General features: G+C 47.0%; 6 protein-coding genes, 2 long non-coding RNA genes and 1 pseudogene across 15 annotated transcripts; 4 read left to right on the top strand and 5 right to left on the bottom strand.

Moving 5' to 3' along the window:
* The first annotated feature begins 1,816 nt into the window (after nucleotides 1-1,816).
* On the top strand, nucleotides 1,817-11,722 carry LOC133503520 (desmoglein-2.1-like). Its single transcript, XM_061825226.1, has 14 exons — nucleotides 1,817-1,877; nucleotides 5,128-5,250; nucleotides 5,376-5,534; nucleotides 5,957-6,098; nucleotides 6,185-6,345; nucleotides 6,467-6,601; nucleotides 6,899-7,084; nucleotides 7,552-8,015; nucleotides 8,858-9,000; nucleotides 9,135-9,356; nucleotides 9,442-9,684; nucleotides 9,862-9,992; nucleotides 10,066-10,317; nucleotides 10,551-11,722. Exons 1-14 carry the CDS (start codon nucleotides 1,845-1,847, stop codon nucleotides 11,703-11,705), a joined length of 3,549 nt encoding a protein of 1,182 aa, XP_061681210.1. The 5' UTR covers nucleotides 1,817-1,844; the 3' UTR covers nucleotides 11,706-11,722.
* Nucleotides 6,153-8,912, bottom strand: LOC133503523 (uncharacterized). Its single transcript, XR_009795754.1, has 4 exons — nucleotides 8,272-8,912; nucleotides 8,110-8,206; nucleotides 6,430-6,586; nucleotides 6,153-6,290 (listed from the first exon to the last, which is right to left on the bottom strand). It is a non-coding gene; the product is annotated as an uncharacterized LOC133503523 (long non-coding RNA).
* Nucleotides 11,723-17,431: 5,709 nt separating the features above from the next.
* Nucleotides 17,432-23,727, top strand: LOC133503521 (divergent protein kinase domain 1A-like; annotated as a pseudogene).
* Nucleotides 23,728-24,468: 741 nt separating this feature from the next.
* fbxl5 (F-box and leucine-rich repeat protein 5) lies at nucleotides 24,469-34,553 on the top strand. The gene is made up of 11 exons (XM_061826313.1): nucleotides 24,469-24,628; nucleotides 25,536-25,751; nucleotides 27,624-27,719; nucleotides 27,800-28,007; nucleotides 28,243-28,428; nucleotides 29,050-29,175; nucleotides 29,369-29,523; nucleotides 30,786-30,868; nucleotides 31,547-32,092; nucleotides 33,670-33,818; nucleotides 34,463-34,553. Exons 1-11 carry the CDS (start codon nucleotides 24,545-24,547, stop codon nucleotides 34,537-34,539), a joined length of 1,926 nt encoding a protein of 641 aa, XP_061682297.1. The 5' UTR covers nucleotides 24,469-24,544; the 3' UTR covers nucleotides 34,540-34,553.
* Nucleotides 34,554-35,001: 448 nt separating this feature from the next.
* Nucleotides 35,002-65,930, bottom strand: cc2d2a (coiled-coil and C2 domain containing 2A). 4 transcript variants are annotated; one of them, XM_061826309.1, is made up of 40 exons: nucleotides 65,722-65,930; nucleotides 65,490-65,574; nucleotides 63,534-63,587; nucleotides 63,353-63,433; nucleotides 63,015-63,135; nucleotides 62,049-62,155; nucleotides 61,877-61,969; nucleotides 61,726-61,809; nucleotides 61,121-61,297; nucleotides 60,723-60,885; nucleotides 58,551-58,687; nucleotides 58,328-58,459; nucleotides 56,794-57,003; nucleotides 56,543-56,649; nucleotides 56,317-56,457; nucleotides 54,663-54,819; nucleotides 54,079-54,332; nucleotides 53,037-53,214; nucleotides 51,901-52,054; nucleotides 51,363-51,510; nucleotides 50,107-50,239; nucleotides 49,827-50,030; nucleotides 49,306-49,398; nucleotides 48,037-48,128; nucleotides 46,135-46,245; nucleotides 44,590-44,757; nucleotides 44,010-44,067; nucleotides 43,834-43,943; nucleotides 43,135-43,231; nucleotides 42,962-43,060; nucleotides 41,483-41,671; nucleotides 41,377-41,391; nucleotides 41,081-41,275; nucleotides 40,205-40,294; nucleotides 40,008-40,121; nucleotides 39,808-39,942; nucleotides 39,103-39,225; nucleotides 38,961-39,019; nucleotides 37,242-37,434; nucleotides 35,003-35,859 (listed from the first exon to the last, which is right to left on the bottom strand). In XM_061826309.1, exons 1-40 carry the CDS (start codon nucleotides 65,739-65,741, stop codon nucleotides 35,662-35,664), a joined length of 5,079 nt encoding a protein of 1,692 aa, XP_061682293.1. In that variant the 5' UTR covers nucleotides 65,742-65,930; the 3' UTR covers nucleotides 35,003-35,661. The 4 variants fall into 4 exon arrangements, with proteins under 4 accessions (XP_061682296.1, XP_061682293.1, XP_061682294.1 ...); XM_061826310.1 differs by having other exon boundaries at nucleotides 35,004-35,859; nucleotides 62,049-62,125; XM_061826311.1 differs by lacking the exon at nucleotides 46,135-46,245 and having other exon boundaries at nucleotides 35,004-35,859.
* A 526-nt stretch (nucleotides 65,931-66,456) lies between these two features.
* On the bottom strand, nucleotides 66,457-72,607 carry LOC133503472 (complement C1q tumor necrosis factor-related protein 7). The gene is made up of 3 exons (XM_061825150.1): nucleotides 72,467-72,607; nucleotides 70,222-70,446; nucleotides 66,457-67,712 (listed from the first exon to the last, which is right to left on the bottom strand). Exons 1-3 carry the CDS (start codon nucleotides 72,471-72,473, stop codon nucleotides 67,084-67,086), a joined length of 861 nt encoding a protein of 286 aa, XP_061681134.1. The 5' UTR covers nucleotides 72,474-72,607; the 3' UTR covers nucleotides 66,457-67,083.
* A 6,376-nt stretch (nucleotides 72,608-78,983) lies between these two features.
* On the bottom strand, nucleotides 78,984-93,693 carry cpeb2 (cytoplasmic polyadenylation element binding protein 2). 3 transcript variants are annotated; one of them, XM_061825985.1, is made up of 10 exons: nucleotides 92,525-93,693; nucleotides 90,823-91,062; nucleotides 86,156-86,246; nucleotides 84,118-84,168; nucleotides 83,649-83,672; nucleotides 82,917-83,099; nucleotides 81,543-81,751; nucleotides 81,092-81,206; nucleotides 80,833-81,014; nucleotides 78,984-80,159 (listed from the first exon to the last, which is right to left on the bottom strand). In XM_061825985.1, the coding sequence occupies exons 1-10, from the start codon at nucleotides 93,176-93,178 to the stop codon at nucleotides 79,932-79,934; spliced, it is 1,977 nt and encodes a 658-aa protein (XP_061681969.1). In that variant the 5' UTR covers nucleotides 93,179-93,693; the 3' UTR covers nucleotides 78,984-79,931. The 3 variants fall into 3 exon arrangements, with proteins under 3 accessions (XP_061681969.1, XP_061681971.1, XP_061681972.1); XM_061825987.1 differs by lacking the exon at nucleotides 83,649-83,672 and having other exon boundaries at nucleotides 92,525-93,692; XM_061825988.1 differs by lacking the exon at nucleotides 90,823-91,062 and having other exon boundaries at nucleotides 92,525-93,690.
* Nucleotides 93,694-102,204: 8,511 nt separating this feature from the next.
* On the top strand, nucleotides 102,205-112,144 carry ndnf (neuron-derived neurotrophic factor). 3 transcript variants are annotated; one of them, XM_061825729.1, is made up of 4 exons: nucleotides 102,205-102,325; nucleotides 108,819-109,022; nucleotides 109,313-109,437; nucleotides 110,760-112,144. In XM_061825729.1, exons 2-4 carry the CDS (start codon nucleotides 108,820-108,822, stop codon nucleotides 112,142-112,144), a joined length of 1,713 nt encoding a protein of 570 aa, XP_061681713.1. In that variant the 5' UTR covers nucleotides 102,205-102,325; nucleotide 108,819. The 3 variants fall into 3 exon arrangements, with proteins under 3 accessions (XP_061681713.1, XP_061681714.1, XP_061681712.1); XM_061825730.1 differs by lacking the exon at nucleotides 102,205-102,325 and adding an exon at nucleotides 106,320-106,552; XM_061825728.1 differs by lacking the exon at nucleotides 102,205-102,325 and adding an exon at nucleotides 108,334-108,492.
* LOC133503792 (uncharacterized) lies at nucleotides 102,291-109,415 on the bottom strand. Its single transcript, XR_009795839.1, has 3 exons — nucleotides 109,282-109,415; nucleotides 108,851-109,001; nucleotides 102,291-105,573 (listed from the first exon to the last, which is right to left on the bottom strand). It is a non-coding gene; the product is annotated as an uncharacterized LOC133503792 (long non-coding RNA).
* Nucleotides 112,145-117,672: the final 5,528 nt, after the last annotated feature.

Here is a 117,672-nt window from a genome sequence, read left to right as displayed (position 1 = left end):
AGTATGGGTTATTTGCCTCCTGATAACATCTTGATCTGTCTCGAGGAAAAAAAACCAAGAAAACTTGAAAATCTGTGATATAGCGACGGCCAAACACTTGTGAGCCATTTTTAAAGGTGACAGACTGCCATGTTCTTCTGATATTTTCCAAACTTTGACCACGACGCAAGAGCGAGGCTTCGGTGAAACCGAGCCGATGACGCAGCAGCTGACAAGCAAACCGGCCCGACCGCCGAGGCGCCGAGGTTGTTTGTTTTCAGCGGAAGCCGAGCGCTGAGCGGCGGCCGCCTCCTTCTGCCGGAACTAACTCACCACCCACGTGACTTAGTCGGCGAGTTAGTGAGTTAGAAAGTCAGTCAGTTCCTCACCCTCTCTGGGCGCGGCGCTCCCCTCGGCAGTTTTGGGGCGAGACTTCGGAATGTCGGGAGGTCCTTCGGCAGACGGTGACGTTTCGCTTCCGACGTGATACCAAGTCAACAAACAAACGGAAAGAAAAATGAGAAGAGATGAAAAAGGATGTGGAGTAGCTGATGCGCTACAAACATATTTTGCATGTACTACATTAAAAATGACGTATTGTAAAGTAGATGTAACTTATAATAAACGTTTGTATGAGACATTATAGGTGTACAAACATTAAATAGTGCACTCGTACATTATAGATGTATGCACGTGATTTGAATTTGCTCAATTACAGGTGTTACATGAAATATGATGTAAAGGTCCAAAGTTTGGATATGGTTTTGATTCAAAAGCACGAGAAAATGTTTTGACTCGTCGTGTATGTACATACATGAAATATGATGTGGTATAATACAGTATGTAATCATTAAATTCATGTTTTAAATAAAAATGGAAGATTACAATAAGTGAGTGTGGTCAATTAAAGCTGCATAAATAATAAATGTGTAAATATTTTACATTAAAAGTGTATGGATGTTGAATAGGTATGTGAATATTGATGCGTTCACAGTCTATCGATATACATTAGAGTAAATATACAACAAATTGATTAAAATATGTTATATTAAGGATAAAATGGGCATTAAGTATGATATAAATATGTTTGTTTTCAATTGACTTGACCAGTTTTATCTGCCAGTGCTTGCTGCGGACAAATTTGTTGTTGACGGTAAAATATTTGGCAAATGTCATATCTGTGCGTGGCATCCCGAGGTTCTGCACGAGCGCATTCAATTAAAAAACATTTTTGAAAATGGTGCGACCAAATTTCGTGAGGAGTCCTGGCAAGGAGTCGCCGAGGAAGTGCAAACAGACTTCGCTTTGCTCTTGACTTTGGAGAGAAAAATTGCAGATTGTGTACGTTTGGGCCTTTGCAGAGTACAATTGCCTTGCTTATTATTACGTTATTACATTGTCTTAACTGAACACACGCTTCTTTTTTTTTTTTTTTTTTGGTAAGATTTTAAAATAAATGTACAGTGTTTCCATTTATTTATTGAAATATAATTGTATTTATTGACGTCACTGCAAGTGTACTTTGGTCACATTTTTCGGTCCCCACGGGGGCGGAAAAAGCAAACAAAGTGCGCGTTGTGTATCGCGCAGCAAGCGCAGTAACAAAACGGAATCTCAAAAGAAAATGATATTTACGATCGTCAACAACGAGCGGCAGGACCGACGCGTTCGCTGTGCGCCGTGAGGCGAAATATTTCCGTCATCTTTCTCACGGACACACACTGACTAACCTGTCAGTGCCTGCCGGGTGTGTGCGCGGGGAGACGGCGACGGACTCCTCCCCCTTTATAAATAAGCCCCCGCCCTTGCCGGGTCACCTCACATTATCGGGAGGCGACGCGGGCTTCGTTTCATGGACCGCAGCCATGATTAGAACCTTTGTGTCGCTGCTCTTAGCTGTAAGTACAAACTTTGATGACGTCTTTTAGACATTTCGACAGTCGTTCGCCGTCGCAGGAAAGCCGTCTGGACTTTTGGAATGTGAAATTCGAACCCCCTCGGCTAAATAATTGTGAATGCGTAAGGTTACTTGAGTGCGTGAATGTGCTCTTGGACACTTTGCGTAAACACCTGCTGTAGATTGTTGCTATGGGGACGCAAGTGTGGGTTGAAATGGTCGAAGATGTTGGTGAAAAAGCAGAATTGGTGTAAAATGACGGTCAAGGTGGAGTTCAACGCCATTGCGGCTATAATTGAGTTGTGGATGGCATAACATGTTTGTGGAATGTCAGTAAGTGATGTAAAATAGAGGTTGAATGATGGATGGGCTGGGGAAAAACTGGAAAATGTTCAAATGGAGTCGAGTAAAACGTTGGTCGAGATCTGTTTAGTGGTGTGAAATGTAAATTAAAGTAAAAGCGTGTCCAATAATCATCAAAACGCAACAATGGGTGTCAAATTGGAACTCAACGGTTGTAAGATTGTGTGAGCTCGTCCAAAATGTTGGTTAAAATGTCGTAAAATGGGATCAATACGGGCACAACGTTAGCTAAGCTTGAGGAAAATGATGAAGACTTTTGGGTCAAAATGTCCCGAAGTGTCAAAATAAGTGACCCGAGAGAACATTTTTTTCTAGGTCGTTTAGATAAGCGCGTCGTGGTGAAAAGTTACATCGAGTGCTCGTACTTGACAGACGATATCAAAATCGGATGCCGATGTACGGCGGGTACAAGTTTTGACATGGAACGATAACCGTGCCACGTATGGCCATATTTCAGCTGTCTACATTTGAAGATAAAATGACGTTTAGCAGTGTGGTACACGTACTCCGAGTTCGGTTTCCTCGGTCTGGCGGCATAACGTGTGACAATTTCCCTTTGAAATGTTGTTCGGGTGATTATTGGTCCTTTCGGAAGAGGTTAGGGTGACGTTAGGGTAAGGGTGGGGTTACCATTAGGGTCTCCCAGAAAGGTTTGGGGCCGAGTTTGGGGTTTTCGGGCAGGGTCGGCGTCATCGCCCACTCGGGGGGGGGGGTCATGCTGCATTTAGGGCACACGTCGGATGTCCGGATTTGCATCCACACCGAACGTGAAGAAGAAGCTTCATGCTAACACAAAATGGTGGCTCAGGTTGAAATTTTCCAACTCGAGCAAGTTTGAAGTATTTACATCTTAACCGGGCACAAATTAGCGTCAATTGGTGGATTTGCATGAACTTTACTGTAGAGTTCAGTTCTCCTCTGCTGCGTAGGCGCCATTCAAACAGTGTTTGAGTTAGGATTAAGGTAAGGACGCTTCGGGAAGGTTGGGCCCGACTGGAGTGCTTTAGGGGGTTAGGCTCACTTGGAATGGCGGAGGCTGAGCATTGCGTTAAGGTTCGGGCTCTGCAACTAGTTTAAGTTTAAGTTTAAGTGTTGGGGTCCAGAGCTTAGTTTCCGGTCAGGGTGAGGCTGGGGTTACGATCCAGGATAGTTCTGCCTTCGCGTTTGGATGACACGGGGCATACGGGCCTCTCGGAATCATTTAGTGGTACGCGTACCGGCTCTCGAGATACTTCAGGGCTAAGTTAGATCCTCTTCACTTCACAATTTTGACCTTGATCTTGCTGGCTAATGCTAATCGGTGTCTTGTGTCACCACCAGGGTGAAGACGTATGGGCAGCAATGCCCTCTGGGACAACTTTCTTCATGCCGATTCTGTACATTCTTAGCAAGCTGCCTGTGCCGACTTGATCGTTTTGGCAGCGGCAGCGTACGCGACCACGCCCGCTCCTGCGCGCTCGTCCTCCCCATTGCTCACTTGCACGGAGTTCAGTCTGCGGGTGTGGCGCTTAGGCAGCCGAGTAGCAAGGGTGCGCCGGACGCTCCTTTCTTGGTTCGTCTGTGTCTTGACAGAACGCGGAAGGACCGACATCGTCACCGTGGGCAAGGGTGTTTGGATCTTTGGGAAAGGATTGATGCGAGGGAGTAAGGGATAGGGTTTTAGATTCTGGTTGTTTGGATGTCACTGTTAGGTGAGGGTTAGCGTGTAAAGCTGTGGGAGTGAGATGTTAGGATCGTAATATGCTGAGGTTAGCGCCTTCAGGTTTTAGTGTTGGGTTTCTGAAAATAGCCCCTGAGCACGTTAAGGTTTTAAGACCTTATAGTTGGTATGGTATAGCTAGGATATCAGGGTTAGGAGGCTAGTCTAGGATTTGAGGGTGTTGGGATGTGAGAACGTGAGTGTGTCAGCATACAGATGTTGGGACATCAGTATATTTGGTTGTTGGGGTTAGAAAGTTAGCAAGTTCCGATCAAGGATTTAGGTTCAGGGTGATAGAAAGTTTGGCTTTGGGTGAGGATGGGAGGACGAGGATGTTCACGATGGCTCGAGGTGTTTGAATGCTAGCGTGTCGGGTTAGGCCCTTCAGGTGTTAGGATGTCTAGATCTCAGGCTTGGGGTGTTAGGTGTGAAGGTTTTAGGAGGTTAAGAAGTGTTAGCACATTCCGGTGAATATGTTAGAGCGGAAGAGTTTTAGACTACTACCAAGTTGAGGTGTTTGCATATTAGGATGTGAGAGTTTTAGGCCACTAGGAAGTACGCTTGACAAGAGCAAGGTCGGGCGGCCTGCGCGACTACGCAAAGTCCGCCGCCCTGCAGACAGCATGACAGCCTCAAATTTCAGTTGTACGCCCGACAGGTTTGTCTGCATTCAGCAGCTGACGAGTGCCCGCAGACGTTAGTCAGAAAGCGTTCGAGACAAAAACCTCAAGCACCTCGGAAGGCACAGGAGACAAAAGGCAGCAAGAATAGTCAGTTTTGGTACCAAGCGACCGGACAGGTATCCACAAATGCTGGATCATATCGACATAAATAAATCTGTACATGCACTTGCCAATGCAACAAAGGGAGTAGCAAGAAAATATGAAGCGACTGTTGTTAATAAATACCATGCATGGAAAGTAGTTGTGACCACAAAAAAAGCGCGAGACCAGTCAACTAGTCAAAGCGAGTACACGGTACGTGCAATGAGTGTGAAAAAAATAAATAAAAAACAGCAAGACACGATCTTATATATAGAAAGTGAATCGACATGAGTGCAGAAATACGACGCATCAATGCAGTGACTGTAGTTCGACACGTGACCAAAATAGTCAGTAGCGCTCAATGAAACGACGCCACATCGATTCAGAAATATGACAAAAGCGTGAACGTGAATTTTCTTCTTCAGCTCCAGACCGTTGCCCCGGTGGACGGTGACAATGTCCTGTCCAGACAAAAGAGGCACTGGGTCCCACCGCCCAGACCTCTCAAGGAAAACACGGACTACTCCAACGAAGAATACGTGGCCAAAGTGAGTAACGCTGGGGTGCTGTACGGTACCGGGCCTCGTTAGGGATTTGCTTTGGCTCCCCCATGTGGCCCAATTCCACACGGAAGCAAAAATCTCGAAATCCCTTTCTGAACTGTGCATTTCAGATCCACTCGGACTTCGACGACGGCAAGGGTAACCTGGCGTACTCCCTGGAGGGCGTGGGCGCCAACCAGTACCCCTTCCACCTGTTCGTGGTGGACCCCAGAACGGGGTACATCAAGCTGACCAAAATGCTCGACAGGGAGGAGTACAGCATGTACAACGTGAGTTAACCAAGGCCAATCGGAATCCGCATTTGAAAGGCCGATCAGGGTTCTCGGTTGCAGGGCCCGATCAAGGTCCTCATCTTAAGGGCCGGCGTAGTAGCCATCAAAAGCCGACGACCAGATCCACACCACCCTTGAAACGCTACACCTAACCCAAATTTTAAACTGGAATCCAGGTTTAAATCCCTAATTTAAAAAAAAAAAAAAAAAAAAAGAAAAACACTTCCCCTTGGTCCTTATCCCAAAACCAGATTTGAAATCCTCACTTGAAACGACACCCCTGTTTTGAAACCCAAATTCCTCTCAATTTTGAACTTTTTAAAAAAAAAAAAAAAACACACAAAAATACAATTGTTGATATATTTACAGCCTGGTTCAAATCGAGTACCTTGATAGGAAAGTCCTTTCCGTGCTTTCAGCTGTCGGGCGTGGCGACCTACACGGACGGCCGGCAGGCGGAGAAAAACATCGACATCCGCTTCCGTGTGGTGGATGAGAACGACAACTCTCCGATCTTCGACGTCATCCCGGCCGGCGCGGTATTTGAGCGCAGCAGCGTAGGTCAGCGGACGGGTAGCTCCCGGGGGCGGGGGGGGCGGGCGTTTGGTTCCGCTCGGTCCGAAAAAGGCCCGTCTTCTCTACCGCAGGGACGTCCGTCATGAAGATCACGGCGACTGACGCCGACGAGCCCGGAAATCCCAACTCGCAGATCGCGTACACCCTGGTCGCTCAGGAACCGGCGGACGACATGTTCTACATGGAGAGCGACGGCACCGTCTACGTCAAAAGGAGCAACTTGGACAGAGAGGTGCACCCCCCAAGATGACTTGAAACCACTAATGGACTCCCACCCCTGATTCGGAGCAATCCCGCAAGGTCCCGGTGCGAGTACCTTGGCTTTTTTCCAACGATGCCATTGGATCTTTCAGAAATCCGAGCAGTACACGCTTACGGTGAAAGGTCAGGACCTCAACGGCGCGCCAGGCGGGAACAGCGCCACCGGCACCGCGGTGGTGAAACTGCACGATGTCAACGACAACCTCCCCACCCTGGAACACAGCAAGGTACATGTGTACGCAATAGAACAGTGGCTTGAAAACGTCTGATTTAATCATTTCACGTTATAAATAACCAAGTCCCGTGTTATTAATGAACGTCCTGCGTGATTTGGTCAAAACCCGTTGGGAAGCAAGGCTCCGTGTCATATTGAACCCTGTCCCACGTAATTAGAACGTGCCTCGTGTCTGTCAGTCACGCCTCGTAATTCAATCGTGCCTCATTCTTTAATCGTTCAGTCCGATTGTCCCGTGTTATTCCGTCATGTCCGGTATTATTATTAAATAATGGCCCATATTTTGCAGTACGAGGGCAACGTTCTGGAAAACACGCAGGGAGTGGAGGTCATGCGGATCAAAGCTGAAGACTTGGACCTGGTGGACACGGAAAACTGGCAAAGTGTCTTTAAGATCGTCAAGGGCAACGAGGCCCAGTACTTCAGCATGATCACCGACTCGAAGACCAACGAGGGCGTACTCATGCTCGATAAGGTACGCGCCGTCGAGCAAGGTTTTGAGCGAGTGAGAGCCGAATAACCTCGGAACATTCCAGAAAGGTACACAAATCCTGGCTGTGTCTTTCAGCAGCGTGAGGTATCCACAGAAAGTTAAAGGTGAAGCATGAATGCCCCTGCTAATACTTTGCTGGAACTGTACTTGATTTTAATTGTCAGTATCCGCAGTCGTGGAAACCCTGATTCAGACTCCCGTTGGAAACCCTACGCTCAGGATCGATTGCCCAGTTTTGAACTTTTCATTGAATCGCTCCCTGTAGCTGAAAACCGAATCCTTGTTTGAAACTGAAACCGCCACTCGGGCCTGAAGCTCTGATTAGAAATCCTAAAGCTGGTTTTGAAGGACAGAAAACCTAACCCTGGCTTTAATGTTCATTCGAAACCTGAACCTTATCATGATTATTTGAAGAAGCGGTACATGAAAGCACATTTTCCCTTTTACAGGCTGTGGATTATGAGGATGTGAAAAACCTGGACCTGGGAATCGTCGTGCTGAACACGGCTCCGCCTTTTGACCCATCCAATCCACCCACAGCGAGCATAGGTTTTGGTGGAGGAGGAGGAGGAGGAGGGGGAGGCGGTGGGGGAGGAGGAGGAGGAGGCGGGGGAGGAGGAGGTGGAGGTGGAGGAGGCGGCGGAGGCGGTGGAGGAAGTAGCACGAGTTGGTTAGAAGGTTTCACCACCGGCATGACGAGTACGTCTGGAGGAGTGAGTTGGAAAGGGACCACGTACAAAACCTATCCCATCAAAATTAATGTCAAGAACCAGCGTGAGGGTCCGCACTTTGACCCCAAAGTCAAAGTGATCAGTATGTCGGAGGGAGGCAGCTCCACATTCAACATGAACAACATCATCACTCGCTACGCAGCGCTGGACGGCGACACCGGCAAACCGGCCGAAAACGTCAGGTGAGCCTCCACCCCGCTGGTTCATGACCCCGTTTAATTGCCTCAAAAATATTTCCTGAATCATCTACGTAAAAATCACCGAAAGTACACTCACCCGACTTCGGCGTACGCAATGTGGGTTCAGTGAAACTGTGAATGTAGTTTGCCTTGCGACCAAAGTCTGTTGGGTTAGTCTTCAGACCGCGTCGACCCTGAACAGGATGAGCTGTTGAGAAAATGCACTGATGGACAGATTAAATTACATTTAATGAGATACCTTCCATAATAAGAGATGTGATGAGATTGAGGGGCCTATCTCACTGTTGGAGACCTTGCCGTGACTCAGGAAACCCAAATATTGCGAGAACGTCTCACTGATACCAATTTGCCTGGGAAGTCGTTGCGACGTCTCCGCCGCACGGCTGCAAAGTAGCGGAGGAGTCTCTGCGACGTCTTCGCAGTTTCCATGGGATCCAGCTTGTCTCGGAGATGTCATCGAGACCTCACTAAGATATCTTCCCAGTTGTGGACAGAATTAGCCTCCACGGTCCCAGAAAGATGCCGGAGATAGGAGAGAGTCTCTAAAAGGTCTCAGAAAAAAAAATGGAACATTTCAGCGACTCTCCGGCAACGCAGCGAGACACCATGAGATGTCGCGAAAACTGCTCAGATACCGGAGTCGCAATCAAGACGGCAAGTAGTCTCCAGGCCAGTGAGCTCGGCCCTTTAGAATTGTTCACACATTTCGGTTAGATTAGGTACGTGCCTTGGCTGGGTAAAGGTTGGGAAAGACTCGCCTACATATTGCCGTTGAGGTTTTCCCTCAGAGCCGAATCAGGCTGAGTGTCCGCACTGTGTTGCAGGTATGTTAAAGGTTTGGATCCTGACAACTGGCTCACCATTGACCCGAAGACCGCAGATATCAGACTGAACAAGATGCCTGACCGAGAGTCCACTTTGTTGGTGAATGGGACCTACTACGCCAAAGTCCTCTGCATTTCTGAAGGTAGACAACCACAAACGTGTCTTGTACCTATTTTTAGTCGCGCTTACACGGTTGTGTGTCTTTATCTGGTATTAGCATAGCATCCGTAGCAGAAAAAGACACCAACCCTTAGCGGCCTATTTCCCCACAAACAGATGCGCCATCAACCACCGCCACCGGGACCGTGGCCATCCAGGTGGAAGACTTCAACGACCACTGTCCCACACTGACCAGCACGCGCCAGACTCTTTGCATTCCCGACGACGCCGTCATTGTCACTGCCGTCGATGAAGATGACTTCCCCAACGGGGCTCCTTTCACCTTTGAAATCATCCCAGAGGGCACAAAGGGAAAATGGCAGGTGGAGCATCTCAATGGTGAGGAGACAAAAGTCTGCTTGTAATCTCAGAGAGCTTTTTTAAATCTTCGGGCCAAACCTCATGGATGAACGTACGCGGGCAGATACTTCAGCCATTCTGAGGGCTCAGGACTCCTTATGGCCTGGTCTCCACGAGGTGGAATTATTGGTGAAAGACGAGCAGGGGGTGGCGTGCCCCGAGCCCCAGAAGGTGACGGTCCCGGTGTGCACCTGCGAGGACGGAGTGATTTGCGGAAGCCGAGGTGGAAGAGGTCAGCCCGACAAGAGTTCCGTGTTAGGACCCGCGGGCATCGGACTGCTGCTACTGGGTCTGCTGCTGCTGCTGCGTAAGTGAGCCGTCCTGGTTTAGTTGAGGGCAGGACCCAAGCCGTAAGCTGTTCAGCGTGTGATTAGGAGCTCACCACCACTCAGTAGGACATCAAATCAATGCTCAACCGTCTTGCCATACCAACCTGTTAGTTTGATCAACTCTGGATAACAAAAAGAACTTCTTGCTCCTCCAGTTCTCCTTCTCCTGTTGCTCTTCTGCCAATGTGGTGCCGCTGCAGGCCTACCGGGAAAATTTACCGATCTGCCATTTGACACCAAATCACACCTCATTAATTATCGCACCGAGGGCCAAGGAGAGAACACGGTGTGTACCGGGAAACGTTGTGACTTATGTTACTTCTGGAAGAAATGTTCTGACAAGGTTTGAACTGTTGTAGGAGGTGCCGCTCATGACAATGCCGACACAAGTGGACACCGTCGACGTCTCGAAAAACGACGGCGGATTGTTCACCTCCGTGGATACGATGAACAGGACCGGCTTTCACGACGAGTTCTTGGGTGTCAAAAGAGATACCGTGATCGGAACGAGGAATAATCAAAGGTTTTACTCGCAGTTCCAAAGAGAGTCAGGAGCAGCTTACGACGACATTGGCCTGCCACAACATATCCTCGCACAGTACTATGCTCAGGTGTGGACTTGTCCCGGTCAGAGTTGTCGAAAATACTCACACTGTACTTAGCGCAGATACTTACATAGCCAGGAGAGCAAAAACTCTGGTAAAAGTCGAAGAACCTGATTTAAACTTCTCAAGTGAAAAAAAGTCAGATAGTAGAAATGAAAGTATTTGCATTTGTCAGTTCCCACCACTGCTTTCAATGTTTGCTATAAATTGCGATCAAAACGCACCTTGTCTCTCAACAGAAGTTGAGCAGCGGAGGAGAGGACCTGGCAGTGAAGGACGCCCTCTTGGTGTACGACAACGAGGGCCAAGGCTCCTTGGCCGGCTCTGTGGGCTGCTGCAGCCTCCTGGAGAATGACAACGACCTGCAGTTCCTCGACGATCTCGGCCCCAAGTTCAAGACCCTGGCGGAGGTGTGCGGCGGCAGGAAGATCCAGTCAGATGTTCCCCCACCGCCCGTAAAGGCCGCGATTGAACCGATGCCCGAACTGCCCATGCCCAAACTGCCACCAGTTCTCCCCAAAGTAGACCAGACTGTGACTCAAGTGGTGAAAGAAAACACGACTACGCGGAAACAAGGGAGGGCCGCAGTGATCGAAGGGGTGGAAAACCCAGGCCAAATGTTCCTGCTCCAGCAGCAGCAGCAGCCGGTCTACTACACCGCCGCCGCCCCTGTGTTGCAACCAATGCAGTATGTGGTCCAGCCGCAAGTCCAAAACACCATGCTCCTGGCTGAGGCCCCAGCTACAAACCTCCAGGGCATGATGGTGGCGGCTCCGCAGGGCATGCTAGTGCAAGGACAAACAGTGGTGTCCAGTGGACAAAGCCAAGCCCCCGGTGTGGTGCTGCTTTCCGGCACCCCAGGATCACCTACGCAAGGCATGATAGTCCAAGGACAGACGATGGTATCCGGTGGACCAGCCCAGGGCCCTGGGCTGGTGCTGGTAACTGGTACCCCGGGGTCATCCACACAAGGCACATTAGTCCAAGGAAAAGTAGTTTCTGGGAAAAAAGCCCAAGGTCCTGGGCTGATGCTGGTGACTGGCACTCATGCAGGAACATTACCAAGTGTGACAATTAAGGGAAAATCCTCAGTAGCCAGCGGACAAGTCCAAGTCCAAGTCCCCCAGAGCGCTACTGGCAACCTGATCAACGCTGGGACCCTCTCAAGCTCCCAGACCATCATAGGGAACAGCGCCCCCGCAGGGAAAGTGTTGAGGACGAGCCAGACATCCATCAAACAAGGGGGGATCCGACTCCCAGACCTCGGCTTGCCCCAGATGAGCAACATCTCTGGAGTTCAGAGCGCCGCGATGACGTCGTCCGCCACCGGCATAAGTAGAGTACCGACATACCGCAAGGTGGTGGTACAGGAAGAGAAGCTCACTGAACTGTGACACGGGGGAAATGACTCTTGAAAGCAACTTCCGTCAAGGCGCTTCGTCAAGTATTTCCGTGTCGTGACGGTTTTATGGGTGGTGGATGTTCTGCAACAGCCTTACTTTGGAGCGAAGCTACATGTGACTGCACGTTCACGCTATGCGACGCTCGTTCTTGAGCAGCCTCAGTAGAATGCGGAGACCTCAGCGGAGCCTCCGCGGAGATCCCACGTGGGTTGGCCCAGAAATGGACACCACGCTGTTCTTGTTCCAGCACGTTCCTCTGGTCAGCTCAGGGATCTCCTCGATGGATATGTCGACTCGGCATTCACGTTTCTGCGGGGAACCAACAAACAAAACTCCTTGCTCGCACTCAAAACCAACCTAATCGACGGTCTAAGCTTCTGGTTTTCCCAACTTTGTTGATTTTTGTGGACTTTCTGGAGCAAAATTTTGCAACACTTTGACCATCACGTCTACAGGAAGTCCACCTGCTCGGGTGGGGACGCTTTCTTTACTTTTCGAGTGAGACATATTATGCATTTTCAGTTCGTTCCCGTGTGTCTGAACACCACCAAGGCGACAAGCCTTTGCCAAAATACCCCCAAATTATTTCTTGTCTCGTTGACATTTGCCTCTTTCGAGGGGGGGGGGGGGGGGGCGGCCCTGAATGGTGCACGCCAGCCACTGCTCTCCCCGGTACGGATTTTTGGACACAAAAAAAAAAAAAAAACAACATATTTTTCTTGCCTTCCTCTAGCACTTGGTGCGCAGATCCGCGTAAGCGGCTTACGAAACGGACACGTTGACAAAGGGCAAAAAAAAAACGGTCGGGGACTTTGTATTCAGGGTTTGGTCTTTCTGTAATCTGAAGACTGGAAATATTCCGACGACAGGTGAGCAAACTCGGCTGTGGATGTACAGCGTGTGGGTGGAAGGATGCTTACGGATGTGTATTGCACCGGGGGGGGGGAGGATCCAGCCATCCATTTTCCAAGCTGCTTATCCTCACAAGGTTTTTCATATGTCAGGGGAAGGTTTTGGGTTTGTTTTTTGTTTTTTTTTTGTTCACAGAAGTTTTTTCTTTTTGAATGATTTGAAGATGTTTTTCTATTGCTCAATAAAAAGAGGCGGCGGGCGGCGAGATTCAAACGTGTTGCTGGTTCTTGAGGCCCGTTAAGAGGGGACAACCGCTTTCACTGGTCTCGGATGTGTCTAATTGCAGTTTAGCCGCAGGAGACTTCTTCATACACAGTTGCATTAAAAAATAATAACAGTAATAATACATTTGAAAGATTAAAACATTTTTGAAGATGAAATCAAAGTGTGATTCATCTTCAACAGCATAATTACATTATTTTAATAAATCAAAAATAAAGTCAAACAAAGTAAAGAAAAAAAACAACCTGGATATCGGGGAAAAATGAAATAAAACCAAATATTAATGTTAAAAAAAATGAAACTAAAAAGATACATTGATGTATTTTTAAATACCAATATATATTAGGTACATACAATATATGTGTATAATGTAAATGTGTACTAACAAAATAAAAATAAATAAAAGGAAATTTAATTAAAAAAACTGATTAAAATGAAAGCAAAAATCACATGAAAATACATACTGCAAGCATGCAAATTAATTAGAAAAAAGATTAGAAAAAGTTAAATAAAATCAAAACAAAATAAAACAAAAACAAATTGGAGATTCAGAAGAAATACAAAATCAACCAATTAAAACATCAATCCATTTTCTTTGCCGCTTATCCTCACGAGGGTCGCAGGCAATTAAAACACAATAAAAACTCTTTATTATCTTAATTGACAAAAATATGAAATAAATAAAAAACAAAAATTTAAATAAAAATTAAAAAAAAAAAAATAAATAGATAAAATAACCCCACCAAAATGTGACTGACGTTTGTCTTCACCCATCAGAGGTCGCCACAGAGGTTGAGCCCGTGTGATTTGCTCAGTTTTTGCGCCTGATTCTCTTCCCATGTGACAAACGTGTTGGGGGAACTGATCGGGACTCAAACTCACGCCATCGCCATTCAAGACATGAGCGTGTGCCACTCCATACCGCCGCAAAAAAATGTAATTTACAAAAAACTAAGAACCAGTCTTGGAGGGGGACGACTGACCCAAAACAAGACATACATTAAGGGCGGGTTAAAAAAAACAAAAAAACCCAAGGAGGACGAGGAACCGGTTCTCCTTCCAAGTCGTAAAGTCGACTTCAAGAAGAGCACAAAGACAAATGAAAAATCCCAAGAGGTCGTTCAAGGGTGGTCAAAAACTTGACTTCAAACTGACTGAACGTTTCAACTTCAAGCAAGATTGAAGGACAAGGTGGCCACTTTAAGGACCATTTTCAAGTCATCCCAACAGTAACGTCAAAAAAAAAAAAAAAAAAAAAAATCAACCAATGCATGATAGTACAGTATCAAGCGCCGCAGTTACCGTCACGCGAGGCTCGTTTTCAAGCTATAAACGGTACAGTTGACACCGTTTGGGTTCTTTACAAAATGCAACGTGCGCTCACTCGTTCATTCGGCTGTCCGTTGAGCCGATTCCTCACCGATTTGCTTATCAATTCTCAATGCTGCACGCAATCTTGTGTACTGCTGCTCGGTGTACGCGATCGCTGCAAAGAGTTGCGTTGCGCGATTTTCATTCAGTTTTGCGCCATCTTGCCGCTGCGCACCGCACAATGTTGTGTTTCAGTGCGTGCTGCATGCACACAACGTAGCGGCGGACTCTGCACGCGGCACACAACCTTCTTTTTCGTGCATAGCCACGCACAACGGAGCACTGCGGTTTGTGCGCTGCGCGGAATGTGGCTGACTTCCCATTTTGTTTGTCAGCAGATTGTGCACGGAACGAGGCGTCCCTCAGGTAGTTCTTTTCGAGTCGCACGCGGCCGACCGCCCACCCACTCCGAAGCTAATCTGGAGCTAATCGGCAACTTGATGACATAACGGCAGGAAACGAGCGCGATTGCGCGGCCACTTTGGCTTTGACCTCCTCCACGGGGCGACTGCGTAGCTTCTCCGTGCTTGGAATAGTTCATGCAATATCGCTTGCAAATGTATTTGTCACGTGTATGAAAAATTAATGGCGGTGGGTGGCGACAGTGTCGCCGCTCAAATCTTTGTCGAGATTCTGGGACAGGAAAAACTCTTTGGATAGAGCCGTGTGATTGTCTACGTGATAATACCCGTCTGTGTTACACGTGACAGAATGGAGTCACCCAATTTTGTGTACAGCAAATTAAAGTTATTCTATTTCTGTAAACAGCACAGAATACATGTTTAGCTCGCAGCACATAAATGGCATCCGCTAACAATTCTCACACGCGATACGTTCCAGTGTACTGCAGCTTCTTCTGCGAATGTGAATCGCACAGCATGGAAGCTAACAAACGTATTGAAAAATCTCTTCGAAACAATATTTTACAAAAGTGAGAGCTATCCAAACTCCGGTCTTCAAGAACATACAGATATCAAATACGACAAGTTAAACATCGAAAATAATACAGGCGGATGAGACATTAAAAAAAATAAATAAATCACTCAAACAGTTCTTCCGATCTGTTGCTCTTATTGTGAAACAACAGGAAGTAGCACACTGTTTCCTGTTCATTAGTTCTTTTTAACGCGGGCTTTATCATGTCCAATTAACGTGTCAAACCGTAGAAATGCTCCACAAGTTCGACAGCAACGATCCCCCCCTCCACTCCCGTGCATCTTACCTGTAAACGTCACAGAATACACGTTTAGCTCACAGCACATAAGTAGCATCCGCTAACATTCCCGTCAGTGTACTGCAGCTTCTTCTGCGAATGAGCCGGGCAAGCGTCGGCCGGCGACTGCGACACAGCGCCCTCCGCTGGCGAATCGCTGTGACTGTAAGAAGGAACACACTTAAACGAAGCAAATGATTTATACATGTCCAGTCACGCAAGAGTTAAATTTGAGGGGTAAGTGTTTTTTTTTTTTTTTTTTTTTTTTTTTTTAATGTTGTATATTGGGTGGGCCAAAAATAATCACGTTTATAACTACACGTTATTAATGTCTTAGCCATTCCGCTCCAAACACAATGTGCCACCTCTGCTCCAATGTAAAAGTAATATTTGTAAAACAATACTACTTACTGTATGTTGCGGTTCTGCTTTTTCCTTTTGGGTTATCCCGTCAGGGATCGCCACATCTTCTGCTGTGCAGGATTTGGACACCTGGGGGCAGTATAATACAGACCGTGATTAACAACATCTCAGTAAGCTGCAGTAATAGCAGTCATTCCTCGCAGAGGATCAAGAAGATACCCGTGTGCCTGTGAGCGTTGTTAGATGATCGTTCTTGTAAATGTGTTGTTCTCTCGTTACAAAACCACTATACAGGGAGTCTTCAGGTTAAGACTCTCTCGACCTCAGACCTTTCGACTTCACGACGCCCGTCCCCCGTCCGCCATTTTGCCTGGCTAACGTTCGTATCTCCGGATTTTTCGCCCTCCTTTTTCGACATCATCGCTCCCAAAGACGAAAGCTGTGTCTTTTAGCAATGCTTCTGCAGCCAAAGCAAAATCCATGACCATGGAAACGAAGGTCAAGATCATAAAAAGATCGGAGAAAGGAGAGACAACAACACCGCCGAGGCTTCAGTCGGTCGACCGCGGTGACAATTATTCAAGACAAAGTCCGTATTTTAGCGCACGTGAAGGGTTTCGGTCCTATGTCGGATGAAATGATCACAAAACGAGGTTCTTTGATACTTGCGGAGATGGAGAGGATCCAGGACCAGGTTCCTTCGAGAGGATTGAAGACCGGGTTCCTTGGCAATAGCTAAGCGCGGCCTCCCTTTCGTCTTCTCCGTCCACCTCTCAGCAGTCATGCTAAGTACGCCATCTTGTTTATTTCAATGTCAAAAGTATTTTGATGGAAATTCTGACTTTAACGGTGGAATCCGACTTCAGTCGAAATTCGAGTTACGTCGCTCGTCCAGGAACGGATCTGGGTCGTAGACCGAGGACTTCCTGTAACGCCGATGCTGTTGCTAAGCGGATCAATTGCAGTTTGCATTTCAATAGATTTGTTTTTTTTATACAAAGTATTTTGAAGTCAATTCTGACTTTAACGCTGGAATCCGACTTCAGTCGAAATTCGAGTTACGTCGCTCGTCCAGGAACGGATCTGGGTCGTAGACCGAGGACTTCCTGTAACGCCGATGCTGTTGCTAAGCGGATCAATTGCAGTTTGCATTTCAATAGATTTGTTTTTTTTATACAAAGTATTTTGAAGTCAATTCTGACTTTAACGCTGGAATCCGACTTAAGTCGAAATTCGAGTTACGTCGCTCGTCCAGGAACGGATCTGGGTCGTAGACCGAGGACTTCCTGTAACGCCGATGCTGTTGCTAAGCGGATCAATTGCAGTTTGCATTTTTTATTGGCATTGAGCTCAATTTAATTTAATTTAAGGCAGCGGCATGTGGTTGTTTGAAAGAAGCAATACGTCCTTCTTTCTCGGGCCTCCGAATCGGCGGCAACTGGACTGTTGCGGTTGTCTTAGAAACCGTTTTGAGGAGGCTTCATCGGTTTACCGGCGGTGAACTCGGGCTAGCCTCCCTTTTATGTTTGATTTTGATTTGACAGCAAGCAGCTGAAAGACTCCATTTTTGAAGAATTCTTCACAATCTGCCGCTTCTTGAAAAAAAAAAAAAAAAAAAGGGTGTGTGAGTGTTTGTGTGTGTGTGTGTGTGGGGGGGGGGGTTGATTTAAATCTTTGGACTGTATTTGTTGGATACTTTTTCCACATGAAATTCAATCAAATGTTGGCGTTTGGAAGTATTAATAGGCAAAGTGTGTGTGTGTGTGGGCGGACGGCGGGGGTGAATCAAGACCGATTCGAGGCTGACTTGAACACGCCGCCGCCGCCTCCTCCTCCGTGGGGTGCGTCACGTGTGGTCCGGTGGGCTTGCCGCCAGCTCGATGCCAGCCTGATGCCAGTTCGCCGCTCAGCCATGGCGAGAGCTCAGCTGCCGTGGAGATTCTTGCTCTTCTTCTTCTTCTTCTTCTTCCGGAAGCCTCTTTACACACAGGTTAGTCGGGTGTGCGCGCGGGTGTGTGTGTGTGTGTGTGTGTGTGTGTGTCTGTGCACGCACACACACGGAGGTCTCCGGGGGTTGGCTTCTCGTCTCCGTTGCCATGGCGACCACTTCCACGATGAAGCACGGATCCATCCCACTTGTCGTGCGGTGAGGCGTTCAGTGACTCTGCAAAAAAGTGGGCTGAAATGCTTTTACAGTACGAAGATCTACAGAAAATATAGGCTCGCGTGGACTCGCGCGCGGACTCTTGCGGTCTTATGTAGACTCGCGGTTGCGCAGATTCACGTCGATTCACGTCGACCCAGTAAGCACGGACTCAAACGGGCCGCCACAGACTGACTTAGACTCTCGAAGACTCACAAAAACTTGGACTCACCAAATCGCGGAGAATCCAGTCGGCTGCCCAAAAAAAACTTCACAAATTCACGATGAGGATTTGGCCCAGTTCGCCCGAGACTCGGTGAGGTGTTCGCTGACTGACTGACTGAAAAAAAGTCGTCCTTGGGTGGATTTGCAGAGGCAAACTTTGCACGGGAGCTCAGGGACCTTTGCTCTGTGATGCCACAAGATGGCAGCAAAGCATTGTCGTTGTCAAAATGAAACTCCTCATTTGACTCCAACATGTTTCCTTGAGGGCGGCGCAGTGGCTCAGCTCGTAAAGCGTTTGACTCACTGTTCTGAGGTTCCGGGTGCGATCCCGGACCCGCCTGTGTGGATTTTGCATGCGCTCCCCCGTGCCTGCGTGGGTTTTCCTCCGGGTGGGCACTTTGGTTTCCTCCCACATCCCCAAAACATTAAGTGGACACTCTAAATTGCCCCTAGGTGTGATTGTAAGTGCGATTGGTTGATTGTGTCGACGTGCCCTGCAATTGACCGGCGACCAATTCAGGGTGTTCCCCCGCCTCCTGCCTGTTGACAGCTGGGATAGGCTGCGGCACTCCCTGCGACCCTACTGAGGATAAGTGGCTAAAAAAATGGATGGATGTGTGTTTCTTTGAGACCAGGATGCCACTAGGCACTGGTTTTGTCCAAATGAAAGTCCTTAACTCACTTCAACTTGGCTCCTTGACAACAAGATGGCGTCAAAGCCCGATCCTTGTCTAAATGAAGCCTCTTGACGCCCTTGGAGATAATTCCTTGGTGGCGAAATGCCACAAGATGGCACCAAAGTCATTTCAGTGCTTTAACGAGGGATCTGTTTGGAAAAAAAAAACAAAAAAAAAAACGGTTATTTGAACATGAATCTTTGCACTATTGTTTTTCACAGGAATGACATCACTTCCTGAACACCCGCTCACACCCCCCCCCCCCTCCATGTTTCCATTGGGAGCCCCATTAAGCTGCGAGCTTTCTCGCCATCCATAATGGATGAACGCTCAAATTCGCTGCCCGTCTCCGTCGCCTCCAACTGCTCGGCTGCATTTCATTAGGGACAGGAGTCCGGCTGGCGGAGGCCGACTCGGTTGATCACACAAATACGCAGTCCAACTCGTTCAATCCTGTACAACAAATACGCTACATTTCTTTCTGCAAGCTGCGGCTACGTCGAGGCGGCGGCCCCCCCACCCCACCCCCGCAATCAATATGCGATTTGTGGCGGTCGCGTGAAAGCGCCGAAGGCCGCAAGCATCGATTGCGGTCTTCAGCGGCGACGTGAGGGAAAAACAACCCAACCTGTACCAGGTTAACATGCCGCGTAGGGGTTTCCAGACCGTCGGGTGTCACATCAGGGTTCGGCTTTCGAGACTGGTTTGGAATTGTGGCGTGCGTGCGTGCGCTTGCCCCCCGCAGGCCCGCTTGACGTCAGTGCACCTGAAGTGTTTGCTGCTGTGCTGGCTGGCGGTCCTGGTGGGCAGCTGGGTGGTCTACGTGGAGTACTCGTCCTACTCGGAGCTGTGCCGGGGACGCCAGTGCGCCGCGGCCACGGTGAAGCAAGCTAAAAAAAAAAAGACGTTCCCGAGATTGTTTTTTTCAGGCGGGCTTCTTGAGCCAGCGTCTTTGTTGCCTTGCGGTTGTTTTCAGTGCGCCAAATACAGACGAGGCCTGGTGGACGGCTCGGCCTGCGGCGGCTTGTGCGACAAGAACACTTTGGAGCTCGGCAAGTGTCTCAGCACGCACGCCGCCAAGCAGGTTCGCTTAAATCTTCTTCTTCTTCTTGCCGTCGGACACACAAAGCATGTTAGCGTTATTTTCATCCCGAGTCAAACATTCATACGAAGTAAAAGACCTGGGAATATGGAATAATCGATTCACGAAAAAGAAAAAATGCGGGAAATATAACTTTTAGTTTGGATGACACGGTTGTGTTTGTGTTTCCCAGGTGTACTCTGGCGCGTGGGGCGACCTGGAGGGCGTGGTCAGGTGTCAGATGGACGAGGTCGCCGCCTACGACGCGGGGAGCCAGATGGAGGGCAAGAAGGAGGCCCCCGCCCTCTTCGACACCCCCGCCAAAGGGACCTCCACGGAAAGGTTCCGGGAGATGATCGTCAGCCACCTCAAGGTTAGACAACGGGACCTTTAAACAAGCCAGAACCTTTGGAGGCCCAGTGTGGCTCTGGATGGCAGATCATCGGCGGGTGGAGGGGGTTGAGTTCTTGACGAGCAAACTTTGGGCCGTGGTCTGTGAGGACTTCCAGGAACCCGGGCAATTTTCTTCCGTTCTGCTTTTGGTATCTTCAATACCGTCAACTTGGGCTCTACCAGAGCCAAAGAGGCGTCTGATCGACAGTAGCCCGAAGAACTGGCTACCAGTGCTTCCTTCCTTCCTTCCTTCCTTCCTTCCTTCCTTCCCAGTAGACCTTGTCTACCTGAAAATAAGAACAAATCCTTTTGTGGAAAAAGAAAAGGCAGGCAATTCCGTTTTCAGGGTGAGGACCTGCAAACGATCAGTAAAACAGTGAAAACAAGAGAACAGATGACCGTTCTGGTTTTGCTCTTAAAATGTCAATTTCGGGGGCCATTATGCCCAGGTGAAAAGAAAAAAAAAAAGTGTGGATTCCTGCAGAACCTGAGAAAATGTCAACCAAGTCTTTGGAGCTAGTACAAGAAAAGCCCTTTCACACTGCCGAGCTGACGCTTTCCCGGGGTCTTTTGTGAAAGGTGTCAATGCAGAACTGGACTGGATCGAAGTCAACCTTTAAGTGCGGCAGGATTTTGCCGGGCGTTGGTTTCTGACAAAGTTGTTGCTGTGTTCGTCACAGGTCAAAGTGGGCGAAGAGCAGGCCAACCTCGGCGAGCTGACACTCCGTGCGCTGGCGGCGGCCGACGCCAACGAGGACGGTCACGTTTCTCTGGCGGAGGCTCGGTCCGCGTGGGCGCTGCTGCAGCTCGATGACTTCCTGCTGGCGTTGGCCCTGCAGGAACGCGGGCACACGCCCAAGGTACTCGGCTTCTGCGGGGACCTCTACGTGATGGAGAAGGTACCGAACGCCCCGCTCTATGGCTTCAGGGCGCCGGCGTGGGCGCCGGCCTGGGTACGCCGTACCGCCGACCACTGGTTCACTCCCACCTGGCCCCACCGAGCCAAGATCTCCATTGGGCTCCTGGAGCTGGTCGAAGATCTGTTTCATGGGGCCTTCGGCAGCTTCCTCATGTGCGATCTGAGCGCCGCCCGCTTCGGGTACACCGGGCACCACGATTTGAAGGTGGCGGACCCGGGCACATCGTGCCCGAGGCAACCTTTCGGGACGCCATCAGGCAGCAGAGGTGCGAGAAGGACACCGACTGTGTCTACGGCGTGGACTGCCTGACTTCCTGCGATCTCACCAAGCGGCGCTGCACCCCAGAGGTGACCGAGCCCAACCTGGCCAAGGCCTGCCGGGCTCTGGAGGACTACATCCTGTCAGGGGCACCTTCGGACATTCGCGAGGAACTGGAGAAGCAGCTGTACGCTTGCGTGGCACTGCGGGGATCGGCAGAGCGGGCCGAGATCCAACACTCGCTGGTCCTCAACAACCTCAAGACGTTGTTATGGAAGAAGATCTCACACAACAAAGACTCCTAACCAAAAGATTTTGGGGCCCTCAGCAGTTGGGTCCCAGTGTGGATCCAGGAGTCTTACGTTGACCGCTTCAGTTTTTTGGGGTACTTATGGGAGCTTTATGCTAATATAACCGTCTAACCGTAACCGACAGAGCTTTTCACGTGGTCATGGTAGATTTACCTTAGCCTACTCAGCTTTTGGGGTAGTTTTATCCTAATTTATGCGACATTGCAGCTCGATTCAGGAGACTTGCTGTAACCCACACACCTTTTGGGGTAGCTACCCTCGTCTCATTTGGACCATTTTGTGGAATTTACAATAATGTCATTTGAACTTTACCGTAGTTTGATGCTCACGTTCAAATTTTTTTCCATTAGCCCTCGTTTTGATTGCTAAACATTTGGGAATTTTCGGTTGTGCCGTTTTTACTCCTGGTATGTTTTGGTGGGAATTAACAGTAGTCATACTTTTAGCCAAGTGGATTATTTTTCTCAGTCGGATTTACCCAAATCTTACTTTCGCAAGTGTAAATTTGAGGGACAGAAAGTGTCCGCTTCCTAACTTGTGCCACTTCCTCTTTGTTTTTTTTTTTGTTTTTTTTTTTACCACAGACTTGTTTTTTTAACCGCATGGCCGGGGGTGGCCTGCGGGGGCGCCCTCGGACATCCCCTACGAGCTGGATGATCGTCCGTTGGCGTTCACGCCGCTGTGGGAACCAAAGATCAGACGGAGATTGCGCACCTGCTGGTCCTCCGTGACCTCAAACACTGCAGTAGAAGACGATCTCACGCAACAAAGATCTTGGGAAATGGATCCAGATGCCTTTTTTTTTTTAATTTTTTTTTTTTTTTTTTTTATATACAGATGCGCAACGTTTGGGGGGCTTAACAATTGGCTTACTTCAACTTTCACATATTTTGGGGACGGTCAGGGGGTCTTATTTGAATGAAACGTCGTGGGCATTTCGTGTATTTGGCGTGATTGGTCTGCCTTTCGTCCGACGTTAGCTGGGATAGGCTCCCGCAACCCTTGTGAGGATAAGTGGCTCGGAAAAAGGATGTTCGAATATGATCGCGAATTTAACGAGCGCGACCTTTGGAGGATTCTCGTTTCAACAAGCTTCACTTTGGGGGATTCAGGGGGGTGTTTTTTTTTTTTTTTTTTTTTTTTTTTATCAAAGCAACTTTTTGGACATTTACAGTCGTCTTATTTTTAACCCACAACTTTTTTTTTTCTTTTTCCTTTCGCAGCATTTAATGTAGTCTCAGCGTAAACAGGGCAAATTTCGTCAGACTTTAACCAGCGCAACTTTTAGGGGGTTAGTCTTATTTCAACTATGCAGCTTTTGGGGGGCATTTAATATTGTCTTATATTTTTAACCAGGAACTTTTGGGGAATTTGTCAGCGGAATCCAAACATTTTATTTGAATGAATCAAATTACGGTAAATACTGTCATCCGAAATACAATCAAGTTTATTCTGCATTTGAAGTTTGTACTGAAATTGCAACGCAAAAGGCAAAGAATATCACGAGTATTTGGGAGTACTTTATTTCATACATCTAACACATCTTGCATATGAGTTGCAGTATTATTTACTTGTCATTTAAGCATGAAACGAATCTGTACCATCAAAGTATTTATCCAGTTATTACTGTATTGCACACATCTAAAAATGTTTCCCTACCAAAGTATTAATGAGAGGTACTGACATGGAACAGGGTGTTGAAGTCAATTCACAAAAACTGGTTTCAGATAACTCCTTTTGCGTTGCCAATCAGAGCCGGTTGTTTTACAGCGCCGTGTAAAAGGTACCGTACATATACAGAGTATAGAATATGTATCAAAGTTTTGTGACATATTTGTTGAGTGAGATTCTTCTAATGCAAAATAGTCACAGACTTGGATCAATAAAGTTTTAGGAAAGTCTGCGTGTGGCTGCTTTTTTTCCGAGTAAGTTGCGTCTTCGCGGCCATTTCAGCACCACTTCTTCTTCTTCTTCTTTTCCTTTCGGCTTGTCCCGATTAGGGGTCGCCGCAGCGTGTCATCTTTTTCCATCCAAGTCTATCTCGTGCATCCTCCTCACTAACACCAAATGATAATGAGAAAATCCCATCACATATTCAAACTGAGGTTAGATGCCGTCGGGGGTCATTTCTGGGGGTGTGGGTCATCGCCCGGGGCGACAATACCCCCCTACGGCCATTGATGATCAGCCGGCTTTTGCCAGTTGACGTGGGAAGGGTCGTATACACTTGGAACTGCGATTTGGAATCCAGACAGCCAAAATCCTGGTCTTTTCGGTTTCTTACCGTCCACGCTACGGAATGCGCTGACAACTTTGACCCTCCTAGCTTGGGGTTACTGCAGGCACGCGGATCAAAAGGGATGCGCTGTAGCTACATATTCATATTGCTTGCTCCGACCCGAAGCGGCACATTTTGCAGGGGTGTCAAACTCAAAATTCAAAGTACAGTAACGCAGTCATTGGGAAAATTGCCAAAATAATTTCGAAAACCACATCGATCTAATTGTTTCCCAAATATGTAAATGTCTATGTTTGAGTGTATGTATATAAATATATAAACTCAACTTTTGACACATTAAATATGGCGAACACGCTGACGCATTCCCGTCGCGGACACGCGAGCGACAGTCTCTACATGTAGTGGTTATCTATGGTAAAGACGACGTCACCTGCTGAATGCTAATGCTAAATGCTAAAGCTAAATGCTAAAACTAATTTGACATCATCTGTGTCTGGTCAACATGGCTCCGTTTCCGGACGAGGTGGACGTTTTCACTGGCCCGCACTGGCGAATGAAGCAGTTAGTGGGGCTGTATTCTGAGAAGGTGAGTGGTTTTTTTTTTTTTTTGCCATTTTCGTTCAATGTTTGCGCTCCGAATGTCGTATTTGAAAAGGCGCAACGTTAGCCGCAAAACGACGACGTTGGCGAGCATTAGCATGTTAGCTCGCGCGGCTGCTTTCCTGGTTACGTAACAGGCTTTTACGAGGACAACACAGCTCCGCATTTTTATTCCCAAGTTGCGGGTAGTCAGACTCTTAATGATTGCTTAATTAAAAAGAAAAACCCTTTCTTTGAAGTGGCGTTGATGCAACGGAGCGTGGGCGAATGACATCAGTCGGCGTTAGTCAAGGTGTGTTGTTGTGGCGCACTCTGACGTCGATAGAAAACAGTTGGACAGGAACAGTCGTGTTCTACTTTGAAATTCTGTCATCCCTCACCAATTCGGATACCGCTTGCTTTCATTGTCACAGCAACGCCATACAAAAATTATTATTATTATTATTTTTTTTTTATTGAGACATTCGAACAGAACAGTCTAAATTTAGTTGCACTTTAGTGATTTTACAGGAAAACACTGTTGCAACTTTTACTTCTTTCTTTGACAACGGAAATAAAATCTCTGCCTATGTATACAATCAAAGTGGGAAAGATGACAGGAAATATATTGCTTTGATTCTATTGTCGGACATTCAAAATTACTAGCGAAAAGAATAAATATCCAAATTTTGGAGAGAATAGTAATCTTTGAGTTGTTATTTTTTCAGCGGGAAATCACAAAATGTAAATTAATGTTAATGTTGTATGTATTTGTGTGTGGGTGTGAAATACTTTAGAGTAATACATGCTAATTTATGATTTGAAATTGTTTTTAATCCTGTACTTGGTCAGCAACTCTTTGTTTGAAATAATTTGTGTATGTGCGTGGATCTAATTTGTTTTTGTTTTTTCAGCTGTCGGAGACCAACTTCTCCAACATCAGCGACTTCCGCTCCTTCCTGAACTCGCTGCTGGCCACCTTCAAGGAGTTCAAGATGCACGAGCAGATCGAGAACGAATGCATCATCGGGTTGCTGGAGCAACGCTGCTGCACCGTCTACAACATGCACTCCGACAACAAACTCTCCGACATGCTGCTGCTGCTGGAGAAGGGCTTGCACAGTGTCAAGGTCGGGCCGCTGTTCTGCTTGAAAATGACTTTTTTTTTTTTTTTTTAGGCGAAAGACCATAGATTATTTGTTCTGGTGAGAGGAAAAAAAAAAAAAAAAAACAACCTCCATCTTGCTTGATGTATGAAACGACAGCATTATCAAAGATGCTAATCATACATTGTTGCAGAATAACATGCAGTGGCACCCCAAAATGATGTTCAATCACAAATTTTCTATCAGCATCATTTAATGAATATCCCTTTTATTTTTTTTTCGGACTGAAATGTAAATTATAAATATACATCTAAAAATGTAATTTTAAAAAAGGAAATCATTATCATTCAAAAATATATGATAACCCGAATCTAAAAAGTGTCGTAACAATTCTATTTCCAGTACCTTCACAATCTACTGTGGAAAAAAGTTGCGGTCCAAATACACAACACAGAGATCAACTCAATCATCTTGTCAAACAACAGGCAAAAATGTATTTTGAGAGGAAGAAAGTGAAAATTTCGCAAAAATAACGTCCAAGTATGAGACGTGTTGAGGATGTCGTCACGTTAAAAGTAATCCAAATTTCAGTTGACTTTGAACACGCTCGCACAAGCGGACCCGGATTGGAATCGTAAATGGCAAAGAGGTGACTCACCGTACGCGGCCTCGACATAACAACGTTGTGATAGGAAGAAAAGTTGCAAGTCGCCGAGGATGTTTCATAATCCCGTCAGTGAGCCCACGTTATGTTGCCAAAACTCCCACGAAAGGTGAATGAATTTCTGCAAAGTTGTAAAACGCACAAACCTTTGAATCCCAGTCTGGAGCATTTCTGTTATGGAAGTATAAATATGTGCCAGCAGGATTTGAATTAAAAATCCCTCCATCCATTTTCTCTGCCGCTTATCCTGACAAGGGTCCCAGCTGTCAAGGGGCAGGAGGCGGGGCACGCCCTGAACTGGTCGCCAGCCAATCGCAGGGCACATCGAGCCAAACAGCCGCACTCACAATCACACCTCGGGACAATTTAGAGTGTCCAATGAATGTTGCGTGTTTTTGGGTTGCGGGAGGAAACCGGAGTGGCCACCCGGAGAAAAGCCACGCAGGCACGGGGGAGAACATGCAAACTCCACACGGGCAGGTCCGGGATTGCACCCAAGACCTCAGAACTGTGAGGCCAACGCTTTAGCAGCTGAGCCACCGTGGCTGAATTAACAATGCCACTGAAATTATGTTGTAAAATTCACATGATCACATTTCCAATAGCTGTATTTCAGCTGAACTTTTCAACGTTAACAAATTGGCCATATAGAAAAATTCAACCTTTAAAATTCAGACGCAATATCTTCAGTCTCCTGAACTTCAACTGGCTGCAATTCTCGGTCTAAAATTCGACGTCTGAATTCAGCGTAAAGGAGGCAGGGTTACTTCAGGTCAGAACCCAACACCCACCCGATCCGGTTACGCTTTCTCAGTCACGTGACGTCACGCCAGTTGGACTTCAGGGGACTGAAGATATTGCGTTTGAATTTTAAAGGTTGAATTTTTTTTTTTTTTGGATATGGTGAAAAGTTCAACTGAAATACAGCTATTGGAAATGTGATCACTTTGAAATACCAATTTGAATTTTACGTCAAATTTTCAGTGGCATATGACGTATGTACTTCCATATTCTGTCCATCTTGCCTGTCTTTTTTTTTTTTTCATAAATCCGTTTTCACGCAAACGTAATGTAACATCACGATATTTTCTTTGTCCGATTTTTCATCGCGTTCGACTGCAACGCTTTGGATCAATCGATGTCTTCATATGTAAAGAAGTGATCCTTGCGTGTGGTTTGTTTTTTTTTTTGTTTTTGTTTTGTTTTTCTCCTTCTCCTACTCCAAATGAAAGAGCGAATGCGAGCAGCTCAACTACGCCCAGCAGCTGAAGGAGCGACTGGAGGCCTTCACTCGGGACTTCCTGCCCCACATGAAGGAGGAGGAAGAGGTAGAGGAGGCTTCTCTTGCAAAGTTGTCAAATATCCCGCACGGGTGTGCAGTGGAGTTGAGCGCGGGTGCGCGTTCCAGGTGTTCCAGCCCATGCTCATGCAGCACTTCACCTACGAGGAGCTGAAGGCCATCAAGAAGCAGGTGATGGCGCAGCACCGCAGTCAGCAGGCGCGGGATTGCGCCGCCGCCGCCGACGTCGACGTCCTCAAAGGCTTCGGCCTGTGGAGTCGCGCCGAGGAGCTCCAGAAGGCCTTCAAATACGCCGACCACGAGAAGACCCACTACGGTACTTTTGCAGGATTTGGGATTTTGTGCAACATTTGTGGCCTTTAGTCGTTACATTTCAATCAGTTTAGGCTACGACTATCTACGGTGCATTTGCTGTACTTTTATTCTGCGCTAATTTTACAGGATTTCCGGCACGCTCAACTTTTAGGAGATTTATGGTCATTTTTTTTTTTTTTTTTTTTTTTTTGGCGCGAAACCCCCCCCCCCCCCCCCCCCCGGTTGTCTCTGCACAGAGGCGGAGCACGACGGAACCCGCTCGGCGCACATCTCGCAGCTCCCGGCCGAGATCGTCTTGAGGCTCTTCGGCTATTTGAGCCCTCCGGACCTTTGCCGCTGCAGTCAGGTGTGCGCCTCCTGGTCCGAGCTGGCCAAGACCGGTTCTCTGTGGAGGCACCTCTACCCTGTACGCTGGGCCAGAGGTAACGGCGCCGACGACTGACTGACCCGATGGAATGGGACGGGACGGGACAGGACGGGACGGGGTCGTCGGAAACCTTGGCCCGTTGGCACGTTCCAAACAACCAAAAAAATGTTCAAAGTCAAAAGTTGCAATTTTTAGGGGACAAAGCGGGTGAAATGGAATCAAATATTTTGAATTATGAAAGAAAAAAGAAAGTAGTGAGGAAAGATGTTGTTATAAGAATTTTTAAACTTGAAAATTTTGATTTTTTTTTTTTTTTTTTTTTAATAGAAAAAAAAAAGTGTCATGGCTTAGCAATTCAAATATTTTAAGAATGCTTCACGAAACGTCGAGCAAGGGGAAAAAAATACGGGAAGTTGAATAAATGACAAGAAAATGTCTACTTGGAATGAATGAAATGAAAGAATACATAGAATCCATTAACACGGGAAAATGTGCTAATTTCAAAGCTAAGGAATTTATTTGCACTTTGAAGTTCTATTTTCAAGCCGAACCCTAAAATTGTAATATTTTGCCCAAATGAGATTTTAATTTTTTTCTATTTTTTCCACATTCATTTTAGCCATTTTGAAAGCATGAAATGGTCGACTTTTGTCACATGACGACCGCTTGTTTTTAGGCGACTACTACAACGGGCCGCCCGGAGATTTGGACCAGGAGCCCGATGACGGCTGGCTGAAGAGTCGCCAGAACGAAGTGCGAGCGTACCAGGAGTGGGACGAGGATGCCGACGTCGATGAATCTGGTGACCTCTTATTCGCTTCTTTCTCGATTCGGTTCAGTGACCGCTTGACCTACAAGCAACAAAAAATGTGCCGAGCGACCGCTCGTAATTGGAAAGACGCGCGAGTTGGGGCGCTCCTGAAGTGGAGATTGCGTTGTACGCTTTTCTTATTCTAATGCGGATGGCGTCAAATGTGGGCCTGTTTGCGTCGCAGACGATTGCGGCAACGACGGCGACGCGTCTGCCATCGGCGCGGCCCGGCGTGAGAAGAGGATCCTCAACGGGATCGTCCAGAACCTCCTCCCCGTCGTGGGCCCGGCCGTCAAGTCGCTGGTGCTGGCCTACGGCACCACCGTCTCCAGTAAAATGGTGCGACAGCAAAGACACGCCTTTTTTTGGGGTCGGGGGACATATTACTGTCATTTCCGTCCTACAGAGCCCACCTGATTATAAGCCTCGCCCAGCACATTTGGAAAGGAAATACCGTTTGGGACACAGATAAGCCGCAAGTGCCCACATTGAAACGGGAGATATTTACATTTATATTTAAGACGGTACACAGAAAGAGTTTTCAAAGTTTTAATACTTTAGCTTAGCTTAGCTTAGCAACAACACAGTAGCACGAACAGGGCTGGTTAAAAAAAAAAAACAAAACAAAACAAAAGGCGGCAGCTTCGTAGTAGCAAAACAGTAGCGCAGCACTAACAGAGTCGGTTAAGAAAAAAAAAAAAAAACCTAAACGTGGCAGTAACACCGCAGAGAAACACTGGCGCGGTGCTAACAGGGCCAATTTAAAAGAAAAACCAAACATACCAGTAAAAATCACAGACGCGGCAGTAGCACAGCAGCAACATGCTAGCACAGTGCTAACGCTAGTGCTGTGCTAAGAGGGCCAGTAAAAAACAAAACAACAACAAAAACCATACAGGTAAAAGTCACTTCCTCGGCACATATATTCCGCCGGTTTCACTCTTACCTTTTCCTCTCGTGTGCCCCCTTGCGGCTGTTAGAAAAAATGCACAAATTACCCACATCACCGCATAAACCGCAGGCAGGGTTGAAAGCATGTGAAAAAAGTCGCGGCTTCTAGGCCGGAAATTACGGTAGCAATATTCAAGTAGCTATTTGGGGGAAGTTGCACTTTTGACAAAAAAAATTGCAAATGGGAAAACTTGTTTTAAAAATGCACACGTATTTAGCAAAAAAATGCAAATATTTCAAAACAACTGGAAAAAATAAAATAGGAAAATACATATTTTTTAATTATACAAACACACAAAATTTCAAATGAAAAGTGCAAATATTGTGAAGAAATGTGCAAATTATAGATTAGAGGAGGAAATGGGAGAATTATTTTAAAAAATGTGTGAATAAATATGGGCATCTTGGGGACAAAAATTCGAATGAAAAATACGAACATGACAAATATTTTTGATGGGAAAATATGTCAATTCAAAAACAAAACACACATTTGTGTTTGTAAAGCACAAAAAAATATATAATTTATAGCAAATATGGGAAAAGTAAAAGAGAAATATCGTCAATGAAATGTCCAAGTTGTGACGTGCACAAGTTGACTTTTTGGATCTGCCCAACGAAGAAAAAACCTTCAGCCAAGTTTTGTCGCTCAGGTGCGGCAGATCCTCAGTCTGTGTCGCAACCTGGCACACGTGGACCTGACCCAGACCGACGTCACCGATTACGCCTTTGACAGGTAAAACTCAACCTTGACGATGACCCGTCGCCGGGCCCGTTTCTTCATTTCTATAAAAAAAAAAAAAAAAATCCCAGTTTTGTTATGAGGATGTCATGAAGAATTGATGGCTGGAAAACTCTACGGACAAAAAAAAAAAAAAAAAAAGCATAACGCGTTTTTAATCAAACTAGATAACTTATCAAACGTCTGTTAGCTCAACGCTAACATAGAATGTGAAATACCCTTGACTGGCTGAGCAAATTGAAATGCAATTAGTTTTATTTCAATTAAAATGTTTTTGCCGTCCCCATCTAGTGGCGGCGGCGCGAAGTGCATTCAACTCTTTATTTTTGCTTGTATGTCATGACATAAAATGGGCCAAGTGTCTTGAAAATCTCTCGGGTCTCGGGCCCGACCCACAAGGGATTTTTTTTTTGGGGGGGGGGGGGGGCGGGGCTAATCTCAATATTTGGCATTAAAAAAAAAAATTCTGATTAACTAACGAAATAATTAGAAAAAACATCCATCGATTCACGTTGGAGGCTAGACGTCCATTTTGATGATTTCTTACAGTTGGCTTAAAAAACCCAAAAATGAAATGGAATCATTGCGGCTGTCGATCAAGGGGGGGATTTTTGTGCCCGAGGTGTTGCGGAATTGGGCCTTTTGACGAGCGTTTGCCGTTGCGGTCCTCAGCTGGTCCTTCGTGGGCGCTTGCTCCTCTCTGGAGCATCTGGACCTGTCCGGTTGCGAGCAGCTGACGGACCAATCCCTGAAAAGACTCTCTTTGGGGCTGGGGGACCTCAGCCCCCCGTGGAAGTCGCACCGCCGCAGGCGCCGGGCCGTCATCTGGAAACGAGGGGACGCCGCCCGGCGGGGGTCCGCGTCGTCGCCGGCCGACATCGAGGACTCCGCCGAGTGGACGCGGCGAGGCCGCGAAGAGGCGGAGGAGGAACGTTTTGTCCAGACTCAGCTGGCGGGGAGCCTGTGCTGCTGCAGGCGGGGCCGCGGGACCGCCCGTGCCGCCGCCGCCGCCGCCATTTTGCACTACGCCGTGTCCGCGGACAGGTTTTGCGCTCAGGCCGCCTGCTGCGCGGCCGACGGGCGGCTCGGGACTGACGCCCGCCGCTCGCCGACGGACACAAAACGGCCCGACGACAGGACTAACCGATCGGGCGCCAGACGCGGGCTCAACTTCCTCAGCCTGTCGGGATGCTACCAGGTCACGGACGTGGGACTCGGGTAAGGCCCGCCGCTAAGCCTGTTTCTCCCACCGAGCCTTTCTCGAGTCATTCCGTCGATTGCAGCTTCTGTTGTTACCTCATTTTTTTTGGGGGGGGGAAACAACCACATGCGCGGCGCATGTATTGTGGCTGTCCACTTGGGGGCAGCATCCTCACGTTCCACATTTGTAATTTGCCTTTTTAAGAGGCGCAATGTGGCCAAATACTGTACAAATGTCTCCATTTTGCGTACTAATTTTACAATAACTACAATGTAAAAAAAAGTAAATATTAAAACTGTCTCCATTTTGCGTACTAATTTTACAATAACTACAATGTAAAAAAAAGTAAATATTAAAACTGTCTCCATTTTGCCTACTAATTTTACAATAACTACAATGTAAAAAAAGTAAATATTAAAACTGTCTCCATTTTGCCTACTAATTTTACAATAACTACAATGTAAAAAAAAGTAAATATTAAAACTGTCTCCATTTTGCGTACTAATTTTACAACAACTACAATATAAGTATTAAATTCCGCCACTTCTATTGATATTATAGAATGGCTTAAAATGTTTTTACCTCAAAGCATTGTATGGTTTTAAATTCTCTCCAGGTTTATACAAAAATCAGGTGTCTGAAACAATATTTTGGTTTGGCTTTTTATTAAAAAATGTAGATGACATCAAAATGTCGTCTAACAAGGAATGTTTGAAACTAAACGACAAGTTTATGGCCACAACACACAAATTGGCAAGAAATGTAGTTGAAGACGAGCGGCACGGTGGCGAAGCTGTTGAGGGTTGGTTGGCCTCACAGTTCTGAGGAGCAAGGTTCAAATCCCGCCCCCGCCTGTGTGCGGAGTTTGCGTGTTGTTTTCTCCGGGCGGGCACTGCGGTTTCCTCCCACGTCCCCAAAAGGTGCTCGGATTGAATGGGAACTGTAAATTGCCCGTAGGTGTGATTGCGAGTGCGACTGTTGTCTTGTCTCCACGTGGCCTACGATTGATTGATTGGCTGGCGACCAGTTAAGGTTGTGCCCGTTGACGGCCGGGATAGGCTCCAGCGATCCCCTTGACCCTCGTGAGGATAAGCGGCTCAGAAAACGGCCGGCCGGATGTTGTTGAAGACGTTCTTTTTGTCTTTCCAACGTTGCCTCGTTTTGGTCGTCTTGCGCTCGTTTGCATTTCCAAATCTCCTCGTCAGATTTTTCTCATCTTTTCTTTTGCGGACGGAGGCCTCGACGGAGACTTTGAGGGAAATGAAATCGAGTCGCTTCACAGCAAAGTTATTAAAAACGTGACGAGGTGTGTCTGATGAAGAGCGAAATGGAAAAAAAAACCGGCCAAGCGGGCGTTGGCGCTGCTCCTTTTGAAACGCTGACACGTGACCGCGCTGACGAGTTTCCAAGCTGGCATTTGAAATGGAGCACATGGTGAAAAATCCATATTTTGACTTTGGTTTGGCGGGCCAAATTCAGAGTTGGCGGTTGACGCCGCGTCACTAGGGGGCAGCAGCGAGTGTCGTCTCACTCGCTTGACAAAGTTCCTTCTTTCCTAAGTAAGACAAGTCTTGGTTTTGTGCGCGCGGTCCAGGGCCCTGTCGGAGGTCGGAGGTCTCCCGGTTCTGGAGCACCTCAACCTGTCGGGCTGCCTCTCGGTGACGGGGGCGGGCCTTCGCCGGCTGGTGTCGGCCTGCCCCGCCCTCAACGACGAACACTTCTACTACTGCGACAACATCAACGGTGAGCGAAAATCGAAATACCGGGCGGGGGGGGGAACTCAAAAAGTCTTTTGAACATCAATTCATATTACGGCATCGCAATGAATCTAATCTTTGTTTTGAGGAAATCGTATCACAAGATTTTTATTCAACATCATTTTCGCAGGTCATGCATCATGATGCATATAAAGCTGTAATTTTAATTGATTTGGGGAATATTAATTTCATAAATGAGATTTTTTTTTTTTTTTTCTATGACAATACTTCAAATGTTACGAGAAGACACAAGTTGTAATTGTATTTAAGTAGTCATGAGAGTAGTCATTTTTGTGACTATTTTTAATTGGTAACATTCATGAGTAATATGAAAACTATGAATTATGAGGCTTAGATATAAAAAAAATTGCCTGTCCAATTTGGCATCTTTGTAACAAAAAAAAAAGAAAACGTGGTTATAAATTTGTCCAGCATCAGTGAGGCAACGGTAAGATGACATCACTTTGCCATTTTCTAGTGGTCCGAAGTACTGCAAGTACTGTTCCTAGTTTTGTTAGCCCGTCCATGGCATTTCCCATTGCATCTTTTGTATGCAAAAGTTTTGCTTTCTTCGTACTCCCTAATCACTATTCTGTATTTGATTTGATTTTGTCTTATCTACCCGGTTAGGTCCAAACGCAGACACGGCGAGCGGATGCCAGAACCTGCAGTGCGGATTTCGGGCGTGCTGTCGCTCCGGAGAATGAAACGACCCCCCCCCCCCCCCCCCCCCCACACCCTGCCGCCCCCTCTAGAATTGCACTTTATCCCAGTGGGTGTTTGTCGTGTGCGCACTCCCAGGAGGAATCAAAAGGCTTCGTTCATCCTAACAAAGACGCTCCAGGTTTAGAAATATTCTCAAACGTGAATTCATAAGAAAAAAATGGAACCTGACCAGGAACAAAAAACAAAAAAAAAAAAAAAAGCGTACACATGACGCAAACCGGAATTGTTCAGGGTTAGAGAAATGCTCGCGATTTTTAGTCGTGTCGTCACGGGAGGGAAAAGACGTACGATTGAAATCGATATTTTCAGGAAAGTTGCATATGTTGTAAATGATGATGATGATGATGATGGGGGAAAAAAAAAGTCAAGTTACAAGAATAAAGTTATTGGATAAAAACTGTTTGCTTTTCATGAAAAAAAAAAAAAAAGCAAAGCAACTTTAAATATTTAAAAAAAAGTTTAAAAAAATATTTTTAAAAAATTAAAATTACAAAAATTGTGATCTAGAAAATTTTATGAATGTATTTTTCCATAGTGAATCGAATTTGGTTTTAATTGCCTCTTGCCGGCCTCGTGAGGCGAAACAATGGATGGACGTCCAATGATTGACTTGACCTACGTTTGTTCTTTATTTGAAATAAATCGATTGGCAAATTGAAATGATAAAATTACAAGCGATATAATACACGCATAGTTGAAGCCGTAAGTGTAGTTATACTGCAAAAACTTGTTGTTTTTGTCAAATCCGATTTAACCTCTTTCGGGTCAGTTGGGATGACCAAAATTATTTCATTTTGTCAAATGCCACAGAGAGTTTCTTTCGGCTCGTCCCGTTGGGGGGTCACCACGGCGAAACGCTCGACGTTTGTTTGGCGCACTTTGAAAGCCGGACGACCCCTGCTTGACCAAACCGACGCTGCGGGGCCTCTTTTTCCGCCTACATCATTTTATACGGCTCGACGTCAAAAGTTTACGTACGTCAAATACGGCTCAGATGTGTGCGAATTCGTGACGACCGGTCACACCAATTTAGGAATGAATTGAAGTTTTTATTGCAGCTGACAAAGATGATTCTTCTTCTTCTTTTTTTTTTTTTTTGCGCCTCACTCGTCACGCGAGGCCCGCACGAGCGAGGCCAGGTAGACCCAGACGGACAACACGTTGTTGGGGTACGGGTGCACGTAGACGGCCAGGGCGAACTCCGCGTTGGCCGCGTGGATGGTGTGCACCCCCGTGCTGTGCACCGCCTCCACCACGGGGGCCATCTCCGAGAACGCCATGTGCAGCGGGAAGCCCCAAATCTGAGGGCCAGAGAGAAAAAGGACGCCGTACTTGCAGCCTCCCGTCAAAACTCCGAGCAGCTCCCTTGTCGCGCGAGCAACGCCGAGTCGGCTGGAAAAACACGTCTTTTGTCCGATGCCGTTCAACGTTTAGAAGGTGACGATAAACGAAGGTACGTGGAAAAAAAAATGGCACGCAGGACCCATATTTAATGCCAAAGTCGGATGTTTTGGCCGATAAGAAAGTGGACTGTTAAGCCGCTTGTCGAGCTTTTCTTGGACAACTGGAGCTACTCGCCGATCTGCTGAGTAAAGTCGTCAAGATGTACACGCAAGAGTTTGAAAGCGTAGAAAAGTCTGGACGGATCTGTTCTCAAATCAAGAAGAAATCCCAGGAGCCACTCTTGATTTTTTTTTTCAATACAAATAGCAATATTTCAATCAATGACCCCTGCTTTGACACAAACTCGCATTCATTAACTATGAATACAATATATACTATATGAAATGAGTCGGCCCCTCGTACACGGAGGCGGCGTGGTCCGGCCACACAAACTTCGATCTTTTTATTTTTTTAATATGCATTGTTCTCAAATGAGTTCAATCCGTATTTAAAAAAAAAAAAAAAACCACCGGGATAGGCTTCAGCCCCCCCGTACACGGAAGCGAAAGACGATTTAATTTTCTTTCTTTTTTTTTTTTTTTTTAAAAAAAAAACGCATTGGACTCATTTGAGAACAATGCATATTAAAAAAACAAAAACAAAAACAAAAAAAAAAACCCTCTATCAGGGAGCGGTTTACCTAATATTAACATGTGGCCAGAACACGCTTCCGTGTACGTTGTCGTCTTTTTTTTTTTTTGTATTGTTGTCAAATGAGCCGACTTGACATTATAAATACTTGTTGGGAATTTGTGATTGAGATCCGTCACCTTTATTTGCGTAAATGTATCCATCTTTTCCGTTCTTTCCACCTGGTATTCCGTAGAATGCTAACTTTGAATATCTGTCTCATCTGTCGTGACAATATGGCGCCGGGAAAACGCTGACGTCACGTGCGCGAGCTCTCGACTTGGTAAAAACCTACAGTCATTTTCCAATTTGACGGTCGTTCTTCCCGGAGGATAAAGAATACGTGCCTGCCCGTAAGTACTTTGTGCGTTCAAACATTTGTTGCTTCAAGGTGTTATGACATCACGACCAGAGGTGCGGACTCGACTCGCGTGACCGGGAATCGAGTCGTGAATTTGAAGTTGCCAGACTTGCAACTGGAGCTGGACTCGACGTCAGAAAAGAGCCCCGAAGGTCGAAACGTCGTTCCCGATTCATTTGATCGTCGATTAGCCGGAGGGTCCGCAACAGCTCGCGCGACTTCCAAAAGACAAAACCGGCGTTCGCTTACCCGGTTGTCGCCCAGCAGGTTCTGCAGCTCGTGCCGGTGGCCCTCGGCCAGGTCGCGGCCGGCGCCCCCCCCCGCCGCGCCCTGCTCCAGCGTGGGGAGGATGTGCTTGAGGGCGCCGGTGCAGTAGCGGTTCCAGCGGGTGGGCCGGTGGGGGCGCCACTCCATCAGCTTGTCGCGCAGCAGCTTCTCCAGCCTCACCCACAAAAACAACAAAACGAAACTACTTGAAGTAGATCGCCGGCCGCTTTTGCGATCGCCCCAAAAATATTCCAAACATTTACGACAAAATACCGGTGCCGGCGAGTGCGGTCCGGTCCACATTGCCGGTTTTAAGTCGGACTTGTTTCCGGTGAGCGTTCGAGTCCTCCAAGGACACTTTGTCCTTTGTCGCGACTTTTATGGACAGAACTTGTAGGCGTAATCAAGGGAGGGAGGGGACCCGGTTTCTTGGCCTCAGGATTCATCAAGCCGTGGTCTCCAATTCTCACCGGAGCGGCTCGCAGACCGGTGTGAAGCGGCTTCCGTGAGAATCGCCACCTCTAAACCTGAGACCGTGGTCCTCGCTTGGGAAAGGGTGGCGTGGTCTCTCCAGGTCAGGGATGAGATCCTGCCTCAAGTGGAGGAGTTCAAGTATCTTGGAAGAACGTCTGGAGCGATGTGGACTTTGTAAGGGAGGAGGAAACCGGGTCCCCTCACCCCTACGGTAAGCGGCTGTGGGTCGAGACCGAAAGAACAAGATCCCGGATAAAGAGGCCGAAATGAGTTTCCTCCGCCAGGTGTCCGGGCTTTCCCACAGAGCAGAGTGCTCTGCTCCTCCGCATCGAGAGGAACCAGATGAGGTGGATGGGGCACCTGATCCGGACGCCTCCCCGGTGAGGTGCTCAGAACCCGGGGGACTCCTCCGGGCCCTGGCTCATCTAAGGGCAACTAGTAAAGAGTAGGAAAAAAAAAAAAAGTCTTCCGCTTGTTTTTGGCAATTGCGGACGTCGTGTTGTCCAGGCCAAAGAGGGAAAGAAGAATCCGGACCGTTGAGGACCCAAAGTTCAAAAGTCAGCATCTGTGATGCTCTGGGCCTGTGTTAGTGACAACGGGATGGCTACCTTACACATCTGCGAAGGCACCGTCAACGCTGAAAGGTCCATACAGGTTTTGGAGAAACATGTGCCGCCATCCAAGCAACGTCTTTTTCATGGACGATTCCGTCAAGACGACGCACGTCTTTCAACGGCGTGGCTTCGTAGTAAGAGAGCGCGGGCACGAGACTGGCACGCCTGCAGTCCCAGACCTGCCTCCCTTTGAAAACGTGTGCCGCATAATGCGTAAGCGTAAAATACCACAAGGGAGACCCCGGACTGTTGAGCAATGGGAAAGAATCCCACCTGCGAAGCGTCAATAATTTGTGTCCAAACGTTTCTTGAATGCCGTTAAAAGAAAAAGGTGACGTAACGAAGTGGTAAAGCTGAACCTGTTGCAGCCATGAAATTCCATAAAGTTTCAATATTAAATATTGTCTTTGTAGTGTATATCATCGTATTCAGTTTTTGTTAAACACAGCGTCCCAACGTCATTTGAATTAAGGTTGGAGATTGATATTTTATCTCGCCACAATTTGCCGATTTTCCGCACGCTACCAAGGTCCGTTTTTGAATATGAAAAACTATTTGATATTGCGAGTCCTCAACCTCGTGTCGGATGTTTTTTTTATTTTGAAAATCTCACCGGTCCTGCAGCTCCGCCGCCGTGGCTTTGTCCGAGCGCCGGTACGCGAGCTCCTCGGGCTGCGCGCAGGCACACGTGGGCAAATTGTCAAAAGCGTCGGCAGGTCGCGGCGTTCGACGGACGGACGGACGGACGGACGGACCTGAACGCTGGAGAGTCCGGGATGCGGGAAGGAGCGCGTGAAGAACGGCCGCCAGCAGCTGGCCCGGCTCACGTCGAAGCTGATCCTCATGGGGGACGCCTGCTCCTGGATGTTCAACCACACCTGACGCAAACACAACGCGCTCACCTACTCATATCAAAAAAATAAAATAAAGAAATGCGTGGAATAATTTCTGGCAGCCATTTTGAAATGAAACATGGAGAAGAAAAAAAAAAAAAAAAAAGTTTAGGAGGTAAGACTAGAAAAGTTCCAAATTAACCACCAAAAATGAAACGTGTGACGTAGTGCACCAAAAATTAAGATTTTGTATTTTTTACTGCTTTTCACCCCCCCCCCCAAAAAAAATAAATATATATATATATATATATAAAAGTGAATGAGATGGAACAAATATTTTAACCAATAGTACATTTTGGGTGATTTTTTTTTTATAATTTTTTTTTTTTGGGGGGGGGAGCAAGAACTTCTCAGGGGGGAAAAAAATAATAATAAATAAGATTCTAAAAGAAAAACAAACACTGAGCCATTAGAAATGTTTTGGGATTTCTAAATTGTTGGACCAATTTATTTTATGCAATGAAATAATAATGTGTGTTTCTAATATTACATACCATTATAATGTTTCTGTCTTTACTTTTTTTTTTTCATTTTTGAAAGTGAAAGCACGAGGTCGCCCCGACTCACGTTGTCGGCGTCGACGAGGCACCCGACGGCCTGCAGGGGGCAGAACGTGTCGTACTGGCCGTAGACTTGCCCGTCGCTCGGGTTCCAGATCAGGTAGCGGCCGTGCTCCAGCGTCAGCACGTACGCGCTCGATCCCTGACGACAACGCGGGCCGTTCTCAATTTGCCGGCGAAACCTCCCGTTCGAGGCGGCGGCCGAACCTCGGGAACGGCCGTGCCGATGACCAGCCACGCCTTCTTGCCCAGGAACAGGAAGTAGTTGCACAGCAGCACGGCGTGTTCCTCTTCGCCGCCCGCCAGCAGCGTCAGGAATTGCTGCCCGGAAAAAAAAAACAAAAGACAAAAGACGCGGTTGAAACGTCTCCCAAAAGTGGAGGCGGAACCGCCAGAATCCTCACGTCGCAGGTGCTCCACAGGTCGCAGATGCCGGCGTAGGAGACCCGGTCCGGCAGAGACGGGATCAGCGACACGAAGCGGGCCACCTGAGCCTGCGTGAAAAGGAAGGCGGGGGCACACGCGGGGTTAAGGTCCATTTTTTTTTTTTTTTTGCTCCGCGTTGGCGGCGAAAATGTCAAAAATGAGCAAAGTTTGGATGCTTCGCCACTTGAGTCAAGACAAACTTCTCGATGTCCTCTTTCAGGATTTTGTGGGCAGTAACTGCGAACAAAAAGCGAGCGCAGCTTTTTGCCGCCAATTATGGAAGTAAATATGAGGCAGCAGGATTTGAATTTGAAATGTTGAGTCATCACATTTTCAATCGTTGCTGCAATTCGCCGTCTATGGCACCAGGCAGGGTCACTTCAGGTCAGAAGCGAAGAGCCGGCCAATCGCAGTCCCGCTTCCTTGAGTCGCGTGACGTCACGTACCAAGAAAGGGGAACTGCGATTGGCTGCCTGGTGGCGCAGGCGGCGAATTGTAGCCGGTTGAATTGTTAACACTGAAATACAATTATTGAAAATATCATCAATTTCCATTTGAAATTCAAATCCTGGTGGCAAATATCGACTTCCATGTCAATCCGTTGCCGAGCGACGAGTCCGATGTGAACGTCCGAGGCCGCTTCGGGTTCAACTCTGCCGATTGTCAATTTCACGAGACTCGTAACGCGGCAGCAACATTTTCGCTACCATTTTTCAGTCCTCGGTCGGGTTGGTCGATGACAGCCGTCATGAAAAAATCCTCGATCTTTGCTTTCCAAAGTAAAAGCGAACGTTTGATTTGGATTGACAGAATATTTTTGGACGAAAGCGCAACATTTGCACGCAGCCACCCACCGTGCTCTCCTGGGGCTCGTCGGCCAGCACTTCCTGGGGGGGGTTGAGCGGGCGGATGTAGCGCGTGATGAAGACCGTCTTGCCGTTGAGGTCCACCACGGTGGTGGCGCACGGCCGGCCGGGGAACTCGGCGGAAGCCGTGCGCTCGAAGCGCTCGGCCGCCCGCAGCAGACGCTCGTCCTCTTGGCTGTCGAACTGGGGAGGGGAGGAAAAGAGGTCCAGAGGCGGCGGCGGCGGCGGCGCCGTCCTCGTCGTCGGACTCGGGGAACGTGCGAGGAACGTGAGGCGACGCTTACCTTGAGTTCCTTGATCTGAGGGGTGGGGCAGAAGCACAGGAGTCAAGTCAACGGCATGGTGGGGTGGTTTACACGTGGGCCCCGAAATTCAAGATCGCCCTTTGACCTTCTCCCTGATGGAGTCGCCGGGCAGCAGCTGAGGCTCGATGGTGATGAAGAGCGTGATGAAGGCTCCCTGGCAGAGGCTGCGCATGGCGTCGTAGGCGCCGGCGTTGGCCAGGCCGTGGGCGTGGCCTCGCTCCTTGCTGTAGCCCAGCAGCACCGCCGGCGTCTTCACCTTGAACGTGCCGTCGATCTGCGCGCAAACAAACATCTTGGGACACGCTGCGTTCCTCTTTTATTCTGTCAAATATTTGGCTCTTTTTCAGAAGTATCGTAGTATGTCTATGTACGTACATACATATATATATATATATTTATAAAATAGTTTTATTTATAACGCTGTTTATATAAGAGGTTCCTATTTTTAACGTCATAATATTTATATCATATATTTGGCTTTTTTTTTTTTTTTTTTTTTTTAAAGTTATTTTCCCACGTTTGTGTACTTTTTCAAATATTTGCAGATTGTCATCTCATTTTTGGCAATAAATATTTTATCCTGAATGTTATTTGTTGTGTGAAAGCTTTGTATTCCTATATGAAATGTATATTTTTGTTTATATTTTCAATGTAATATTTTTGGGTAACATTTTTGCATTTTTCATGCTATATTCTGTAACATCCTGTCATAAATGTTATATTCTTTGGCAGTATATAATTGTTATAACGCCATTTATCTATTTATATAAGAGGTTCCTATTTTTCATTTCATAATATTTATATCTTATATATTTGGCTTTTTTTTTTTAAAGATATTAGCTCATGTTTGTGTCCTTTTTCAAATATTTGCAGATTGTCATCTAACGTTTGGCAATAAACAATTTTTCCTGCATGTTATTTGTTGTGTGAAAGCTTTGTATTCCTCTATGAAATATGTATTTTTGACTCTATGTTCAATGTAATATTTTTGGGGGTCAGAATGAGTTTGTTTTCGGGAACATTTTTGCATTTTTCATGCTAAAGTCTGTAACATCCTGTCATAAATGTTATATTCTTTGACAGTTTATTATATATATATATATATTTGCCCATGTTCTGCTATTTGACATTTCATTATATATATTTTTCAATGCTGGTGTATTTTTTCCCGCATTCATTCAATATTAAATAATTCTCCTACCTAACCCTATTTGTGACGTGTCGAATATTTTTGGGTACTTATCTAATACATCAGTCATGTTATATTTTCATCTGAAGTCGGTGTATTTTGGCCAGAAGTCTCACATTTTTGCGATATTTTGCATTATGTCAAATATTTTTGGCGCAAGTAATATTTTATTTGAATTCTATTTTTCTCAATTGTTTGCCTAATTGCATTGAATTGCGTATTTTGATTGCTCTCCATCGTGCCTGCATGTACTTTTGTTCCTCTCCTGGACTTGTCATGTTTCTGTACTAATTTTCTCGCGCGCCGACATCCCGACATCGCGGGAAATCCGCCTCCCCTTCCGTGCTCGAGGCGCGAACTGCAAACGGTCCCGACCCTGCACTGCGAGTAGATGGTTCCGAAGGGAATCTTGACGCAGCCCAGCCAGTGCTTCTCCACGCGCGTGTGCAGCGACTTGTCTTTGTCTTTGTGGTTCTGCGGACACGACCGGCGCTCACCTTACTTTGTGTGCCCATCCGGGACGGGACCGCAAGCGGCGGCCAACTCACCGCTCCGATTTCGTGGACCACCTCGTCAAAAATGTTGATGAAGACGTCGTCTTTGACCGACTGCAAGCTGGCGATGCTGTAGTCCCCGTTGGGCGCGCTGAGGGGCCACGTTATGAGGATTGGCGGCAAAAACACGTGTCAAACATAAGGCCCTGGGGCCAGACCCGGCCCGCCACGTCATTTCACGTGGCCCGTGACAGCAAATCGTCAGCATCCTCTCTTGCCAAAATACCCATCAATCTATCCGTTTTCTGAGCCGCTTATCCTCACAAGCGTCACAGGGAGTGCTGCCGGCTGTCGACGGGCAAGAGGCGGGGTACACCCTGAACTGGTCGCCGGCCAATCGCAGGGCATCAAATCACACTCACAATCCCACCTGTGGGCAATTTAGAGTGTCCAATTAAGTTTTGGGGATGTGGGAGGAAACCGGCACGGCACGGGGGAGAACACGCACACTCCGCACAGGCGGGTCCGGGATTGAACCCGAGACCTCAGAACTGCCAAAATACCTTTAACTGGCTTCTGAGTTCAAAACGACGACTAGGCAAGTGCACATTTAGGAGTTCGGCCATGCGGGGGGAACCAAAACTAGGATGCAGTTCCCGACAAAACCAGCTCAGCTCGACTGGTCCTGAACGTTCACAGCACTTCCTGCCTGTATGATGACTTCCAGTACAAGTGGTCCCACATTGAGTTTACCGAAAGGGCAGCTGCAGCTCCTCGTTCCAGCAGGGGTTGGGCCCGTCGGCGGTGGTGGTTTGGAAGACGGCGCGCTGGAAGGAGACCTCCACGAAGGGCCTCACCTGGACCTGCGTCACAGCACAAACGCGTCGGTGGCGCTCGGTCGGCGCGCTCCTCGGTCGCCTCCGTCCTACCTGACCGACGAGCCAGTCGCCGGCCCGGATGGCGCCCTGCGACGACTGTCCGGCTGCGCTGAGAAAGAAAGATCACGTCACGGACAAGTTCCTCCTCGGCTGCACAACAAGTAGATTGCATTTATGTCATGCAGACAAACAAAGAAGAGTTCCCTCAACCATTACGAGTCGTTTTTGGCAGTGGACATATGACCTCCGTGTACATGTGTTGCTGCCCCGTTTGTGTTCAAATACCCGTTCTCACGCCGCCACATCGACGCTATTTGTTAGCACATCAATGGTGTTTGCCATTATGTGTTAGCGTGAAGCTAACACAACCCCTTGGTTGTTTTGAATACCTGACGCGCAAAAGTGTCTTCGTTTTACAGTAACTTGGACGGGAAGTGAGGATTCAACAGTTTGAGGCTTCTTTTGAGTATAAACTGTTCAAACTGTTGTCAAAGCGGAGCTTCGTGTGAAATGAGTTGACGACCTCAAATTCTGATCGTAAGTCCAAGCGAACAAAGACGTAACAATAAAATCGTGCGAACGGCAGCTCGTATCTTCGAACAGTCGCAGGCGGCGTCACTCGCACGCTCACCTGCTCTGCGAGCGCCGCACTGGGATGTCGTAGGCCCGCAGGATGTTGACCAGGAGTTTGATGTCGCCGTCGGACAGGTTCTGAGCCGTCACCTTCTTCCTCTCCTTCCTCTGCGGCTTCAGAGGACGTTTGGGCTCAGCCAGGTGGAAGAGGTTGAGGCCCAGAATCCTGATCGGTCCCCCGGGTGGGACACATTTAGTTAGCAAACTTGCTACTCGTGGACGCTTGTCATTCAACATCAGGGGTGTCCAAAGTCTGGCCCGTCATTTTTTTTAACCAATGCCAAGAAATTATTGAGAACTAAAGTATTAATCACATTTTTCGTCATAATGCGCCGGCGCAGAGGAACCTTAGTTTACATACTTTTTTTTTTTTCCTAGTCAGTTTTCACATTCACTCAGATTTTCTACAAAAAAAACGTCCCGAATAAAAAAATGTTCAAGGTGAGCTTTCACGAACGAGACAACAACCCTCCCGCTCTGCTCGGCAACATCAGCTGCAATTCAGGTTTAGAAGCAAAAAAAAACGGCTTGTTCCACTTTCTGCCTCACGTTTTTGTCATCGGATCACATTATTGATCACAGAAAGCACAGAAAGACTGAAATGAATTGATAGAAAACTATTTTGGATCAAATTGTTTGTCACGTTGGTTGAAGCGTGTTTTGCAAAGTTGCAGAAGGTTAAAACGGCCGTCACGTCGCTCCATTTTTCCCCATCAGGCCTTCAAAAGTTTGGACACCCCACATCGACATTTATCCACAAAATGATTACATCACATCAACAAAAGGAAACGGGATGTTATCGGCTAACGGAGCTCAGTCCCGCCAGGAATTTGGACCGATGATCACAGGTGAACTTCAAAAATAATCCATATTCAATGAGGTTCTTAACTTTGACATGACAGCTTAAGGATCTGAAGGGTTCTTGATTCCACAACGGAAAGTCGGTAAGATATTGCCAAGTGTCCAATAGGCGCTTGCTGGGGAGTACTCGGCTTTTCATTTGTTATTATTCTAAATATACAAAGTCACCGTATGTTATTGCGTCGACACATTAAAAGCCAGATAAAATCGGAGAATTGGGTCTGGTAAAAAGGTCAGGAAAGAAATAATGCTTACATATTTTCAACAATTACAATTAAAATTAGCAATTTCAACAATTGCTGAATTTAAGACAAAATGTAAACAGCTTCTAATGTACTCATCAAATTTATGGCGGGACTGAGTACTACAGTACTTAAAAAAAAAAAAAAAAAAAAAAAAAATCTATAGCTTCAAATGGGTTCAAGCTAGCTGAGAAAAGGAAACAAAGAAAAACAAAACAAGAACTGAACGTACCCTGGACCGGCACCACTGTTAATCACGCACAGCGGAAGAAAACGAAAGCATGACAAAAAAAACAAAAAAAGAAAAAGGGTAAAAAAAAAAAGAACCCCGACAACCCACTTTGCGACGCAAAACTGCTCTTAAACGGCGCCTCGACTGGTCCAGGAGTAGAAAGCTTTAAGATCCAGCTGTGACGGCGCCGCCCGTTACTCGTACTTACATCAGCAACTCGGCCCTGCCAGTCATTTCTATGGGTTTGGGACTCCTCATCTCTAAAAATTCACTGAACTCTCGAAGGTGGCGATCTGGCACTCTTTGCAAATGTGCTCCACTTTTCATTTGGGAGGTGTTTTTTTTTTGTTGTCGTTGTTGTTGGTGGTTTTGTTATAAAACGAGAACAAACATGCAGAGGGAATACAACACAGAAAATGCAATTAGTGCTTTCTCTACAAAGACATGCAAGCACGGGTTGGTTAGAAAAAGGATGGGGGGGGGGGACCTTTTCACCATGATGATGATGTCGCGCACACATTTCCGGGTGGCAAAATCTCAAATGGCGCCACAAAACCTCGACGTCATTCGACAAAGGGAACGTCCTTGACGCTGCTGTCGTTTGGATGCGGCCTGCAGCTCTGAGCAGACGTCCTCCGCAAAGTCCCTCACGAAAAGTAGACGACGCCTTTTCTATTGCGACAGCCGCTCGATTTTATTCTACTCGCTTACAAGGTTGGCTAGTTGAATTTTGATTTTTTTTTTTTTTTTTTTTGCAAGGATGAAAATTGCGGGGTGAGACTGAACTTTTTGAGGCATATCCGGCAGTGCAACCCCAAAACTGTGGAAGTAAATTTGTGCCTCCAGGATTGGAATTTGAAATGTTCCAAAAACCCAGTTACGCTTTTTTACTATGTGACATCACGTGACTAAGAAAGCGGAACTGTGATTGGCTGGCTGTTCGGTTCTGACCTGAAGTAACCCTGCCCAGCGGCACCGACAAACAGCGAATTGTAGCCAGTTGAATTGTTAACATTGAAAAGTTACACTGAAATATCCATCCATTTTCTTCGCCGCTTATCCTCACGAGGGCCACGGGGAGTGCCGGAGCCTATCCCAGCCGTCAACGGGCAGGAGGCGGGGCACACCCTGAAGTGGTCGCCAGCCAATCGCAGGGCGCATCACGACAAACAGCCGCACTCGCAATCACACCTTGGGGCAATTTAGAGTGTCCAATTAATGTTGCACGTTTTGGGGATGTGGGAGGAAACCCAAACAGACACGGGAAGAACATGCAAAACTCCACACAGGCGGGTCCGGGATTGAACCCGGGACCGCAGAACTGTGAGGCCGACGCTTCAACAGTTGATCCGCCGTCCCCCTCAACTATTGAAAATGTCATCACTTCACATTTCAAATTCAAATCCGGCTGCACATATTTACCATAATTTCCAGACTATAAACCGCGACTTTTGTCGCACGCTTTCAACCCTGCGGCTAATTTATGAATTTTTTTTTTTTTTTTTTTTTTTTTCCCCCTAACGCTCGCCAGGGGCGCTCGAGCAGAAAAGGTAAGAGTGAGACCGGTGCAATATATGTGTCGAGGAAGACGCAAGTTTAATGCAACTTGGTACTTCGTACGTGCGTGGATAAAATTAGCATGAAGAGACCCTCATTATGGAATTATGCAAAAAGAAATGCATATGATGCAGATATCAAGTTAAAAAGCAACAGAGCCGCTGCACGTAAACTCGGCGTCAATGAATCGATGGTGAGACGCTGGAAACGGCAGCGGGAAGAACTGGAGCAATGGAAAAAGACGAAAAAAGCTTTCAGAGGTCATAAAAGCAGGTGGGCCCAACTTCTTGGTAAATATTCTCTCGTTTCCTTTAAAAATGCACCGCGTGAGCCTTACAGTCCAGAAATGATGGTACTTCCGTACAAAACGAGGTTTTTTTTTTTTTTTTTTTTTAAATCAGCATTTTCAGGTCATCACTTTGCCCGCCACCCGGAAGTAGTCCGGTGCCGATTTCCAAACATTATGAAAAGGTCGAATACGTGAGACGAGACGAGCCGAGCCGAGGTGACGCAAACGGAGGCGAGCGGAACCGGCGCTTTTGGAGCGGGTTACCCAAAGCAGGGCATCTCCTCCTCGATGACCAGGTCGGACAGCAGGAAGTTATGGCTGGCCAGCAGGAACCGGTGGATGACCGCCTCGCGGATCTGCGGGGGGGAAAATGCGCATCCAGGTCAGAACCGCCCACATAAGGTGCAAAAATCCCCCGTACGGAGACGTCACACCAACGCACCATCCACGCTTGAACTTCTTAAAAACACATTCTTGAACACAAAAACAACATTCCCAACATAAAATGTTCCGAAAATACTGCAGTGTCAGCAAGCGCGCATGCCAGCGTCTCGGCGGGAGCTGTGGCCGACAGCAGCTTCTACATGAGCCCGATGAGTTCCTTTCCCACATGCGAGGGCACCACAATAACTTTGGTAAGTAAAACGAGACCTTGCACAATAAGTACCGTAATTTCCAGCCTATAAACCGTGACTTTTTCCACACTCTTTCAACCCTGCGGCTTACGCGGTAATGCGGCTAATTTGTGAAATTGTTTTCTAACGGGCGCAAGGGGCCACTCGAGTGGAAAAGGGAAGAGTGACAACGGTGGAATATATGTGCCGAGGAAGTGACTTTTACCGGTACATATACATATTTTTTAAACCGGCTCTGTTAGCGCTGCGCTAGCCTGTTGCTGCTGTGTTCGCTCAGTGATTTTTACCAGTATGTTTTTCTTTTACTAACCTTGTTAGCTCTGCGCTAGCGTTAGCGCCACGCAAGCGCTTCGCTGTGTGTTAATGCCGCGCCTCAGTGATTTAGGTATGTTTTTTTTTTTTTTGGGTACTACTGTGGGTGTTTTTTGTTGTTGTTTTTTTTCAACCAGCACAGTTCATGCTACCGTGTTGTTGCTGTGTTAAGCTCAGCTAAAGTATTAAAACTTTGAAAACTCTTTCTGTGTAAAGTCTTCTTTTGTAAATATCTCGCGTTTCAATGTGGGCACTTGCGGCTTTTACACGGGCGCGGTTTATAGATGTACCAAATGGGATTTATTTCCTTTCCAAATATACTGGGTGAGGCTTATAATCAGGTGTGAGCTGTAGGCCGGAAATTATGATAACTAATTTTTTTTTTTTTTTGCAGTCGGTCACTCGGTTAACTTCGGACGTATGTTTGCTGGGCGGCAGCAGTGAACTTGACTCACCGTCACGAACGTACGTACGTACGTACGTACAAACCATGCATGATAGAGGCAAGCGCAAAGCACAAACGGCGATAAAGACAAGTAAAACTCATATTTAGACATTGAAACGGATTGTTTTGCTCAATAATCACCTTCTGGAGGTACTTGGCCACTAAGGCCCTGTGGGAGTCCAGATATTCTTTGGTGTCGATGATCTCTCCTTCCTTCAGCCTCTTCTCGTAGTCCTGATAGGGGGCAGTAAAAAAAAAAAAAAAAAAAAAAAAAAATGCCGGATTTTTCCGAGTCACGTTTTGTTTGCAAGGTGAAAGGACGACGACGGAGAAAAAAAAAAGAACAAGACAAACGGGGACCGGGAGACTTTCAGACTTCTTTGACGCAATCAGAGTCCTGAAAGAGGCGGGGCAACGCCACAAGCGTCAAGTCAAATTTTTTTCTTTTATAGAAAATATTAATTTTGTTTGGATTTGATATAATCCCCACATTTACATATAGACTTTTTTCACCCCCCCCCCCAAAAAAAAGTTGATTTTTTTTTTTTTTTTTTCTTTGAGAAAACAAAAAGTTGATTTTAAAAATAGGGGACAACAAGTGTAACTTTCCCTCATTTGCGGCGTAAGTGTGCCGCGCCCGGTCTTGACCTCTCTGACCTTACCTGGAACACCTTGTCGGTGACCTCTCTCTCGTGGGAGGGCACGCACTTGAAGTTGCGAAACTCCGGCACCTCCTGGCTCCGGAGCGCCAGCAGGCGGAAGCGCCTGGACCGCGCCAGCTCGTCGTCGCTGGCAAAGTTGAACTCCTCCTGCAGTTGCTCCAGACGGAAGTAGTCGGGCGCCGTCACCCGGCCGGCGCCGGCCACCTGCCGCGAGCGCGCGTTGAGAAAGGCCAACGCCGGCAACGTGCGAGACGACGCAGCTTTTTTGGGAAGCGCCTACTTTGAGCAGCTGCATGATGGAGGCGTTTTTCGGATCGTTGGGGTCCAGTCTGGACTGCGTGACCCACTCGCCCATTTTCTTCATATCGCCCGACGGGCCGATGTGGGAGATGGCGTCCGAATGGCCCGCGCTACTAAAACGCCAATCAATATTTCAACAGACAGAATCCAAAAATTGTTAACTTTCCTTTTGTTTTGACACAATTGTAAGATTTGCTTACTTTACTTTTCATTCCAATAAATTCTTTGATTTTGATGAAATCAACAGATTTAATTTGTCATCGGGTTAGAGGGTAAATGAGGTTTTGTGAGTTTGGGGCTTTTTTTTTTTTTAAATCGATTCTGCTTAATTCAAAGTATCGGATTTTTGTGAGCTATTTATTTTTATTTAGTTTATTCAAAATACCACCTACGACCAGTTCAGGGCGTCACCTGCCACTCGCCCAAAGTAAGCTGGGTGCAGTGCCAGCACGCCAGTGACCCGCTTGCTGATCTGGGCCGGCTTCTTTCTTGATCAGTGCAGAAAACCCATCCATCATCCAAGCCACTTATCCTCACAAGGGTCACAGGAAAGCTGGAGCCTATCCCGGCTAGCTTCGGGCGAAAGGCGGACTACGCCCTGAACTGGTCGCCAGTCAGTCGCAGGGCAGATATCGACACCGTCACTGAGCGGGAATCGATCCCACGCTGCCCGCAGCAAAGGCAGGCATGTGTTCCACTACACCATCAGTGACGATCAGCTCAGAAAACCTAAGATTAAAATGTGTATTTTTTTTTCTTTTTTTTTTTTTATAAAAATACATGATTTGCTTGCATAAAATCTTAAAAAAAAAAAATAGTAATACTTTTTAGTTTGTTGAATTGGTTTGTAAAATCTAAAAGTGTTTCATTTTTAGATTAAACAGGATGGTGAGTTTCTTTCTGAACCGTAAAACAATATTCAAAGGAACATTTCTGAAAATGTGCGAAATCAATGCTACCGTGTTGATTGCGAAAGAACGACTTGTTTGAGAATCCTTCGTCGGCTGCTTATTTGTGGTACCGCTTTCACTTTTGTCTCGGGTAAGAGAAACGCAACCTCTGTCGGGTTGCGTTCAGACCACAGACTTGGCCAGCCTTCATCTTTCGTTTGTAATCCATCGTGATTGAAAGCAAAGCGACGGTCCGAGTACTTGTGAACCAATACGTGCATTTGTACCGAGCCAGCACTTCGAGACCGCCAAGAAAGCAAAAGGATGTGACGAAGACTCTCCTTACCCGTGAAGGGCGGCCGCATTCTGAGACAGGGGCGGCGCCAGCGGCACGTCGTCCTCGCCGACGCCCCAGCAAACGCAGCACGAAACCTTCCCGGAGGTGAGGAGGATCACGTTGTCGCTGCCTTCGGCCGCGAAGGACAGGGGGACGTCTGCGTGTCGGATCGCATCATTTTAAGCATCTTTTCGCCGCTCTTGCCCAAAATATATTCGGCGCTTTATTGTAAGCCTCGCTGAAATCCCCAATTTACAAACTGTCTTCACTTTTAATAACATTTAGAGATTGCAGGTGACCAATAACTCTTAAAATAAATTCACCTATCATTTTTACTGGTTTCTGATTTCAAAACCAGTTCTTCATCAATTTGTTGCGCCCATGTAAAATAGCATGATGCCATTAGACGTACATAATAGCCAGAAACTACCACGTGGGCCGCGACAAAAACTCGTTTGACACCCCCGATGTACGGCGACTCTCAAGCGAAAGCGGCGCCGCGTGTGCTTCGAAAGAGAAAGAGAGAATTCTGAAGCGAGGCACCGACCGCTGCCCACGCCGTCGTGGTCGAACATCACCCTCTGGTTGCTGCTGAACTCAAACTCCTCGACGGAGGCGTTGGCCGCCAACACCGACGAATTCGGCACGGGCACGTAGACTTGCGCCAGGAGCGAGCACGACGAGCCCGCTTCCTCGAACACCTGCACGCGCAAACGCAAGTCGTAAACAACCTCGGCAAGGAAGGGGAATTTAAAAAAAAAAAAAAAAAAAAAAAGGGGGGGGGGGTCTGGGGTTGTTCTGCACAAAACGTTACATTTTCCCTGAAAAAAAAAAAATAAAAAATAAATAGAACACATACATCCCGATCTGTGTTCGGAGATCAAAAATCGTTACGAGAAGCAGAAGTAAAACAGGCCAAAACACAAACGTGAGCGCTTAAATTAAACATTTCCACGTAGGGAGTCATGCTCATTTTTTCTGCCCTTGAGTTCGTTCATTTGATTTATTAATGTAGCATAATATAACAGCTTGCCTGTTGCTAACTAAAGTCATCTTGAGAGAACATTTTCCACGACAGCGACAACTGTGGCATGAATCCGAGTGACAGAAAAGTCAATCCAGCCAGTACTTGAATTATCATGTTTTTTTTTTTTTTTTAAATGAATCTCGCAAGTATATCCGGAAAACCCTTTTTCCTATGTATAACGCACACCCGTGAATTTCTATCCCTTGATATTTTTTAAATGACAAAGTTCGTGGGTGATCACCCAATTTGGTTCCCTAACTGAATCTCATCAGTATCATTAATACTACGGTTTTCTTTATGTGTGGTAATATAACAGTGGTACACGGTCGTATTTTATTTGAATACTGCAGTTTTATTGTACGTGTATTCTCCACCTCCCACGTCATTTTAGTTGTGGCTTCACTATACCCATGTATAATGCTCACTATTGACGTCGGGGGAATGCACATTATACATGAGAAATGGAAAGAACCACCAATGTTTTGTCAGATTGAGACGACTTTGGCTAAAATCCGCATTCAAGCTTAAATGGCTGTTCCGCCCTCGCTCAAACGACAAAGAATGGTTTGTTTACTAGCAAACCTCTGTCTTATGCCACCCGGAAGTACGTGTGACGACGTAGTGAAAAGCAGATCCAGCAACTGCAATACCGGTACCTGTAAAGTAATGCTTCGGGGACAGTTGACAATCTTCAGGTTGAAAATCTGCCCAAAGTGCACTCGGAAGTCCGACGTGAGCGCGCGGCTGTTGGTTTGCGACACTTCTTTGTCGTTGTACAGAATGTTGACGAAGACGGCGCGTCTGGCGACGTCTTCCCGTCGAGCCACTTCGGCCCTGGCAGAGGTAAACAGACAACATCGGGGAGGTGAGACGCTCTGTAACTACACACTTGAGGAACTCCCACAGTTAGCAACTCCAAAAATAAAATAATATCCCAACTAATTTCAATCAGAAACTTCTCAATATCGAGGTTCATGGGTTTGCATTCAAAGTCTGAAGAACTGCTCAAATTTGTGACTTAAATAAAATGTGCATTATATAGATTTTCCCCCCCCCAGAATCTTTATTTGATTTTAATTCTCATTTTTTTCCACGTCAATTGTATTACTATTCAAGCTCAAACGTTTACTCCGTTTTGAATTGGATACTACGTACGGTGAGTTCAACAAGATCCTTGTCAAGTCTTACAAAAACGTGAGAACAACAGAGGAAAAATCCAGCACTCCCCACGACCCTTGTGGGGATAAGCGGCTCAGATACCGGACAGACGGCTGGATGCCGCAAGCTACCACGAAAGCAATACATCAACCTAAATGAAACTCCTCTACTCACTTCAACATATTTCCTCGCACCAAATGGCGCCAAAGCACCACTTTTAGTTTGACCTGAGCACAAACAGCGAAAATTGCGTTCTCCTGTGAAAAAAAAACTAAAAAAAAAAAAAACAAAAAAAAAAAAAATCTGCATAACCAAAGTCATTCGACTGAAGGACTAACCCTACCTAACCTAACTGCAACCGTACCAGCCATCTTCTGGATCAGGAAGATTCTTGTCTAGTTTGAAAAAAAAAATATATATATATATATATATATATATATAGCATCCAAATATAAAGTAAATAATACGTAATTATGATATCGCCAATTAAAAAAAATGTAGCTTCGAGCTCCAAACCACAAACAAGCGCGATCCTCACACCTGGGACACAGCTCCGTCTCGGAGATGCTTCCGGAAGCAGTCAGCTCGGGGATCAGGATGGCCTCGCCGGGCTTGCGGCGGATTCTGGACGCTTTCTGGCGGACTTGCTGCTCGATGGCGTCAAAGTCCAGCTTCTGCGGGAGCTCCGGCTTGGGGGGCTCTTCTTCTGCGGGGCCCTCAGATTCGCTCGCCCCCTGGTCCTCTTCTTCCGTTTCATCCTGCGTTTTCCTCTTCTTTCGCTTCTTCTTGGATTTCTGGAGAAAGGAATGTAAGACGTGTTTCAACGAGAGGCGGGCGGGCCGGCCCGTATGTTGCAAAATTGCAATACCCTTCAATGTAATGTAAAAACACAAGCAAACATAAACCCCAACAATTATCCATGACCATGACGACAATTTGAAAAAGCCAAATAAATCAGATGCCTGGGTTAACGGTAATTTTTGTTTGGATTCGGCCTGTTGTACCGCCGCCTCTGCTGTCTGCTCCCCCCTCCTCGAATTCTTGAACCCCGCACCAGCAAGCGCGAGGCCACGCCGGCGAGGATGTCGTTGACGCCAGAAGCAGTAACCGGCGCGTCGGCCCACCTGCTTCCTCCTCCAGGCCTTCCACTCGTCCAGCTGCCTCCGGTAGTCGGCCATCTTCCTCTGGTAGTCCACCTCGCCCTCGGCCTCCAACTCCCACAACTCCGACAAAACGTCCTTCTCGTACTCGCGCTCGTCCGACGTGCGGTCCACGTTCTCCCTGGGGCCGGTGCCGCAACAGTTGCGCATTTGGGGGAAATACATCTTTTCCATTTGACATTATACTGTTCCTTCATCTTGCACTCCGCTTATCCTCACTAGGGTCACGCTGGAGCCTATCCCAGCTATATTTGGGCGAGAGTCGGGGTACATCCTGAACTGGTCGCCAGGGTACACATAAACAAAATCATTCACACTCACGTTCTTTGTTGATGAAAAAAACACAAACACGTTCGTACACATGAAACTCGCAAAATCTGCAAAACGGATCATTTCGGATCAGTTGTCCCTGACAAGGTTACCAGAGTTGCAATTTCATAAAGGAAACAACCAAACAGAAGTACTTCAGTTTGTTTTGTTTTTTTTAAAGAATTTTTCAAACATCTTTGAGATTTTCTGCCCTGCGATTGGCTGGCAACCACTTCAGGGTGGACCCCGCCTCCTGCCCGTTGACTGCTGGGATAGGCTATCCTTGTGAGGATAAGCGGCGAAAGAAAATGGATGGATGGAAAAAGTGTTGATTTGATCCCCAACATAATCAAATCAGTTAATCAATCCACCGGTATAATTTTCTGATTCAAAAGTAATGTCCAAAATACAAAAAAAAAAAAAAAAAAGTAAGGCAAGCAAAAGACATTTTCAACCTCCATTTTTTTGTTTTTAAATTAAAATGTTAAGTAATCAATTCATCAATCTCACCAGACTACTTTATTAGCGACATCTTTGCAGTCTCTTGAAAAACAATCCATACGTTCGATCATTGATTCCCAAACAGTGTGCCGGGCGGGATACATTATCATCTTCACGTGTGCCGTGGGAAGTTATCCATTTTTATGTAATTGCTAAAAGAAAAAACACTTATTTCCAAGAAATAATGTATCTTTATTCATCTATTTCTGCCAGTGAGGCACAATGACAGACAGAACAAAAAAATCCTCTTCTATTAGATGGCTACGGAGCCCCGAAAGGGACATTGAAGAAAAAAAAAAGTTTTGAAAAAAAAACGTACTTGTTTTACTCATTACAATGAGAAAAACAAAAACTTACAATGAGGAACTTACTCATTGTAATGAGTAACTCGGAGCCCCTAAAGGGACATTGAAAAAAAAAAAAAAGTATTGAAAAAAAAAACGTACTTGTTTTTCTCATTGTAATGAGTAAGTTACTCATTACGTTTTTTTTTTTCTTCACTTTTTTTGTCCCTTTAGGGGCTCCGTAGATGGCAGGAAGTACATACAGTAATTAATCGGTCCGTTTTTGGTGACATTTACTTTTGTTGGTGTGCCGGAGGATTTTTCCAATTGTAAAATATGTGCCTTGGCTCTATAAAGGTTGGACATCACCGTGTTAGATTAAGTATTGCGGTTGCAGTTGTCTATAGTTACTTTAAGTATGCAGGTGGCAGGTAAGGCGTAAGTGTGTGTGTGGTGGTGGTGGTGGTGGTGGTGGGGGGGGGGGGGGGGTGACCAAAAAAAAAAAAAAACAAAAAAACCCCTACCGTCTTAGGTAGAGCTTGTAAGGCGTGTTGGTGAACTTCTGAAACTCTCTGAGGGCCTTGAGCTCCTTCCACACCTTGATGAGGTTCTTGAGCAGCATCCTGTCCTTCTCCTGCTCGCCGTCCCGCAGTTGTCGCGTGTTCCTGTCGGCGCGGGGGGAGGAAAAAAAAAAAAAAATTCAGCCGCGGCGCGGGAGCCGCCGCAGGACGGCGAGCCGACGCGACCCACTTGATCTCCGCGCTGTACTCCACGATCCTCTGCTGCATGGCCCGGGAGAGGTTCTGCTCGCTGTGGATCTCCAGCATGTTCCTCATGGTGTTCCTCAACCCGTTCAACTGCACCACACGCATGCAGAAATTTCTCAATTTCATTTTGGCGGCCAATAAGCAGAAATTGACGGTCGCGGCGATGATGGGCAAGATTCTGCCCGAGGTCAGAAATGTGTTAAAAAAAAAAAAAAAAAAAAAAAAAAGGTCCACCTTGTCTGTCAGGTGCTCGGCCAGGTTGTTGCGCTGGCGGCTCAGGTACTGGTCGTAGAGCTGGGCCAGGCGGGACGCCAGCACGTGCTCGCGACTGAAGAGCGGGTGATGGGAGAAGATGAGCCCGGACACGTCCAGGTCCAGCTGGTAGTCTCCTTCCGGGTCGGCGGCGCCGGCGATGTACTGGCTCGCGTGCTTGGACTTGAGCGGCTGAGGAAAGACGCTCAAATTTCAATGACAGTGCAGAAGTACGAAGTCATTTCGGCCGTGGCACATTTTTCAGGTATCTCCTACTTAACTCGTGTACCTATTTTTCCATCATTTTACTTTTACTCTCCAAATTAGAAAACACATCTTACACTTTCGATTGCTTACTTTTAAAAACTATACAGGCCAGAAAATACTTGTGCCACTTCTGCTATAATGAGTCTGTTGTGGTATACCAAATACTAAATTTAGCTAATTTGTCAACTATACCGTAATTTCCTGACTATAGAGCGCACCTGATTATAAGCCTCACCCAGTACATTTTTAAAGGAAAAAGCATTTTGTACATACACAGGCCGTACCTGATTAAAAGCCGCATGAAACTTGAGATATTTGCTAAGGCGGTACACAGAAAGAATCATTTCAATAATATACCTTAGCTTTTCTTTCCAAACCGTGCCTGCGACGCGGCAGTAACATGCTCGGATAGCGCTAACAGGGCCGGCAAAAAAAAAAAAAACATACTGGTAAAAATCACTGAAACGCGGCAGTAACAAAGCAGCAACACGCTAGCAGATTGCTAACAGGGCTGGTAAAAAAATATATATATACACCGGTAAAAATCACTGAAACACGGCAGCAACACGCTAGCCCAGTGTTAACGCTAGCACAGCACTAACAGGGCCGGTTAAAAAAAAAAAAAAAAAAAAAATACAGGTAAAAGTCACTTGGCACATATATTCCACAGGTCTCACTCTTACTTTTTCCGCTCATGTGCCCCCTTGTGGCAGTTAGAAAAAATGCACAAATTAGCCGCATCACCGTAGGACTGAAAGTGTGTGAAAAAAGTCACGGTTTATAGGCCGGAAATTACGGTACTCAGATGCGATGTCTTGAAGGTGTACCATGAAGTTGCCCAATACAGAAAAAATGTACTGCAAAAATTAACTAAGCTACAAAAATCTGTATTTTGTTTCATACAAAATAATTAGGTTCCAAAATGAGTAAGACTTCAGACTTGCTGAAAGAGTAACAAAGATGAATGTTGCAAATTTGACTGTAATCGAAGTATGCAAAAAACGACTTCACTGAGCATTGACGTTGCAGTGGAGCAAAATAATTGCTGTGAATCTGTTGAATTGAATTAAAATGGTGGGATTGGGGAAATAATCCAAATTGGAAAATTCCAATGTTAATATGGGAATTGAGAAAAACTTGATGGAAAATTATTACATGACATTCTAAATATAAATGATGACTTCTGTCATCAAACCAAACAAATATGGCTTCCATTTAAAAAGTTTGCAAAATGCACGCGAGCGCCGACCTTCCTGTAGACCGTTTGCAGGGCGGGGTCCAGGTCCTCCTCCAGATGGAAGAGTGGCGGCCTGGTGGAGGATTCCTTGATGGGGTCCGGCAAAGCCGTGATCCTGCCGTCATCTCCGAACCACTTGGCTCCCTGAACGTAACAACACAAATGTTTAAAAAAAATTAAACGCACCGTGAGGGAAGACGCCGGTAACCCCCCCCGGCGCCACCGACGACCTCACCTCCTCCATCTTCAAAATGCGGTTCTCCAGAATGTTCTCGTTGGTCGGCGTGACGGCCGGCCGCTCGCCAACGTAAAGCCCCTCCTCCTCCAGGTAGCGCGGCCTCACGTTCTCGGGCAGTTTCGCCGAGGTCGGCACTGCAACGCCGACGTGTGACACGGTGGTTTCTTTGACAGTATCGCAATCGTTTGATTTGACTTTACGGGAAACCCCAGCAGTCGATCAAATTTGCAATATAGCAAAAGCGATGTGGCCAAAGCGCTTCTTTTTAAGTTTCAAATGGTTTACTTTGACCAGGATTCCTCGCAGCGGCGGGAACGGCACGGTTGCTGTAAAATGCCGAAATCTGTGATGCCTGACAAAATCTGCTTCGGCTAAACCAGCTCATTAGCTTCGCTGTTAGTTAGCGGTGGGTGGCTAGCTTTCATCAATCATATGCTACCATGAGTTGAACGATTCTTGCACAACTTGATCCAATTCATCGGCCACGGCCATCGGAAGCCTCGTTCCGTTCCGCGGAGATCGTCGTCTCGGGGGAGAGGACGGCTTCTGCGGCCGCGCGATCGCTACAGCCGCGCATGCACGCTAAGTCAACCTGGTGAAGGGTACCTTGTGCCGCTACGCAGCATTGGCGCTCTCATTACGCAAAATTGCACAGGAGTACCTCTACTTGAGAAATTATTTCATTCCGGATGTCATTTCGTAACGTCACTTTTTCCTAAATAGAAGCACCTTTTACATGTAAATAGCGTAATCCGATCCAAGCCTCTCCCCAACCCCCAAAAAATTATCATTCAGAGTACATAATGTTCAAAATAATAAAAATTGTACAGGAGTACCTCTACTTGAGAAATGATTTCATTCCAGAAGTCGTTTCGTAACGTCAATTTTTCGCGAGTAGAAGTACCTTTTACATGTAAATAGCGTAATCCGATCCAAGCCTCTCCCCAACCCAAAAAAATAATCATTCACAGTACATAATGTTAAAAATAATAAAAATTGTACAGGAGTACCTCTACTTGAGAAATTATTTCATTCCGGATGTCATTTCGTAACGTCACTTTTTCGTAAATAGAAGCACCTTTTACATGTAAATAGCGTAATCCGATCCAAGGCCCTCCCCAACCCCCAAAAAATAATCATTCAGAGTACATAATGTTCAAAATAATAAAAATTGTACAGGAGTACCTCTACTTAAGAAATGATTTCATTCCAGAAGTCGTTTCGTAACGTCAATTTTTCGCGAGTAGAAGCACCTTTAACATGTAAATAGCGTAATCCGATCCAAGCCCCTCCCCAACCCCAAAAAAATAATCATTCAGACTACATAATGTTCAAAATAATAAAAATTCCACAGGAGTACCTCTACTTAAGAAATTATTTCATTTCAGAAGTCGTTTCGTAACGTCACTTTTTCGTAAATAGAAGCACCTTTTACATGTAAATAGCGTAATCCGATCCAAGACTCTCCCCAACCCAAAAAAATAAATCATACACAGTACATAATGTAAAAAAAATAATGAAAATGATGTTCGTTTCCCTTTGGCGTTGGTCGACTATGCAAAAAGAGGGGTGAGCGACGTGCAAAAGGCATCGCGGGGGACGGAGGAGGACGCAAACGTTTGACAGCCGAGAGAAAACTCACGTACGGACGCACACAACTTAAGTCCGCTAAAGTTTCTTGGGGCCCACGGTGAAGAAAGACGAAAACGTTGTACTTTAGCAAGCGCTAGCTTGTGATTCGGTGACGCGCGAGTACCCAAGGGAAACGAAAAGCATCATGGGTAAAGATTGACGTCCCTCCTAGCCAATGGGAGGTGCTACGGGGATAGCCAATAGGAGGGCGGCCCGATCGCGCCACTTTCACGTTTGGTGGAATTTGGGGGCTGCGAATCCAGCGCCTATTTTTGCCTTTTGTATCCTGAATTTTTCTTTGTAACTAGAGAATATTTTTACGAGGAGGCTGAAGTTTTCGTTACTAGCGATATCGATGTACTTTAGATTTTTATGTGAATGTGAAAAATCTCGATTCGGGATTAGTTTTTTTCGAGTGAACTCTGAAGTGAATCCGAATTGCCACTCCTTTGTTCATAGCTCTCGTAAACGTAATTTTTTTTTTTTTTTAAATACAACGCCATCTAACAACGGGAGCAAACAAAGCAATGTCGGTACCCGTCCGAGCGCTCGGCGTGTAGACGAGCGCGCGGTGGCGTCGAGCGAGCGCCCGCAGCCCGATGTACTCGGCGCTCCTCACTTCCAGGAAGTCCTTGGCCGTCTGCTCGATGACGAAGACGTTGCCGTCCTCGTCCTGCACGAGAGGCTCTTCCTCCTCGTTCTGAAGCCGGGAAAGGACAAACATCTTTCGCTATCGAGACATAATCGGAAATTATTTGCGGCAGGGTACTTCCCGGTGGCAGAATTCGAGTGACTACTGATGACCCAAACTGAAAATCATGACTGACACTTTTCGCTCGGCGTTTTTGGGTTGTGAGTGGGGTCCTAATATCACGTCCCACCTTTTTGACTTTTGTATGACAGCGATATGGCAGAAGGCCCAAAACGAATCTTACGTGGTCCTGGTTTTGATCCTCCACCTCGTCCCTCTGTCGGGCCTCCTCTTGGCCGCCGTCCTCGCCCGACTCCCTCTGCTTCCGCCCCTTCTCGCTCGTCTTCTCCTCCGGCTCTGGCTCAAAGTCCAGCGTGAAGAAGTTGTACGCCTCTTCGGTGGTCGGACGCTCCTTTTCCGCCTGTTCCGACAACCCCGTGGATAGAAAAAGAAAACGCTTGTGTTCCAAATTACGAGAAATAGGCTGCTAAAAGTCGACGTAATTTATCGTGAATAGTATTTTAATCATTAATAATAATTAGCTTCTATAATACAGGGGGCGGGGGGGGGCCCTGTTTGGACAGTTCTCAATAGGGTTGGGGTCAGGGGAAGATGTTTGTCTCTCCCTTTGTAGCCATAGCATCTTTTTTGGGGGGGATGTACATCAGCACAACTGCATGAAAGCCATTTTCAAAGCATTTTTAATCATTTTTACTCATCTTGCGAGAACGCGTTGAGTCAAAATGTGACAACTGAAGCTAAAAACAACTTTTGATGGCATAATAATCATTTATTTACAGATAGACGATGAAGAAAGATGCGGTGCAAGGACTTGTTCAAGAGTCTTACCCGTCCGGCGGCCTCCTGGAACTTCACCCTGGCGCCGGCGGCCCGAGGCATCAGCTGAGGGCCGGAATCGCCGTCGGAATCCGCCTGGAAGGAAGCAGCGCGGGAAGTGGAGCCGCACGCGCTTTTTCCGCCGCGGAACGTCACGGCTCACCTCTCTGTCGAAGCGAAGTCGTTCCCTCAGCGTCTGCAGCCGACTGGCGCCGACTACCGAAGTCTCCTGGCGCTGGAGACTCTCGCCTTGCGACTGGAACGCACCACAACGTCCCAGAATGAAGCGTTTCCCCTTAGCCGCCGCACGCCATGAAAACGGCTTCGGCGCTCACCCGGGCCGCTCTCAGCTTCTCCTCCAAACGTCGCGTGACGAAGCGGTCGAACTTCTGCGAGGTGCGACTCTTCGGGGCTTGGGGTGACGCGCCGCGACCGTGCAGAACAAAAACACAAAAACCGCACAAGTGGCCCACATTAAAAAAAAAGGAACGCGCCATTGATTGGCTAATGGTTAGCGTCGATAGTCGGAGCGTTAATAGATCTTTACGCAAAGGATATTTGAATGCAAACATTGCAGCGGCACGTAAACAGACAACATAGCAATTGTCACAGGCATATAGTCTTTATCCTCTACAAAAACTTGACCAATATTATTGCACCTCATTGAGTCAGACTTTGTTATACTGCCCCCAGATGGCCAAGACAGGCACAGCAAGGCAATTCAATTGTAACCATGCACAAACTTATTCATTCTTCAAATTCTATGTTTACGTTATGACTCAATCTTTTAATGAAGTACAATATAATAGAGGAAAGTTTTCCATATCAAAAATCCCATTACAAAAAATTCTTGGTTTTTGTTGGTGGGCGAGACCGGAACGGATTCATAACACATTTATTAATATCCATCGGGACAGATGATATGAGATATGAATCCGACTCGTCCTGGAACGACCTAAACCCCCTCATTCTGCGGTTTATCGTGGGAGACGGATTCATAGATTCAAGACAGTCACCATTCCACTTCATTTCTATCTCCCATCCGAGCCGCTTATCCTCACAAGTGTTGCGCAAGGTTGTCGGAGCCATCTTCGAACGCGAGGCGGGCTACACGCTTAACTGGTCGCCAGCCAATCGCCGGGCACGGGGAGAACACGCAAACTCCGCACAGGCGGGGCCCGGGATTTGAACCCCCGATCCTCACAACTGTGAGGCAGGCGCATTAACCGTTCGCCCACCCTTGGTTTTGTTTCTTTAAATCGATGGTAGGGAATTTTTGTCGCTGGGCACAACGGACTCACTTGTTCTCGGGGGTTCTGTGGTCCTCTTTGCAGATCCCTCGTCGTCGCTCAGATGCCGAGCACTGGAGATTTCCTCCACGTCATCGCCGGGGAACTCTTGGGCAGAAATCTGCTCCAGCAGCTATTACAACGATCAGGAAGCAAGTCATAAAAAGAGAGCATTTCTGTTTGGAAAAAAAGATACCCATACCGCCTTTCGCAATCATTCGCTCGTTCCTTACTCCTGCATCACTAAAAATTGATTTTTACTGGACATTTTATGGAGTTCATAAATCGAGGAGGCCAAATCAACCAGAACAAAAGCCGTTAAAATCAAAATAAAAGAGAACAGGAGCAACCTTTTTCCTTCTCATCTGCCTCTGGGCCCTTAAGGTTCGCTTCAGGGTTTCTCCCGCGTCGTCCTCGCTGCTTTGCGCTTCCTGCGACGCAGCAGCACACAAAGTGCACCGTAAACGAAAAAAAGTTACAATTGCCAAAAAAACGTTCAAAAAAAAAAAAAGACAGTAATGTTCCGGCCACCTTCATTGCGGTCTGCAACGACTCCTCGCTCAGTCTGGAGGACGAGACCAGCGCCTGGAAAAAAAAAAACAAACAAAAAAAACATGTCGAGTCACGTTTGGGACCGTTCAGTCAAGCACGCCTGAGCGTTTAAGCGCTTGCTACGTAAACACTGTCTTCTTCTTTTTTTCCTTTCGGCTTGTCCCGTCAGGGGTCGCCACAGTGCGTCATCTTATATGCGTGCGTATTTGTTTGGCACAGTTTTACGCCGGACGCCCTTCCTGACGCAACCCCTCTGCGCTGAGCTTACAGCACTTGGTACAGCGACGCCTTGGTTCTCCACCACAATCCGTTCCAGACAACGGTTCGAGAAGTGATTTGTTCGAAAACCGAATCAATGTTTTCCACTACTATGAATGGAAAAAGAAATAATGCGTTCCAAGCCTAAAAAATTTAGTCTTTTTAAAGCATGTTTTTTAGCTTTTCCTGATAATAATCTACATAGTAGAAATACGTGTATAGTTTAAATCCTTTATATGATATAAGAATTGAAGAAATATACGCTTTAGTCGTAGAGAACGCAAGGCTGGGAGCGCATTGCCGTAACTGTAGCGACTCGGCCCCCAACTATGTAAACTTTTTTTATTAACAAAACTTTAACTTTCAATATGCAACTTGCCTTATTTCCAGGTTTTTCCGGCGGGGTGAGAATTCACAACAAAGCGCGTCGTGGGTCAGCTGGTCTGGCCCAGCGCAATATGTTATTTTTAGGCTTTGTGGGGGCATTCGAGTACCGATTTTCGTTCCAAAACAGAAGCAAAAAAAATCTCTACATTTTCGTTTGGAAACGGGGACGTTGGAGAACCGAGGCTTTACTGTATTCCCAGGAGTTCTCCCATCCAAGTACTGACCAGGCCCAAATCCGCTTAGCTTCCGAGATCGGGTGTTCTCAGGGTAGCATGGCTATAAAGTGCTACGTAAATGCTATATAGTAAAAAAAAAAAAATAAATACATTACTGTATATGTACTGTATATACACATTACCAGTTACAATGAACCCTTCGTGACCCTTGATTTCATTTTTTTTTTTGGGCATAAATGAAACCTTTCATTAAAAATCCCACCTATTGGCATTTTTGCGCACTTTCTACAACACCCCAAGAGGCTGCCCCAAGCATCCAACACTTGGTTAGCGGCGACGTGTCAGCGAGAAATCACACACCAAAAAAATGAGGGGTTTGAAAATAAATAAAACAGCCAATCTTTTAAAAAAAATCTGACAAGAAAATAGACAATGCAAATATACATCAAAAAAATAATAATAGCAGAAATATGACAAAATGTGAAAAAAGTAATTGAAAAAAACATGTCACGAGCAAGCGACGTCGGGTGGGACGCAAATACAGGACTCCGAAACAGGGACATGATTTTTGAGGGTATTATAGTCATGTAAGAGGTCATACAAGGGTGAGAAGTCCAAAAAAGCAGAAGCACAAAAAACACATAGCAAAAAGCCAAAGTCCAAAAACCCAGAAAGGAGGTCCGATAACTACGAGGAACAACTTGAAACCTGAACAAGAAGACTTGACGAGGCCCACAGAATCCCTGTAATGAGGGAGACACTCGAACAAGACCCTTGCGTACAAACACACACACAAAAAAACTACAATTTGACAATGAAACGGACAAAAAGTTGCCAGAAATACAGCAAAGAAAATGACAAAAATCTGATAATAAATAAACGACGAATGTCAGACAAAAGAAAATGGACAAAAACTGATGCAAACTTGCATGGAATTGCAAGAAAATTCCACACTGGCGAGAAAACTGCTGTCGAGATTTGAACCCTGACCCTCAAAACCGCGAGGCAGACGTGCTAACCACTTTACCTCCCACGATGCTCATCACAACTTCCGTTCTTTCCATAAAATATCTCGAAGTTTATTTGTCAGTCGCGAGAGTCTCCAATTCTTTACCTGCTCGTCGTCGCGCTCATGTTTGAGTTTCACCAAAGTTTCTTCCAAGGATCGCCGCTGCTTTCGCAGCTTTTCTCGGATGGCGCTGGAAAAAAAATAATAATAATAATCATCATCATAAAATAAAGGTTAGCTTAGCGGCGCGGCTCATCGCTGGCGTTTATCAAATATTATCAAATGCGGCATTTCGTGGCGAACGTTGTGGGCTAAGCTAAAAGATGCTCGCGCTTACCTCGTCCTCGGGGAAGCCATTGGCGGACGGCACGTTCAAATGTGATATCGGGAAATGATTCACATCGCAAACATGTACGTTTCCTCTGCTTATATTCGGAAATACATCACGAAAGTCAATAAATTCTCCGGACAACACAGACTGCAAACATTTGAAGAGGTTTTTGCTAATCCGCCTTGACAACAATGTGAGGTTGCGCGATGTGAGCTCTTTTCATTGGCTGGCTTGAGCGCGCGTCTTCAAATGACGCGCTGTCATTGGTTTTTGTGTCGATTGACCCGCCCACACATAAACCCACTCGCTGCTTAGTAACGACGCGACGCCAACTGCGCCACGTTTTACTTTACTACGGAAGGGGAGATTATTATTATGATTTATTTTTTTTAAATGTACGTTTAAGCAACTCTCCTACGGCTAAATAATTATTCAATCACGCTAAACCTGTGTCGATGGATTTGAAAAACACACAACACGCTGAAACAAATAAGAATGTAAATGTGGAGATGTTGTGCTGTACATTATTTATGTAATGTTGTCTTTATTGTTTTTTATTTGGATGGTTTCATTAATGTATTTGTCTTTATATGTATTGCGGCTTTCTTACTTTTCGTGAGGCGAGCGTTGACTAAAATACGTCAGTGAGTCAGCCATATTGGATGTGTCAGAGCGAAACGCCCTCCATTTTCCACTCTCTCTCTCTCTCTCTCTCTCTCTCCTCTCTCTCTCTCTCTCTCTCTCTCTCTCTCTCTCTCTCTCTCTCTCTCTCACACACACACACGCAGCAATATCTGAAAAATATAAAAGCATCAAAACTTTCTCACAAGATAATTTAACATTTGAATAATAGGCCTACATCTATATCATTACATCACACACCAATATATTTGGGAAATACATGTAAGAATGTATGTTACTTTTAATTTGATAGTTACAATGGTATAAAAAAATATAAGTTGTCTATATATATTTGTTTGCACTTGATTTAGGACAATTTTGCATCACTGAATCTGAAAATCACATCCACTTGTATTTTTACTTGTCGTTGGGGGCATATATGTTGATGTAACCAATAGCTTTAAAAAAAAAAAAAAAAAAGACACCAGAAAACTGTTAATAAAATACGGTAAGACGCCGCAATCTACGTGCCTCGGGAGGTGCTCCTGTTTTGGCTAGCAAAGAAGCTCAAATGGGGGAGCTAATTTGAGCGAGCTGTTTATTGTCGAGTTTAGTTGAGGCGAAATACAAGAGGGGTGGTCACTATTTGAGGAAATGTGATAACAGTAAAAAATACTCTGAAAACACGATAAAACTATCAAGCCCGCAGTAATTAGCTTGCTAGCTCAGCTTGATTCTGGGTTCTCCTTATGAGTACTCGTCCGCCAGTGTGTCAAAGTAGTCCGTGTCGGCGTAGAGCAAGAAGCCCGAGAACAAGCTGTCCGCCCAGCCCGGGTCGGCAAATAAACCGTTCTGGTCGTGGTAAAAGATCTCCAGCCACACGGCGTCTTCGGGGTTGAGGAACATCACCGTGGATCCGGACGCCACGTCGTGGTTGCCCGTGTTGGCGTCGAAGGTTTTGATGCGATGCTGTCCGTTGTGCATCAGCGCGATGGCCAAGTGTTTGTTGGCCAGGGTGATGTCGTAGGAGAAGAAATAAATGCCGGGATACGCGCAGATGAACTTGCCCGTCTGTGGGTTATAATGGCCGCCCTCGTTGAGCAGAACCTTGTTGAACCTGATGGGGGTGTTCTCCTTCGGGTAGCTGTTGGTGATGCCGACCGAGAAGGCCGATTTGGGCGTGAGGCTCCCGCATTTGCATTTTCCCGCCGTCCCGCGAACGCCGCGTTGGCCCTTCTGTCCTTTTTCGCCGTCGCGGCCGACGGGGCCCGGGGGGCCTTTGTCTCCGTTCTCCCCCCCGGGACCTCGTTTACCCGTCGGCCCTCGCTCGCCGCGCTCGCCGATCTTGCCCGCGGGCCCCACCCTGCCCTTCAGACCTGGAACACATCAGTGACACGTTAGCATTCGATCCCGATAGCGCTTTCACTCCGATCCGGTAAAAAAAAAAAAAAAAAATAGCTTTAGCGTATATGATTGTAATACACATGCCAGACCAGTAGTTGGCGATGGAACAGATTCAACTGGTTCCAAAAGCCCAAAATGAATGAAAATTCTCCACACAAGCACCTCAATTGGAATAAGCAGGTCGGAATGTCATTTGGATACACAGGAAACGAATATTCCGTTCGCCAAAGACATCAGAAGCACATTTTCGTGAATCGGAACGGTGTCAGGCTACGCGGCGTCTTGATGCAAATGCGCAATGACATCGTCGTTTAGACACGCCAACCAGAACCAGACTGCAATCAATTGCTTTCCTAAACAATAACTACCGTGGTCTACAGTTCAGATAACGTGTAGTAGCGCATGTAAACAGCAGATGCGAATAGCTTGTCATGTGTAAACAGTTTTGCAGAGATCTTCGATTGGAATGATTTCAATCGCAATAACAAAATCGTCTGCATGGAAAGCCGACTGCGTACTTTGTGACTAAAGCAGACAAATAAAAGCCTCCTTCAAAACCAGGTCAGCTGTTGAGCCCATCCGACCGAGCCAAAGTCTGCTTTCTTGACGGAGGGTTTCATCCACGAGAGACACTGCAAATAAACACCGGCCTCAAAATTACTTAGCCCATTTGAACCCCTTTTGCTCGCCAAAGCAGCAGCATCGATCGAGGAATGTAAAGTGTGCAGTCTTCCTGTATGTCAGAGTTCCTGTTCACAGAATGTCTCTTGTTCTTGTGAGTTTGTTTGTTCGGATTGTCGTACCAGGGTGGCACCAACTGCCCGAGACAAAGTCCTCGTGTGTTGTTACACACTTGGCCGATAAAGCTAATTCTGATTCAGACGAGGGTATAACACGATCGTCCCCTTCAAGGTGGCCTCCAAATGGCTCGTTGTCTACCTGTGCAGGTCCAGTCTTCATTTCCTAATAGGCGCCTGCGGGTACCCACAGTTCATCCTTCCTCACCCTCAAAAACCGGGGTCCCCCAAGGCTGTATCCTAAGCCCTCTGCTGTATTCCTTCTAAGGCCAAGACTCCGACAGCGTAGACATCACGCTCACCAACAGCATGGTTGTGGTAGGTCTGATCTGAAACATTGATGAGATAGCCTCCTGCGCTGAAATGATCCATATGCCAAGTTATTGTGGGGGAATGACCTTGAGTTGAAAACCTCAAAAACAAAGGAGCTCACTCATAGCGGCCTTCTCCAAGGAAAGAAAAACAAGGTGTGCAGAGTGGAAAGCTTCAGGTACCTCGGCATGAACATCTCCCTGAAATTTTCATGGACACCCCACATCAGCGCTCTGGCCAAGAACTGATCAAATTGGCGGATTCAATCATCTCAGATCAGTGAGGGATTTCAACATCCCCCTCAGGTTGCTCATGAACCTCGAAAGCAAGGCTGTGGAGAGAATCGTGACCGGGGGAACGAGCGCCATCAAGGGGGAACTCCAAAATCCAACCTCCTGTCTTAACGCGCAGAAAAGCTGTCACGGTCCTGCCGGTCCAGCTTTGGCTGTGTGTGATTAACCCCTGTATATGTAGTGGATGGTCCGGCTTTGCCAGATCGTCGCCACCCATGCCCCGTTCCTGCACTCCCGTATTCTTGATCGTGAACCCTGGCGTACCGACCTCCGCCTGTCCTCCGACCGACCCCGTAAGCTTGACGTCTTTGATACTCCTGCTATATCCGATCGATCTCCTGTGTACCGACTCCTGTTTGCCCGCGGACCTGCTCTCTAGGCCGGACGTCTTAACTACCGCTGCCCCCTCCCGACTCTGGAACGAATAAACAATTATTCCCAAACGGCCTCTGCGTCTCCGGAGTCCTGCGTTTGGGTCCTCTCCCGCATCGATGGGGTCGTGACAGACGCCGACGCCAAGCTAGAGCAGCGAGACCAAAAGACAGACAGTTCCCTGCGGTCGTCAGGGAAAGGATACATGATGCTCAGTGGCAAACATGGAAAATGCGAACAAGGGTTTTTCTTTCCTTCTTTCAGATCCTGTCACCAGAATCCCCTTCCGGCGATTACAAAGTCGAGTTACTACAGTGTGCGTTCTGTCAGCGCCGGTTGGGTTGGCTATTTAAAGAGGACACCAGAAAGGCATTTCCCCGACGCAACGACACGCATGAAGTCACCTTGGAAAGCGGCCACGTTGACATTTCCAAGGCTCGGCGCTCGACGCCGGAGCCGAGCGATCGGTGCTCCGGTCGCCTCTTTTCACACGATAAATACGTAACTTTTGGAAACCCCGTCTGCGCGTTGAGGTGAAACATATCCTTCATGGAAAACAGCTGCGTTCACATCCTCGATAAGAGAATATTACGACGCTGTAAGCAAGCGTGATGAATGCACGATAATGAGCGTATTTAGGATTCTGCGGCTCCACCTTCTCTAATAACAAGATCTGCTTTCGATTGAAACCACACGCAAAGATGTACCTGGGTCTCCCTTCTGGCCCTTCTCCCCCGGCCTGCCATCTCTGCCATCTCTCCCGGGGACGCCGGCGTTCCCGTCCGGTCCCGGGGTCCCGGCCGGACCGGGCTTGCCGGGGGGTCCCGGGGCCCCGGGGACGCTGCAGAGAAGACGGGGGGCCCCTTTCAGCAGCTGTCCGACGACGCAGTGGAACAGGCACACGGCTCCCATCAAGGCCCACATCTTCACATCTGCGCAGGAAGGACAAAAAAAAAAAAATGATCGTAACTTTGAGTCGCGGCTAAAGTGTTAGCGATACATATTGTATGTTTTACGGAGCTCTATGTCAGCAAGCCCATCGTCACAAAACCTTTCTTCCAACCTACTGCCACCAAGCAACTGACTGAGTGCAAAAGCACCCATCTGACCGGTGTGGTCCAGTCCGGCACAGTCCACTCTGCAGAAGACAATTCGACGTTGTGATCTTTAGTTCTGCATCGGCTTTTGTGGATAAATTCACCTTCCCTTATCTATTGAAACGGTGCTTTGCGGTACGACGTGTGAATGGGTTTTCTCTCTCTCTCTGTCTCTGGTTCCTCTCGGGAGAGGCCAGATGTGATTCTCCCAATGAGAAGGTTGTGCCTTTGACTCATTTTCACGCTCTCATCTTTGCCAGCGCCCACACGTTTTTCTGTGTTTGTGTGCGGGAGAGAGACCTCAAAAGCAAACGTCTTGTCCGCGAGCCAACTCCACCGCGCGCCAAAACATTCCCGAGAGATGACATCACGCTTGGCACTTTTTTTTTTTTGTCCGTTCGTCCAGGGGACCCTCGGCGCGCAGTCGCACTTGCGCAGACCGAAAGCCAAACGGGAATGTTGCTCACGGGGGAAACCGTCCCCATCGTGCGCGAGTTGCAAAACATTCGGGCCGCCGTCCCGTCCGTCTGGCGAGCCGACGGAGCGCGGAGGACGCCTGGATCCAAACGTTCCCGGTCTTCGGTCTTCGCGTGTTCGCCCACGTGGGTCGGAGAAAGCGGATCGACACCAACAAAGGGGCGGAGGAGGGAACATGTGCGCAAAGCACGCCGGACCGGCGCACAAACAGGAAGTGAGCGCTGGACGGACAAAATGATCCTGACCCGGAGCTCTCGCGGTGGCGTCAGTGCGGTTTTGCAGAACCGAACCCCGCCTGAGCGTTCGCCTCCAGAGCCACGATGACGTCAGCGTTTGCCGACGGCCGTTCTTCGAGAAACACGCACATCGGCGGCTGGATGGGATTTGGCTTTTCAGTGTTTCATATTTGCGCTGAGGATGTGGCTCACAGGTCCAGTGGAGCCAGGTCGCCCCGCCACCCTTCAGAGACCAAACAGTTCCTGTTTCTATGGCAACCTGTGAACAGGCCGTGGAGGAAACGCAAATGGTTCTCGGGAAGAGTTTCAGGTCCCTCTCCACCACTTTTAGGAGTTACACACATTTCAAGATAGGGTTCATGATTCAGAACATTATTCATCTTTTCCTTGATTAAACACGCACCAGGAAACCCAAAATCCATTTTAGCAGACCCAGACCAGCCTCAGTGTACTGACACGTTGCAGTACATTTTTGAAAATACTTCCAATTTTGCATATTTTGGACATACAGAATTGGGACGATGAAATGGAATGCAACGGATTTTTTTTTTTTTTTTTGCTTCACTTCAATTGAAATTGTGCTTCTCCCTGCGTTGTGTGCGCCTTGGCCACTTGGGGGCAGTATAGTACAAGCACAAATGTACAAGGAGACAATCACAAGTTACTTTGTAAACTGCCGTATTGTTAATCTCTCTTCACATAGGATCAAGAATACATGCCTGTGATTATTAGCATATTTTCTGTCTTCATTCGCCCGCCTATGGCCTTTCACATGATGTGTTTGCATTACGTTTAAAGCAAAGTGATGTGGTTGTATTGAAAAGTAGACGTTTTCATTCCTTGTTTTACGCCACATTAGACTGTAAAGTTCGACATCTTAAAGATGTTATTTTGAAGAATTGTTCACAAACTGTCAAGTGAGTTGACTTCAGTCCGCTTGCAGCAGATTATGTCCATTTTTTTTTGTGTGTGTGTACTTGCAAATCAACGTAAAACATTATCTGGAGGAAGACTCGATCCAAACTCGTGAAATTAGATACGCATGGATAATTGCCGCTAACAACGAGCTCTCCGCATGCACACGATTGCCAGCAGATGATCCGACCCGCCGGGTCCAGACGGGAGCGCCAAATCGGTCTTACCCGCCATGTGGAAGCCGTTCGCGTGCGGAGCGTCCGAGCTTATTCCGCTAACATGATCCTGGTCCTTCGGCGTCCATCAGACATCTGCGAGCGTCGCCGGGGCTGACGGCGTCCTCGGCGAGAGCAGCTGGACGGACTCCCTCCGCGGAATCCCCCCTCCGTCCCGTCCCGTCCCGTCCTTCCCGCCCGCCCCTCGGCCCGGATCCACTCCCTTCTCTGTGCCTCACTGAGGTTCTGAAGCAGGGCTTGCAGCTCAATGTATTTTGGGGGTCTGGGAGAGTACGCCATAAAAAAAAAAAAAAAAAAAAAAGAAGAAGAAAAAAATAGATTTCATTCTGTCCAAAAATGTGCAATGAATCTAATCTTTCCGGATCTTTCCGGTTCCGAGCAAGATTGCTGTCAGCTTCCTGTTTCCTCTCATCTCCGTGGGATTTTGCATATGCCTCAGCACGTCTCGAAGAGGAATGCTGACGTCTTCTGTTTGTATTTCTTCAGCGGCGCAACTTCCTCTGCAGATCACGCGCTTGTTCTCGAGAACAACAACAACAACAACGACAAAACACAACAGCTACCACTTTCCCTGAAGTTTGCTGTGCTCTCCGCTAGTCTTTCTCTTCACGGCAGCTTTTGAGAACTCGGCCTGGATGAGCGACAGCACTGCTAATCCACCTGGGCTAACTGGTCCACAAACGGCGCCAAAAAGTGTCATCATCTCTTAAGTGACGAGTGGAAAGTGATTTAAAAAAAAAACATAAAACACTGTTGCACCAAGATTAAACTTTGACATCAAGTAGGGGGCTGCAAAATACCATCTGGTGTGCCTCTGCCGGCCCACAGGCCGCAACTTTAAGACCACTGTCGACATCCTGCCGGGCAACGTGAAACTTGCACACAATCCAGTTTGTTTGGCGAGTCGGCCTTGCCTGGGACTTCTATCAAAGCCTTCTCCTCTCCGGGGGCGGCGGTGGGCTGGTGCCCCTCCCGGCCGACGTGGACTCGCGGCCGACCAATCGCGAGCTAGCAAAGAGCAACATTGTCCTTGACCTCAGGTGTAATTCTCTTATCTGCCTCGAGATGGCCTCACAGATGATGTTCTCGCCTTGAAACCGTACACTCGCTGGAGGACCAAAATTAGACAACAAGCGGCAAGTGGTTCTCAGAATTACTACAGAAAATATAAAAAATAATTAAAAAAAAACATCAACAAAAAGATGAAGACAAAGCCGCAGGGGCCGCCATCATCTCGCCGCTCCTGCTCGCCTGCTCTGAAACTGAAAGACCCGAAACCTCCTGGGACCACATGTGGAAAATACAGTATAATCATATACGAAAGTCAAAGAAATAGCTGAAAAACAACAAAAATGAAATATATAAATGGATTTTTTGGGCTGAAATAAAATCTAAAAAAAGAAAAATACATTAAAAATAATAAAACGAAGAGCACGTGTTGAGTAAAAATATATATATAATTATTTGGAAAATAGATCAAATACTGTACATCACAAAAATTAAAACTCATACACATACATACATATATATAAAAACATTTCTGTTAAAATTGAATAAAATTTTAAAAAATCTGAAAAGGGGGTGAAACCCCCCAAAGACTGAAATATAAATCACGTCATCATTTTTGAGGGTGACAAAAGAAAAGGAGCCACAGTGTGCTGAAACAAAACGGGACTTTAATTTGCAGGGAAATTAAAACAAACAAAAATCGGATATCAACACGCCAGTTCAATACAAAACAACCCCAAATAAAAACAAGGTTCATTTCTCATATCAAATCACCGTTCAGGAATAATTACCATCCAAAAAAAAAAAAAATCAAAATAATCCACTTTTGTGAGCCTGTAGTGTGATTTTACAAATAATTTAACAATTCAATTGGAAATCTTCGGCATAATTAAAAATTAAAACATCTCAGCGACTAGCATCATAAAATGTCACACTAACGTGTACGTCCATTGATATACATATATATATATATTTAACAAAAAAAAGGGCCCAAGAATTCTGCTACTGTTGGCTGAAATAAAAAAAAAAAAGCAAATTGAAAAAAGGTGAAAATATGCATGAAAAAGTCTCTCCTTTTGTTAGCAAAACACTATTCAAAATAACATTTTACATTTTACATCAGTACAAAGATCTGAATTGAAAAATAGTTGCAATGAAAAAAACGGGCTCTTGTTCCTTTTTTTTCTCATTAGACAGTAAAAAAATGACACCGTGGATCAAAAAATCTGCAAAATATGCAATGAAAAAAATAAAATCTGCATCTTAAAAAGATTTCACGCGGCAATCCTTTTTTGTACAAACAATAGAAACGGTATTGCACGTCACAACACAGAATCGAGGTTAGTCAGCCTTTCAAAATGTCTTATTTGATCAAATAATTATTCAAGTTTCACAGCGGGAGAATCTCAAGTGTCAAAGAAGAAGAGAACAAAACCTTCACGCGCGTGTATGAAAATAGCAATCATATCAAAAACTGTGCCGTGGTATGTGTGTATGTGTATGTGTGTGATTGCGCTATCATTTTGTGTTGGAACTAAATGTTTGGAAATAATCAACGCCTCTGTTGCCGGGTCAATTTGACCCCGGGCATGGCTAATTACTGCCAAAGTGACCCCCCCCCCCCAAAAAAAAAAAAAAATCCCAAATAACATTGTTCATATCTCATTGTTAATTAACAAGTTCAAGCATCGTTTGGTGATGGCGCTTCAACGGCAAGAATACGCTTGTTTTTCTTCCAAACTAAATGCGGCGAGCTAAAATTGGACCGATTCAATCAAAAACAAAAGCAAAGAAAAACAAAATGGTTTAAGTCTCATGTTCAACAAAAGAAATGAAAAGGAATGCAAATCAGTCTGTTCCAGGCTCTTTCCAAAAGTTTTGGTAATCAGGAAAATAGCGGTCGAGAATATTTACGTTGAAAAATACGTCGCGGGCAAAGTGGCCACCGGGAGCAGAATCAGAAAGAAAAATCAAGACGGCTCTCAAAAATCACTCTGACTCGGTCAATTTGTGTATTATTGTGCGCGGAGGGGAAAGAATACATCCCGAAAAGTACGAATATTGTGGCCTACATGTGCTGATGCACCGATGCTATTCCAATATCCATTACATTATCGATGCTATTTGTCAGCACGTCTATGGCATTTTGTATTGCAAAGTCGTCTGGTTGCTTTAAATGCACGATTTTAGTTTGGCGGCAACGTTTTTACAAAACCAAATCAACAGTCATCCATCCATCCATCCATTTTTTTAGCAGCTTATCCTCACTAGGGTTTCGGGCGCCCTGGAGCCTATCTCGGCTGTCAGCGGGCAGGAGGCGGGGGTACACCCTCAACCGTTCGCCGGCCAATCGCAGGGCACATGGAGACAAACGACAGGCGCACTCACAATCACACCTCGGGGCAATTTAGAATTTTTCCAATTAATGATGCATGTTTTGGGGATGTGGGGGGAAACCGGAGTGCCCCCGCCCGGAGAAAAGCCACACAGGGACACGGGGAGAACAGGCGAACTCGCCCACCCCAGTAAAAAAAAAAAAAATTCTGAATAATTATCTAAAAGTATCATGTCATTTCAGTCAAAATTTAGGGATTTAGGGCAAGTCTCACAAAAAAAAAAAAAAATGTTTTTGCGAGTATGTCCTGTTTTTGGGTCAAATTGACCCATTTTAATGTCTGGAGAAAAACAACAACAACAGTTAAAACGAGTTTTTTTTTTGTTTTTTTTTTTGGTAGTGTGAAATTAGCATGGCTCAAAAAGAATGAGAATTATGTTATTTGGGATTTTTTCCTCTTTCAATTTCTGCAACAAGAGGGGAATGTCATTGCCATTTTAATAGTCATATTTAAATAGAAAAATACAATCAAAATGAAATGGGTTTTTTTTCAGCTACAAAAATAGTGAAATAAACGTGTTTTGCTTTTGTTTACAAAAATGGACAAAACGACGACGACGACAAGGGTGACGGGTGACCGTATTCCAACCTCGGGGACGACATTAAGAATATATTCAAAATGATTGAATTGCTTCTCTAGTCACATGATCACACGCAGACTTCACACACCAACAAATGAAAATGTCACAATAAATCATCTGCAGGAAAATAAATAACAGGAAGCTTCTGAAGACAATCTGCGCTTGAATCACGTACGAGGAAGAAGAAACATCTCAAAAATGAGCGCACGATAAAATACATACGGCTGGATTCAGGGAAAAAAAAAGAATAAAAAAAAAAAAATAATAAAGGAATCGGGGAAGGTCCAGTGAGGGGAATTTGTTGACACAATCGACAGCAAATACGGACTTGTACAGTACCGTCGAAAGGGAGATTGTCCCCAAACATCGTCCCGTTCCAATCGTTTGCATCCGCGTCACCTTGGAAACGGTGAACAGCGCCTGCGCCACGCACACGGATGAAGATTTAAAAAAAAAAAAAAAAAAATTAAAATACAACAAAAATGAAAACATACACACAACCACTTGAACATCACAAGCATTTTTTCGTCCACTGAAAGTCGACAGCAAAATTGCGTTTTTCAGCGCAAACGGACACAAAAGCACGAAAGCATGCACAAATGCATCACCGCAATAAAAACGTTATTTCTTATTTATTCTTTTTTTTTTTTTTTAACTTTTGTGTTATGTGCACGAACAGCAAGGAGCGTCCTTGACTTGTTCAACAGTGTCGCCAACTCAAAAGCGACCAAGAAATGTCATTTCTTTTTTTCTTTCTCTCTTATTTTGACATTTCCAAGTGCAGTGGAACCTCAGTTGACCCGAGTTTTTGTTTATTATTCTCATTTTTTTTAATCTGAATTGTGCGCCGGTTTTCGCACAGCCGTTCAGTTTTCGTACAAAAACAAAGACGTGATTTGGTCACGTGCGTATTTTGTAAATTATGTACGACGCGCTCAACAGAAACCTCCGCTTAACATGTCCTGTCAAAAAAGTACACCTTCAAAATAAAAGTACGGCAGTTTCACCACAGTTGCATTCGATAAGCAAGCACAAAATCATTTGAGTGCGATTCCTAAACAGGCCAAAGAAAGTGTGGCGGAAGCCTTGGTGCTTTTATTTTGAAGGCCCGGCTTTTGACAGGATGCTACGCCAATGTCGCCCCGACTTGTCCCAGTGTTGTCGAGCACATCGGGAGGCTTGTTATTGACTTGGGTCGTGAATAAAAGCTTGCAGTTTGGAACACGGAACCGTTTTTACACGACGCAACCGAAACTTTAGTGTCGGCCATTTTGTACAGAGCGTGAAAAACAATATAAATCTAAGAGATAACACGTGGTAAATGTTCCTTTGTCGATTTCATGTGTTGTCTACATTTATTGCGCGCATATTTTGTATGTAAACCTATAGTTCCGAATATTTTTTTTTTCCTGGAACAGATTAATTGATTTTCATTTCTTTCAATGGGAAATATTGTTTTGGCTTTCATTCAATTCAGTTTTAGTCGGGATTTCGTGCGAATCGAGGTTCCACTGTGAGAATTTGTGTCAAATCAACACTTTTGTTGGCAACGTAACTCCCAAATTCAAAATACAAATATTGACATTCAGGACATTTATTTGCAGAACATAAAAAAAACCCCTTTCTTTTTTTTCAATTTTTAAATCTCATTATTAACTCGCAGAAACTGCTTGGGATTCATAATATAAATGACAGGAGGGTCCAAATCAAGTACCGTCATTTCCGACCTATAAGATGCGCTTTCAACCCTGCGGCTTGTGCGGTGATGCGGCTAATTCGGGCATTTTTTTTCTAACGCCCGCAACGGGGCGCTCGAGTGGAAAAGTTAGGAGTGACACCCGTGGAACTTATGTGTCGAGGAAGTGACTTTTACCAGTCTGCTTTTTCTTTTTAAACTGGCCGTATTAACGCCGTGTTAGCGTGTTGCTGCCCCGTCTCAGTGATTTTTACCGCTACGTTTTTTTTTTTTTCATTTTAATTGGCCTTGTTAGCGCGGTGCTAGCTTTAGCGGCACGCTAGCGCGTTTCTGCCGTTACTGCCGCGTCTCAGTGATTTAGGTATGTGTTGTTTTTTTGTTTCTTTCCGGCTCTGTTAGCACTACCGTGTTGTTGCTACATTAAGCTAAGCTAAGGTATTAAAACTTTGAAATCTCCCTCTGTGTACAGTCTTTCTTTGCAAATATCTCGTGTTTCAATGTGGGCACTCGCGGCTTTCACACAGGTACGGCTTATGTATGTACCAAATGGTATTTCCTTTACAAATGTACTGGGTTAGGTTTATAATCCGGTGCGCTGCGTAGGCCGGAAATTACGGGATTTGTCCTCCACAATTAGCGCACTGGTCATTTTCTTGATAGCAGCGACGTTTCCGAAGATAGCTTGTTGCGTATAAATGTTGACTACAACGAGCAGATTCTGAGGTATAATTTCGTGGAAAATCGTGATGCGCTTGTTTTACCTTTTAAAAAAAAAAAAAAAAAAAAAAAAAATGGTCACAGTTTTTCTTGTCTTTTTTTAAAAAAAAAAAAAAAAAAAAAAAAAAAAAAGGTATAAACGGCACTGACGCGGAAACTGAAGGTGGACCGAGCGGAGCCGTAAATTTCGCGCCCGTCTGTCTTGACTGTATGCGAAAGGCAAATGTGGAGAAATTCCCACGTCACGACTGGGACGTCGCACATTTGCGGGCAAACGCTCGGAAATCTTCTGCTCCCCGCGACCGTTCGCTACCTTTGGTGCAAACGTTCCCATTTCTTCTTCTTTTCGTCTCAGGTACAAAAATAAGAATCTCCCAAAACGTATCAAACTTCTTGTTCTCTTCGGAGAAAAGATGCAAGTAGCGCAAAAAAAGAGCCTGAGATGTGCGGTGGAGACGAATTTGGCCGCTTTCTCGAGTGGTTGGCGATGCGTTTGGTGCAGGGGGCAGGGTGTGCAAACTTTTTCTGCCGAGGGCCGCACGTATACAGAAAATTCCAAAGATGCCAGGGAGACTTTGACGTCCATCTTCAAATTAATCCATCGGTGCCGTGAAAATTTGTACATTCAAGTACGTTTTTTTTTTTTTTTTCCCACAAACGTCCGACTGATTTTCATGGTCTGCTTTTTTCATGCGTTCTCAACCAATTCGAAGGGTGGAAAAACTGAGAAGTAGCGTGAAACTCCGCCTCAAAGCCTGAAATTGTCCGAAATTGTCGACCGTTTCCTTCTTTGACGGTAACGAGCCGAAGTGGTTTGCCCTAAACGCTTCGGCGCAAAGGCAGAAGGAAAGTTCGCGTTCAACCGCTTCATTGGAATTATTATTATTTAATTTTTGGAAACTGCATCGACGGCCCTACGAGCTTTGAAAAAGAGTCGTTTGCTTTTGTGACGTATTCACGGCTTGGATTTTTGTTTCCAATTCAAGTATACGATGGCGGCGAGCCACAACTGCCACCCGGGCCGGAGCTCGGACAACCCGGTTTTGGCGCCACGCGTCCCTAGTTCCAGCGGAAGTGGATCTGGCGCGGGCGGTCGGCGCCCTCCTTGACCAGCGGCTTGTGGAACTCGCGGCCGGCGCGCGAGTGGATGTTGGCCCAGCAGAACTCGCAATAGTACTGCAGGCAGGTGACGTTGGCGCAGAAGAAGGGCGCGAACTTGCCGCCGCAGCGGGCGCCCTGGCACTCGTCGCACAGCTGGTCGTCCAGTACGTACGGCTTCACCTCCACCTGCAGGGGGGGCCGCAAGGCCGAGCACCAATTTCAAACCAGAAACGGGAAAATGGGGGCAAGACGCTTTCACACATTTCCTAAAACCAGCAGAAATTATTGAATAAAAATTGTCTGAACTGCTAATTTGCGTTTTCGGGATTCCTTATCGCAACCCCCACGAAAAAAACCAAAACAAAAAAAATTCGCCGTTATCCAAGCCTCTTATCCTCACAAGGGTTGCGGAAAGCCGGAGCCTATCCCAGCTAGCTTCGAGCGAAAGACGGAGTACACCCTGAACTGGTCGCCGGTCAAGTCGGAGGGCAGATCGACCCCACGCTGTCCGCACCAAAGGCGGGCGTCTGTACCACTACGCCATCAGCGACTCCAAACAAAATATGTATTTTCAAAACATAAAATACAGTTGAATTTGTAGGTGGCGGAGCACGAGTGTGCGGGGGGGCGTGGGGGGGGGCTGGGGTCTACAGTTTCCTCAAAATTTTCCCCAATTGGTCGCCGATTCCCCGGTTATCCAGACAGGAGGAATAAACGGCCCCATATCCCGTCCTACGTTCCCGTCGTAATCGATACTCCGTTGATGACTCGACTTGGGCGTTTCATTGGTTCCATGAGCGCACACTCCACCAAAGTCGCATGGCGAAAATCGGCGGCGGAGGGGATGTAAACCTCGTACCCGCTTGTCGATGTCGCCGTGCTGCAGTTGCACAAATCGGGCGCTGATGGCGGCGATGTAGCTCTGCTGATTGGAGAAGGCCACCCGTCCCGCCCCCTTGGGGTACTTGAGCTCCGGGTCGGTGTCGATCCCGGCGTAGCAGACGCCGCCGTAGAGGCGGTCCATGATCGTGGCCAGCTCGACTAGACGGGAAGGCAGACGATCGGAGTTATCGATCCCGAAGGTCCCGGTGCAGAAGAGACCAGACGCCGGCCGTTACCCGCTCTCAGGGGTCGAGGGACGCCCCCCACAAATATGGTCTTGCGCGGGTCCAGGGGCTGAGATCCGTCCATCACAAAGTCGCTGTCGCTCAGGTTCCACGGGCGGATTTGCACCTGCAGAGGAAACTACTTTCAGATCCCTTTCATTTCAGCAATTCTTTACGAATGAAACTTCCCACAGAAATGTATCATCATAAACGGGAATGAACCGGAATTCACAAAATTTGAAGTCGCCTCTCAATTTAGTCACTTCGTCAACTGGAATCCATCCCTTTACTCCCATGGACGTATAAACTCGTCTTTCTCATCCCCGGGGGTATTTTGGGGCAACAAAATATTTACATTTATCCGTTCAAGTAGTCCGGTTTGCGAATGAAAGTTTCCAGATTCCCCACGGGCGTAACCGAGAACATTTCCAGAAGTCTTCCCTTTGAGAGCCGTCGGACTCACGGGTTTGTCCTTGATGGTGGGGCTGGAGACGCGCAGGTACAACTTTCCGTCCTCCTCCATGCAGGCTTCAATCAGGGCCTGCACCGACGTCTCGTCCTGGAAAAGCAGGAAGGCGTATCCTTTGGGCGGAAAGTAGGACTTGCTCTCGGCTTTGTGAGGCCAGTCCACCACCAGGTGGCCGAAGCGGCGGAAGCTGGACGTTATTTCATCTGCAGGAGAAGTGCGAATAAGTAAGATGGCCTTTTCGTCAGTATTCCCGGAAACCGGGAACCCTCGAGTGATCGCCGCTTCTTTTTATGTCTATGTGGGCATTCCAGTTCTCTGGTTCACTCGGGATGATGAACACTACCTAACAACACAAAATCCAAGGGAACCACCCAACCAAAACACAAACCCAACAACCACACCCCATAAGCCAAAACCTGTACCCAAATATCAACCAAGCAACACGCAAACCAAGCATGTTTTTGGTGTGATCCTGCGCAGTAACGATCCGCACCAGACGTTTTGCAGTTGGTTAATAGTTGCCAGATACAAACAGTCGGTACGTGTACATCGTGCAGCTTCCGGGCCATCTCTCAGATTGATTGGTTTGTTCTTGGGTGATCACTTTGACCCTAGTAGCAGAAGTAACCGAATCTAAATCTGTTAGTTCTCAGGTAATCGCTGGTTCAGGTCAGGATTGAGTTCACGACGCGTCTGTCACGAGCAAGAAAGGACCACGGCCAAGAGGGGCGTGACCCGGCCACCGCCATCTCTGACACCTGTCAACGGTCACAGCTCTTTCGCATCAGGCATTTGCCAGTTCGTTGCCCTGACTTACTGAGTTGCATTCACTGACAGTAGGATTCTCCACCACTTAAAATAGCGGAGTCTTGAGCTATCCTTGTCACAGTGTCAAGTCCTAGTTCATAGTTTGTCTCCTCGTCATCGGACCTCTTTTGGATTCCGCCTAGCCTAGCGTTTCTGTACCTCTTCCCTCTCGGACTGCTAACATCGTGTATGACCCTGTTCCTCAACTGAACCACGCCTAACATCATGCCCTCGCCTCGGAGTCCTGCATTTGGGTCCAGCCCCGCACCGTTGGTTCGCGACGGTGGGTATAATTAGCTTCAACCCAATGGTTAGGATCAGACGGAACAAAAAAAAAAATCGTTTCAAGTGATTCAATAAAGATTACTCATGAATTGTACCTAGATAAATATGGAGAAAAAAAAAAACATACTTAATGTTCAAATGCAAAGGTATTGAATTGAAACATTAAATACAACTGAACTGTACGCAGGTATGATTCAGTCTCCCACTAGAGGGAGCCTGCACACCACACTGACAATCAGCGTCTCCGAAAACCCGATCAAGGCTCGTCGTCCTCACCTTCATCGATGTCAGGTGGCAGCCCGCCCACAAACACCTTGCGCGAGAAGCGTTCCACGCGCTCGCCGTTCTGATGCGAGAAGCAGCCGGCCGGGCCCAGGACCCCCGGGACCCCCGGCGCCCCCGGAATCCCCGGTCCGCCGTCCAGGAGATTGTCGTCGACGGGGAACAGAGACGAGCGCCCTGGGAGAGCGGATCGGTCGACAGCAGGTGAGGCCCGACCACGCGTCGAGGTCAAACGCCGTCACGCCCACGAGGATTCGGCCACAATCCATTTGAAATGTAAAGCCGGAAAGGACAAAGCCGCCGTCCTCGCGACTTCCAACGACATCAAGCGTGCCCGCGGCGGTACCGACCACGACAACAAGAACACAAAAACAACACGCCGGCACACCACGGATGACTTTTTTTTTTTTTTTTTTTAAACAAGCATTCAATCAAATCGGCACATGTAGAAACAGAGGAGCAAAAAAATGTCCAATTTGGGGTTCATCTATCTATAAAAACAAAAAACGGCATGATGTAAATTGCATTGATTATTTGCGTGAATGGACAAAAATAGCATCGACCAAACGGCCTCATTTTCTATGAGGTCAACGAACGTTAATCCGGCGTTCGTGGCGGGCTGCTGAGTCTCTGAATCCAAATTGGGCAAAAACAAAAGCACAGCGGGTTGAAAATTGGCCACATTTTGAAAACAAAAGGCCGGATAAAAACGAAGTGAAGGTTTACCTCGACGTCTCCCATAGCTCCTTGCTGCATGCAAATGTAGAAAACGAGGTTCAGCTTTTTAGCGCTAAAAACGTACATACGGTCTAATTCCGAACAAGTACATTTAATATGAATGAAAGACATTATTACACTAACACTGTGCTTAAATACTGTCTGTGTGTGGGTGGGGGGGACTGCTTAAATAATAATAATAATAAAAACATACTAGCCCTAACTTTGGACCTTACAAACACTTCTGAACGAATAAATGTAAACGTATTGTACTTAAAATTGAACTTTACTGAAGAAATGTGCTGGATTAAAAAAAAATATTAACGGAAAATGAAGGACAGTTTGAATTCAGCCATTCTTCGCGGACCACGAGTGGGACCCCGAATCCCGCATGCGAGAGAAGAAACATTTGCGCTGCTGAATTATTGCGGAGGCGTCGCTGGAAGCGAACTCCGTAACGACGTGGAGAGATAATTACCGTTGAGCGTGAGGAGCCCGTCTGCGGCCGGGTTCAAGCATCCAATACGGCCTGGACAAAAAAAAAAAAAACCAAACATACTCCGTCACGTTGCGCAGCAACATTGTGAGCTAGCTAGCCAAGTGAAAATTAGCACAGCAATTTAGGAAGGGTTAGGACGGAGAACTCAGCGAGTAATTCATGCGAAGCACCACTTATGTCGAAATGAAACTCCTCAACTCACTTCAACACAGTGGCTCCACAGCAATAGTGAGGACAAAAAACCTTGACCGAGCGAAAATGCAGTCTACGTCTTGTGTTTTCCTTTTGACTCGCTACATCTGCTAGCTAGCAAGAGCTAAGAAACTAGCTTTGCTTTGGAAAATGCAAATGCATCTTTAATAATGGCGAATTCCACCATTTTTGAGGGCCTTGACAACCGCTCCCCAAAAGAGTTTTGGACTTTGGTTTGTTGACCACGAAGTATTTTGGGCAAGTACGCTTCCTGCTCGCACTGTTCGCGCACCTTGTTAGCTACTTTCTGGTCATTAAAAAGTACCTCGCTTTACTTGCTTTCTGTGATGGCAAAAAACAAACAAACAAACAAACAAACAAATATGAATTATATTTGAAAGAACAGGTTTGTGCTAAGGTTGTCGTATTATCTCTTTTATAGGTGTCCAACCGAAGAACCACTCGCCTAATTAGTTGGCTAGCTTAGCCTAAACAGTTCCGGACAGCTGTTGGAGCAACGAGCGAATGCCGGACGGGAAACGTTGACCTACTGCTTTGTTCTACAAGGGACGACCCGGCCAAAGCAGCTTTATTTTGAAAATTTCACACGAAGCTGGCTGCACCATATCAAGGTACTGACTTGTGCGTTTGGGAGCGGCTAAAAATAGCAACACGCCTCCTTCGCCTTCTTCTCCTCGGCTTGCTCGCCCCGCTGGCTGTCAAACGCAGCGTGTTAAAGGGCCACGCCGTCTAAAATTAGCATCGCGCGTTAGCCTTCACTCTGCGCTCAGGCCTTGTCGTCTCCATCTGCTGCTGCGGCGGCAACAACAAAGATGGGGGTCGGGGGTGAGGGTGGGGGGGGCTATTATGACCACCACCGGGGATGTTATGTTTAGTACATTTCTTAGCGGGATTACACGTAAAATCGACGTGCGCGGGGAATGCGCAAATGAATCATTTCCATCGAGCAGTACGGTTCGCTTCAGTTTGGCACGGCGGTAGAAAGTCCCAAGTTAGGGCAGCAAGATGGCCGAGGAGAAAAGGGGGGGGCCCTATTCTTGGAATTTCAGATGGGCTGGGGTGGGGGGTTCTGGAAATAACACTGGACTTTTCCGGTTTCCTCCCACGTCCCAGAAATATGCATTAATTGGAGACTCTTTATTGATTGGCCTGAGGTGCCATCGCGAGTTAAGCAACGCCGGTAATGACAAATGTGCACAATTTCGATGACATCGCTTCACGCGGGAACCCGGACAACTGAATGTACCGTTAAAAGTCCGACATTATCAAGATGAAACTGTTCGCAAGTTCTTTCGTGTCTTCGAAAGCAAACCTTTTCAAAATCTCAGACAAACTAATAGATGGCACGTCCAGATCACATTTTTCTGCCAGGAATGTTACATTTCGTAATTAAATGACATCATCTAGTTACATTGAACTACAGTAGTTACTCCCCGACACATAGCGCCGCATCATTGATAGTGTTAGCTAGCATACCAACAAACACGCTAGCAAATTGTATGAACGATTAAACAGGTTTGGATACGCTCCCCCACCGCAAAATCCGCAGAAAGGGGATTTCACGAACACCGAACGGCGAATATGCGGAGGAACCACTGATCGGATCCCTGGCAAACTTGCATCTGCTCGCTTGTGAATTTTACGGTTTTAGTCACCGCGTGGTGCTATAAATGCCCAGCCGGGGATCTGCGCAAATGAAGCTCTCAGCGGGGGGTGGGGTGGGAAATAAGCTGGGGGCAGAAACACGACGCAACTACTACAGGAGGCCTCGCGTTCTCCACACGGGTGGGTCGGCGGCGTTCACCTTTCAGGGTATCCTGCTCGGCTCGCATGATGTCAATCAGAGAGGTCTCCAGCGAATGCATGTTGAGACTCTCGTACATCCTCGAGCGGTCCTGGAAGCACCGGGTCGGGGGGACAAAAATCATCACAATTTGTCCCGGCAATAATAATAATAATAATAAAGCCTGTGCAGTATTTGGCTTGGCCGGGATTAACATTCTTTCCGTATTTATTGAGTGTTGGGGTGGGCGAGGTACGGTCGCCAGTGCTGTACACGCACAATTTCCAACTAGGAGAGTCCAGGAGTGGAAACCAGAAGCGGGAGTCCAGTAAGAACCTCACCACGCGACTATTCTGGTGTAGACCAGCTATCACGAGGACTTCATGCTTTGTCTTGACACGGAATCGGCCCTCGAATAGCCGGGGCACGCCGATCAGTCATCCTGGTCGACCTCACGTACGGTCCGTGCCCCCGTAGAACGTTCCGGGTCAAATTTGACACAGGCCAAGAAAATCCCCACTCTAGTCCATGACTTGGACTCTCCCAGTTTCCCGACTGCCATTCGACTTTTCAGATGCTGACAGGTGCAAGGTGGCTCCTTATCGGTAACGACTGTTCCCAGACCATCATTTGCGCTCTCTTAGCAAAACTGCGCCTTGGCGGCTCAGACGGGGCGTCCGTATTTTGGCAGATAGGCGCGAGATGGGCGTCCGTGCCGCTGCGGGAGTGAACACATCCAACTTCGATCGAGTCCGATTCCATTGTCGACATCGCTACTCCAGTCACTGTGATTTGAGGGGCGCGTTACGCGCTCGAGCGCCATCGCATCGCAAAACTGCACAGTCGAGCACGAAAAATCACATCCGTAAAATTTTCTTACGAGTAGAAATCCTTAGATATTGAAAGGCGTCACTTATTTTGTGTAATCTTGACCGATGTTCCCACTAAGCTGCGCCACTGCGCGGTTGCGGACTTGTCGCACACTCTCAGCGCGCGTGAAAACCGATCCAGCGCGGAGAACCACAGCCTGATGTGTTTTTTGTTTTTTTTTTTTAACCTGGAAGCACACGGTCTCTAACAACGAGCTGGGGTTCAGCCTACTTCTACTTCCTAGTTTACCTGACACCGCCCCCCTCTGCTCTTAAAGGGGTACACTCATAGTTACAAACAGAACTTCTTCTTCTTCTTCTTTTCCTTTCGGCTTGTCCCGTTAGGGGTCGCCACAGCGTGTCATCTTTTGCCATCTTAGCCTATCTCCTGCATCTTCCTCTCTAACCCCAACTGCCCTCATGTCTTCCCTCACCACATCCATAAACCTTCTCTTTGGTCTTCCTCTCGCTCTTTTGCCTGGGAGCTCCATCCTCAGCATCCTTCTACTAATATACTCACTCTCTCGCCTCTGAACATGTCCAAACCATCGAAGTCTGCGCTCTCGAATCTTGTCTCCAAAACATCCAGCTTTGGCCGTCCCTCGAATGAGCTCATTTCTAATCCTATCTGAGCTGCTCACTCCGAGCGAGAACCTCAACATCTTCATTTCTGCTTCCTGTCGTTTCTTCAGTGCCACCTCTCGTCTCTAATCCGTACATCATGGCCGCCCTCACCGCTGTTTTGTAAACTTTGCCCTTCATCCTAGCAGACACTCTTCTGTCACATAACACACCAGACACCTTTCGCCAGCTGTTCCAACCTGCTTGGACCCGTTTCTTCACTTCCTGACCACACTCTCCATTGCTCCGTATTGTTGACCCCAAGTATTTGAAGTCGTCCACCCTCGCTATCTCTTCTCCCTGTAGCCTCACTCTTCCCCCTCCACTTTTCTCATTCACGCACATATATTCTGTTTTACTTCGGCTAATCTTCATTCCTCTCCTTTCCAGTGCATGTCTCCATCTTTCCAATTGTTCCTCTGCATGCTCCCTGCTTTCACTGCATATGACAATATCATCTGCGAACATCATGGTCCAAGGGGATTCCAGTCCAACCTCATCTGTCAGCCTATCCATTACCACTGCAAACAGGAAGGGGCTCAGAGCTGATCCCTGATGCAGTCCCACCTCCACCTTAAATTCCTCTGTCACACCTAAGGCACACCTCACCATTGTTCTGCTGCCATCATACATGTCCTGTACTATTTTAACATACTTCTCTGCCACACCAGACTTACGCATGCAGTACCACAGTTCCTCTCTTGGTACTCTGTCATAGGCTTTCTCTAGATCCACAAAGACGCAATGTAGCTCCTTCTGACCTTCTCTGTACTTTTCCACGAGCATCCTCAAGGCAAATAATGCATCTGTGGTACTCTTTCTAGGCATGAAACCATACTGTTGCTCGCAGATACTTACTTCTGTCCTGAGTCTAGCCTCCACTACTCTTTCCCATAACTTCATTGTGTGGCTCATCAACTTTATTCCTCTATAGTTCCCACAGCTCTGAACATCCCCTTTGTTCTTAAAAATGGGAACTAGAAAACTTTTCCGCCATTCTTCAGGCATCTTTTCGCCCGCTAGTATTCTGTTGAATAAGTTGGTCAAAAACTCCACAGCCATCTCTCCAAATTGCTTCCATACCTCTACCGGTATGTCATCAGGACCAACTGCCTTTCCAGTTTTCATCCTTTGTAGTGCCTTTCTGACTTCCCCCTTAGTAATCATTTCCACTTCCTGGTCCTTCACTCTTGCCTCTTCAACTCTTCCTTCTCTCTCATTTTCTTCATTCATCAACTTCTCAAAGTATTCTTTCCATCTATTTAGTACACTACCGGCACCAGTCAACACAAGTTACAAACAGAACACACACCATAATTTTATATCTGCGGGCATGACTGACCACATCCGCAGATTTTTCAAATGTGTGTGATTGGCTACATTCTTTGCCATTCCCATCCCTGCTGTAAGTTTTGTTAAATATTATTTTCAGAAAGCTGAAAACTGGCTTCATTTTGGACTTTTTCTTCTGACATCTTTGCTCACAGGAGTTGAAAACAATCGAGCTCTTTTTTTGGCGTCATCCAATGGAACGGAAACGCACTGGGACCTGCGTCTTATCCGCCGAGGTTTTTTTTTTTACGGGTGGGGTGGAGGTGGTTTTGGTGGTGGGGGGGGGGGTTCCTTTGCCCGAGCGTCCTTTCAGCCTAAATGCGATCCAATAACAGCTCCGCGCAAAGCGGAGAGCCGTCACCGGCTGCCGAACGCAAAGCAGATAGGAAGGAAGGCGAACGTCTTGGAATGCGAACAATTCCCGATGTGACAGTGTTTATGGAAATGAAGCATCAGCGCCATCCGCCGTTTCCTGGAACAGGAAACTTGGCGGATGGCGCTTCGTGGTACTCCTGTCACCAATAATCCGATCTTGCAGCAGTGGTCGGTCTTTAACGACATTATCCTCACAAGGGTCGCAGGAGTGCCGGAGCCTATCCCAGCTGTCAACGGGCAGGAGGCGGGGCACACCCTGAACCGGTCGCCAGCCAATCGCAGGGCACAAAGAGAAAACTGTGGCACTCACAATCACACCGACGGGGCAATTTCGAGTGTCCAGTTAATCTCGCGTGTTTTTGGGATGTGGGAGGAAACTGGACTGCCCACCCGGAGAAAAGCCACACAGGCGGGGCCGGGATTGAACCCGCGACCTCAGAACTGTGAGGCCAACGCTTTACCGGCTGATGTAACCATGTACTGCATATTTTAAAGTGCAGTCGTACCTCCAGTTACGAACGGAACCCGTTCACTGACCGTGCTCGCATCTCAAATGAAACGAAGGGAAACGTGATCAAAAACTTTGGTTTTCCAACAAGTTATTCATGGTAAACATAAGACAAACTATTTTTGCAGCGGGGTACACAGAAAGTGCCGCATCCTGATTTTGACGCAAGCGCGTTTGCCAGTCGGGCGGACGAGGGCGTGTCCGCGAGACTTCCGGATGTCGAGACCTTGGCCGGTCCAGCTGCGAATTTGGTGAATTCGGTCGGCCCCGACGGGACAAGCCGAAAGGAAAGGAAGAAGAAGAAGGCAGGCTGAAAGGTACGCCAGCATCGTGCACGTGCGTGCTGAGCGTCAGATGGATTTCATTTGGAAATATGTCAACCCTTGAAATCATGAGAGAAATTTGTTCAAATGAGTAGTAGCAGTAGTTCCATAAATATTGTACGTTTTGAGAGCAATGAAGAAATATGATTCAATATCACTTCAAATAGCGGTGATTATTATTTTTAGCCAAGCAGCAGCAACACTTTCCTCGCTTTTCACAGTTCGGGAAGATGAAAAAAAACAAAACACAAATGTATGCCCACTGCAAAATTTGAGGACTTCTGATTCAAAAAAAACATTTTTACTATATTATACAACAATATCAACTGTGCTCTGCTGTAAAAGTAACAATATTTGAATAATTGCCACAAATTAGCAGCAAAGCAACTTTTTCTACTGCACAAGGCCAAGGCCTGAATAAAAGAAGCTCCTCAACTGACGCCACCAGATTATTATTTTTTTTCAGCGTCAGACACGGCTTTGGAATTGTTGTATTCAGAGAACTGCGAGACGGACGGACGGACTGGGAAGCGAATGTTCACCGTGGACGCCATCTTTGTCACGGGCGCGTCGCAAATATTTGCCTGCGTTTGTCTTCCTTTCGACGGACATTCGCCCTGGCTCAAAGTTGGGCGGGAGAGGAGACGGGCGGAATCGTACCTGCAGCGACGCCGCGGCGTCCGCGCGGAAAACGTTGTCGTCCGGCCACGACTTGGGCCCCGGCGAGGCGCCGGCCGAGCGGGGGAACTTGGGCGGCCCGATGACCCCGCCCTGGAAGGCCTTCTTGAGGGGGGAGGAGGCGCCCGCCCCCCTGCGGTGGTCCCGGCCCCAGGGCCCGCCTCCCGAGCTCCAGCCGTTGCCGCGGTGGGCGCCCCAGGGTGACGGCGGCTTCGTCGCGGGCTGCGGGCGAAGGGGTCACCGGACCGCAATTGAAAAACGTGAACATGTGCTATGATACGGATCGGGTTCCGTTCCATACGGTGACACTCTATTCATCCTCCGAGTCACAGCAGCAACATTCTAACCGCTCAAATGAATCACAACCGACCGACAAATACAAAAAGCAGCACTGAGTGGGAATCCAACAAAATGCAAAATCTACTCGAATCCAAGCAAGAAGAATTCAAAAAAAAAGAGATTTCAATGTTGCTCGGTGGTAAGTAATATCCATTTATATCCAATTTTTCTTTGCCGCTTATCCTCACAAGGGTCTATCCCGAACTGGTCGACGGGGCAATTTAGAGCGTCCAATTAATGTCGCATGTTTTTGGGATGTGGGAGGAAACCGGAGAAAAGCCACCCGGGGAGAACATCAAACCCGGGACCTCAGAACTGGGAGGCCAACGCTTTACCAGCTGAGCCACCGTGTAGTAAATAATACGCCGTGTATATTCTCACTGTGCCGTAATCTACTGTTGACGTAGTGATACAATGATGGATCATATTTGTCATTTATCAGCTCCTAGTTGGCAACAAGTTTGTCGGATAATCTTTAAGAAAAGATTTAGCGCTCCAGCACACTCGTTGTAAACTCTCCGACCACCTCCAAAACATTCAGAATTTGATATGATGCCAAAATAGCGAACTCGTTACATGAAACTCGGTGATAAAGGTACGCCTCACATCTGGCATCTTGGCCCCTGCGTAGGAATACAGACGAATGAAATCCGACGCAAAACATTTGGCCACAATCTGGTGAAATGTCCTCGTTTGGTGACCCTGAAAAGTTGGGAAAGCCCAAAATCGGGTCCGTCGTAAGTGGGGACCTGCAAAAGGCTCAAGGCTCCGTGCACAGGGGGCCGTTGGAGACCTTCTCTGCCGAGCCATCCTCTGAGCCGCTTATCCCCACGAGGGTGTCAGCGGGCGGGGTACACCCTGTACTGGTCGCAGGGCACACAAAGACAAACAACCGTTCGCACTCACAATCACACCTAGGGGCAATTTAGAGTGTCCAATCAATGCCGCATGTTTTCGGGATGTGGGAGGAAACCGGAGGACACGCAAACTGCACATAGGCGGGGCTGGGATTTGAACCCCGGTCCCAAGAACCAACGCTAACGCTAACCAGTCGCCGCGCTAGTTGCTTCTTCGAACTGTTAATTGTGCTGACCTCAAGTTCTGAGCCACAGCATGGTGCAACTCTGAATTTAGACATTGTCTGGATTTAAAAAGATGCTTACGAGTTACCAAACAATTGAAAATAATCTTTAAAAAAAAAAAATATATATATATATATATTGATTTGACACTCAAAATAAGTGCAAATACTACCGGCAGTGTGTTTCGCGGAAAAAATAACTAGCAACCCCCGTGGGTGGCGGGGGACCAAGTGAATCCGCGAAGATGCTGCGACGGCGCTTACCTGATGTCGGCCGCAGTTGCTCCTCTGCCGCGGCGGCAGGTGGGGCAGCTGCGGCCCGGTGGGCGACCTGCGGATCTGCGGCGAGAAAGGCCCGCCGAAGCCCTGCAAGAAGGCCGCGCTGACGCAGGAGGACGCCGGCGCCCCCGCGTAGAAGTCCGCGGCGGGGTGGCAGGGCGCAGGTGGAGCGGGAGCACCGGGAGGGGACGGCGAGCTGCACGTCTGCACCGACACCGACCAAGGCGTGCCGAAGCCCGGGAGGGAGGGCGAGGGCGAGGGCGAGGGCGAGCCGCCGCCGCCGCCGACGCTCGGCATCTCCGGGAAGCCGGCGCCCAGACCTCCGGACAACACGCCGTCATTGCCGCAGTTGACGCGGCGGGCCACGGGAGCGTCCATTGAGAAGCCACGCAGCGGGTTCACGGAAGTCGGAAGCAGCGGCGCCGGTGTCGCGGCATCGGCGTCCTCCTCTGCCGGCTCGAAGGGCGACGAAGAGGCCGCCGAGTGCCGCTGTCCGAGCTGAAGGTCACGGGCGGCCCGAGTCGAACGGAAGCCTCGCCGTTCGTGGTCCGCCGGCACGGTCGGGGCCGGCGCTGCGGGCTCCTCTTCGGCGGACGGCGGCGTCGGACGGCGTGTCACCCCCGCGGGCTCATCCTGCATGTTTTGCAGCAGCGATGCGCCTCGTTTTGCTTTTTAAATGATGACAATGTGCCGGGGGGAGGGGGGAGGGGGGGGGGGGGGCGTGTCTGGTAGAGAACGGGAGATGGGAGAAGGGGGGGGGGGGTCTGGGCTGAGCGGAACCGGCACCGGCTCCCGCTTTTCTTCGGGTCGATATGGCGAGCTTTCAGACACCGAGTGCGCTCTTTTTTTTTTTTTTTTTTTTTTTCGGGAGGGGTGTGTGTGGGGGGGTCTTGCTCGTCGCCGGCAACCCCCCCCCTCCTCGCTCCTGGGCTGCTGCGGCAAAGGGATTAAAGGTCTCAGACGGAACCGACGTCACGCTCGCATCACGCCCGGGTGCGCGCGCCTCGACTCGACGCCGACTCGCCTGCAAAAAAAGCGCCGCAGAATTTACGTCATTTTGCCCCCTTCGTTATTCAGAAAGTGCAGCCGTGGGGCCCGCGCCTTAAAAAAAAAAAAAAAAATAAGGCGATGGTAAATTAAAAATTAAAATAAAAACGGAAGGGAGGAAGGAAGGAAGGAAGGAAGGAATAATGGAACGAAAGAAAGGAGGGAGAGAGAGAAGAAGGAAGGGAGAAAGGAAGGAAGGGAGGAAGGAAGGAAGGAAGGAAGGAAGGAAGGAAGGAAAGAAGGAAGGATGCAAGGAAAGAAAGAAACGAGGGAGAGAAAAAGGTAGGAAGGCAGGAAGAAAGGAAGGAAGGGAGGGAGGGAGGGAGAGCGAAGAAGGCAGGCAGGAAGGAAGGAAGGAAATGAGGGAGAGAGAGACAAAAAGGTAGCAAGGCAGGAAGAAAGGAATGAAGGAAAGGAGGGAGAGAGAGAAGAAGGCAGGCAGGAAGGAAGGAAGGAAATGAGGGAGAGAGAGACAAAAAGGTAGCAAGGCAGGAAGAAAGGAATGAAGGAAAGGAGGGAGAGAGAAGAAGGAAGGAAGGAAGGAATCGAGGGAGGGGAGGAATGAAGGAAAGGAGGGAGAGAGAAGAAGGCAGGTAGGAAGGAAGGGAGGGAGGGAGGGGAGGAAGGAAGGAAATGAGGGAGAGAGAGCCAGACAAAAAGGTAGGAAGGCAGGAAGAAAGGAATGAAGGGACGGAGAGAGAAGAAGGAAGGAAAGAAGGAAGGAATGGGGGGAGGGGAGGAATGAAGGAAAGGAGGGAGAGAGAGAAGAAGGAAGGAAGGAAGGAATCGAGGGAGGGGAGGAATGAAGGAAAGGAGGGAGAGAGAGAAGAAGGGAGGAAGGGAAGGAAGGAACTCTGCAGGGAAAACTGCACGTTTGTGGATGAGCAGACGGCTCTCATATATTGGGGACGGTTTCGGCCTCAATGGGCAACAAATCGGATTTGGATTCTGATTCTGGCGGACGGTGCAAATGGATTCACGTACAGGTGAGATTCATGACTTCTTGCCGCGACGAACAAAATCTGCTCTTCTCGCAGCACCTGGAACGTTGGGCGAACCCCCCCCCCCCCCCGCCAACTATCCTTCCCTAAAAATTTGCACCAGAAGGTTCCAGATGGGACGGTTCCACCCGCCAGTCCAGCGAGGCAGTGATGAGCCGGTGCTGCCGGTGGAGGGCTAAATGGGGCCGGCTGCCGGCTGCTCATAGTTTTGTTTTTTTTTTTTTTTTTTTTTTTTTTGGGGGGGGGGTCATCACGGGTGCGTGGATGGGGGAGGGGGTGGGGGTGGGGAAGAAATTCCCAGCTGCTCCAGCCGCATACAGAATATGACACAACACTTCCAAAAACGCCGTCCATATTCTCCTAACAGGTGGGGCGCCTGATATGACAGGGGATGAGGTTGCAAAAGTCCTCACACCCACTTCGCTGAAGTTCAATTGCAGTTTCAAAAAAGTGCAATTTGGGAGGCTGGAACGGATTAACGGCATTTCCGTTCACTCCAATGGGGAAAAGTTGATTTGAGACGCTCGCAAGCAAGACGACGGGACAAACGAACGCCGCCGAGTCGAACTTCTTTCAGCAAAAGTCCGACGGAACCGTAGTGGTCCAAATTTGCGGCGAGACGTGTCGCAGGTCGAGACGACGTAAACGGTCCTTATCACCCGGAGCCGTTTGGCGCCCGGCCTCGCACGTCGCCGCCGTGTTTGAGGAGCTTGTTGTCTCTGCTTGCGTCGCCGCGGCGACGGCTCATCCGCATTTCTTTGGCCGGGCTGATTGCGGGCGAGCGCGTGGCGTCGATCAGCGTGGACCCGATCACCGGGCGGGGTCCCTCGTCGCCGTGATCCCATCCGGGAACGCGCAAGAACTCGTTTGGACCACTCGGGGCCTCCCCGCGTAGAAGACGACATCAATGGCGTAACCTCGCACGTGGAAACCAGGAATGGCGGTCGCGGTTCTCGTCGACGCTGCACTTAACGCACTTTGTGGTGTTTTTCCAGGCGAGGGATGAAAATACACGTGCAGCATCACGTCGGGGGACGCCTAAAAAAAAAACGACAAATTCCTCAACGAAAGCGTCCAAATTGACACCACTTTTCTACATTGTTCAATAAAAAAATACAATTAATATTAATATCCCACAATCCAGCGAAAACTCGACATGTTGCCCAAACGATTGATTTTGCACTTTATGATCAAATCTCAGTTTGATCAGCGTTATCTTGTTTTGTCTTTTGTCTCCCTTGGCAACCTTTTGTCCCTCCTGTAGTTTCTTTTTTTTTTTTTTGGGGGGGGGGGTTTCAAACTTAAGGCCCGTGGGCCAAATCTCTACGCACTCGTGAAGTAGTGACATTCTACTCGTGTCCCAAATGTGTGCAAAGGGGGGCAAACCTGTTGAATAAATTTGACCTTGAATAATCATACGACATCCTTGATATGAATCTTCAGGTCGTACTAGCGAGCCGAGCGGCGCTGGTCGTGGAATAAATACTGCAAAGGGGTTTCCACGTGCAGTCGTACCAACAAAGGAAGTCTTCACCAGCTGCACGGGAGGGGGGGGGGGGGGGGCGCTGATGAAATCAAGGGAAAGCACCTGTCCTCCATTAGTGCAGGTAATCCAGTTAGTTTCGAATAAACGGTTGGGGGTCTTCTCCGGTGTCCCTTAAAAAAAAGCTCAAGAGGCCTCCAGATGCTGTCTCTGGTGCCAGCAGGCGTACTCACTCGTACTTGCTTTCTGCACGCCGCATTTGAAGCGCACTAAAATGAGGGACACCTAATAACTAAACGTCCGACGTTAGGTACACGGAGACTGTTTTTAACGTCGAATGCAAGACGTTCACCCCGAAAGCGGAAGGTACACGTATGCTAACGTTTCAGGTGTAAAAGCAGCCCACGTTTGCTCATTTCTGACTCCAGAAGCACACGTACTCGTTATTAACATGTAACGTGGGTACAAGAATACTAACTTGTACTTTGTAAAGCGGAAAACATATTTGTCACATCCAAAATGGGTCACAAAAACATATTTTTTAACCCCTAAAGTGGTGTAAAGACATGCTGATTTTTAATATCGAAAGCAGGTCACGCAAACTGCAGTTTTTGACGCCGATATTCGGTCACACACATTTTTATATTTTTTCAATCCTCAAAAGTATCTGGCGCCAAAAGTAGTTTGGAGTACACCGTACCCCGTTTATGCCTGTCGAATGACTTGGCCCACGAGGCATGGCAAATATATTAAAATCATAAAGGAATCGTTGATCAGTGAAGTGCATTTCTTTTTATACTGTTTAGGTCGAGCGCGTCAGCCCTCCTGTTTCACGACTGTAAAATCTTTATATTGGTGCCACCTAGCGGAGACATTTAGTAATGAAGGTACAATTTTTGGAGGTGCAGTTGTACACTGAGCCAGCTGGGGGCACTGTTTAGTAGCTTAATGGCTGGCTGACTTCGGGCTGACTAAAACGTGCCTGAATAAAAATGGAAGAATAAGTATATTCTTATGAGCTATTTTTATTTTTACTTATACTTAGAAATAAAAATAACAAAAGATAACCGTAGCTAAAACATGCGCGAACATTCAAGTCTTGCCTGCAAGATAAAGCAACCTCAAATATTGATATAACAATGCATCATATCGTTATTTCTCTTCTGGTACAGTATCAATACATCAGCATTAAATATTGATATTGTGAATTGACTACTGATACTACACCAAGAAGAGCTGATACACACGCGTAATTATCAATATATTTTTTTTCCCGCCTTAAAGCAAAGTACATTAGCATCAAATATCGATATTGTCACATCGTGATCGTCTTCTCTTGTGCTCCAGTATCGATACACTAGAACCTAATACCGAAGTTGTTTTGTATCTTTACCATCTACCATCATTCAAAGATAAAATATCAATACAGCCTTATGAAATATTGCCATTGTACTGTATCGTTTTCTCTTATGGTAAAATATTAATACATGTACACTGTACGTGGAACGCTGATATTTTGATGGATCTTCGTCAGGCGCACTACAAAATATGGATACAACTGCATCAAATGTTGCGACGTCTTTGCACGGATTATTCCGTGTTATCGCTGATACATAATCATCAAATATCGCTAACGAAACCGACAAAAAGCTGACAAACAACAATGAGAAACTTGGCCGAAAATCAAAGCAAATCATAGATAACAATTGACGAAAAACAATCATAATATGATGAAAATACAGAAAAGACGATCAAAAATTGTACACAAAAGGAGAAATGTATACTTTTTAAGTGCCCATTTCTGGAAATATGGAATACAAAATGCTGATAAAAGTGCTGATTTTAGTGTGGTTTGAATGTCGGGAAAAGGGAGGAAGGCTGATGTGACGTTTTCCTGGGTCTGTAGTCTCCCGCCAGGCGGTCTGAGGGCGCCCCCCCCCCACCCCCCAAAAAACCCCCCAACCCATCTACCCCCCCATCCCCCCTCCTCCTCTTCTCCGTGTTTACCGCGTTACACGTTCCACGACTCTTAACGTTTCACTGAAAGGACTCCAGAAGGTTTGCGCTATTGTCAATGTAAACTTTGGCCTTTTGTTTACATGCGACTTCCCTTTGAGGCCGACGTCCCGTTTCGCCGCCCTTTTATTGGATCATGTCAGCAAAAGCTCGCTCTGTGTCCACGCCGCGTCTGCTTCCAATTTTTTTTTTTTGGTCTCATCGACGGCCAAAAGATGTTCTGGTGTTTTCTGAGCGACGTGGTGCGAAACCTGCGGCCCTGGGCCCGTACGGGACTGTACTCGGGACTTGCCTGTCTCCACTTCAAGCCTCAGTACTCGACTTTGGAAAAGGACACACAGCTGACATAAAATGGCAAAAAAAAAAAAAAAAAAACGGAAAAATGTTGGGAAAAATAATAACATAGCGGAGTCAAGAGAATATCTCCAATTTTTTCTGAAAATCAGAAAAAAACAAATAAAAGCGAATGATAAATATAAAACGTTTTAAAGTTTGGTACAGCAAGAAAATCGACAAAAACAAAACGTGGAAAATTAAAAGAATGAACAAATAAGTGAAAAAAAAATGTTTCACAAAACGTCGCTCGTCGCATGACGGCCGGCGTTGCCGCCGTTTCCTGTCACGTGACGTGCTGTTTGCCCACCTGGCCTTCCGCAAACAGGGCGTCAACACGCCCGTCAGTTCACGGACGGCAAACGCCAACGGCCTTGTGGTGGTGGTGGGGGTGGGGGGGTTAGCGCCCCCCCCCCACCCCCGAAAGTCATTCACGTTGAGGGCTTGTCCATACTCGACTCTTTCAAAATGTCGTCTCACTTACCGGCACTTCTCTCGCGAGTAGGGCCGCGAAAAGAGAAGGAAGTCGGCCATTTTGTTTTACAGCTGTCATTTTAGCCGTTTTGAGGAGCCCTGAAAAGATTTTGAAAATTCAGCCCCTCAAGTTTGTTTCAATTTGCTAGCATAATGAAATTTTGATCAACGCGTTGACTGTAAAAACAAAAACAAAAACTCTTAAAGAGCCCCGCCGCCCCCCCCCCAAAAAAAAACACAGGAAGTCTTTCTTTGCCGTGAGAGGCGGCCATTTTAGAGGCATTTTGCCCTTGTCTCGGAGTTTTCTTGAAAATTCAACCCCCTCGCTAAAAATGTCACTTTGGTCTATTAAATTTGCTTGAGAGATTTGTCATGAGTAGACCCCCCCCCCCCAAAAAAAAAAAAAAAAAGTTTAAGAAAGACACAGGAAGTCATTTCAAGTGGACACGTTTGGGTCGTTTTGGCCGTTTTCACGAGTCCAAAGAATTTTGGAAAATTGGCCCCTTAAAATTAAATTGAAATTAAAAATTAGATCAGGGCCAACTAAACTTACCAAAAGTCTCAAGACGAAGGAAGTCTGCCACGTTGCTTTCAAACACGATTTTCACTCTCATTTTGCTCCTCCGAAATCAAACTTGTGCAGTTACAAAAAAAAAAAATAACAATAAAATAAAACTAAAAGTACATTTTTCGTCTTCCGCAGGCAACAACAACACCGCCCGTCAGCACAAAACTGGATGAAAGTGACTTTTTGTCTCCACCTCAGCTATTTTCAATCAAACAAATGCAACACGTCCCGAAACAGGCATTCGGTGCCATTCCCGGTGCAGCCGCTAGATGTCACCAGCGCACCAGTGTTGATTCTCTCGCATGCTGCGTTCACGGTCACGCCTCTGCGGTCGCAGCAGTTTTTGAGGGACCCCATTTGGACCCCGAAGACTTCAAAATGTGATTAGCGGAATGCGCGTGTGCAAATCCACAATGGCCGCCGTTCCCTCCGACTTGCCCCGTTCTGGCCTTTTGTCAAAATGGAGGACAAAGTTGGGGGACGCCCCAAAATCAATTCATAAATGAATAAATAAAATGGAAAAATACATCCAAAAATTGCGGAAACGGCCAAAAAAAAAAAAAAAAACAGAATTTGCGGGGCGCGGTGGCTCGTGCGCTTACAATAAACCTCGGAATATGAAATTTAGATTCACGGTAATGTCGGGAATTTGCATTTTATGATATCATTTTCTGTGAAACCACAACTTTATTCCCAGTAAAAAAAAAAAAAAACAACTTTCTGAGGGCCTCCACATGAACAAAGGAAGGAAAAGAAAAAAACAAGTTATTACATATTTGTCAAAATTGCAACTTCATTCTCAAGGAACTTTCAATTTTTTTGTCGAATTGCAACCTTGGCCACTATGATACATTTTTGCAAAACTACAAAGTTATTATCCATCCATCCATCCCTCGATTTTCTGAGCTGCTTATGCTCACAAGCTTCGCAGGAGTGCTGGAGGCGGGGGAACGCCCCGAACTGGTCGCCAAACACTCAGCAGTAAATGACAAAGTCGTTCACCACAAGATGGCGGCAAAGCACTTTTTTTTTCCTTTTAGACCGGGTTATGGCCTGACTAAATGAAGCTCCTCCCCTTGTTTCAACACAGTTCACTGCCACTCATATCCCACCAGATGGCGCCAGAGCGATGTTTTGATCTTCGGCACAGCAAAAAGAGAAAATGTGAGTTTTCCTGCAAATAATGGAGGACCGGTTTTGTCTCCTCCAGCAACGCAACAAGGTTGTCGTTGTTGTTGTTTTTTCCGGAGACGAAAGCCGAGGAGGATGAAAATCCATATTCGGAGTTGACGTCCGTTTGCAATAAAACATAACGCTATTGCTTTCAAATTTCAAAATAATCCATACGCCGACGTGACGCTGACGGGGATCGAACAGATTTTCAGAGGTTCAAGTTTTTGTTTATTCACGGCTCGGGAGCACCAGTTGTCTTCCATCACCTGAGGTGAAAATTTCAACAAATTTATGTTTTTGTTTACGTCTGCCGGTCGTTTTGCTTCACGTCAGTGTTTCGCAACCTCGGGTCGCGGTCCCCGATAGGGGCTCGTGAAGCTTTCCTTGGAAGAAATGGAAACGCGCCAACAGTCGGAAGGTCTTTGCCTCAAGACCCAAGTCCCGAGTCAAGTCACGAGTCTGAGACTTTTGAAACCGGACTTGTAAACTGACTTGGGACTTATCCGTCTCCAATTCAAGTTGCCAGTCAAGTCGCAAGTCCCAGACTTTGGAACGGGACTCAAAACTTGACTCGGGGCTTTGCCCGTCTCCACATTGAGCCTCAAGTACTCGACTTTGGAACAGGTCTTGGGACTCTACTCTGGACTCGCCTGTCTCCACTTTAAGCGGTAAGTACTCAACTTTAGAACAGGTCTTGGGACTCTACTCGGGACTCGCCTGTCTCCACTTCAAGCCTCAACTACTTGACTTTGGAACCGGACTTGCGTCTTGACTTGGGACTCCCCTGTCTCCACTTCAAGCGGCAAGTACTCGACTTTAGAACAGGACTTGGGACTCTACTCGGGACTCGCCTGTCTCCACTTCAAGCCTCAAGTACTCAACTTTGGAACAGTATTTGCGACTTGACTCGGGACTCCCCTGTCTCCACTTCAAGCGGTAAGTACTCAACTTTAGAACAGGACTTGGGACTCTACTCGGGACTCGCCTGTCTCCACTTCAAGCCTCAAGTAATTGACTTTGGAACAGGATTTGGGACTCTACTCTGGACTCGCCTGTCTCCACTTCAAGCCTCAAGTACTCAACTTTGGAACAGGACTCGTGACTCGACTCGGGACTCGCCTGTCTCCAGTTCAGGTGGCAAGTCTCAGACTTTGTACTCAAAGTTAAGTCGCAAGTCTTACCCCACGAAACGTGATGAAATCAGTGCGTACTCTTTAATTTACAGTCAACAAAGTTTGTAAAAACATTAAACTGGGTGAAAACGTCATCCATCATTTTATCCAGCGTTAATGGGCTGCTGGGGAGTCCGAAGAAACCGGACTTGATCCGCTCCAGCGTCGGACGCTTAAGGCGACCGGCAACGTTCACTTTCTCTCTTTCCAGTGGTGGGCCGGCGCGTCCAATCCAGTGGAGGTCTCCGGAGCGGCGGGGGAGGAGGGACTGGGACTGGGACCGGGGACCCCCCCCCCCCTCCAAGCCCTCTCCAAGCCCTCTCAGTCTCTCTCTCTCTCTCTCTCTCTCTCTCGCTCACTCATTTTTCCCCCGCTGGTCTCGCGACGCGCACGACACTTCGCCGGAGTCCATGTGAGACCGGACGACGACTTTTTTTTTTTTGCTTCCGTGGGGCGCGCGACAGCCTTGCATCCCGCATCCCGCATCTCGGCACGGCACCGGACGTCTCCTCGACGAAGGTAACAAGAGCGCGACTCGCGACTCGCGACTCGGGTCTGCGCTGTCGTCTTCGTCGTCGTCTTCGTCTTCTTCGCGTCTGGTTGCTGCGCTCGTGCTCGCTGCGTTCGAGCAACTTCTTCTTCGCTTCGGTTTATTTTCCAATTTTTTTTTTCCGGGCTTTTCCTTCAAAGCGGAAACGAGGAAGTGGCGTCTATTTTTATTTTATTTTTTTTTTAAAAACGACGATTGTTGTTTTTTTCCACGGGCGTGAGCGGGTCGCGTCTCCGGGACGTTTTAAAACAAGGAGGAAAAAGTTTCAAAGAGGTTGCAGGGATGCGATCGCAGGCAAATTTTGGCGAGCGGAGCCTGAACGCACCGTTCGGGGTTTCGGATTCATCACTTGGGTGACGTCGGGAGTTTGTGGACGCTCGTGTTGGGAATCCGACATCTGACAATGGTCAATCGCGGAGCCTGAACGCAACAGTCGTCGTTTGTTGAAGACGACTTGCACAGTTTGAATTGCAGACATTGAACGCACCATGGTTTTATTTTGCACTCAAAAGTTCAATTCGGCAACCCTGAACTCAGCATCCAAGAAATGTATTTGTCCATTTTCGGACCACCAACTCAACATTTACTGTTTACAAACAATTACAATCGGAAACATTTGAATTCTGTAGTATTTGAATTCAACAAATGCCACTTTAATTAGTTTTTATTTTTTTTATGAATGAAAGCATTTTGTTTTCACTGCGCACTCAAAAGATTGACTCGTTAACCCTGAACGCACCACTTGCCTTTTAATTCAACCACTCTTTTTGTGCTTTAACTCCTTTCAATTACGATTATTGCGGATTGCGAACCCCAAATGCAGCACCAGTGTGATCGTTCCAAGAAAATATACTCGGGAAACCACTTGATTGAAATGCAGACCCTGAACGCACCACTGGTGTTTTCATCCAAGAGATCACTTTTTTTTTTTTTTAAATTCATCAAATGTTGCGGACCGTGAACGTAGCATTAGTTTGGAATGCATCACTTTTCAAGCCAAATTGGAGTTGCAGACCTTGAACTCACCACGAGTTCACCAATTCCGCACCGTTATGCTCAGTTTGACTTGCTGACCCTGAACGCACCGCTCGTGTTTTGATGAGTAAAGTTTTAGTCTTTGCTGAACACATCATGAACGTGCACCATTTTTCATTTTTCTTTTTTTTTTGGTTGCCATGGCCTCGGGTGTCTGCGAAAGTGGCCTGTCTGTAAATATCATATTTTCAATAATCATTCATTTGCTTTATTTGTGTGAGAATGGTTTTCTTTCAGGTCTCTGAAATTCTGGACGGTTGTTTGAATTCGGGCCGTGGTTCCCAACATTGGCGGGAAATGACAAGAATTTTTCTCAATTGCTCCAAAAAGATGAATTATTGACAAGAAGCATATTGATCTTTGTTGCTGTATTTATGGCGGTGAGGCAGAAAGAGGAAATGATTGTCCGTCCGTGGTGTGCCGTGAGATTTTTCAGTTGTAATAATTTTGTATCCGCTTTGGCTCCATAAAGGTCGGAAATCACGGAATTGGGGGTTTCCAAATCCAGGGTCGGGGGCTCAAAATGCGTCCCGCTGTGAAGAGTTTGACGTGATTCACCGGATATTTTTATTTCAATGTAGAGCACAGAATGTGTAGGTAAGCGATTGCAGTCGGTGGCGTTTAGAGGGGGTGGGGGGTCAGGGAGGTCTGGGTTAAAGTGTGAATTGGTGCGTTTAGGGGGGTTGGGGTGAAGCCACAATGAATGATGAACAACAACAAAAAAAAGGAGTAAAAAAAAAAAAAAAGTCTCGAAATGGGGAAGGTCCGCGTGGCGTAGCGTAACTAAAGCGGCATTTGCATATGAAAACTTGGCGCTGAAAGAAATTCCGCCAGTGTTGCCGCAGTTATTGTGGAGCGGGGCTAAGCGCTAAGGCTAAGCGCTAATGCCCAAATCAGTCATTCTCAAAGCGTCGGCGGATTAAATGGCGCCGAGCGACTCTGACTCGCGTTCGGGCCGCCGAGCGCGCCCCACTTGTCCGTTCAACTTTTTTTTACTGCAGTACAGTCGCAGTTGATGTGCTTCTTTTTGCCACAATTTGTTTGGAAGGACAAATTCAGATTGTTTTCATATCTGCTCGGATTGATGGACGGATCATTTGTGGCCGGCGTATGATACGGGAGGCTTTGCGGTCCATCGTTCCGGGCGGATACGGCAGATGACAACATCCCGTCCGTCGGACATGATGTGGGGTTTGCTTCTCGGGCACGGGGCGTTCGATTTTCCCACGAGGCCCCCCGACCCCACCCCGATGTCATCGCCTCGCTGGTTCTTGAGGGGATGATGGACGTCCTTTCCCACGAAATCCGCCGCGGCGCCTCCCTTGCCTGGATGGGTTTTGGTTCAAAAGAGATGAACAAAAGCGGGACGGTGGAGCAGCTCGAAAGCGTCGGCCGCGCAGTTCCGAGGACCGGGGTTCGAGTCCCGGTCCCGCCTGCGTGGACTTTCCTCCCGCATCCCAAACACACGCAACATTAACTGGACACTGTAACTTGCCCGTAGGTGTGATTGTGAGTGGGAACGTGCGACTGGCTGGCGACCAGTTCAGGGTGTGCCCCGCCTCCTCGCGCTAACGTGACAAAAGTTAAGTTGACGCCTCTCCAGTCATTGAAAACATCACCCGACGACTGCTACGGATGACATTTTGCCGTCGTCTTCTGCTATTTCCTGCAAAACGGCAAAAACGTCCGCGCGCCTGCCAGGAATTTGCGCCGTTGTCAAATCATCAGGGCCACAGTGGAGTAAGTGGCCAAAACGTCTGTCTCACAGTTCGGAGGACCGGGGTTCAAATCCTGAGCTTGCCTGTGTGGAGTTTGCACGTTCTCCCCTGCACACGCGTCGGTTTTCTTTCCAGGCACTCCGGTTTCCTCCCACATCCCCCCAAAAAACATGCGTTCATCGGAGACTCTAAATTGCCTGTAGGTGCGAATGGTCATTTGTGTCGATGTTCCCTGCGACTGGCCGGCGACCGGTTCAGGGTGTACCTCACCTCCTGCTTGATGACAGCTGGGATTGGCCTCGTGAGGATAAGCGTCTCGGGAAAAAAATGGAAGGATGGACAAATGATCACACGCCGCTTTTCACGTGCAGTTGAAGGCTTCCCTCGTCGACTTGGGCGTCGGGTCGAGAGGTTGTTGTCAATCTTGACTTGACGAGTTGAGCTGCATTTTGCCAAATGTGCACCTTCAAAAACAAAAAGAGGACTGACGTCAATGAGGATTATGATTATGATATAATGTTCTTATTTCATTCAACGCGGTCATCTGCCGCTGCGAGCGGTTCTGCTCCCTCCTTAAGAACTCGGGACGAACTACTCGGAGTAGTAAAGTTGGCTACTCGTGCGTGTTTTTCGGGATGACGAGTCGTTCCTTTTAGTTAGCAAAAGACGCTTTTGGCTCTTGAAATGCGCCCCCCCCCCCCGAAAAGGCTCATCACGGAGTCTTCTTTGCTGAAATCCGACTCATACGTTCCAGATGCGCGAGATTTTTATTTATTTTTTTGATGTTGAATGTCGTGCGATGACAGCGTGCGTGCGAGCGCGTTGACACAATCGTGTGTCTCGGCACGGCTGCTCAGCACGTGTGCGCGTACTGTACGTGCGCGTCCTCGCTCGTAGCGATGATGTCACGACGGCCGAGGCCCAAATCTTAACGCGACGCCGAGCGGCGCGGGCCATAAAAGTGAAAACGCTTCACGCGACCAACCGCAGAGTCGTTTTAGCCCCCTGCTACGTTTGGCGTCCTTACTCCGTCAAACGTTTCACAAATTGAGAGGACCCCAAAAGATTTTTCGATTTAACAAAAAAAAAAAAAAAAAAAAGAAAAGAAAAAGGAAAGCAAGCGAGGCATAGAACACACTAAATCACCAAAGTCCCAAAAAGAGATGCTTCAAAGAAACTCACAGAATTCACCCGTGAACGCTCCCGCGACCCTTGTGAGGATAAGCGGCTTGGAAAATGGCACAGACGCAACCGAACCAAGAAAAAAAACAAGCTAGCTGACGAGACTACCAGGCGCACTTGGACAAGACGCGAGTGGGCCGGGGCAGGGAGCCGATTGGTCGACACGAGGACGGGTCCGAACGAAGACCCAACGGGCCGGGCCGGACGCGGGAAAACAAAAAACACCGACAAATACAAACCAGATAAAGAACAAAAACAAAGGTCACGTTTTGAACTCGTTTTGTTCTCCCCTCCAGTTTTACTTTTCAATTGACCCGCAACGTTTGCAGGGAACACATAGATAGATAGAGAGATAGATAGAGAGATAGATTCCCCACAACCCTCATGAGGATAACTGGCAAAGGAAAATAGCTAGCTAGATAGATAGATAGATAGATAGATGATAGATTCCCCACGACCCTCATGAGGATGAGTGGCAAAGGAAAATAGACAGACAGACACAGACAGCTAGATAGATAGATAGATAGATAGATAGATAGATAGATAGATAGATAGATAGATAGATAGATAGATAGATTCCCCACAACCCTCATGAGGATAACTGGCAAAGGAAAATAGCTAGCTAGCTAGCTAGATAGATAGATAGCTAGATAGATTCCCCACAACCCTCATGAGGATAACTGGCAAAGGAAAATAGCTAGCTAGCTAGATAGATAGATAGATAGATAGATAGATAGATAGATAGATAGATAGATAGATTCCCCACAACCCTCATGAGGATAACTGGCAAAGGAAAATAGCTAGCTAGCTAGCTAGATAGATAGATAGCTAGATAGATTCCCCACACCCTCATGAGGATAACTGGCAAAGGAAAATAGCTAGCTAGCTAGATAGATAGATAGATAGATAGATAGATAGATAGATAGATAGATAGATAGATAGATAGATAGATAGATAGACAGATAGATGGATGATAGATTCCCCACGACCATCATGAGGATGAGTGGCAAAGGAAAATAGACAGACAGACACAGACAGATAGATAGCTAGATAGATAGATAGATGGATAGATAGGTAGGTAGATAGATAGATTCCCCACGACCCTCATGAGGATAACTGGCAAAGGAAAATAGCTAGCTAGCTAGATAGATAAATGAACAATGGTTGTGAGATGCTAGAATGATAATGCGATCGATAGATGTGTACATAGACAAAATGAAAGCAAGATAGATGCGAGATCGGCCGACGGATCGGCGGATGTTGGATATTTAGACGTTTGGGTCGGGAATGTTCCATACGTGGTACCGACTGCCGCAGACAAACACACCCTTGGCTATTAAATCTGAATGTAATTCCCATGAAAACACAAACACGTTTTCATAGTTTGGATCGAGACGATCCTTTTAGTCAAGCGAAGGCGCCGGTCGGCTTTTCAAACGTCTCTCGGCATTCGCCTTTCACCCCCGCCCAAGAGGCGGATTTGTTCAAGTGGAAGCGTTTTTGGCGGTTGGGATTTTGGTGGGTTTTGAGGGTCATTCCAAGGGCACGGCGGCGAAAAGTATCCGGCTAATCTGCCGCCATTACGCTGATTAAATCAGCGGGGATTTGGCGTTTCCCATCAGCCGTGATCAATGGCTCCAAAATCAATAGGACACGCGAGATCCTCTCAGCGCCGCGCCCATCTGTGCGCCAACAAAAATGTTGAGAAATGTTAAACGACACGGATTTGGGGGATTTAAAAAAAAAAAATGTAGTAATAAGCGGTTTGTGAGCCCGCCGCCCCCCCCATTCACACGTTGCTGTTTTGAAATTTAATCCCTCCGTCCGCTTGGTTGCCTGCCGTCCTTTCGCTTTTTATCTGTCACGCTATAGCTAATCTGTCACTCGCGTTTAGCGTTAATTAAAGCCCCTCACCCACAAGGCATAAAAAAAAAAAAATATATATATATATATATATATATTTCTAGGTGGCAGGGCGGCACAGTTGTGAGGACTCGGCTCCGATCCCGCAGTTTACGTGTTTTCTCCGGGTAACTCCGGTTTCCTCCCACATCCCAAAAACATTCAACGTTAATCGGAGACTCCAATTTGCCCCGAGATGGGACTGTTGTCTGTCTCCATGTGCCCTGCGACTGTCTGGCGACCAGTTCAGGGTGTACCCCGCCTCCTACATTATCGTATTTTTGCCTTTGAAAAAAAATGTAAGAAACCCCCCCCCCCATCTCGCTACTCCTCGCTAGTTTATTTAATTATGTACCTCTATGAAAGCTAGCTTAGCTTCCGTTGAACTAAAAAGTAGAAATAGTGACTAAAAGGGTGGTTATCAATCTAAAAGTATTGTTTGGGCCTGTTGTTGTATTGTACTGTTTTGCTTTTTGCCAAATGTGCCCCTAAGAAACCGTTTTTTTAAGCCTTGCTAATTGTTAGCATCTGTAACGCAAGAACGAAGCTATAAAAGCTCACGCTAACACGAAAAGAGTCGATAAAGGGGACGATAAACGACACTCGTCTTGCGTTTGTATCCCAGGATGAGGCAGTGTAAAGGCTGGAGGTACGGACTGCAGTTCCTGGTCCTGCTGGGTTTTCTGCGGACTGCGGCGCAGAAGCTGCCCACGCGAGATGAGGGACTTTTCCAGATGCAGATCCGAGACAAGTCCATCTTCCACGACTCGTCGGTCCTTCCCGACGGCGCCGAGATCAGCGGCTACATCTTCAGGGACACGCATAAAAGGTAAAAAAAAAAAAAAAAAAAAAATCAAAAATAGCGGCAGGAAAATTGTCTGAAATCACAAAATAAGATTGCACACAACATTGTGGAGCCAGCACACGTCAAATGTAGAAAACATTTTCTCTCCCCCCGGAAGATAAGCACGGATGAGCACGACATTACGGAGGGACCACGTAACCTGAGATTAAGGCTAAAAACTGCACACTTTCATTCACGTGAGAGACGGAAAGTTACGCTGATCCCGGTTTGAGCGAAATCTGACCCGGGCGGGTATCCGTCATGGTTCCTCCCAGGTACTACTTTGTGGTGGAAGAGGACAACACGCCGCTGTCGGTGACGGTGACGCCGTGCGACGCGCCGCTGGAATGGACGCTGACGCTGCAGGAGCTGCCCGAGGAGGCCAGCGGCGAGGCGTCAGGTAACGGACCGCGAGGACCAGGCCTTAATGACTGGTCTGATGCGGAAAAGCTTTCTTGAAGTCGCTCCGTCTGAGCGCTTGTGGGCTGTGGCGTGCCTTTCATTTGAGAGAATCAAAGCCACGACGTCCCTCTACTTAGGCCGCCCTCGTCCTTTCAAGTCGGGTGCCGGTCCGTCTGGCCGTCTGGCTGTCTTCCCTCCTTCGTTTCCCCCTTGGCCGCTTCTCACCAGAATTCCGACGCTTCTTCCACTTCGATAGGACGGTATTCCAAAAATGTACCAAGAGCCAAATCATGAAACTTTGGCAGGGAGAGTATCTTGACACGGATCAGGATACTTCGATGGATGAGGAAACTCTCCTATCTTGATACTACAGCAAAGACACCGATGGCAATCGCGTGTGACTGAGAGCAATGCTGATACTTTCCCATTTCACCACGGTTTACCCGCGATACCGATACTTTGCCAAGTCTGTTATGTGTCCGACCGTATGGCCGCGGCAAATACTGAAAAGTTCCATTTGACATGGCCTGCAGTGCTACTTTGAAACCAAAATGGTGAACGGCGGGGTTAAGGTTAGCCGTGTGATGCGAGCGTACTGAGCGCCTGGACGCGTGTCACGTCAAACCTCAGCCAGATGATTGATTGCCGGGCTCCGCTGTTGAAGACGTGTTCCTGGAGTCGCTTCCTAAAGTGGCGCAACCGTGTCCAGTTTGTTCTCATGGCTGTGCTGGGAGCGGATCACTGGAGTACACCGCCGAGAAGACTCTCCGGTCGACAAACATAATATTATGGTTTCTCCGGCAAGAGCTCGAACTGTTTCCGAAGCCACAAGGCGCTCCTTTGTAGCCGAGGCCAAGTCAACGTCGGGGGGGGGGGGGGGGGAGGGGGGGGCTGTGATCTTTTCGGGATGTTTGCTGTAAAAAAAAAAAAAAAAAAATCATCGCGCGCGTGAGGCTTCCTCGCCGTCTCGCTGCGGCCAACGTTCGACCGGTGAAGGGAGGACGCGGTTCTCGCCTCGCAGATGCTGACAGTATCAAGGCACTTTGCCAAAAATGCCGATAGCAACACGGTACGCTGCTCACAACGCTGATCGCGTCACGAAACTTTCGGCAGTTATCCCAATTGTAAGTCAATACTGTATAGAATACGGCATACTCTGCCAATGATACTTAACCAAGCGCACCAGTGGTACGGAGATTCTCCGTTTTCCTTCCGAAAACACTTTGCCGACAATAGCCGTGGCGTCGAGAAACATCGCCAAAGAAAGAGATCGCGATGCTTTGCCACTGATACTAAATGTGGTTCCTGCCTTGCTTTCAGGCCAGCCCGAGCCGCTGGACCAGCAGAAGCAGCAGGTGACGGCGGACGAGGGAACGGAGCTGTTCGCCTACAAGGGCAACGACGTGGAGTCCTACGTGGCCACCAGCGCGCCCTCCGGGCTTTACCAGCTGGAGCTGCTGTCCACCGAGAAAGACAGCAACTTCAAGGTGTACGCCTCGACCACGCCCGAGTCCGACCAGCCCTACCCGGAGCTGCCCTACGACTCTCGCGTGGACGTCACCTCGCTGGGTCGCACCACCGTCACTCTGGCCTGGAAGCCCACGCCGACGGGTTTCCTGATGGGCCAGCCGGTGCAGTACTGCGTGGTCATCAACAAAGAGCACAACTTCAAAAGCATGTGCGCCGCCGAGGCCAAGATGGGCGCCGACGACGCCTTCATGTTCGCGCCCAAGCCGGGCAGGGACTTCAGCCCGTTCGACTTCACCCACTTCGGCTTCGTCCCTCCCGGCAAAGACCGAGGCCCGACGAGCAACAGGATCTCGCGGGCGTACCCGGCCAAGGCCAAAACGTCGGACATTCACAAGTTGTGCATCGGAAACAAAAACATCTTCACCGTCTCCGACCTGAAGCCCGACACCCAGTACTACTTTGACGTCTTTGCCGTCAACTCTGCCACCAACACCAGCACCGCCTACGTGGGCACCTTCGCCCGCACTAAGGAGGAAGCCCGGCAGAAGACGGCGGAGCTGAAGGACGGCAAAGTCTCGGACGTGTTCGTCAAGCGAAAAGGCAGCAAATTCCTCCGCTTCGCGCCCGTGTCGTCGCATCAGCGGGTGACGCTCTTCGTGCACGCCTGTCTGGACGCGGTGCAGGTCCAGGTGAGGCGCGACGGCAAGCTGCTGCTGTCGCAGAACGTGGAGGGCGTGCGGCAGTTCCAGCTGCGCGGGAAGCCCAAGGCCAAGTACCTGATGCGCCTGCGGGGCAGTCGCAAGGGCGCCTCCACTCTAAAGGTCTTGGCCACCACCCGAGCGGGCGGCAAGCAGCCCTTCCCGTCCCTGCCCGAGGACACCCGCATCAAGGCCTTCGACAAGCTGCGCACCTGCTCCTCCGTCACCGTGGCCTGGCTGGGGACGCAGGAGCGCAACAAATACTGCGTCTACCGCAAGGAGGTGGCCGACGACTACGGCGAGGAGCAGAGGCGGCGCGAGCAGAACCGCTGCGCCGGGCCCGAGACGCGCCGCAAGTCGGAGAAGGTTCTGTGCAAGTACTTCCACAGCCCCAACCTGCAGAAGGCGGTGACCACCGAGACGGTCTCGGGTCTGGAGCCCGGAAAGAGCTACCTGCTGGACGTCTACGTGGTGGCGCACAGCGGACACTCGGTCAAGTACCAGAGCAAACTGGTGAAAACGAGGAAGTACTGCTAAAAAAAAAAAAAAAAAAAAAAATCTATCATAAATATATATATATATATATATATATATGGAATAAGTTTATTTAACTCTCTGAAAGATATACAGACTGACTACACACCCGTGGCGGAGACGGAACTGTTGCTGGATGGAGACGTCCACCTGTATATTTATGTTTACATTTCCCCCACGTCGTGAGCGGGATCATCTTTCGGTCGGCGACTGTCGAAAATCAAAAGAAGGGACAAAAAAAAAAAAAAAAATGACTGCTTATTATTACCGTTGGGATTCATTTTTATAACACACAAAAGAACCCTCGCGGTTCCGATGGCGAGGGTTTGCACGGTCGCTCTCGATTCTCCGCTTGCGTCCGCCCTACATTCCCCAAATTAGCGTCAGCGAAGTCTCTCAGTTGTCCTCAGGTGAGAAGGACAATTATTATTTTCCGTCATGCGCCTTCCCATCGGCTGGCGGTCAGCCAACGGGGAGCCCGATGCCATCGGTTCGGCTCGTCTGGAACACAAATGAAGACGAGCGCCACACAAAATGTTTGGATGGATTCAAACGTTTGGGAAAATTTGGGCTCAGGAATACAAAAAAAAAAAAAAAAAAAAAAAAAATCCAGGTCGCAGGGCTGAAATTCTTCAATTTTCATTTTTTGAAAAATATGTAAAATTCACTCGTTCCCTTTTCTGACTAATTGCCACTAACAATGTTGCGATACGTCGAGTGACCTATCAATCTTTTTTGGCGCGTGTTCAAATACGTTCAAAAAGTGCATTTTCACAAGTTCAAAGTATTAATAGGTGCATCATAGATTTTCACCCGTCGCGGAATTATCCACATTCGAAACGACGTGAGAATAATCAGTCACTTTTGCGCGTTTTGATTTTCGATTGCCGATTGAAAGCGGAAAGACGGAAAGCTGCCCGGACCGAGGAAGCCGGCGTGTATAGAACCTCTCGCTGCCTGTTCTCCCCAACGCTGGACTGAAACGTTAAATTATTTTCTACTTTTTCCTCTCTCTCTTGCTCTCGATGAAGTATTACCGTGACATTCCCCGGGTGTATTCGCGCTCTTGTACTCGAGTCCCGTGCTTGGAAGGTGTTTGTGTTATCGTCACTGTATCAACGTGCGTTTGTGTGCGCGAGCGACGGGCTGAATGTGCGCGCGAGTGTGCGTCACGTGTACAGAGTTGTCCGTGTCCAGTACATAAACGCTAAATATAGACGACGTAATCCCTGTGTCACCCCGGGTGTCGTGTTCTTTTTGCCCGAGCGCAATCGGGGATCGACGCGCCTGCCCTTGAAGGGTTACAACGGAGACCCGAGGAACCATCACGGGGCTCGTTGGAGGACAAGGGAACTGGAGCGTCCGCATCTTGAAAAACATGCCCACAAACTTGACGCTTTCTGAAATCGTGTATTCTTGGAAGTAGTTTGGGGTGGGGGGGTGGGCGCGAGATACTCGGGAGGGAAAATTTCCCCCCCCCGACACCTGTTTCAGTGATCAACATAAAATTGGGTGGACGCGTCTTTCGCGAGCAAACGCTCAAAAAAGTCTCAAGGAGCGACGGGAAGTCAGCCATGTTGGTTTGAAAATGTCATTTCTCACCGAGTTAGAAAAGATGGAAAAGAAAAATCAGCCCTCAACATCAATTTCACTTTGTAACATGAAATTTGGTGGACGTCCATCATGAGAAAGATGCACAAAAAAGTCTCAAGGCCCGACAGGAAGTCAGCCATGTTGGTTTTTAAATGACATTTCTCACCGAGTTAGAAAAGATGGAAAAGAAAAATCAGTCCCTCGCATCAATTTCACTTTGTAACATGAAATTTGGTGGATGTCTATCATAAGAGAGATGCACAAAAAAGTCTCAAGGACCGACAGGAAGTCAGCCATGTTGGTTTTTAAATGACATTTCTCACCGAGTAGAAAAGAAGGAAAAGAAAAATCAGGCCCCAACATCAATTTCACTTTGTAACATGAAATTTGGTGGACGTCCATCATGTGAAAGATGCACAAAAAAGTCTCAAGGACCGACAGGAAGTCAGCCATGTTGGTTTTTAAATGACATTTCTCACCGAGTAGAAAAGATGGAAAAGAAAAATCAGCCCTCAACATCAATTTCACTTTGTAACATGAAATTTGGTGGACGTCCATCATGAGAAAGATGCACAAAAAAGTCTCAAGGCCCGACAGGAAGTCAGCCATGTTGTTTTTAAATGACATTTCTCACCGAGTTAGAAAAGATGGAAAAGAAAAATCAGCCCTCAACATCAATTTCACTTTGTAACATGAAATTTGGTGGACGTCCATCATGAGAAAGATGCACAAAAAAGTCTCAAGGCCAACAGGAAGTCAGCCATGTTGGTTTTTAAATGACATTTCTCACCGAGTAGAAAAGATGGAAAAGAAAAATCAGTCCCTCGCATCAATTTCACTTTGTAACATGAAATTTGGTGGATGTCTATCATAAGAGAGATGCACAAAAAAGTCTCAAGGACCGACAGGAAGTCAGCCATGTTGGTTTTTAAATGACATTTCTCACCGAGTAGAAAAGAAGGAAAAGAAAAATCAGCCCCCAACATCAATTTCACTTTGTAACATGAAATTTGGTGGACGTCCATCATGTGAAAGATGCACAAAAAAGTCTCAAGGACCGACAGGAAGTCAGCCATGTTGGTTTTTAAATGACATTTCTCACCGAGTTAGAAAAGATGGAAAAGAAAAATCAGCCCTCAACATCAATTTCACTTTGTAACATGAAATTTGGTGGACGTCCATCATGAGAAAGATGCACAAAAAAGTCTCAAGGACCGACAGGAAGTCAGCCATGTTGGTTTTTAAATGACATTTCTCACCGAGTTAGAAAAGATGGAAAAGAAAAATCAGCCCTCAACATCAATTTCACTTTGTAACATGAAATTTGGTGGACGTCCATCATGAGAAAGATGCACAAAAAAGTCTCAAGGCCAACAGGAAGTCAGCCATGTTGGTTTTTAAATGACATTTCTCACCGAGTAGAAAAGATGGAAAAGAAAAATCAGTCCCTCGCATCAATTTCACTTTCTAACATGAAATTTGGTGGACGTCCATCATGTGAAGATGCACAAAAAAGTCTCAAGGACCGACAGGAAGTCAGCCATGTTGGTTTTTAAATGACATTTCTCACCGAGTAGAAAAGATGGAAAAGAAAAATCAGTCCCTCGCATCAATTTCACTTTGTAACATGAAATTTGGTGGATGTCTATCATAAGAGAGATGCACAAAAAAGTCTCAAGGACCGACAGGAAGTCAGCCATGTTGGTTTTTAAATGACATTTCTCACCGAGTAGAAAAGAAGGAAAAGAAAAATCAGCCCCCAACATCAATTTCACTTTGTAACATGAAATTTGGTGGACGTCCATCATGTGAAAGATGCACAAAAAAGTCTCAAGGACCGACAGGAAGTCAGCCATGTTGGTTTTTAAATGACATTTCTCACCGAGTTAGAAAAGATGGAAAAGAAAAATCAGCCCTCAACATCAATTTCACTTTGTAACATGAAATTTGGTGGACGTCCATCATGAGAAAGATGCACAAAAAAGTCTCAAGGCCAACAGGAAGTCAGCCATGTTGGTTTTTAAATGACATTTCTCACCGAGTAGAAAAGATGGAAAAGAAAAATCAGTCCCTCGCATCAATTTCACTTTCTAACATGAAATTTGGTGGACGTCCATCATGTGAAGATGCACAAAAAAGTCTCAAGGACCGACAGGAAGTCAGCCATGTTGGTTTTTAAATGACATTTCTCACCGAGTTAGAAAAGATGGAAAAGAAAAATCAGCCCTCAACATCAATTTCACTTTGTAACATGAAATTTGGTGGACGTCCATCATGAGAAAGATGCACAAAAAAGTCTCAAGGACCGACAGGAAGTCAGCCATGTTGGTTTTTAAATGACATTTCTCACCGAGTTAGAAAAGATGGAAAAGAAAAATCAGCCCTCAACATCAATTTCACTTTGTAACATGAAATTTGGTGGACGTCCATCATGAGAAAGATGCACAAAAAAGTCTCAAGGCCAACAGGAAGTCAGCCATGTTGGTTTTTAAATGACATTTCTCACCGAGTAGAAAAGATGGAAAAGAAAAATCAGTCCCTCGCATCAATTTCACTTTGTAACATGAAATTTGGTGGATGTCTATCATAAGAGAGATGCACAAAAAAGTCTCAAGGACCGACAGGAAGTCAGCCATGTTGGTTTTTAAATGACATTTCTCACCGAGTAGAAAAGATGGAAAAGAAAAATCAGTCCCTCGCATCAATTTCACTTTGTAACATGAAATTTGGTGGATGTCTATCATGTGAAGATGCACAAAAAAGTCTCAAGGACCGACAGGAAGTCAGCCATGTTGGTTTTTAAATGACATTTCTCACCGAGTAGAAAAGATGGAAAAGAAAAATCAGCCCTCAACATCAATTTCACTTTGTAACATGAAATTTGGTGGACGTCCATCATGAGAAAGATGCACAAAAAAGTCTCAAGGACCGACAGGAAGTCAGCCATGTTGGTTTTTAAATGACATTTCTCACCGAGTTAGAAAAGATGGAAAAGAAAAATCAGCCCTCAACATCAATTTCACTTTGTAACATGAAATTTGGTGGACGTCCATCATGAGAAAGATGCACAAAAAAGTCTCAAGGCCAACAGGAAGTCAGCCATGTTGGTTTTTAAATGACATTTCTCACCGAGTAGAAAAGATGGAAAAGAAAAATCAGTCCCTCGCATCAATTTCACTTTCTAACATGAAATTTGGTGGACGTCCATCATGTGAAAGATGCACAAAAAAGTCTCAAGGACCGACAGGAAGTCAGCCATGTTGGTTTTTAAATGACATTTCTCACCGAGTAGAAAAGAAGGAAAAGAAAAATCAGTCCCTCGCATCAATTTCACTTTGTAACATGAAATTTGGTGGACGTCCATCATGCGAAAGATGCACAAAAAAGTCTCAAGGACCGACAGGAAGTCAGCCATGTTGGTTTTTAAATGACATTTCTCACCGAGTAGAAAAGATGGAAAAGAAAAATCAGTCCCTCGCATCAATTTCACTTTGTAACATGAAATTTGGTGGACGTCCATCATGTGAAAGATGCACAAAAAAGTCTCAAGGACCGACAGGAAGTCAGCCATGTTGGTTTGAAGCAGGCATCCGTCACTCAGTAAAGCTGAAATTTGGGGGGGGATTTTCAAAACGAGAGCGCCACCCGCCCACATGAGATGGCGTTGCCGGAACGTCTCCGCGATCCGATCGACGGGGCTCGTTGGGGTGAATTGGTCGAAGTGGAGCGATGAGCCTGGTAATTTGCCGGCCGAACGGCGGCCGACATCAGGTTTGATTTGCAGCAAGGCTTCTTCACGCGTTCCTCGCTTTCCACATTTGCCAGCCGCAAGTCGCCCGCGTCAGGTTCTTTTGGGAGCGCCGGCGAAGGTCTCGGGCAGCTTAGCGTCGACGGAGCGGAGGAAAGGCAGGGAGCCTCCCGCGGGCCACCTGGTTTCC

This window comes from Syngnathoides biaculeatus, chromosome 7 (assembly GCF_019802595.1).
Source record: "Syngnathoides biaculeatus isolate LvHL_M chromosome 7, ASM1980259v1, whole genome shotgun sequence".
NCBI classification, from domain to species: domain Eukaryota; kingdom Metazoa; phylum Chordata; class Actinopteri; order Syngnathiformes; family Syngnathidae; genus Syngnathoides; species Syngnathoides biaculeatus.
Note: the sequence above shows the minus strand (reverse complement) of the source record. Positions and strands in the feature narration are given on the sequence as shown.

Coding starts and splice junctions, on each gene's coding strand:
- LOC133503520 (XM_061825226.1), top strand. CDS start 1,845: ATGATTAGAACCTTTGTGTCGCTGCTCTTAGCT. Junction 5,251..5,375: donor ACGAAGAATACGTGGCCAAA/GTGAGTAACGCT, acceptor TGTGCATTTCAG/ATCCACTCGGACTTCGACGA. Junction 9,001..9,134: donor AGTCCTCTGCATTTCTGAAG/GTAGACAACCAC, acceptor CCCCACAAACAG/ATGCGCCATCAACCACCGCC.
- fbxl5 (XM_061826313.1), top strand. CDS start 24,545: ATGGCTCCGTTTCCGGACGAGGTGGACGTTTTCACTGGCCCGCACTGG. Junction 24,629..25,535: donor TGGGGCTGTATTCTGAGAAG/GTGAGTGGTTTT, acceptor TTGTTTTTTCAG/CTGTCGGAGACCAACTTCTC. Junction 29,524..30,785: donor CCACCGTCTCCAGTAAAATG/GTGCGACAGCAA, acceptor TTTGTCGCTCAG/GTGCGGCAGATCCTCAGTCT.
- cc2d2a (XM_061826309.1), bottom strand. CDS start 65,741: ATGGCTTCCCCGAGGACGAG. Junction 65,575..65,721: donor ATGGCTTCCCCGAGGACGAG/GTAAGCGCGAGC, acceptor TTTTTTTTCCAG/CGCCATCCGAGAAAAGCTGC. Junction 40,295..41,080: donor ACGAGCCCCAGGAGAGCACG/GTGGGTGGCTGC, acceptor CTTTTCACGCAG/GCTCAGGTGGCCCGCTTCGT.
- LOC133503472 (XM_061825150.1), bottom strand. Junction 67,713..70,221: donor GGGCCAGAAGGGAGACCCAG/GTACATCTTTGC, acceptor GATGTGTTCCAG/GTCTGAAGGGCAGGGTGGGG.
- cpeb2 (XM_061825985.1), bottom strand. CDS start 93,178: ATGCAGGATGAGCCCGCGGGGGTGACACGCCGTCCGACGCCGCCGTCC. Junction 81,752..82,916: donor GCCACCTGACATCGATGAAG/GTGAGGACGACG, acceptor CTTCTCCTGCAG/ATGAAATAACGTCCAGCTTC. Junction 80,160..80,832: donor ACGGCGACATCGACAAGCGG/GTACGAGGTTTA, acceptor CCCCCCCTGCAG/GTGGAGGTGAAGCCGTACGT.
- ndnf (XM_061825728.1), top strand. Junction 109,023..109,312: donor TTCAGGGACACGCATAAAAG/GTAAAAAAAAAA, acceptor GGTTCCTCCCAG/GTACTACTTTGTGGTGGAAG. Junction 109,438..110,759: donor GGCCAGCGGCGAGGCGTCAG/GTAACGGACCGC, acceptor CCTTGCTTTCAG/GCCAGCCCGAGCCGCTGGAC.